The 143,714-nt window shown below is 46.0% G+C and overlaps 2 protein-coding genes and 1 pseudogene across 3 annotated transcripts; 2 read left to right on the top strand and 1 right to left on the bottom strand.

The window, feature by feature from the left end:
- Positions 1 to 39,094: 39,094 nt before the first annotated feature.
- NID2 (nidogen 2) lies at positions 39,095 to 115,567 on the top strand. The gene is made up of 21 exons (XM_061612543.1): positions 39,095 to 39,429; positions 44,353 to 44,658; positions 53,553 to 53,779; positions 65,027 to 65,751; positions 71,583 to 71,732; positions 74,345 to 74,590; positions 76,413 to 76,613; positions 81,086 to 81,316; positions 85,918 to 86,061; positions 88,324 to 88,452; positions 92,487 to 92,630; positions 94,183 to 94,302; positions 95,650 to 95,880; positions 98,906 to 99,127; positions 101,588 to 101,757; positions 107,864 to 107,993; positions 109,673 to 109,844; positions 111,088 to 111,245; positions 113,414 to 113,537; positions 113,951 to 114,063; positions 115,341 to 115,567. Exons 1-21 carry the CDS (start codon positions 39,238 to 39,240, stop codon positions 115,349 to 115,351), a joined length of 4,146 nt encoding a protein of 1,381 aa, XP_061468527.1. The 5' UTR covers positions 39,095 to 39,237; the 3' UTR covers positions 115,352 to 115,567.
- LOC133378512 (5S ribosomal RNA) lies at positions 105,033 to 105,151 on the top strand (annotated as a pseudogene).
- Positions 115,568 to 116,356: 789 nt separating the features above from the next.
- RTRAF (RNA transcription, translation and transport factor) lies at positions 116,357 to 138,560 on the bottom strand. 2 transcript variants are annotated; one of them, XM_061612545.1, is made up of 8 exons: positions 138,275 to 138,554; positions 136,338 to 136,465; positions 126,694 to 126,793; positions 124,329 to 124,415; positions 123,368 to 123,456; positions 121,344 to 121,412; positions 118,583 to 118,631; positions 116,357 to 116,691 (listed from the first exon to the last, which is right to left on the bottom strand). In XM_061612545.1, the coding sequence occupies exons 1-8, from the start codon at positions 138,333 to 138,335 to the stop codon at positions 116,537 to 116,539; spliced, it is 738 nt and encodes a 245-aa protein (XP_061468529.1). In that variant the 5' UTR covers positions 138,336 to 138,554; the 3' UTR covers positions 116,357 to 116,536. The 2 variants fall into 2 exon arrangements, with proteins under 2 accessions (XP_061468529.1, XP_061468530.1); XM_061612546.1 differs by lacking the exon at positions 121,344 to 121,412 and having other exon boundaries at positions 138,275 to 138,560.
- Between the last annotated feature and the right edge of the window lie 5,154 nt (positions 138,561 to 143,714).

The raw sequence follows: 143,714 nt of genomic DNA, 5'->3' as shown, positions 1-143,714 counted from the left end.
TGGCCAGATCTGGGAGCTGGCCTCATGTGCCTTCAGGCCATAGCCTGGGACCATATGTAGCCATGGAAATTTAAATAGCTGGAGACATCACTGGAAAGTGAATGGTAGCCAGAGCTTGGAAAAGTTACTTTTTTGAACTACAACTCCCATCAGCCCAATCCAGTGGCCATGCTGGCTGGGGCTGATGGGAGGTGTAGTTCAAAAAAAGTAACTTTTCCAAGCTCAGCACAGCAAAAGTGAGCATGTCTTCTTTCTTCCCTGGCTGGAGGTACTGTCACCCAGGTGTCTGTGTGTGAGATTGTCATGTTTGGAGTCACACAGAGGAAGGTGCATCACTGATTCAGACAGCAAGAGAGAGAGACTGAGTCACTGAAAGGCTGATTCTGGAAGTGAACAGCACTTGGGGGGCTGCCCCTGTCCCTTTAGAAATCTGATGGGGAAGTAGTGAACTTTGACACATCTGTGGGAGTTACTCTGCATCTCCACCTATGTTCAACCTGTATATATGTGTTGACACATCATATATCACAACTTGGAGATTGAGATGCCCATAACGTTGAATTCATGGAAGAATCTCCACCCTTGGTTTCTCCTTCCCCTGCCCCCATATTTCCTCTGCTCCCAGCTCTGCATTCCCACTGAATGAACGTCCTAAAAATGGTGTTTTACGAGGAACGCAACCGCAGAGAACAGATGTTCTAGGACAGATTCTCCGTTCCATCCCAAGCGCTGTGCATAGTACAGACTGAACGCTGCTTAATCACCTCTCTTAATCTCAGTGTATTCCAAGCCCTCAAATACTACAAACCATCAGAAAAAACAAAAACGGCATCGTATTGATTTAAGGTCACCGAAAGATTAAAGGCGGCCATAAAATGGATTGATTTCACGAGCTGTTGGGCTTGTTCCTGTTCCACACTAAATGTGCAGACAGTGTCTTTTAAAGCATCCGCTCATCAAGAAGCTCCAGGTTTTTAGACTTGTGCTGGTGACAGCTGAGCTCAGGGACTGCACATTCCCGAAGTGTAACGCAGCTGGATGTTGAACATGTGCGGGCACGGAAAAGCCTCCAAACATCACAATGCTAGGAGGCCAGATTAATTGTCCTCCCACTGGTAACCTGCCACTGCATTCTTCATGTGCACCCAGCAGGTTTGCCACAAAGCCAGCTTCAGTGAACAATCTAGTGCAGCCTTCGCCAACTTGGTGCCCTACAGATGTTTTGGACTGCAACTCCCATCAGCCCCAGCCAGCTGGCTGAGGCTGATGGGAGTTGCAGTCCAAAATATCTGGAGGGCACCAGGTTGGCAAAGGCTGCTCCCGGGTATGGGAGAGGAGGGGCCTGCCATAGGGGGAGGGGCCACAGCTCAGAGGTGAAGCCATGCGTTGCATGCAGAGGGCCCCAGGTTCAGCTGCTGACATCTCCAGCTTAAAGACTGTTCGGAAACTGCAGTTTGTGCAAAATGCAGCAGCCAGATTGGTAACAGGGACCAGACGGTTCGAACACATAAAACTGATTCTGGCCCGCTTGCATTGGCTGCCTGTATGTTTCCGAGCTCGATTCAAGGTGCTGGTTTTAACCTATAAAGCCTTACGCGGCTTAGGACGACAATACCTGATGGAATGCCTCTCCCGACACGAACCCACCCGTACACTACGCTCAACATCCAAGGCCCTCCTCTGGGTGCCTACTCCAAGGAAAGCTGGGAGTCTGGCAACAAGGCAGAGGGCCTTCTCAGTGGTGGCCCCCAAATTATGGAATGATCTCCATGACGAGGTGCGCCTGGCGCCAACACGGTTATCTTTTCGGCACCAGGTCAAGACTTTCCTCTTCTCCCAGGCATTTTAGCATGTATTTTTAAATGGCCTTTTTAAAATGTGTTTTTTTAAATTTGTATATTTGTTTTTAATGTTTTTAATGGTTGTAAACCGCCCAGAGAGCTTCGGCTATGGGACAGTATATAAATGCAATTAATAATAATAACAACAACAATAATAATAAAAGGATCTCAGGTACATCAGACTTGAGAAGGAAGTTCCCTGGTTCAATCCCCAACATGTCCAAGTACAGCTGGGAGAGATCACTGCCTGAAACTGGAGAGCTGCTGCCAGCCAGTGTTGACAATACTGAGCTAGATAGACCAATGGATCTGACTCAGTATAAGGCAGCTGCCAACGTTCCTATGTATTTTAGTTTGCACCAGGACCATTTATCAGACACATCTGGACTCAGATTGCAGGCTGGAGCCCTGGTCCTGCCAGGTGCAAGAAAGGCAAGGGAACAGACTGATTTTTCCCCTTCTTGGCAGCTTTGAAAATAATTTTAAAAGCTGTGTACGCTTTAGATCAGCCCTTCCCAGCCGTTTGGTGACCTCCAGATGTTTTGGACTCTATAGCAGCCCCAGCCAGCACAGCTATTAGAAGATGCAGTCCAAAACATCTGGGAGGCATCAGCTTTAAATGAGCAGACGGCTTTTGTATGGGCTCTACACCTGGATCCACTAAAAACCCTTGGGCGCTGTCCGAGGGCTCAACCCTAAGCTCCATCCTTTGAGCAGGAAGGTCCTGCTACAAGGGTAGCCACTTATTATTTTTATTATTTATTTATTTAATTATATTCCACCCTTCCTCCCAGTAGGAGCCCAGGGCGGCAAACAAAAACCACAAAAATCACTAAAACATCTTAAAAGCAGCCTTTAAAATACAGGTATATTAAAGCAAAACATCTTTTAAAACATATTTAAACAAAACATATTTTGTAAAAAGCTTTAAAAACATATTAAAAAGCAATTCCAGCACAAACACAGACTGGGATAAGGTCTCTACTTAAAAGACTTGTTGAAAGAGGAAAGTCTTCAGTAGGCGCCGAAAAGATAACAGAGATGACGCCTGCCTAATATTTAAGGGGACGGAATTCCACAGGGTAGGTGCCACCACACTAAAGGTCCATTTCCTATGTTGTGCAGAACGGACCTCCTGATAAGATGGTATCTGCAGGAGGTTCTCACCTGCAGAGCACAGTGATGGACTAGGTATATAAGGGGTAAAATGATCTTTCAGGTATCCTGGTCCCAAGCTGTATAGGGCTTTGTACATCAAAACCAGAACCTTGAACTTAGCCCAGTAGTTAATGGGCAGCCACTTATGCATCACCAAAAAGGAGGACACAGATTTGCAGGAAATGTACATATGCTCATCTATATGTACAGATTAGGGTTGTCAAACCTCCAGTTTTTGCCCAAAGATTCTAGTTTTTTTGGGGTCCTCTTTGGGTCTCTGGGTGAGTCACCTCAATCTCCATCAGTTAGCTTTCATTAAAAAAAAATTAAGTTTCTAGGTGGTTTGCTTCAAAAGTTATAAACCAAAATATCACCCGTCCCTCTTGCAACTTCTGTTAGTAACAGCTGCTTTAATTCCTGCCCTTTCAGGTTTTTAGTCAATAAGTGGAGTCAGGGTTGTGATTGACAATATTTATTGACCCCCAGGCAATAGCTAAACCCTGCTTCAAGTTCTGAGAAGAGTTTCCTTTTCCTGCTTGTCTCACATCAGAAATTCAGTAAATATATAGCTTTCAGCAACATAACCAGTACTTTCTCTGTACAGGAGTGAGACTTGCTTCTGAGTAAACATGCATAGGATTGCACTACAACAGAAGATCACAGCAGGATCTTGGTAGGCATAAAAGTATACATGCAGGGTTTTTTTAATTACTTGCAAAAATGGCATATTATACATTTTATCTTTCAAATCATTTTTAACAGAAGTTTTAAAAAGTGTACATGCTGCAGTGTTATACCTTTCTAATTAAGGAGTTAAACAAGTTTAAATTTTACTGAACTGTTGACAAGGGCAGTTTATTTGTCATATTCATAATCTGTTTTGAAAACCTTCCCAATATTAAACTTTTCTGGGAGTAAAGCTGCAATGCTAATTCCACATATCTGGCAGCTAACCCCATTGAATTCAGTAGGACTTACTTTTGAGTAGACATGGTTAGGATTGTGCTGAAAATCAACAGGACTTTTGAGTGACCATAGAAAAGGATTGTGTTGTAAATCTTTCTCTCTCCCTCCAATCCTTTTTTTAAAAGCAGTTAGGCAGGGCTTACTTAGGTGTCACTGCTTTTATTTGGCAGGAAACAAATATTTTTTTTAAAAAGTTCTGCAATGGCCAACTGGTTTTGACAACAAACTATTATATGGGATGTATGTATTTTTACATCTCCAGGTGTGTGTATATGGAATATTTCCAACAACCCTGTGAGGTAGGGTTGGAAACCAAGGCAGCTCACAACAAGAAATAAAACCCAATAACCAACAAGTATAAAAAGTGGCAAAACAGCTTAACATGGCATGATTCTGGACTGGGTGAGTGAAGTTCCTTATCACTGAATTGCAGTCCTGTGCATGCTTCCCTGTGTGAGTAAGCCCCATTGAATGCATTGGGACTTGCTTCTGAGTAAACATGCATAGTATTGCACTATAAATATCTTTATAGGTTGTGCAAACAATAAACATCTTTGACATTCATGCTTATATAAATATTTCTTCATACTACGTCTTGACATGTATCTGATTTCACACTATGGTTGTAAATTATTATTTGCAAATGATTGTTTCCTCTACATTTTAAGTGTGCCCTTCTTCCTTGAGGTGGTCATGGTCCCCCTCTGTTCTATTCACCCTGAGTGGGAGATTAAGCTGAGAGATGGTGCGTTGTCCACGGTCACCCAGTAAATTTTGCAGCTGATTTCCATATTAAAATTTAATATTATTTATATGCAGGCAAAGTTTACGAAGTAATGCAGATCCATATGATACATTTAATGCACACCAAACTTGCATTTAAAGTGCATGACATCCCCTAAAGAATCCTGGGATGTGTAGTTTCCCCCCTCACAGTTATAGTTCCCGCCACCCTTAACAAACTACTGTTGCCAGGATTTTGTGGTGGGATTCATGTGCTTCAAATGTATGTTGAATGTGCTTTAAATGAATGGTGTGGATCTGCCCTAGTATGCTGTGCATTCGTTAGTGAACTGAAAAGAACCACTTGTTAAAAAAATCTTTTTTAAACAGGCTGTAGCTCAGTGGTAGGACACATGCTTTGCATGCAAAGGTCCAAAATTCAATCTCTGGAAGAGACTATTGCCTGGAATCCTGGAGAGCCCATGCTAGTCCATGTCATCGGTACTGAGCTAGATGGTACCAAATGGCCTGACTTGGTATAAAAGATGAAAGAGCTCCAAGGGTCACAGTGACTCCAAAATTTATTTATGTATTTTATTTGCAACATTTATATACCACTTTATTGTTTAAAAAGTGCTTTATAGAAGGAATTAAAAATAAAATCATGGGCAAAACCCGTTAAAGACAGGTATTTAAAAACATTCAAAATAATAAAACCAACAATAAGTGAAAAACAGAAAAAACATAATACCTTCTACATGCCTGGATAGGCTTGCCTAAACAAAAATGATTTTAGCAAGTCCCAAATTAGTACAATGAACGCGCCTACCTAATGTAAATAGACAGGGAGTTCCAAAGTGTAGGTAACTGCCACACTAAAGGATCAATTTCTTAGAAGAGCAGAACAAGTACTATGCGGAACCTTTAACATGGACAGCACCCCTTGATCTTGGTCTGGTAGGAAATCAGCAACCAGTGCAGATTTCAGAGCACAGATATTATGTGCTGAAAGGGTCTCACTCATGTCAGTGCTCATGCCGCAGCATTCTGCACTAACTGCAGCCGCCAGGTCAGGTTGTGCTGAATGGCGATTTCTGTGACCTTGGCTGACTGGCTGCCAGGATTTTCTAAGTTTTAGTGAGGAACCCTGCCTGGTTATGGGATGCTGAGTTTTCTGTCTTACACGTAGGAATCTTGTTGTGATTGGTATGGTATTGGATTTAGGAAACCATCACTGCCTTTTCTTTTTCTATTTGCATTTCATTTACCTCTGTCCTTACTCCCTTACATCCATAGAAGCAACAACAGTGATTCCATGTGGTCAGCTCAACCCCATAAACCGACTGATGATGCCCCTTTTTATTTTCATCATGGTTTGTTTCTTGCCCAATAGTGGTAAAAGAGAATTTGCATACTGGGAAGTGTGGCTTCAGTTGCTGTTCCCAATCTACTGCCTGTGAAGGTAGACCAAACCAGGTGTGTTTTCTGTCAATTATTGCTCACTGGAATTGGATTTCCTATATAATTGCAGAAGATCCCTAGTCAAGCCTTACCAACAGCACAATACTAACCATATCTGCTCAAAACTTAGTCCTGTTGAGTTCTATGGGACATAGTCCCTTAGTACGTGTATTTAGAATTGCAGCCTTCGGGGGCATCCATCTTTATTCCTGAGTGCTCCCATCTAACATCTCCACAACACTAGGCTCCTTTCTTCCTACAATGGCCTTCTGGTGACTGGCCTGGTCTGAAGGCACTTAAACCCTTCTTGCCAGAAGCAAGTAGGGTAGATTAAATGTTCCCTACCCAAGCTCTCAAAGCAGGTGAGAAGGAATGATCCCATCACTTCAGCTGGACCTGGCAACACCCTCATTTAGCTAAGATTTCTATCTTAATTTCCAATCAGAGAAATTTTATTGTTTGAGTGGTATGCTCCAAGCAACTGTGGTTGATGCTTAATGTATAATGCTTAATGATATGACTAGGGCCCACTCCATATAACTTTACTAGGGCACACTCCCATGACATCACTAGGGCTTGCTCCTGAAATGCTTCTGACCTGGCAACTCTAGTACAGATGCAATTTACAAATAATTACTATATTTCCAAGAGAAACACAACATATCTCACCATAGTGGAGGATAAGACTGTGACCAGGTGACCTGTGTGTCTGCTCTCAGTTTGCTGTCTGGGTGCTGTTAACTGTTGATGGGCAACTTCAAGGGCCCCTTCAGGTCTCCCTTCTTAATGTTCTTTATCTTTAAACCGGACATGGACCAGACAGTCCTTCAATTAACAGAAAATGGAAATGGAATGCCTTCAAGTCGATCCCGACTTATGGCAACCCTATGAATAGGGATTTCATGGCAAGTGGTATTCAGAGGGGGTTTCCCATTGCCTCCCTCCGAGGCTAGTCCTCCCCAGCTGGCCAGGGCCTGCTCAGCTTGCCACAGCTGCACAAGCCAGCCCCTTCCTTGTCCGCAACTGCCAGCTGGGGGGCAACGGGGCTCCTTGGGACTATGCAGCTTGCCCACAGCTGCACAGGTGGCAGGGCATGTAACCCCTGAGCCATTCACTGTGGGGCAGCCTTTCCCAACCTTTGGGTCCCCAGATGTTATTGGACTACAATACCCACCATTCCTGACTATTGGCCATGCTGCCTGGGGCTGATGGGAGCTGTAGTCCAACATCATCTAAGCACGTAAGTGTTGACCATTGAACCACACTGTCACTGAGTGTTTTCCCATCAAGTCTGAAAGTGTGGAAATCTGTAGCTAAGAGAAGTTATGTCTTTGCCCAGTCTGGGAACGGATAGCCAAGGCCGTTGTCATGGCAGCATCAAGATAGACTGGGAGAGTTCTAGCAGTTATCTGTGTTGAGCTGTGTCTTCTGTGTAATGTCTTTGAACTGAGAACTTCTCTCCTAGAGGGGGGGATCTTAAAGCCTTAAGCCATAATGTCTTAATAAAGACTCTTAAAATGATCTAATGCTCTGAAGAAGTTTCTTGCTCAACTTAACTCCAACGTAATGTATGCTGTTTCACGCAACAACGCACACACATCAACAAGGGTTATGAGCCCAGATCCACAGCGCATTACACGGGAGTAAGTTGCTGGTCTGAACGGCAGACGGAGTTCCAGAGGGCAGCTTGATTGATTGTACCAGACAGAGGTGAGCAACATGGCTGTAAACCTGTCTGGGGGAGGCTTGCCAATGGAAAGATTGACAGAAAAGAATTATGGCAGCTGGAAGCCAAGGATGCGGGCTTTGCTGATAAAAGAGGATTTATGGGACATTATAGATGGACCCCCTCCGGCGGTACTGACCGCGGCCTGGACGCGTAGAGATCAGAAGGCGCAAGCTTTTATACTTCTGGCTCTATCAGATTCTCAACTTCTACACGTGAGAGATGTTACAAACGCCAAACAGATGTGGGACGTGTTGGAGGCCCTACATGTGCAACAGACTGCGGGATCTAGATTGTGTTTGGCACGGAAGCTTTACCAGATGCGCTTCACGGGTGAGTGCGAAATGAGTGAGCATCTCACGGAATTCAGACGTTTGTTTGCTGAGCTGACGGACCGAGGCGTCGAACACTCTGAACTTCAGAAGACCTATCTGATCCTGGCTTCACTCGATGGGACTTGGAATAATATGGTCATGGCTTTCGAAGCCATGCCTGACGGAGGTCTGAATGTTGCGTTTATCGAGGAAAAGCTGACCCAGGAATGGCAGCGGAGACAAGAGGCGAAAAGTGCTGAGGAAAAGCAAAGAGCCAAGCTGAAAGAAGAAAGCAGCAGCAGACAGGAAAACAAGCAAGAACAGCAATGGCTGAAGGCTTGTTATGCCTGTGGGGCTCGTGGGCATCTCCAGAAAGACTGTGCAGTCAAGCGAAACTCCAGGGACGGAGGCTTGAAGCAGGGAAATGTGAACTTTGTTTGTAAACAGAAGTCTCAAGATTTAGCACCTGTTAACTGGATTGTTGACAGCAGTGCAAGCCATATATTAATTAAAGACAGGAGTTTGTTTTACACGTCTACAAATGAGCAGGACTTTGTTTTACTTGCGGATGGATCGCAGAAGAGCGTGGAAGCCCGAGGACTGGTGAGATTTGATAAACTGGGAATACTTTCAGAATGTTTGTTTGTTCCAGAATTAGCTCATAACATTTTGTCAGTCAGAAAACTGGTGAGTTGTGATTTTTCTGTATTGTTCCACAAAGGCAAATGTTATGTAATGAGGGGAGATCAAGTGTGTTTGCAGGGAAGCCTTAATGATTCACAGTTTGTAATAAAGAGCAGTCAAGCAGGGTGTGCTGTGTTAAATGCTAAGGCACAGGTACATCAGGGCTGCGTCCATGAATGGCATCAAAGGCTGGGGCATGCAAACCTTGACACGATTAAGAAAACCCCAATGCATAGTGAAGACATGCGTTTAAGAGATTGTGGACAGTTAATGGATTGTGATTGTTGTCATAAAGCTAAAATGACTATTGCACCAATTAACCGGGAGGCTGAAAGAACCACAACAGCTCCCTACCAGCTAGTTCATGTTGATTTATCAGGGCCAATAAATGCTTCACATGGAGGTGCGAAATTCTTCATGGTACTGGTGGATGATTTTTCAAGATTTTGTCATGTTTTTCTGTTAAAGCATAAAAGTGAAGCTGAGCAAAAGCTGAAACTGTTCGTTAAGAGAATCGAAACTCAACATGGCACCACAGTGGGGGCTATACGCTCGGACCAGGGGGGGGGGAATTCACGAGTAAAGCATTGAGTGACTTCCTTGAGAGTAAGGGAATAAAACAGAATTTTACTGCTCCATACAGCCCGTTTTCCAATGGAACTGCAGAGAGAAAAAACAGGGTGCTGCAGGAAGCAATGAGAGCCATGTTAATGGATTGCAGTTAGGGAATTCTTTCTGGGCAGAGGCAATTCTTTATGCGAATTACATTCACAATAGGGTATTACACAGTGCTCTTGGAATGTCTCCTTATGAGAAAATCACTGGCAGAAAACCGAAAATACAACACATTCAAAAATTCGGGGCAAGATGCTGGATCCACATTCCACAGGGAAAAAGGAGGGGCAAGCTTGCACCGAGGGTGCAGCAAGGTTTTGTTTTGGGATTTCAGAATGCATATTACAGAGTTTGGTGTCCAGAAACACAGCAGTTAATTCTGAGCAGAAGCATTAAAGTCTCAGAAAAACCTTGGGATCAAAGGGAAACAGTCATTCTTACAGGGTCAGATGACACACAATCACAAACATTTAAGCCAAATCCAGACATAAAGGTGGAGGGCACACATATTCCTCTCAGAGATGCGTTAAATGAGCTCATTTGTGGGAAACGAAGATCAAAGAAACGTAAGGTTAAGGAAATGAAATCTCCTGCGCAGGCTGTGCCAAGCACAAGCACAGATGGGGGGCCTGAGAGAGCAGAAGCCCTAGTGCCATTAAGATGTTCTACAAGAGTAAACATAGGGAAACCGCCAGAAAGATATACTGTGGGGGTAATTACCAGTCCTGGAATGCATAAACTGGTGGACATGGATCCTGACACTTTGTATTTGACATGTGTACAGCCAAAGTTTGATTGAATAAAGTTTTAGCTAAATGTACAGAGATGTTCTGAACTGTACTGAAATGTAAGCTGTATTGCAAGATATATTGTAGAAATGTATTATTGTAATTGTTGTAATGAATTACAGACATGATGGGGAAAAGGGGAGATTGTTGACCATTGAACCACACTGTCACTGAGTGTTTTCCCATCAAGTCTGAAAGTGTGGAAATCTGTAGCTAAGAGAAGTTATGTCTTTGCCCAGTCTGGGAACGGATAGCCAAGGCCGTTGTCATGGCAGCATCAAGATAGACTGGGAGAGTTCTAGCAGTTATCTGTGTTGAGCTGTGTCTTCTGTGTAATGTCTTTGAACTGAGAACTTCTCTCCTAGAGGGGGGGATCTTAAAGCCTTAAGCCATAATGTCTTAATAAAGACTCTTAAAATGATCTAATGCTCTGAAGAAGTTTCTTGCTCAACTTAACTCCAACGTAATGTATGCTGTTTCACGCAACAACGCACACACATCAACAATAAGAACATAAGAAGAGCCTGCTGGATCAGGCCAGTGGCCCATCTAGTCCAGCATCCTGTTCTCACAGTGGCCAACCAGGAGCCTGGGGGAAGCCCGCAACCAGGACCCGAGTGCAAGAACACTCTCCCTTCCTGAGGCTTCCGGCAACTGGTTTTCAGAAGCATGCTGCCTCTGACTAGGGTGGCAGAGCACAGCCATCAGGGCTAGTAGCCATTAATAGCCCTATCCTCCATGAATTTGTCTAATCTTCTTTTAAAGCCATCCAAGCTGGTGGCCATTACTGCATCTTGTGGGAGCAAATTCCATAGTTTAACTATGCGCTGAGTAAAGAAGTACTTCCTTTTGTCTGTCCTGAATCTTCCAACATTCAGCTGCTTTGAATGTCCACGAGTTCTAGTATTATGAGAGAGGGAGAAGAACTTTTCTCTATCCACTTTCTCAATGCCATGCATAATTTTATACACTTCTATCATGTCTCCTCTGACTCGCCTTTTCTCTAAACTGAAAAGCCCCAAATGCTGCAACCTTTCCTCGTAAGGGAGTCGCTCCATCCCCTTGATCATTCTGGTTGCCCTCTTCTGAACCTTTTCCAACTCTATAATATCCTTTTTGAGATGAGGCGACCAGAACTGTACACAGTATTCCAAATGCGGCCGCACCATAGATTTATACAATGGCATTATGATATCGGCTGTTTTATTTTCAATGCCTTTCCTATTTATCCCTAGCATGGAATTTGCCTTTTTCACAGCTGCCGCACACTGGGTCGACATTTTCATTGTGCTGTCCACTACAACCCCGAGGTCTCTCTCCTGGTTGGTCACCACCAGTTCAGACCCCATGACCTTATATGTGAAATTCAGATTTTTTGCTCCAATATGCATAATTTTACACTTGTTTATATTGAATTGCATTTGCCATTTTTCCGCCCATTCACTCAGTTTGGAGAGGTCTTTTTGAAGCTCTTCGCAATCCCTTTTTGTTTTAACAACCCTGAACAATTTAGTGTCGTCAGCAAACTTGGCCACTTCACTGCTCACTCCTAATTCTAGGTCATTAATGAACAAGTTGAAAAGTACAGATCCAAATACCGAACCTTGAGGGACTCCACTTTCTACAGCCCTCCATTGGGAGAACTGTCCGTTTATTCCTACTCTCTGCTTTCTGCTTCTTAACCAATTCCTTATCCACAAGAGGACCTCTCCTCTTATTCCATGACTGCTAAGCTTCCTCAGAAGCCATTGGTGAGGTACCTTGTCAAACGCTTTTTGAAAGTCTAAGTACACTATGTCCACTGGATCACCTCTATCTATATGCTTGTTGACATTCTCAAAGAATTCTAATAGGTTACTGAGACAGGACTTTCCCTTGCAGAAGCCATGCTGGCTCTGCTTCAGCAAGGCTTGTTCTTCTATGTGCTTAGTTAATCAAGCTTTAATAATACTTTCTACCAGTTTTCCAGGGACAGAAGTTAAGCTAACTGGCCTGTAATTTCCGGGATCCCCTCTGGATCCCTTTTTGAAGATTGGCGTTACATTTGCCACTTTCCAGTCTTCAGGCACGGAGGAGGACCGGAGGGACAAGTTACGTATTTTAGTTAGCAGATCAGCATTTCACCTTTGAGTTCTTTGAGAACTCTCCGGTGGATGCCATCCGGGCCTGGTGATTTGTCAGTTTTTATATTGTCCATTAAGCCTAGAACTTCCTCTCTCGTTACCACTATTTGTCTCAGTTCCTCAGAATCCCTTCCTGCAAATGTTAGTTCAGGTTCAGGGATCTGCCCCATATCTTCCACTGTGAAGACAGATGCAAAGAATTCATTTAGCTTCTCTGCAATCTCCTTATCGTTCTTTAGTACACCTTTGACTCCCTTATCATCCAAGGGTCCAATCGCCTCCCTAGATGGTCTCCTGCTTTGAATGTATTGATAGAATTTTTTGTTGTTGGTTTTTATGTTCTTAGCAATGTGCTCCTCAAATTCTTTTTTAGCATCCCTTATTGTCTTCTTGCATTTCTTTTGCCAGAGTTTGTGTTCTTTTTTATTTTCTTCATTCGGACAAGACTTCCATTTTCTGAAGGAAGACTTTTTGCCTCTAAGAGCTTCCTTGACTTTGCTCGTTAACCATGCTGGCATCTTCTTGGCCCTGGCGGTACCTTTTCTGATCTGCGGTATGCACTCCAGTTGAGCTTCTAATATAGTGTTTTTAAACAACTTCCAAGCATTTTCGAGTGATGTGACCCTCTGGACTTTGGTTTTCAGCTTTCTTTTTACCAATCCCCTCATTTTTGTGAAGTTTCCTCTTTTGAAGTCAAATGTGACCGTGTTGGATTTTCTTGGCAATTGGCCAGTTACATGTATGTTTAATTTAATAGCACTATGGTCACTGCTCCCAATCGGTTCGACAACACTTACATCTCGCACCAGGTCCCGGTCCCCACTGAGGATTAAGTCCAGGGTTGCTGTCCCTCTGGTCGGTTCCACGACCAACTAGTCTAGGGAATACTCATTTAGAATATCTAGAAATTTTGCTTCTTTGTCATGACTGGAATTCATATGCAGCCAGTCTATGCCTGGGTAGTTGAAGTCACCCATTACTACCACATTTCCTAGTTTGGATGCTTCCTCAATTTCATATCTCATCTCAAGGTCTCCCTGAGCATTTTGATCAGGGGGACGATAGATCGTTCCCAGTATTAAGTCCCTCCTGGGGCATGGTATCACCACCCACAATGATTCTGTGGAGGAGTCTGCCTCTTTTGGGGTTTCCAGCTTGCTGGATTCAATGCCTTCTTTCACGTATAGAGCGACTCCGCCACCAATACGTCCTTCCCTGTCCTTCCGATACAGTTTATATCCAGGGATAACCATATCCCACTGGTTTCCTCCATTCCACCAGGTCTCCGTTATGCTCATTATATCAATGCTCTTCTCTAAGACCAAGCACTCCAGTTCTCCCATCTTGGTTCGCAGGCTCCTAGCATTAGCGTACAGGCACTTGTAAGCAGTGTCTCTCTTCAAGTGTCTTTGGCACTTGTGGTTAGGCCTGTGGTAATTTTGCTCTGGGGACCCAAAGGTTGGGACAGGCTGCTGTGGGGTGATCTTTAGCTGCCCTTGACACCCAGGAGACAGGAGCGGGGATTTGAACTCACAGACTCTGGACTCCTAGCCAGGCTCTCCTCCCCACTGTGCTATACTAGCTGTTCAACTAACAGAGGATACCTTGAAAAAGAGGACAGTCCTCTGCAAAGTAGGACACCTAGCCACCTTACCAGCTGCCAGCATTTTGAAGCCCTGCCTTGAGTTCAAGCAGCTTTAGTGGCTCTTTGATTTGCTGTGATTGACCATTGGCCTTCACAGTCCCTATATCAGCCTTTACCGATCTGGTGCCCTCCAGATGTTTCAAACTACAATTCCCATCAGCCCTATCTAGCAGGGCAGGCCATTCAAGGGAATTGTAAAGGGAAAGAACCAGAAGGCTCTTGAGGAGCTTTTCTGAGGGCATGCTGCCATCTACTGGGCAGTCATTAAGCAGCTAAATTTCTTGTGGCATCCTAGGCACAGACCTCAACACAATCTATTACAAAAACCAAGTTAGGGCTGATGGGAAACTTGCCTCCAACTCAAGTTCAGCTATCATATAAAAAAGGTGAAGGTGTCCCCGCACTTGTAGTGCGAGTCGTTTCCGACTCTTAGGGTGACGTCTTGCGACGTTTACTAGGCAGACCGTATATATGGGGTGGGATTGCCAGTTCCTTCCCCGGCCTTTCTTTACCCCCCAGCATATGCCGGGTACTCATTTTACCGACCACGGATGGATGGAAAGCTAAGTGGACCTCAACCCCTTTTACCAGAGATTCGACTTCCTCCTTCCGTTGGCATCGAACTCCGGCCGTGAGCAGAGCTTCGGCTGCGTTACCGCCGCTTACCGCTCTGCGCCACGGATGGTCTCCAGCTATCATATAGGGGCAGTTTATGTGTTATGAAAGGCACATAGCGTTTTCTTTATCATGAACTCTGTCCATAACAAATAAAACTACACAGAATCTTGTGCGATCTTAAGGGTTTTCCTGGACAACAATCCATTTCATCAGATGCATGAAATATTATCCTCAGTTAACAGGTCTATATACGCTTAGTTGTCCGCGGAGGATTGTAAACAATTAGGACAGAAGGAAATGAAAAGCAGAAAGTACAGAGAGTGACGATAACATGATTCACACACAAGAAGGGTGATGTTGATAACACAGGCATCCTGGCATCGGCAAGCCGATTTGCACATGCAGGGTGATGCAAAGCCATTGTCTCAATTCAGTCCACAAGTGATAGCCCTGAACCTCCTGACGAACAGTAATCCTGCAGTCTTCCTTTGCAGTTCCTGTGTTCCAGAAAGGCCGCTTACAGAGTGTCCCAGGGGTGCAGCACAGTATTCATTGCCATGTGATACACTCCCTAGATCAGACAACCAGGAAGTGATCCTTAAAGTTTAAGCAATGCAGTTTCACACAACTGCTCTTTCCACCACACTGCTGTTTAGGACAAATACCGGTACAACAATGCCTCAGGAAGCAATTCCAACACAGACACAGACTGGGGTAAGGTCTCTACTTAAAAGGCTTGTTGAAAGAGGGAGGTCTTCAGTAGGTGCCGAAAAGATTACAGAGACAGCGCCTGTCTAATATTTAAGGGGAGGGAATTCCAAAGGGTGCCACTACAGTAAAGGTCCTCTTCCCATGTTGTGTGGAATGGACCTCCTGATAAGATGGTATCTGCAGGAGGCCCTCACCTGCAGAGCGCAATGAACAACTGAGCATATCAGCTTGCTGCTTCATGTGATTTATTTGTTTATGGAATTTCTTTGTCTTCCTTCACCATTACTAAGGTCCCAGGGCAGGTATCAGGAATAGAATATACAATTGTAACAGCAACAACAACACATTGCAATTATAAAATGTTAAAAAAAAAAGAAGGAAATGGACTTCCTTCAAGTCAATCCCGACTTATGGCAACCCTACGAATAGGGATTTCATGGTAAGGGGTATTCAAAGGGGGTTTCCCATTGCCTCCCTCTGAGACTAGTCCTCCCCAGCTGGCGAGGCTTGCCACAGCTGCACAAGCCAGCCCCTTCCTTGTCCGCAACTGTCAGCTGGGGGGCAACTGGGCTCCTTGGGACAATGCCGCTTGCCCACGGCTGCACAGGTGGCAGGGCAGGTAACCCCTGAGCCACTCGCTGTGGGGTGAACTTTAGCTGGCCCTTGACACCCAGGACACACGAGCGGGGATTTGAACTCAGACTCTGGACTCCCAGCCAGGATCTCCTCTCCACTGTGCCACACCAGCTGTAAAACCATTCCAAATGCATCAGAATGACGCTGGACTCCAGCTCCTACCAGCTCCAGCAATGGCCTGGGATGGTGGGAATCCTAGTTCAACAACATCTGGAGGGCCAAAGGTTCTCCACTCTTGCCCTAGAGGGATCACATCATTGGGAACTAGGGTTGCCAGGTCCATTGCCTGAGACTGATCCTGTATCTTTAGGAGAAGAGAAGGTCAGCCAAGTGCAGGTGTTCTTGCAACCCTGAAATGGGAAAAACCACAAGGTGGATTTCTCTCTTCCCCCTGCACAACTTTTAAAGATACAGAAGACCTCTTGGAGGCTGGGCCTGGCAACCAAGAGGTCTTCTGTATTTTTAAAAGCTGGGGGGGGGGAGGGAGAATTCCACCGTGTGGTTTTTCCCATTACAGGGTTGCAAGAACACCTGCACTTGGCTGACTTTCTTTTCTCCTAAAGATACAGGATCAGTCTCAGGCCAAGAACCTGGCAACCCTATTGGGAACTGAGAGAGGGAGAGGGATGTGTTTTTACCTTCTTTCTACAGTAGGGGGTGCAATTGTCATTACAAACTATCAGTTGTATGGCATGCAGGAGAAAGGATACTACAAAATTCACTTTTAGGAGAGGGGGATTTTTCTGTAGTTATCGGAAAACATGGGGAAGACATTGGGCGCAAAGTAGAAATGAGAGGTAAGATGAGTCTTCAACAATCTTTCAGATATTATTATTGTTCTTCCAGAAATTATTTCTTAATGTCTGAAGATGCCCAAGGTTGTGTCTCACTTAGCATTTTATTTCTCATCATGGCCAAGCGGATGCCCAAACAGGAAGCCAGCAAGAAGGACCTGAGTGCAACAGCACCTCTCCTCACTTGCAATCCCTCCCGGCAACTGGCATTATTACTTTATCATACAATCATAGAATAGTAGAGTTGGAAGGGGCCTCTAAGATCATCAAGTCCAACCCCCTGCTCAGTGCTGGAATCCAAATCAAAGCATTCCCAACAGATGTCTGTCCAGCTGCCTCTTGAAGGCCTCCAGTGTGGGAGAGCCCACTACCTCTCTAAGTCATTGGTTCCATTGTCGTATGGCTCTAACAGTTAGGAAGTTTTTCCTGATGTCCAGTCGAAATCTGGCTTCCTGCAACTTGAGCCCATTACTCCGTGTACTGCACTCTGGGATGATTGAGAAGAGTTATTTCATTTATAAATCACTTCCCATGAAGCATCTCAAAGTGATTTCACAATGCAGTGAAAAACAGATAAAACATTTGCACCAAACAGTTGAAACAATTGCATATATGCAAATTTAAACAACGACACTATAAAAACAATGTCAAATCTAATATGGGTCCCAGTTGGGATGCAAATCCCCATTTAGAAGTTGAGCTGCTCACGTGCACCATTAAATAATATCTGCATAAAAATGCAAAGAATGGCCTGATTAATTCATGACTGGCCAAAAAGGGCCTGGTCAAATATGAGGCCACATGCAAAGGAGGCTTCCTCCTCCTCCTCTTTCCAAGCTGCTGGTTCTAGGAGGAGGATGAATTAGGGCCTGCATTAGAGGACGAGGATATACTTGCATGTGCCTCATATATATGAATACATTGTTTGAAACATGAGCCTTTCAACAACCATTTTGTGTGTGTGTGTGTGTGTGTGTTAATGATGGCAGATGGGAACAGATAAATCTTTCTTGTGAGGGACAACTTAAAAAGTTGATTTTTTTTAAAAAAGGCTTAATTAAAAAAAACACGGCATCTGTTGATAAGATGTTGTAGCAGAGGCAGATCCTGCCCATCCATAGAAAAGTAAATGTCTCGTGTGGAGAGAGACCCAGAAGAGGTGCACAGAGGTAGCTCCGCAGCTCTTTGGCTGGGTGATATTGCCTGCAACCCAGGAGACATTTTGGATCTCCATTAGCAGCCTAGACGCAAGACTCCTCCAGATTGGTGTTTTTTTTTGCAGGTGTATTCTAGAACACGTCATTGATTGTTGTTATATGCCTTCAAGTCAATTACGACTTATGTCGACCCTGTGAATCAGCGACCTCCAAAAGCATCTGTCATGAACCACCCTGTGCAGATCTTGTATGTTCAGGTCTGTGGCTTCCTTTATGGAATCAATCCATCTCTTGTTTGGCCTTCCTCTTTTTCTACTCCCTTCTGTTTTCCCCAGCTTTGTTGTCTTTTCTAGTGAATCATGTCTTCTCATGATGTGTCCAAAGTATGATAACCTCAGTTTCATCATTTTAGCTTCTAGTGACAGTTCTGGTTTAATTTGTTCTAACACCCAATTATTTGTCATTTTTGCGGCCCATGGTATCTGCAAAGCTCTCCTCCACCACCACATTTCAAATGAGTTGATTTTTCTCTTATCTGCTTTTTTCACTGTCCCAACTTTCACATCCATACATAGAGATCGGGAATACCATGGTCTGAATGATCCTGACTTTAGTGTTCAGTGATACATCTTTGCATTTGAGGACCTTTTCTAGTACTCTCATAGCTGCCCTCCCCAGTCCTAGCCTTTTTCTGATAACATCAATATCTAGTAGTGGCTGAAGAGAGTGTGGGGGTGTTCCTGCATTGTCCTTCTGTCTTCCCCTTTGAGTATCCGGCAGCTACTCACAGCATTGGGAGGACAGGAGAGCAACACAGCCCCCACCCCACTGGCTGCCAGAGCTTGGAAAAGTTACTTTTTTGAACTACAACTCCCTTCAGTCCCAGCCAGCATGGCCACTGGATTGGGCTGATGGGAGTTGTAGTTCAAAAAAGTAGCTTTTCCAAGCTCTGGCCCAGTCAATATCCATAATTGTGTGTTAGTGGTGGATTTATACTGGAATGTCCACACATCATTCTGCTTTATTAGTTGCTCTGCAATGCTTCCCCGTTGTTGTTGCATTATTGCCGTCTGAAGGGGCACTCTTCTGCTGTAGCACAACAAAAGCGGGACGCAAAAATAAAACCCGGAATATTCATAGCATTAGAAGTTACAGGATTTCAGGAGGAAGTTACGGGGCCTGCACTAATTGCAAGCGAAGCGGCATGCCTGCCCCACAACATGGGCAAGCACGAACAGCATTGACAATGGGCTCAATTAACCTCCCAATATCATTGTGAGGGGCCCATCCTTATAAAGGGGAGGAAAGAGAGAAGCAGAAGATATTTTAAAAAGAGACAATTATATTTAAAGTGCTATTCAGCGTAAGTTAGGGGTGTGTGTGTGTGTATGAGAGAGAGGTTGAGAGAGCAAGGGTGCCTCCAGACTGACACTATTTTGTAGAAGGAATTCAGGAGCATACTGGAAATTTGATGGATGATGGACTGCTTTCAAGTCGATCCCGACTTATGGCGACCCTATGAATAGGGTTTTCATGGTGAGCGGTATTCAGAGGGGGTTTACCATTGCCTTCCTCTGAGAGGCAATGACTGGCCCCAGGTCACCCAGTGAGCTTCATGGCTGTGTGGGGATTCGGACCCTGGTCTCCCAGGTCGTAGTCCAAGACCTTCACCACTACACCACACTTTAGGTTAACTTAATTAGAGTGGATTTGTTGGTGCAACAAAGCCAAAAGCAACAGACTTTTTGTGGTTAGGAAAGTGACAGGGCAACACACTGAAAAGTGCGAGGATAACAAAAAATTAACAAAGGAGGATGAATGCTCATTGTTGTATAACCTCCTTGCAAACAAATCAGAACAAAGACCAGACATTGTCTAACCCCCGTGGTCTTCACCTTTGGGTTGTTGGACTACAACTCCCATCATCCCTGACTGTGGAGGTGAATTCTAGCAACATGTTGGGACCCAGGGTTGAAAAACACCGGTCTAACCTCTGCACAAATTTGGTGCAAACAAATCAGGAAGAATGCTAAAAAAAACCTAGTCATCTGAAGATGTGAGAGATTTAATTCTCTTAGGGAGGCAAGACACTTTGGGTAAGCTATGAGAAGAGTTTGCAAAATCACAAGTGATCTCCGGAGACAATAGAAAGGGGATCAACCTCTCTCAAAAATACAAAGAATGTGACAAAATATGTGCCTGTCGGGCAAATGATGAAGGCAGGAGAAAGCTGAGCTCATGTCATTGCAGGCCTTTAAGAGGCAACTGGACAGCCGTCTGTCAAGAATGTTTTGATTTGGATTCCTGCATTGTGCAGGGGGTTGGACTTGATGGCCTTATAGGCCCCTTCCAACTCTACTATTCTATGATTCTATGTTTCACATGTTAAAACCCACTTTTTTCTTTAGTCTTCTTTAAATGTACTGTCTGCTTTCACCCTTGGAAAGAGAGCACTGCTGACCATATTGTGGTGCTTTGGAGGGGCTCACAGCACATTATGCACAAGCATGCACAAGATAATTTTTGGAGCCCCACAAGGGGAATGTGCAAACCTCAGGGAGGGAGGAGGAGCTGCTGGCAAGGGATTTGACAGATGGCATAAAAGGAGCTTTCAGACTGTCGATGTTTTCTGATATGGTTCAATCACATACTTACACATTCAGTTTCTGCAGTTAAAGCTCTTGTGCTTCAAACCTGCTTCCTCAAAATATCAGACTTTTTGCAATAAGTAAAGTAACAGGGAAATGCACTAGAAAGAGTAGGGGTCTCTTATACACACATTTGCACATAATGTGTAGTTAGCATCCTAGAAGAGCTATAGTCTGTACAGCCAGCAATATCTGTTTTGTATTTACATAGTTGTTTCCCCCCCCCTTTCCATTGTTTAGGAATACGTGTTATTCCCAGAGATAAGTCTTCATAGCATTGGATTCCATTGGACAACATCTTCCGCTGCCAAAACATGAAATGTCCCTACTTGACACAGGGAAATGAGACTCTTGCACAATGAAGTCACTGCGTTGCTGTTGTTGCTGAGAATTGTTTTCCTGGTGTGTTTGCCTTTGGAGCAATGCAGGGGGGCATTAGGGGTGGATGTGAGAACCCCAGGGGCGCATCAGCAGGAGACCATCAGCCACTCCCTGTTGGGAAGAAGAACTTCCCCAAATTCTAGTCGCTGAGCTAAACATTTTCTGAATGGGAGCACATTTCACTCGATTCCTGCATGGAATCACATTTCCCCCAAAAGTTTACTTTTAGACTAGGTAAGGACTCCTCCAATGTCCTTTTTACGGTGCATTCATGAGGATCTGTGCTCATGATGCTATTGGGGTCATCACACTCAATCCCACTTTCAAGACTGTTTGCACCTGCAGACTTTTTGGGTGGTCACACTGCATCTCTTCCAATCAGTGCATATCCTGTAACTTTCTGCTGAAACCCCAAAACTTTTTATGCCACAAATGTTCTGGTTTATTTTTTTACTTGTGTTTGTTGCGTTGTAGCTGTCCGGACAGCAATAGTGTGGTGGCATAGGGGAGGCCTCATAAACTAAAGCAGGATAAATCCACCACTAATGCACTATGGTTGTATCAAGAACATGTTGCAGAATACTCCTGGAGAGGCCCTAAGAATGACCTGGCATCAGAGGAGCCTACCTGTGGTGTCTCTGTGGGAATCACAGTCTCCTCTGAGGCAGGATCTAGGGCAGCCTTCCAGAATCTGGTGCTCTTCAGATGTTTTCCGTGACAACTCCCATCACCCCCAGGCAGCATGGCCATTGAAGAAGCATGCTCTAGGTCTATGACATAGGAAGGTGCCTTGTAGTAAGTCAGGCCATAGGCCCATTGAGCTCACTATGGGCAAGGCCTGTCCTAGAATCAAAGAATCATAGAATCGTAGAGTTGGAAGGGGTATGTGAGGCCATCAAGTCCAACCCCCTGCTCAGTGCAGGAATCCAAATTAAAGCATTCTCAACAGGTGGCTGTCCAGCTGCCTCTTGGATGCCTCCAGTGTTGGAGAGCCCACCACCTCCCTAGGACATTGGTTCCATAGTCATACCACTTCAACAGTTAGGAGGTTTTTCCTGAAGGTCAGTCAAAATCTGGCTTCCTGTAACTTGAGCCTATTATTCCATGTCCTGCACTCTGGGACGATCGAGAAGAGATCCTGGCCCTCCTCTGTATGGTCCAGGATATCGTCTGAAGGCACATGAGGCCAGGACCCTGCTGAAGTTAAGCAGGGTCAGGTCTGGTCAGTGCCTGGATGGGAGACTGCCTGGGAACCTTATGTAAACTGCCTTGGGTTTCTATCATGAAAAGAAAGGCGGGGTATAAATTAAAAATAAATAAAATAAAATAAATCTTCCAAGTACACATTTAAAGCACATCCCCAAAGAATCCTGGGAACTGCAGTTTATCCTTTACAGAACTACAATTCCCAGCGCTATTTACAAACTACAAAGTCCCCAGGATTCTTTTTTTGGGGGGGAGGAATGTGTTTTAAATGGGATATTTTGCTTCGGGTGTCATAAGAACATAAGAACATAAGAAGAGCCTGCTGGATCAGGCCAGTGGCCCATCTAGTCCAGCATCCTGTTCTCACAGTGGCCAACCAGGTGCCTGGGGGAAGCCCGCAAGCAGGACCCGAGTGCAAGAACACTCTCCCCTCCTGAGGCTTCCGGCAACTGGTTTTCAGAAGCATGCTGCCTCTGACTAGGGTGGCACAGCACAGCCATCATGGCTAGTAGCCATTGATAGCCCTGTCCTCCATGAATTTGTCTAATCTTCTTTTAAAGCCATCCAAGCTGGTGGCCATTACTGCATCTTGTGGGAGCAAATTCCATAGTTTAACTATGCGCTGAGTAAAGAAGTACTTCCTTTTGTCTGTCCTGAATCTTCCAACATTCAGCTTCTTTGAATGTCCACGAGTTCTAGTATTATGAGAGAGGGAGAAGAACTTTTCTCTATCCACTTTCTCAATGCCATGCATCATTTTATACACTTCTATCATGTCTCCTCTGACCCGCCTTTTCTCTAAACTAAAAAGCCCCAAATGCTGCAACCTTTCCTCGTAAGGGAGTCGCTCCATCCCCTTGATCATTCTGGTTGCCCTCTTCTGAACCTTTTCCTACGCTAGAATATCCTTTTTGAGATGAGGCGACCAGAACTGTACACAGTATTCCAAATGCGGCCGCACCATAGATTTATACAACGGCATTATGATATCGGCTGTTTTATTTTCAATACCTTTCCTAATTATTGCTAGCATGGAATTAGCCTTTTTCACAGCTGCCGCACACTGGGTCGACATTTTCATCGTGCTGTCCACTACAACCCCGAGGTCTCTCTCCTGGTCGGTCACCGCCAGTTCAGACCCCATGAGCGTATATGTGAAATTAAGATTGTTTGCTCCAATATGCATAATTTTACACTTGTTTATATTGAATTGCATTTGCCATTTTTCCGCCCATTCACTCAGTTTGGAGAGGTCTTTTTGGAGCTCTTCGCAATCCCTTTTTGTTTTAACAACCCTGAACAATTTAGTGTCGTCAGCAAACTTGGCCACTTCACTGCTCACTGCTAATTCTAGGTCATTAATGAACAAGTTGAAAAGTACAGGTCCCAATACCGATCCTTGAGGGACTCCACTTTCTACAGCCCTCCATTGGGAGAACTGTCCGTTGATTCCTACTCTCTGCTTTCTGCTTCTTAACCAATTCCTTATCCACAAGAGGACCTCTCCTCTTATTCCATGACTGCTAAGCTTCCTCAGAAGCCTTTGGTGAGGTACCTTGTCAAACGCTTTTTGAAAGTCTAAGTACACTATGTCCACTGGATCACCTCTATCTATATGCTTGTTGACACTCTCAAAGAATTCTAATAGGTTACTGAGACAGGACTTTCCCTTGCAGAAGCCATGCTGGCTCTGCTTCAGCAAGGCTTGTTCTTCTATGTGCTTAGTTAATCTAGCTTTAATCATACTTTCTACCAGTTTTCCAGGGACAGAAGTTAAGCTAACTGGCCTGTAATTTCCAGGATCCCCTCTGGATCCCTTTTTGAAGATTGGCGTTACATTTGCCACTTTCCAGTCCTCAGGCATGGAGGAGGACCCGAGGGACAAGTTACATATTTTAGTTAGCAGATCAGCAATTTCACCTTTGAGTTCTTTGAGAACTCTCCGGTGGATGCCATCCGGGCCCGGTGATTTGTCAGTTTTTATATTGTCCATTAAGCTTAGAACTTCCTCTCTCGTTACCACTATTTGTCTTAGTTCCTCAGAATCCCTTCCTGCAAATGTTAGTTCAGGTTCAGGGATCTGCCCTATATCTTCCACTGTGAAGACAGATGCAAAGAATTTATTTAGCTTCTCTGCAATCTCCTTATCGTTCTTTAGTACACCTTTGACTCCCTTATCATCCAAGGGTCCAATTGTCTCCCTAGATGGTCTCCTGCTTTGAATGTATTTATAGAATTTTTTGTTGTTGGTTTTTATGTTCTTAGCAATGTGCTCCTCAAATTCTTTTTTAGCATCCCTTATTGTCTTCTTGCATTTCTTTTGCCAGAGTTTATGTTCTTTTTTATTTTCTTCATTCGGACAAGACTTCCATTTTCTGAAGGAAGACTTTTTGCCTCTAAGAGCTTTCTTGACTTTGCTCGTTAACCATGCTGGCATCTTCTTGGCCCAGGCGGTACCTTTTCTGCTCTGCGGTATGCACTCCAGTTGAGCTTCTAATATAGTGTTTTTAAACAACTTCCAAGCATTTTTGAGTGATGTGACCCTCTGGACTTTGTTTTTCAGCTTTCTTTTTACCAATCCCCTCATTTTTGTGAAGTTTCCTCTTTTGAAGTCAAATGTGACCGTGTTGGATTTTCGTGGCAATTGGCCAGTTACATGTATGTTTAATTTAATAGCACTGTGGTCACTGCTCCCAATCGGTTCAACAACACTTACATCTCGCACCAGGTCCCGGTCCCCACTGAGGATTAAGTCCAGGGTTGCCGTCCCTCTGGTCGGTTCCATGACCAACTGGTCTAGGGAATAGTCATTTAGAATATCTAGAAACTTTGCTTCTTTGTCATGACTGGAACACATATGCAGCCAGTCTATGTCCGGGTAGTTGAAGTCACCCATTACTACCACATTTCCTAGTTTGGATGCTTCCTCAATTTCATATCTCATCTCAAGGTCTCCCTGAGCATTTTGATCAGGGGGATGATAGATCCCAGTATTAAGTCCCTCCTGGGGCACGGTATCACCACCCACAACGATTCTGTGGAGGAGTCTGCCTCTTTTGGGGTTTCGAGCTTGCTGGATTCAATGCCTTCTTTCACGTATAGAGCGACTCCGCCACCAATACATCCTTCCCTGTCCTTCCGATATAGTTTATATCCAGGGATAACCGTATCCCACTGGTTTTCTCCATTCCACCAGGTCTCCGTTATGCTCACTATATCAATGCTCTTCTCTAAGACCAAGCACTCCAGTTCTCCCATCTTGGTTCGGAGGCTCCTAGCATTAGCGTACAGGCACTTGTAAGCAGTGTCTCTCTTCAAGTGTCTTTGGCACTTGTGGTTAGGCCTGTGGTAATTTTGCTCTTCTGAATTTATATCCTGTGCCCCTGCTCTCACAATGCCTACTTCTAGGCCTACCCCTTTTACAATTTCATCATTTCTTTGGTTTTTATCCCAGGGGGGAGGTTTATTCCGAACCGGACCTTTTTCAGCTCCTGTCGGGTTTCCCCCCTCAGTCAGTTTAAAAGCTGCTCTGCCACCTTTTTAATTTTAAGTGCCAGCAGTCTGGTTCCATTCTGGTTCAAGTGGAGCCCGTCCCTTTTGTACAGGCCTGGCTTGTCCCAAAATGTTCCCCAGTGCCTAACAAATCCAAACCCTTCCACCCGACACCATCGTCTCATCCACGCATTGAGACTGCGAAGCTGGGCCTGTCTGGCTGGTCCTGCGCGTGGAACCGGTAGCATTTCAGAGAAAGCCAACTTGGAGGTCCTGGCTTTCAGCATCCTACCTAGCAACCTAAATTTTGCTTCCAGGACCTCACGGCTGCATTTCCCCATGTCGTTAGTGCCAACGTGCACCACGACCACTGACTCCTTCCCAGCACTGTCTACCAAACTATCTGAACGACGGGCGATATCCGCAACCTTCGCACCAGGCAGGCAAAACACCTTGCGGTCTACACGCCTATCACACACCCCACTGATAACTCGACTAGTCTTGGGTACTTACACAGCCACGAGATATATCTGTTGGCTATAGGTATGTTCTTAAACTGCAAGGGTTTTTTGCCTATTAGTGAATATGATTCTTGGCCAGTAGTGTGGTGGCAAATTCAGAAGTGCAGGGTCCCTTCATGATAGTCACAGCCACTCCCCACTCCGCCCTTTGCCCTGCTGGATTAAGGACGAGATCCTTGTTAATACCTTACAACAATGTAAGGAGCCAAAAAGCATGAAAGCGGAGTGTTAGCTACCGAGAGGAGTCTTCTCAGTTGCTGACTCACCTCAGTTCACTCTGACTAGCAGGAAAAGACAAGGAAGCATGTTTAGAAGACTCTTCTCAGTGGCTTGTAGGATGCTGGAGACAGGGACCCTACTGGGACTCTGCTCCCCCCAAAATAGGGGGTCTAACCCCCCCCCAAGACCCTGGACGAATACACCTCTGGTAATGCCTACGCCAGGCATTTTCATACCAAGGGCCACGTTCACTTTTAGGCAATATTCCGGGGGCCAGATACTAGTAGGAGGAGGGGCCAGTGTCACAAGCAAGAAATTCACATTTTACCACTGTACAGTGGGCTACTTTCTAGACACGCTGCTCTTCATGGAGGCAAGCGAAAGGCATCATGAGGGCGCCGGGACGCATCATTCCAGCAAGACAGGAGCCCTCAATGAGACTGTGATGCTGAGCCGGTGAGGGGGGTGGGCCTGGGGGGAGGGGGTGTGGTGTGCGGAGAGTCCCAAGGACCAGAGAGAGAAGCATGGAGGACTGCATTTAGCCCCCAGGCTTCAGGTCCGCCCCCCAGCCCTCCCTGCCCTGGCCTACATTGACTGGCCATAGTTCTCCAGAGTTTCAGAGATGCCGGATATTGAACCTGAGAACCTTTGCATGCAAAACATGCCCTCCCCAGTTCTCTGACACGTTAGGAGTGGCCGAACGAGCCAATCAGAATTAGCCGAGTCTCGTGAAGGCTGATGGAAGGGGCAGCCAGAACGTTGACTCGGACAGAGATAAGCAAAATGGCTCGAGGGGGCGTTCAGCTCTCAGTGCTGGAGCTCCGCTCAAGAACATTGGAGTCCCCTTTAAACTTTAAAAGATGTTGAGAGAGAGCTGATTGTGGATGTTGATCCTAAAATAGAAGGGGTAGAACTAACTGCTCCCCCTCCTTAAATGGCATCTCTGGGATTGTGAATTGGGCCCACGTTCACAACCAAAACAGGCGCTGGAGTTACATGTCGGGGCTTGCATTTCTTTCTTGATTATTTTTCTATTGTTTGATTTATATCCCACCCTTCCTCCGAGCAGGAGCCCAGGGCAGCAAACAAAAGCGCTAAAAACACTTTAAAACATCATAAAAACAGACTTTAAAATACATTTCAACAAAAATCTTTAAAAATATTTTTTAAAAGCTTTCGAGACATCTCTTTTTAAAAAAAGGCTAAAAACATAATAAAAACAATTCCAAAAAAGAAGCAGATAAGGTCTCAACTTGCATGGTGGTAATTCAAGAATTTGTCCCTACGTTCAAACTAATAACGGGGAAAATCTGCTTCTTCTTGTGTGATGCATTTTTTTTTCTTTTCCCACAGAAAGCCTGGCTCAGTTAATGAAAAGATGAGAACACCTAGCAACATTGTCAGCCTTTTTCTGATGGGGGCAGTTTGCTTTCTTTCGTTTTGGTGGACATGGGAACTGGTAAAGAGTTCCAGATCTTTCCTCCGAAAGGGGGGTGCTTTCTGGTTCCATTTGCTCAAGCCCTAGGGACAACAATGAAGAGAGCTTATTATGGGAGAAGCACAGATCCCACCCCTACCCCCCACCATTCTCAACACAGCTGCCACAAGGGCATGGAAAATGAGTGGGATGGAGAGGAATCCGTTCCCATCCGAAAGCCGGGAAAATTGGTGGTGGTTTGTGGCTCGATAATTGTTCTCTTTGACAGACGGTGGAGCAGTAGAACAGCCGCACGTGGTAGGGACGTTCTGCTAATCACAGTTATTTGCTGGAGCAGGAAAATTAGCTACCACGTTCTGAGAATTTCCAATTCTGTTGCTCATACACTTGTCTTTCTCCTTGCAATTCTTTGGGCATGCACAGCTGGCCCTTTATAATGTGAGCAGGGCAAACACATACACACACACACACACACACAGAGCAGCAGCAAAGTAACTTAGCTTCTGTACTGAGCAAATCCAGTTTCTGTGAGCTGGGTCCATTTTGCAAAGGAAGCAGATCTGCATAGGTCACACATGACTCTGCTAGTGAGAGAGCAGCGACTGATGCATCGCCCTGAAGCCCAGTGCCTGGGAACCCTGCTCAGCCTACCAGCTCTGAGCTTTTGCCAGGCATTACTTTCAATTTCACCCTTTGTGACAATAAGGACTAGAACCTTGCTCTTGACAAATAGAAAGAAAGGACTGAGATTCTCAGGATGCTGGATTCTCTGCCCAATAGTAAATGCCACGTTTGTGCAATAGCAAGTGGCACATTTACGTAATATTTATATTTTTATCTCTCCGATTCTGCATAAAATGCCCAGGGGCCCTGAGGCAAGATATGTATACTATCTGCTTGCAGATCAGGGATCCCCAGGTCACCGCTAAGGTGGCTAGTTATTGTGCAGCTGCTATTGCTTGCAGAAGGAAGTTAACATGAGTATTTTAAATGTTGTCCCATGATTTTAGCTCGATGTGTACTCAGTTTTAATGACGCAGTTTTAAATTTGGAGCTGTTTTTGTAATCACGTATATTATATTTCTGACACTATTTATTTTGTACTTGCTGGTCTATGACCGAAACAAATAAATTCATTCATTCATTTATGTAATATGAGCAAGGGATGCAAACTCAGCCCTGAAGGGGGCATTGCCCCTCCTATGAGAGTAGGGATGGAAAGATCGGTCCATTTCGGTTCTCTCATCTCTCACTTTTCTAACAGTTAAATTCAGTCCTCTTCATTTCTGCAACCATCTGCAATATTTTTTTTAAAAAAAATCCTCATGAAAATTCTCCACCATTTTAGTGTGAAAGTTTTGACAAAGGTACACATTTTTGCAAGCCATTTCTCATCATTTCATGCCTTTTTGCATATTATATTCACTCATATATTCATCTTCATGAACACTTTCCCCTAATATAGGCATTTTTGTAAATATTGTTTTGTTAGCGAACTGGATCCCAAAATTCTAAGAAATGTGAATTTCAAAAGATGGCTGTGTTTTGGTTTTCATATTGTTTTAGAAAGTGCAAATTTGATAAATTCTGCTTGAAATGCGAACTGAATTGAAATTCTCACCCATTCCTACATGAGGGTGAGTTTTTGAACAATTCCCCATAAAGGTATATACATTGGAATGCATGCCTTCTTGGATTAACCTGTGGGCTGTGCATAAAAACATAAGAGATCTGCCGAGTTGGACCAAGGTGGACCTATCTCTTCCAGCCCCGTTTCACAGAGTGGCCAGCAACAGGCTTTATTCATTTATTTTATTATTACATTTATTTCCCACCTTTCCTCCAAGGAGCACAAAGTGGCATACAGGGTTTCCCCCCTTCCCATTTTGTCCTCACATCAACCCTGTGAGGTAGGTTAAACCGAGAGAGACAGTGACTGGTCCAAGGGTCACCGAGTGAGTTTTGTGGCTGAGTGGAGATTTGAACCCTGGTCTACTAGGTGCCAGTCAAACACCCTAACCCACAAGACAAAGTAGTGCTTGCGTAAGATTGGGATGCAACTGACTGCCACCTCTGTTTTTTCTTCCGTCTGTTTTCTGGAGGAAGTGTGCTCCCCAGAACGGCAGGATGATGTTCTGGTACTTGAGAACCATCTGCTTCTGTCCAGAATGACCCACTATTTCTGCAAGGCCTGTTATCTCAATGGGCAGCTGGTTGGACTCAGGAACCTCTGTGAATCTCCAAAACCATCCCTCCAAACCTCAGGGATTTCCCCTCCTGTGCATCTCACTGTTCCCCTCACCACCATGTTTCATGCTGCCTGTAGTGGCTGCTATTACCCCAAGTCTCCGGGCTTCCTGTTGGGGCATCTGGTTGGCCACTGTGAGAACAGGATGCTGGACTAGATGGGCCACTGGCCTGATCCACCTTATGTGAACATCTGGCACTGTTCATTGCTTCATTGCCACCATTGTGCAAAGTGAGGAGATGACATTTTCCTCCAGGTTTTTTTTTTTTTTTTTGCTTTTTCAACCTCCAGATATTATTGGACAGCAACTCACATAAGCCCCATCCAGCATGGCCCATGTTGCAAGCCAAAACATTTGGACGGTGGGCGCTAGTTTTGGGAAGAAGGGTTTTGATGAATACCTAACCTTGTTTCTCTAATGGACATTGCTGGCTCAAACATGCTTGCTGAAAATGGACATTGATGGCTGGTGGCTACTAGCTGCTAAACACACCCTGTCTTGTTTGGGCGGACGCTGGAAAGATTTTGGCAGTCGGAATGGAGCCAGCACAGGAGGCAGAAGCCTGAACCTTGCACCAGGCTGGCCAGATGGAACTGGAGCAAGAGAGTGGTGACAAAGGGGGCACACAAGGACATCCTGTTTGCTTTCGGGCAAACTGAAGCGGCTTTAAAAAGTAGCCCTGCCTGCTGCAAAGTGCCACCCTGCTTGCCCACACCCAATTTATATAGATTTGTAAATAAACAGATATTGGAAGAAATTCAGTGTGGTCTCCTCTAGGCTGTCAGTATTTTGCAGGAGGGATTCAATTGCACACCAGAAATGTAGGCTTATGCAATTAAAGTGCTCTGGTGCAACAAATCCACTTAAAAAGAGATAGAGAGAGAACATTTTGTGGCTAGGAAAGCAATTTGGAAATGCACTACAAAGCGTGGGATAAATGGTTGATTAGTGGGAAGATGTATAACCACCACAGAAGCAATTCAGGATGGCTGCTGTTTGACATATAACCTCCAATAAAGCCCAGGCATCATCTAATCTCCATGTAAGCTCTGTGTGGGCAAATCCGGATGAATGCTCAATAAGCACAGTCTCTCTCCAGGACCCTCACCTTGAAATGTGGTGAAAGACTGCCCCCCCCAAAAAATATCCAAGCATTTGGGAGAATTCAGGTGGGGGAGCATGAAACAGAGTTTGCTCAACAAGAGCGGCTGAACAGCCTTTGCACACGCGTGAAGGATTCCGAGGACACCGGGAAGATAAACCGAAAAAGGTCTTTGGGGCTGGCAGAGGAACAAGCAGCTGGAAGGGCCTGACTTGAAAGCCAAGAGATTACTAAAGTGGAGAGGAGCACAGGAGAAAGAGGCTCCCCCAGCCTAACACATCTTCAGGGCTTTCTCTGCTCCTCCAGACTGCTCTCCTGCACTATCTCACACGTGGCTCTACTGTTCGCCTGCCTGAAACCCTTCGAAGACCCTTTGCCTCTGAAACCATCAAGATTTCTACCGCTTCCTCCTTCCCTTAATCCAGCAGTGCCTGGTCAAAAAGGTCTACAGCACGCCACTCTGGTAGCCTCAGCCGAATTGCCCTGTTACTCACTTCCATTCCTTTGCCTGCAGCCATTTCCCTCCCCTCCTCTGAGGCTGACATCACTGCAGATCAGGAACTGATAGGCCACATCTTGGGTATTGTTGAGTGGGCGAAATATTTCCAGGGTGAGTCGGACGGCTTGCTCCCTCTACCCTGTCACGACAGTGATAAGAACTGACTGCGGGAAAGAATATTGGTCCTCCTGTTTCCGGAGAGGACCTCATGTGAAAGTAACAGCATAAGCCAAACCACTCTGGCCATGGGCTGCGTACGCATCATACATTTAAAGTACAAGACTTCCCCCAAAAAACCCTGGGAACAGTAGTTTACACCTGACAGAGCTATAATTCCCAGCACCCTTAATCAACTATTGTTCCCAGGATTCTTTGGGGGATGTCATATGCTTTAAATGTATGGTATGCATTAGGGATAGGCCATCTTATAATTCCCGCAATGCCTGGCCACTTGGTGCAAGAGGCCCAGGGCAGCCTTCAGCACCAGTGGGCCCTCCCAGGCCCCAGACGCTGCCCAAAGGTGCTGGTACCAGGCTTGCCAGGACAGCCTTTCCTAGGGTCAGTTCCCTTGTGTAGCGATGATACTGGATGCGTATGGTATGCAACTTTTTGCGATAAAGAGATACAGGATGAGTGGATGGGAAGCAAGTACAAGCAGGCGGTTCCAAATCCAGCACTGTACCAACCTTATGAGCTGCTTCAAACAGCTAGGAATGTCTCTGTAAAATATTCCCAGCAAGCATCTTTCTCCTGTGCACGTTTTCAAACTGGAAAAACAGTGTCAGCCCCCCCACAGCCAAGCAGGCTATGACAAATTCCAGTGGTGTGGAGTGGCCACTGGTTTTCAGAGGTTGCTGATCAGAACTGATTACGTCAAGTTCTGGATGGCAGTAGTCTCTCGGTAAACGAGGATGCGGGAAAGAATCTGTTGCAGCTCCTATTAAGCCCCAACTGCCTCCTTTCATAGAATCATAGAGTTGGAAGGGGCCTATGAGGCCATCGAGTCCAACCCCCTGCTCAATGCAGGAATCCAACTTAAAGCATCCCCGACAGGTGGCTGTCCAGCTGCCCCTTGAAGGCCTCCAGTGTTTGAGAACCCACCACCTCCCTACCACCTCACCACACCGTTCATCTCCCAATATTTGACCATGTACCGTATGCCCTTTCTTGATAGAAAATGGGTACAAAGTGAAAAAGAACACCTCTGAGCATATGAAGAGTGCATTCCTGCTCCCTTGAGCAATGACAGCCTGTGCTTACAGAGGCCTCCATCCCAGTACTTCTCCCTCTCTCTCTTGTTAAGAACTTCAAGCACTGCCTTCACTGCTCATGAGAGTATTCTTGGGACACAATTCCAAAATTATTTTGAAACCTAATCACTTATTGCTGCACTTCCCTGTCACTACGTGCCCAGTACTCCAGTTCCTCTTTCAACAAGCCTTTTAGGTAGAGACCTTATCCCAGTCTGCGCCTGTGTCGGAATTGCTTTTCAAGATGTTTTAAATTTTGTTTTTTAAATATGTTTTGTTTTAATATATTTTAAAGTCTGTTTTTAAAGATGTTTTAGAGTGTTTTTGTTTGCAGCCCTGGGCTCCTACTGGGAAGAAGGGTGGTATATAAATTTATTATTGTTATTATTATTGTCATTATTGATGTTATTGTTGTTGTTTCCTGACTTGGGCTTTCTTTAAGTGGTATTCAATCACATGCCAGCAAATTCAGGTTGGGTAATTAAACAACATAAGGAGCTGCCTTCTACGGAGTCAGATCCTTGGTCCATCTAGCTCAGTATTGTCTACTCTGACTGGCAGCAGTTCGCCAGGGTTTTCAGGTGGGGCTCTTGACCCTGGGACTTTCTGAATGCAAGGCAGATGCACCGCCCCTGAGCTATGGCCTTTATAGTTTATTGGCAGGTCTTGCACAAACAAACCTGCTTCTCCAAAAGATCAGACTTTCTGCGATAAGGAAAGGGTCAGGGAAATGCACTGGAAACTGCTTTAATGCAACATCACCTAACCTCACCACAGACAAATGAGAAGGAATGCGCATTAAACAGCCGACCTTGTCTAATCTCCCTGGAAACAAATCAGGATGAATGCTCACAGGAAGTGCCCTGTGACACTGAAACCTTTCAGCCAGTGGTTCTACGCTAATTGTCAGTGGTAAGGGGAAAACACTCTGTATATGCGCAGAGTCACTTTTCTCTATTGTTTCATAGCAGTTTCTTTAAAGAAAGGGCATGGATGGGAGGCAAAATGGACTAAACGGACATGCCCAAAGGAAGAAGAGTGAGGCTAAAATACCATCAGGCCTTCCCTCCGCATATGAAATTCCACGATAAATTGCTTCTGACTATGGAGTCTCTGAGAGCCAGTGTGGTGTAGTGGTTAAGGTGTTGGATTATGACCTGGGAGACCAGAGTTCGAATCCCCACACAGCCATGAAGCTGACTGGGTGACCTTAGGCCAGTCACTGCCTCTCAGCCTCAGATGAAAACCCTATTCATAGGGTCGCCATAAGTCAAAATCGACTTGAAGGCAGTCCATTTCATTTTCATGGAGACTCCATTTAATTGTCATGGCTCACAGCCATGGCGGACAGAGAATTTATAGAATGAATGTACACTCCTCTCTTCATGCTGTCACCCCAGCAAATTAAGTTATGTCTGGGATAATACATATGGATCTATGCAATCTGCAGAGCTTATACTGAGTGCAAGATTGCAGCTTTCTTTGATACAGAATCCAGCTTTTTCTAATTTCTAAGTAAATGCAGGCCTGTCTCTGTCCATCTCCCCTCTGCCTGTGCCTCTGGCCTTTGCACCCTAAAAGAATTAATTAGACATTGCGCTAAAGTGAAGGAAGAGGAAATATTCCGTTTCTCCCTAGGGCATTTTAAATGGATGTCAAAAGAGTGAACAATGGCTCCTTTTTTTTTTTTTTGGTAATTATAAAAGGATGTTCTTTGTGTCACTGGGAAACAGCTGGGAATAGTCTGGGCTTCAGCTACAACTGGTTGCAAGAGCACGTCAAGGAACATGTTAAAAGTGACTGAAAAACACAGCGGCTTTCCAAAATTCAATGGAGGGATGGTGCAAAAGGTTGTTGAGCTAGCCTGGAACTGACTGATGCAGAGCAGGGCAAAAGCATGTTTCCCAGACGGACCCTTTTGAATTCTAGAAGAGAATTTAGGCTGTAGTTCTTCTTGTGAGTAAGCCAAACACAGTGGGGGTTGTTTTTCAGTAAACATGCAAAAGTCTGCCCTGATGTTCACGGAGCAGAGCATTTATTAAACTTACTGTTGCACTGATATCCCACCTTTCCTCCAAGGAGCTCATTTTATCTTCATAATATAGGAGGCTGGGCCCAATGTCCTGTAGGACCCTGCAGAGTTGCGTAGCGGAACGGAGAGTATTGAGCGAGCTTGTGTGTGTGTGTGTTTGAATCTTTGCTAAGATTCTACCTTCCCTGCAAATTAGTCAGACAGAGACTTTAACCTTTAAAATAAGAAATAACTACTTTATTCTGGAAGTACATGCTTGATAGGAAAGAGTCCTATATCTAGCTAACTAGCTATGTTGGAGAGCCAAACACTGCACCCAGTGCTAGCCCTCATGCTGGATGAGAGGGAGAGACAAAAGGAAAGATGTCTGCTCCCCCTCGAGAAAGAAGAAGACTGGGAAGGAGGGAAGGAACTGGGATCAACATCCTTTGCATATCAGTCTAGCAGGAAGGGAGAGACAGCAGGAGATCAAAGGACAGATATAGCCTAGCAACCAAGCGGTCTCCTCTCTAGCTACCCTTTTTAACCCCATGCAGCCTCAACCCACAAGTTGGAGTTGAACCTCATACATTCCAACACACAACAGCCCTGCAAGGTAGGTTAGGCTAAGAGACAGTGACTGGCTCAAGGTCACCCAGCCAGCTTCAATGGCTGAGTGAGGGATTTGATCCCTGGTTGCCCAAGTCCTAGTCCCAGCACTCTAAGCCAAGGGCGGGGAACCTGCGCCTCTCCACATGTTGTGGAACTCCCAACTCCTATCAGCCCCAGCCAGCATGGCCAGTGGTCAGGGATGATGGGAACTGTAGCCCAACAACCTCTGGTGAGCAACAGGGACTCCATCCCTGTTCTAACTACTAGGCCACACCACTTTTTTTGTATGAGAGAGAAATATAATGATTTCAGCATGGAGAAACTTCCACCAGCAGATCCAGTCTAAACCTGCTGTGACTAGCTTAGCAGCATAACACTCTGTCTCACACTCACACATCCACAGACATGAAAATAACAGCTCTCAAAAGCAAAAGTACATATTGTCCATTCTTACATCCTAATAGTGAATTCTTATTCCCTGAATGTGGATCCTTATGTAGTCAAAGCTGCACCTTTTACACATGAGAGAGAGAGAGAGAGAGAGAGAACTGCAAGGTCTGCAGAGATACAAAATGCTCATTAAACACATTCATGGAGTGTAAAGTGGTTAAGGTGTTGGACTACGACCTGGGAGACCATGGTTCGAATCCCCACATAGCCATGAAGCTCACTGGGTGACCTTGGGCCAGTCACTGCCTCTCAACCTCAGAGGGAGGCAATGGTAAACCCCCTCTGAATACTGCTTACCATGAAAACCATAGGGTCGCAATTAATGAACCAAAGTTAGTCATGTCTATTAACATCAATGTAGTGTAATGGTTAAGGTGCTGGACTGCGGCCTGGGAGACCAGGGTTCAAATCCCCACATAGCCATGAAGCTCACTGGGTGACCTTGGGCCAGTCACTGCCTCTCAACTTCATGAAAACCCTATTCATAGGGTCTCCATAAATTGGAATCGACTGGAAGGCAGTACATTTACATTTGAAAGCTATCAGTGGCTACTGGCCAGGATGGCTATGCTCTGCTTCCACTGTCAGAAGCAGCAGGCCTCTGACTTGCAGGTGGGGAGAGTGCTGCTGCCCACTGGCCTTGTGGATTTCCCGTAGGCATTTGGCTGGGCACTGTGAGAACAAATTCACGGAGTGTAAGGCTACCAGCGGCTACTAGCCACGACGACTGTGCTGTTCCTCCCAGGGTACAGGCAGCAAGCTTCTGGATTCCAGTTGCTCGAAACGGCAGGAGGGGAGAGTGCTCTTGCGCTCAGGTCTTGCTTGCATCAGGCTGCTGAGAGGCACCTGGTTGGCAACTGTGAGTCTGGATCCAGCATCCAGGCTCTTCTTACGTTCTTAACAAATGTAGGGGACAAATCCCAAACACAGCTCCGTAAAGGAGAATGGCAGAGCACCACTTGTTGCCATCTCCACCTAAAACTACTCCAGCAAGTTGGCAAGGTTCCGCATCTCCCATCCTGGCTCCCCTCTCACAAGCTGTGGGGGGCAGGCCAATCACTAGGACACAGGAAGGGGCCTTATACAGTATGGAGCCAGAGCATCCATGGTCCGCTGAATCACAATTCCTCAAGAAGTTCAACTCTACCCATGCGGGTTTGAATAGAAACAAGGGCTTCCTGTCCCACTAGAGATGTTAACTAACTCAGTGCTACCATGGATTGTTTCATTGCTTATCACTGCCTAATTCTGCACACATTCATTTTTTAAAAAATTCTTACTGTTTGTACTTTTTGCATTTTCTTTCCCTCTGACCGCAGTGTTTACCCACTCCAGGGGTGCCTGCAACTGAGGGTTGCACTTGGTGCATCTGTGGAAATGAACTCTGTACACATGCCAATGCCCTAATCAAAATGCTTAGTATTTCAGGAGCCACATATCTCTTTCGTTGCCTCTTCTCCATAAAGTTCTGTAATCCCCTAACTTGTCTTATCTAAGAGCACAGGAAGAGATTATTCTCTACAGAACAGCTCTCTGAGACTGACTGTGGCTGCTTCCAGACTGCCGCTATCTTCGGGCGGGATTCAGTCGCGTACTGACAAATTCAGGTTGTGCAATTATACTTCATTGGGAGCTCTGGTGCAACAAACCCATTTCTCCAAACAATCTGACTTTTTGTGATGAGGAAAGTGTGGGATAACCCTGGCTTTGAGGCACCCTCATCTAACCTCCCTGCAAACAAATCAGAAATAGTGCAGCTGAATAAACAATTCGTCTGGAAACACCTTCGGTCATCACTTCTGAATCTTTATGGAAAGTCTCTGTAACGGGGGGGGGGGGGTTGAGGGCAGGGCTACCAGATCAGAGAGCTGATGTTTTCTGACAAGCCTTTTCCCCCAGACTTGAGGCAGGGCAATGCATCAATGAAATCCGGCTGTTTATATGCCTGTGAGAAAAATGGACGTTATACACCAGAGGTTGTGACCTGAGGATGATGATGATGTACTGCCTTCAAGTCGATCCCGACTTATGGCAACCCTCTGAATAGGGTTTTCATGGTAAGCGGTATTCAGAGGCGGTTTATCATTGCCTTCCTCTGAGGCTGAGAGGCAGTGACTGGCCAAGGTCACCCAGTAAGCTTCATGGCTGTGTGGAGATTTGAACCCTGGTCTCCCAGGTCATAGTGCAACACCTTGACCACTACACCACACTGGTTGTGACCAACCTCGCTTTTAAGCATTTCCACCAGAGAAGGGGGCCCTCTGGACCTCCAGATGCCATTGGACTGCCATCAGCTCTCTGGCCAGCGTGCCCTATGGTCAGTGATCATGATGGGAGCCAGTGCGGTGTAGTAGTTAGTGCGTTGGACTAGGGCCTGGGAGATCTTGGTTTGCATCCCCTTCTCAGCCATGAAGTTCACTGGATGACCTGGGGCCAGTCACTGCTTCTCAGCCTAACCTACCTCACAGGGTTGTTGTGGGGATTAAAATGAGGAAGGGGACAACCATGAACGCCACCTGGAGCTCCCTGGAGAAAAGGTGGGATATAAATGCAAAAAATAAATAGATGTGATGGGAGTCCAGCAACATCTGGAAGACCATAGGGTCGCCTTCTCCGATTTATTTATTGTACTGATATACCGCCCAGCGCTCTGGGCAGTTTACAGTAACACGCACTCAGAAGAATCTGCCTTGGCCGTTTTGACACAGAAACGGTTTTAAAATAAATTAATTACTAGACCAAAAAAAATCCAGCTGTTCCAGGGGTGCGGGGCGCTCTTTGCTCGACGTGATTGCGCCGATCGGGGTCCAGCTGTTCCGAGGGAGGGGATCGTGCCAGCCCGCCTTCGAAGCGGCATCCCCGACGGGGCGGTCAGGGGCGGCGCTGGGCAGCTACGCCCGAGGAGCGGCGAATGCGATCCAGATGTTCCGGGGGGGGGAGGAGGAGGGCCTCGCTGAGCCGGCCCGGGGAGGGATTGGTCACTGGCCGGGCGGCGGGCAGCCAATGGCGGCGGGAGGAGGAGGGGGCCTTCGGCCCGCCCCGTCCCAGGGCCAGCGCTGGGACTTGCAGGGCTCGGACGTGGGCGCGGCTGACGGGGCTGGGATTCGTGGCTCCTGCTCCCGGCTCGGCCCAGGAGGTGGTGACCCCCGCCCCCTTCCTCCTCCTCCCCGGAGCAAGTCCACTGCGAGGGTCAAGCAGCATGCTTGGGGGAGCGCTCCTCGGTCTCCTCCTCCTGCTGGGCTGGGGGGCTTCCCTGCCCCGATCCCAGCTCTTCTCCTTTGGGGGGCCGCGGGGGGACCGGGAGCTGCCCGACGGGGACGACGAGACCTCGGCGCCGGTGCCCCTGCCCTCCCCGCTCCGCTTCTACGAGGCCCGCTTCAGCCAGCTCTACGTAAGTCCGGTGGCGTGTGCCTGGTGCGCTCCAGAGGTTCAGGGGGAGGTGGGCTGGGGCGAGAGGCATGGCAGTCGTCCAGGACAGCCTCTGCCAACTGGTGCCCTCCAGATGGTGTTGGACTCGACGTGATTGCACCAAGAGGAGCGGGGAACGCTCCTCTTGGTGCTGTCACGTCGAGTCCAACACCATCTGGAGGGCACCAGTTGGCAGAGGCTGATCTAGTACGTCGTGTTGGAGGCAGGCGCCAGCCAGTCAGGAAGAGAGAGAGGAGGAGCCCTGCATGGCACCACAGGGGTGAGGCAGCCCAACGGTTGTGCCCAGTGCCAAAGGCAGGGTCCTTGGACGGGCAGCTGTTTGCCCAAGACATTCCTGGGCACTTCATAAGAGCACTCTGTGTGCCCCTGTTTAATATCTCTTTCCAGTCGAACGCTCTGTGTCGTTGGCGCAGGCGATGTCGAATCGCTCGCCAAATTCGCTCTAGGTTAGCTGCAGCGCCTCTGTTTAACTTGGTGGTCTTCGATCTTTTCAATCCCAGGACCCATTTTAGTCTAATTGGAAGGGGGAACCACTTCTTTTTTTCTTTTAACCATGGGTCAGAACTAGTGTTCATTCACCCTTCTCAGAGTAGGCTCACTGAAACTGATGGACACAACTAACATAGGCACGTTAATTTCAGGGGGCCTGCTTTGAGTTGAACTAAGTTGGATGCACCCTCATATATTTGGTGGTTGTGTGTTGGTGGTGTCCCACCTTAGGTCAGGCTGTGTGGCCCACTAGGCAGTCCTGACCCACCAGCTAAAGACCAGTGGTCTAATTCTAGCTTGAGTTTCCTCTCTTTGCATAGGTTTATTTTAAAAACCTATTTTTATTTCAATTGCAAATGAAAAACAGCTGGATTTTAATAAGCAACCTCCCCTTAAATGATTTTCATTTGCAAATTTCTTTTCTTTAAAAAAAAAAAAACAATTTCCCAGCATTGGTTGTGAATTCTGGAAGGTGAGTTGCTGCCATTCCCATTTTATGGATGAGAAACTGAGGCTGAAAGGCAGCAATAAGCCCATTGTCTCCCTTGGCAGAAGTCAGCCCACAGCTTAGTTGTGAGTAAGGTTGTTATCGGAGAGCCTGGAAGTTCCCAGGCTCATATCTTACTACAGCTGTGACTCACTAGGTAGTCATAGTAGAATTGGAAGGGGTCTATAAGGACACTAAGCTCAATGCAGGAATCCAACTTAAAGCATACCTGATAGGTGGCTCTTCAGCTGACTCTTGGATGCCTCCAGTGTTGGAGAGCCCACCACCTCCCTAGGTCATTGGTTCCATTGTCGTATGGCTCTAACAGTTAGGACTTTTCTCCTGATCCTCAGCCGAAATCTGGCTTCCTGTAACTTGAGCCCATTATTCTGTGTCCTGAACTCTGGGACTGGCCCTCTTCTGTGTGGCAACCTTTCAAGTACTTGAAGAGTGCTATCATATCTCCCCTCAGTCTTCTCTTCTCCAGGCTAAACATGCCCAGTTCTTTCAATCTCTCCTCATAGGGCTTTGTTTCCAGTCCTCTGATCATCCTCATTGCCCTCCTCTGAACCAGTTTGTCTTCATCCTTCTTAAAGTGTAGTGTCCAGAACTGTATGCAGTACTCAAGATGAGACCTAACCAATGCCAAATAGAGGGGAACCAGTACTTCCCGCAATTTGGAAACTATACTTCTGTTAATGCAGCCTAAAACAGCATTTGCCTTTTTTGCAGCCACATCGCAATATTGGCTGATATTCAGTTTGTGATCAACTACAATCCAAATATCTTTCTCATATGTAGTATTGCTAAGCCAATTATCCCCCATCTTATAACTGCATTTGGTTTCTGTTTCTTGGTGCAGAACTTTGCACTTATCTCTGTTAAAGGTTTGCAGTTTGGGTGTGCTCCTGGAGTCAGCGTTAAATTTGGAGTCCCAGGTTTCTGAGGTGGCCAGGAGTGCTTTTGCACAATTAAGATTAGTGTGCCAACTGCGCCCGTTCCTTGAGCTGTCTGATCTGGCCACGGTGACACATGCCTTAGTTACATCCTGTTTAGATTACTGTAACGCGCTCTACGTGGGGCTGCCTCTGAAGACTGTTCGGAAACTTCAGTTGGTACAACGTGCTGCAGCCAGAATGTTAACTGGGGCTGGTTACAGGGACCATACGACTCCCCTGTTACAAAAGCTCCACTGGTTGCCACTCTGTTTCCGGACACAATTCAAAGTGCTGGTGTTGACCTATAAAGCCCTATACGGCTTAGGTCCAGGCTATTTATCAGACCGTATCTCCCTGTATGAGCCTGCCCGGGCCCTGAGATCCTCAGGAGAGGCCATTCTCTCAGTCCCAACACCTTTGCAAGCGCGATTGGTGGGGATGCGAGATAGGGCCTTCTTGGTGGCTGCCCCTAGGCTTTGGAATTCCCTTCCTAGGAAGGTAAGAATGACCCCCTCTTTGCAGTCCTTCCGCCGACAAGCAAAGACCTTCCTATTCCAACAAGCCTTTGGAATTGAAGGCTAAGGATAGGGCGTGAAGGTGCTGCATTGCTCATGTCTATTATATCATTTTTAAACTAGTTTGAACTTTTTTAGCTATATGTGTGTATGGTTTTAATATTGGAAATAGTTTAATCTTATTTTAATGTAGACTTTGTATGTTTTTAATTATATGTATTTTTTATCTGGAAGCCGCCATGAGTTCCAGTTTTGGAAAAATGGTGCGGTATAAATAAAGATTAATAATAATAATAATAAATAATAATAAATGTCATCCTGTTGTTTTCAGCCCAATGCTCCAGCCAATCAAGATCCCTTTGAATTTTGTTTCTGTCTTCCAAGGTATTAGCTATCCCTCCCAATTTTGTATCATCTGCAAATCTGATAAGCATTCCCTGCACCTCCTCAACCAAGTCATTAATAAAAATGTTGAAGAGTGCTGGGCCCTGTAGTACCCCACTGGTTAGCTCCCCTCACTTTGAGAAGGAACCATTGATAAGCAAGTCTTAGACAAGCTGTCACTTTCCCAGCATTAGCCCACCCTCCCAACTTAATATAGGAATCTATACATTGACCTACCTTGAAGAGCACTCTTGACCATTTGTATGTGCAGTACACATCTTAAGTTCTTAAGCACTATAAACACTTGTTGTTTTGTTTATTTGGGAGTCCAGGACGGTTTAGAATATAATTAAACTTCCATCGCAAAATATTTCACAAAATACTTTACAAAAATCTGAAAACATAACCTTTCATTAAAAAAAAAAAGCAGTCTATCATTTACAACTGTTGGGTTTCTAGGCCAGATGGCTGGGATGAATAAATAACTTTTTAACTGGCATCTGAAGGCCAGCAATGAGGAGGACAACACTGTTTCCCCAGGGAGAGAGTTTAGAATCTGGGAGCCACCACTGAAAAGTCTCTGTTGTTTGTAATTACACCACCAGCTGGTGCCAGTGGTGGCACCACAAGCAATGCCCCCCCCTGGCTGAACTCACCACACAGGTTGGTCATTAGTAGTTTCCCTGAATAAAAAAACCCTCTCTGGTATCTGGAACAAATTGACTATTTAACCACCCTGACAGTTTATTTTACCATATTCCTTGTTTCCTGTCCAGCTATGACTTACTCATTAAATGTTTGCGAGTGGCTTAAAACATTGATTTGTTTGTTTGATTCAGTTTATGAATGCTTCCCATAAAAAATCTTCCCATGAAACGTCAACAATAAAAACAACTGCATATGTAAAAAAACAATGATGTATCAAACATGTATCAAACAATTTCAAAAACATGTACAATATCAAACAATTTCTTATATGAAAATGAAATGGACTGCCTTCAAGTCGATTCTGACTTATGGGCAACCCTGTGAATAGGGTTTTCATGGTAAGTGGTATTCAGAGGGGGTTTACCATTGCCTTCCTCTGAGGCTGAGAGGCAGTGACTGGCCCAAGGTCACCCAGTGAGCTTCATGGCTGTGTGGGGATTCGAACCCTGGTCTCCCAGGTCGCAGTCCACTACACCACACTGGCTCTCTTTCTTATATGAAAGAAATTTCAAATCCAGTATCTAGAATAGGATGAAGATATTCACTAGAAAAACTTTGTTGAGCAAAGGATTGTTCAATAGGTGCCAAAAAAAGACAACAGAGATGGTGCATGTCTGGTGTCTAGAGGGAGGGAGTTCCAAAGGGTAGGTGCCACCACCCTAAAGGCCCAACACATTAGAATTTGAGGCCTGACTCATCAGAATTAGAGGGTAGCCTGTGAAATTAATCTGTGATAAGACTTAAAAGGAATCTCTTTCCCCTTCTTATTTATCACCTATGTGTCCCCTCCGCCCTCCAAAAGAGCTCAGGATGCTGAATGTGAGGATTATCCCATTTTGTCCTCACAACACCCATGTGAGATGAAAGATTAGCTAGGATGAAAGATTAGCCCTTGCCAGACATTCCTCGCATGCAGAGGGTAAACATGGTGAAAGGGGCTGTGAAGGCACATGCAGTCGCTCTCTTCTCCTGCTGCCAACTGCTGTTGCTGGGTCCTGCATATCTTCTGTACCAGGGAGACTTCCCTATGCGAGGAGGCTTCCTGCTGCAGTCATTGTGCCATACCCACTGAGCAAAAGGCTCTTCAGCCTTTAAACTAGCAGCCTTTCCCAACCATTGGGTCCCCAGATGTTGCTGGACTACAGTTCCCGTAATTCCTGACCATTAGCCATGCTGACTGGGGCTGATGGGAGTTGTAGTGCAACATTTGGGGACTCGAAGGCTGAGAAAGGCTGGCCTAAAGCTCTCGTAACAATCTTCTCTCCAAGTGGCAGTTCATCAAATTGTTAGTCTCTCTCCCCAGGTAGCTGTGTTTTGCCATTGGATCGCTCTACTGACTGTTCTTTGACCTGGCTCCCTGACAGGTTGGGACCAATGGGATCATTTCCACCCAGGACTTCCCCAGAGAGACCCAGTATGTGGATGATGATTTCCCCACGGACTTCCCTGCTGTTGCTCCCTTCCTATCGGACATCGACACCAGCGGCGGGAGGGGCAAAATCTATTACCGCCTGGACGATTCCAGAGAGGTGATGGAACGAACTGCCCAGCTAATCCAGGCTGGCTTTCCCAGTGCTGCCAGTTTTGCCCCACATCACACCTTCATCGCTACCTGGGAGAATGTGGGAGCCTATGAAGAGGTCGCCCAAAACTCAGAGCCCTCCAAGCAGGTGAGGTGATGGCTTGTGGCATTTGTGCTTATAGTGTTTTCTGCTCACCAGACGAGTAAGTGCCACTGCCCGGTATGTCATAACATAAGAACATAAGAAGAGCCTGCTGGATCAGGCCAGTGGCCCATCTAGTCCAGCATCCTGTTCTCACAGTGGCCAACCAGGTGCCTGGGGGAAGCCCGCAAGCAGAACCCGAGTGCAAGGACACTCTCCCCTCCTGAGGCTTCTGGCAACTGGTTTTCAGAAGCATGCTGCCTCTGACTAGGGTGGCACAGCACAGCCATCATGGCTAGTAGCCATTGATAGCCCTGTCCTCCATGAATTTGTTTAATCTTCTTTTAAAGCCATCCGAGCTGGTTGCCATTACTGCGTCTTGTGGGAGCAAATTCCATAGTTTAACTATGCGCTGAGTAAAGAAGTACTTCCTTTTGTCTGTCCTGAATCTTCCAACATTCAGCTTCTTTGAATGTCCACGAGTTCTAGTATTACGAGAGAGGGAGAAGAACTTTTCTCTATCCACTTTCTCAATTTCATGCATAATTTTATACACTTCTATCATGTCTCCTCTGACCCGCCTTTTCTCTAAACTAAAAAGCCCCAAATGCTGCAACCTTTCCTCGTAAGGGAGTCGCTCCATCCCCTTGATCATTCTGGTTGCCCTCTTCTGAACCTTTTCCAACGCTAGAATATCCTTTTTGAGATGAGGCGACCAGAACTGTACACAGTATTCCAAATGCGGCCGCACCATAGATTTATACAACGGCATTATGATATCGGCTGTTTTATTTTCAGTACCTTTCCTAATTATCCCTATGTCGCAGCCCTCGGGCAGACTGCTGGGATCTCGCAGCAATGGAGGGGGAAAAGCCAGTCGCAGAATGCTGAGAGCTACTGCTGTTTTTGGGATGGAAGTCAAAAGTTGATTAGCCTGAGAGAAAACCTTCGAACAGCAGCGCTTGTGCACTCGTAGGACAAGAGGAGCCAGATGAGGCAGGACCTCTGACTCCCCCCACTCTGATTGGAGGCGGGGGTCTGAGTGAGAGTTTGGAAGACAAAAAACGAACTTCAACTTAGGCTGTGTTTTTGCTTTCCATTGGTGCTGTTCGGATATGTCGGGCAGCAAAAGGAGGGGTGGCTTTGCATTTCAAAAAGCAGAAACAGTGTAGAGTAGAACCTCCAGCTGCTGTTACGTGCCTTCAAGTTGACTACGACTTATGGTGACCCTATGAATCAGCGACCTCCAAGAGCATCTGTCATGATCCACCCTGTTCAGGTCTTGTAAGTTCAGGTCTGTGGCTTCCTTGATGGAATCAATCCATCTCTTGTTTGGCCTTCCTCTTTTTCTACTCCCTTCTGTTTTTCCCAGCATTATTGTCATTTCTAGTGAATCATGTCTTCTCATGATGTGTCCAAAGTATGATAACCTCAGTTTCATCATTTTAGCTTCTAGTGATAGTTCTGGTTTAATTTGTTCTGTTGCTGTTACGTGCCTTCAAGTCGATTATGACTTATGGCGGCCCTATGAATCAGCGACCTCCAAGAGCATCTGTCATGAACCACCCTGTTCAGATCCCCTCCTTTTAAGCCATTCTTAAAGGCACAGGAGTCTGCACAAGTCCTGGGGCCAGTAATGCTCACCCTGGGAAGCTGCTACCAGTCGGTCTAGAAGTGCTGCTCTTCCACCTTGGGTCCCCTAATGTTGTTGGACTACAACTCCTATCAGCCCCAGCCAGCTTAGCCAATGGCCAAGGGTGATGGGAGTTGTAGTCCAGCAACGTCTGGGGACCCAAGGTAGAAGGACAGTGGTCTGGATCATACTGAGTTAGATGGACAAATGGTCTGGTAGTCTAAAGCAGCTTCCTGTGCTTCTATGGAAAGGCCAAGAGGATTTTCCATTTTTTGGAAAGTCTGACTATTTTGTTAACCGTTTTAACCTCAGCTTTATTTGGGTGGGTGGGTGGGTGGGTGTGATGCCTTCCCAACTGATTCATCGGCATGTCAGTTGGGAATGAGGGGCGTGTTTCAGATTTTCCACCATGTAAGGAAACGAAGGCACTAATTGCATTCCTGTAATGAGGTGGGTATGCATTTTTTAAAAAAACAATTGACTCACTCATATTAAAAACAACAATAATCATTCAGTGGAAAACTAAGGGATGGGCAGCATCCTCAGTGGTAGAGCATCCGCTTTTCTTGCTGAAAGTCCTGGGTTCAATCTCCAGTGGCATCTCCAAATATGGCTGGGAATGTCTCCTGCCTAAAACCCCAGAGTGCTGCTGCCAGTCAGTGCAGGCAACACTGAGATAGACAGACCAGCAACCTGACTCAGTAAAAGACAACCTCCTATGTAGCATAACCCTGGTGTGTGTGTGTGTTTTAAATGTGGGAACATATCATTCTTATAGTTATTTATTAATTGCATTCCACATATATGTCTTAACAAATGTATTATTATTATTATTATTAATAATAATAATAATAACCGATGATGATGATGATGATGATAATAATAATAATAATAATAATAATAATATTGCCAGCCCTTCACCCTAAGGTCTCAGGGTGGGTTAGTCAAAGGAACAGGGTGGGTCCTAAAAATATACCTTTCACTCTGCCCAATGGCAGGGCCGGCCCCTGAGTCACCTGGAGAGATTCTGAATCCCAGCATCAACCATAAACAGCCCAAGACTCCATGTTGCGTTTTGCTCCCAGCCGGCTTTTCCCTGGCTCTTTAAGGCTGGTGGCATTTGACCTTTGGCTCTCTCTTAACAAGTGTTGCACACTCAAGAGTCCATTGAGAATGGCTTAGGAACAAGCCCCCAGCTGACCTTTGCAGTTGCCCTTTGTTCCTTGACCCCGGGAGACTCATGCCTGTCAGTTTCCCCGGTTAAAAGGCTGTGCAAACCTGAGGCTTAATCGTGTGTGTGTGTGTGTGTGTGTGTCTGTGTCTGTGTTTAAACCTGCAGCTTGTTGCTTTACGTAAGGGCCATGATCTGCAGGGAAAGTTCTCCTACGCGAGCCCTGCTGAAAGGAATGTGGGAGCTGGAGGAAAGTGAGGCAGAGAGAGTGCTCTCACACAGCCCCCCTACGGTGCAAGAAGGATTATGCAGAACCACCTTCCCAGTGGAGCAGCACCTAAAATCTTTGTTGCCGGAAAGGCAACCCCCTGGACTTTAGTGATTGTGTGCCCAGTTTGCTACCTTCCCTCCCCCTCACCTTGTTTGCCCAGGTGACCTGACCAGATCCTCCCTCCTCAGCCCAAAAATCAGCTTTGTTGACACAGCTCAGCCGCTGTCCCTGGGGCTCAGTGCCTGGCATGTGTGTGTGTGTGCTTGACAACAAGCTGGCCTTTATATCTGGCAGGAATGTCAAGGGCCTGACGTCTGAAACTGGAACCCTTCCCAATCGCTGCGTCCCGCTGGGAGCCAGTGGTCGAGGCCTGTGGACATCTTTTCATGACTTTGTATGCCCTGTTTAGTTTGAAACAGGCATGAATGAAGGCAGAGCTTGGAAAAGTTACTTTTTTAAACTACAACTCCCATCAACCCCAGCCAGCGTGGCCACTGGATTGGGCTGATGGGAGTTGTAGTTCAAAAAAGTAACTTTTCCAAGCTCGGCGTTAAGCTCATCCTTTCTTAGGAGAAGACCAGCATTTCCAGATCCAGAATCTTGGCTAGCTGCGCTAAGGATGATTTCTGCCTTAGATGTTAAGAGTAGCTGCTGGTCAGAATGGCCAGTACTGAGCTAGCTGGACTCAGGAGTAGGTGTGAAAGGGGAGGAAAAGGTGCACAGAAGCATTTTGAGGTGGGTGGAGTGGAGGACCAGTTTGGCGTCTCTTGGAAATCAGAGTCTCCCCTGAGGAAGAATGATAAAACTGGAAATACGTCAAGGCAATGTAGACGTCTCCCGTGCACCTTTGAGGTCCTCTGCATTTCCTTGCGTTCCTGCACTTTGTGTCTTCCGTTCTTAACCTTGGTGTCATTCAGCTTCATTTGTTGTGGCTGATGCTCTTGATTCTCAGTAGTTTTCCATCTGAGGATTCGTGATATGATGCAGAGGTCTTCACGAAAACAAAACAAAAACAGCCTTAGCCAAAATGTGTGTCTGTGCTTCACATTTTGGAGTGTGTGTGTGTGTGATTTAAATGGCTGTAGAGAGTCAAGCTGTCCACTGTTGGAGGCAGTATGCTCTTGGATGCCAGTTGCTGGAAACTGCAGGAGCGGGAGAGTGCTGTTGCGTTCAGGTCCCACTTGCGGGTTTCCCTTTGGGCCACTGTGAGGACAGGACGTTGGACTAGAGGGGCCTCTGGCCTGATCCAGCAGGGCTCTTCTTAGGTTCAGTAGGAATGTGGTTGCTACAGATGTTGAGATTTTTGTTCCCTTTTCTCTTCTTCTCCATTAAAGCAAAGCCGAGGCTTATTCCGGGCTGTGTTTAGAGCCAGGGCTCAGCCCTCGGATATGTCAAGTGATATTATCAGTTTTATTTGTTTATTTAGCACTTACAAAAGCGGTGCTTTTCTTGTTACAAGAGAGGAAAAAATCCCATGGCTATTGCTGGAAGGCTTATCAGCTAAAGCAGAGATGTCCAACTTTTGCATTCTTGGGGGCCGTCCAGTTCTCCAGGCGCAGATTTGGACATGCAGCCTGACTGCCTGAGGCATTGTTTTCCGGCTCTGCAATAAAGTGGATGCTCTCTAGCGTTCAGGCCTTCACTAGTATGGCGCGTGAGTGCTCAGGAGGTGTGAGGTGATCGCTGGAGGAGGCACCATCCTTCTGAATGGATTCCTTCCAGGAGGCGGGTTGGCCACAATCCTTTCGCCTTTCCGGGGACATACCCCAAATAGTAACGCTATCCATTTTAGACTGTAAGCCCCTCAGGGCAGAGACTTGTCCTCTTGCGCTTTGTGCTGTGCCTTGAAGGTTGATGGCGCTGTATTGTAGAGGGGGGACTATTGCAGTGCAAGGACTGCAGTCCTACATGGGCAACCTTCTGGGGGCTGTGTACCAGTGGTGGGCGGGGCCAGAGTCATAAGTGGGTGGAGCAACAGATGTGGCTCTTACCTTGGTAGAGTAAGGCCCCCATCTGCGTTATATATTTAAAGCACTATCATGCCACTTTAATGGTCAGGGCTTCCCCCAAAGAATCCTGGGAACTGTAGTTTGTTAAGGGAGCGGAGAGTTTTTAGGAGACCCCTGTTGCCCTCAAGGAGCTCAGCTTCCAGAGTGCTTTAACAATCAGCCCCTCTTCCCAGGGAGGTTTGGACATTGGGAGGGGACCATAGGAACCTGCCTTGTACCCGTTCAGACCATCGGTCCATCTACCGCAGTGTTGTGTACACTGACTGGCAGCAGCTCTCAAGGCTTTCAGGCAGGGAGCTAAAAATGCCGGGGAGTGAACTTGGGACGCTCTGCCCACTGAGCTACGGGAAGTGGGGTCTCCTCACAATTCTCAGCACGCTTATCAAACTGCACTTCCCAGGATTATTTGGGGGAAGCCATGATGGTTAAAAGTATTCTTGTTATTATTTCTTAGATTTATATCCCGCCCTTTCTCCCAGTAGGAGCCCAGGGCAGCATAATACTTTCCTAAATGCACCCACCCACCTGTTTCCATCCTCCCTTCAGGCAAAGAAGAGGCATCATCAAAGGACATGGCCCGGCCAGGAGGGTGCGGAGCTGGGCCCATGAGGGGCGTGGCTCTGGGAGAGTTTGGAGAGCTGCTTAGGCCTGCAGGGCTCCATTCGGCCTCCAGGCTTGAGGTTCCCCACCCTTGCTGAGGGCGGTGGCCTGGGAAGAATGCCAAGGGCCAGAGAGAGAACCCTGAAGGGTCATGCTCAGCCTCCAGGTCTGAGGTTCCCATCCCTGCACGGCATCGTTGTTATGTGCCTTCAAGTCAGTTATGACTTATGGCAACCCTATGAATCAGTGACCTCCAAGAGCATCTGTCCTGATGAACCACCCTGTTCAGATCTTATAAGGTCAGGTCTGTGGCTTCCTTTATGGAATCAATGCATCTCTTGTTTGGCCTTCCTCTTTTTCTACTCCTTTCTGTTTTTCCCAGCATTATTGCCTTTTCTAGTGAATCATGTCTTCTCATTATGTGTCCAAAGTATGATAACCTCAGTTTCATCATTTTAGCTTCTACTGGCAGTTCTGGTTTAATTTGTTCTAACACCCAATTATTTGTCTTTTTCGCAGTCCATGGTATCCGCAAAGCCCTCCTCCAACACCACATTTCAAATGAGTTGATTTTTCTCTTATCCCCTTTTTTCACTGCCCAACTTTCACATCCATACATAGAGATCAGGAATACCATGGTCTGAATGATCCTGACTTTAGTGTTCAGTGATACATTTTTGCATTTGAGGACCTTTTCTAGTTCTCTCACAGCTGCCCTCCCCAGTCCTAGCCTTCTTCTGATTTCTTGACTATTGTCTCCATTTGGGTTAATGATTGTGCCAAGGTATTGATAATCCTTGACAAGTTCAATGTCCTCATTGTCAACTTTAAAGTTACGTAAATCTTCTGTTGTCATTACTTTAGCCTTTTTGACATTGAGCTGGCTTAACAACCAGCAGGCTTTGGAACAGCCTCCCTTCTAAGTCACAACTCACCACAACACTGGGGTCATTTCGTGGGCAGGTGAAGTTGCACTTCTTGGCCCAGAAGTTTATGGAGGGGGAAGATATTCTGGGCCTTTGAATTTCTGTTGCAGCTGGTGGTTTTGTGTGTAACCAATTTCTGCATTTTTTGGGGACACCATTTCAAGTGTTACTGGTTTTAATTTTTGTTTTGGATGATGTGTATTTCTGCCCTGGGACCTTTAGGTGAATGGCAGCTCATAAATACTTTAAGTAAACACTGTCTGAAACCCTGGACAGCCACTGCCAGTCCGTGTAGGTACCAATGGGTCAGTTGGACCTATGGCCTGACTGAGGATAAGGCAGCTTCCTGCACTCTTGCAACTAGATAAATAATCATATATAAAATACTGTGAGAGAGATGTGTTGCCTCACATTGGTAAAAATCTGGCAGAGCTATCGAGGATCTCATAAAGTAGTCTTGGAGGCCGATTCGACTGGCAGGTTTCACACCCGGGTCTCAAGGTGATGGTGCATAAAAGGCAAAGAGGACATGGAAAGGACAGAGTGTGAAGCGCAGAAGAGAATGGTGAGGTCAACAGGGAAAGGAAAGGAAATCCATCTTGGAAAATATGAGGAGAGGAGAAAAAAATAAGGATAAGGAATAATAAAGTAAGGTGCCTCTGAGCATGTGTGGAGTTCTGCATCCTCCTCATTGAGTTCCACAACCAGCCTCCGCCCAGGCATTAGGACTAAGTCCGAGGGATTGCTTCCAAGTAAGCTTGAATCCACAGCTTCTCCCTTTTTTGGGAATCAAACGTTGCATTTCTTGAGCCTCTTTTGGCTTTGACGGAGACTAGAATAAAAATTAACATCTCTGTTCCAGCCCCCAAGGGGGAAATAATTTTATTTATAAAAATTAACATCTCTGTTCCAGCCCCCAACGCCAAAACTTGTAGCTGGAGGAAGAAGGGTCAAGACTGAAAGGCAGGGAGATAATGCAGAAGGGAGAAAAGATAAATGATCCCAAGCAGGGGAGTTTTATAGGTTCTTGAGCAACAGGGCTCTGGGAAGGAGGAGAAGAGATGGAATTTGCCCACGCAGAGCTTGCTCCTTCACTGGAGTTATGCAGTAAAGGCCTTTGCATGTAGGGCCCGGCTCCCAGAGACACCAGGCAGCTGATTGGCACTGAGAGGGAGCCCCACTGGCGCTGGGAGCACCAGTTATAGGGAGCCCCTTTGCAATCCATTTGGAGGAAGCAGTTTGGATTCCAACCTTTTGGTGCTTTGTTTACCACTGGAAGTGTTTTTCATTTGCTTACTTTTAAAATGAAAGCTGAGTGGCTTAAGATGGTGCATTTAAAATAAATAAATTCTGTGCCAGATAACCCAGTGTGGCAGTTCTATGGCAATCCTGGGGTCACATGAACCACACGGCCCTAGATTATCATAGCACTGTGTGGCCTTTGCAGTGTTGGATTCCACCCTTAGCTTTTTAATTAATTATTTTTTGTATAGAGCAAGGATGACTAAACTGTGGCCCTCCAGGTGGTGCTGAACTCCAGCTCACAACAGCATTGAGCAGGGGGTTGGACTTGATGTCCTTATGGGTCCCTTCCAATTCTGCTATTCTATGATAACTCCCATCATCTCTGGTCACAGGCCATGCTGGCTGGGGCTGATGGGAACTGTAATTCAGCAATATCTGGAGGCCCGCAGGTTATCCATCCCTGGCGCAGAGTGTTCATTGGCCTTTACGCCCATTGTCTCAGTAGACCTTTAGAAAAAGCCCTGTAAGCAGTGGAAACTGGTGCCCTTTGGGACTAGTGGGGCGGAAGACAGGGAGCCCCACAGTAGGTGGAGCCAGAGCCAATGACAGGCGGAGCCAACTGATTCTAGTTCTGTCCCCATCCTCCTCCTGCCTGCCAGGTTCTGCAAAGACATCACTGAGGAGGAGGAAGCTGACAGCCTGGGCCATCTTTTGGACTGGATGGAAGTAAGAAGAGAGCCAGGTGGGGGATTTGTGCGGGGAGACGGCGAGCTTGTTGTGGGGCAGTGCTCTACTCGCCCTAATGTGCCAACATCCACTGTGTGTAAGGGAGGTCAGCAATGTTTTCCCCATATTGCAGACGAGGGGCTGAGGCTTATAGGGGGCATCCTGGTGAGAGGAGAGGTGAGACATAAATCTGGGACGTGCCCATAAGCTATTACACGATGCACGTTCTCTGCTTTGGTCTGGATTGGATGAATGTTGGCGTCTTTGTGGTTCTGCCTTAGAGACGCTGGAGTGTGATTCCCGCATTTCTCTACCGCAGCGTAACACCTTCCAGGCCGTCTTGGCCTACAGCCCTTCGGATGCCTACGTCCTCTTCCTTTACCCTGATGATGGGATCCAGTTCTTTGGAACGCGCCCGAAGGAATCGTACAATGTCCACTTGGAACTCCCGGCCCGCGTCGGCTTCAGCCGAGGGGACTATCAGCGGCAGGAAGGCCCATACCACAGTGTAACCAGCAGCGAGCAGTCCGTCAAAAACCTCTACCAGTAAGTTGTTGGTGTGCTGTCTGGGTCCCCGCCAAGGCACCAGTTCCAGTGTCTAATTTCTTTCTTTGTGGGTGTGTTCCAAATGTTGACATTGTTGACGATTTTGGCAGTGGAGTGCTGGGGAAGAGCCCGGCGTGAGGTCAGGTCTGCTCTGAAGAGTGGGAGGAATCCATCCCCTTCTGCCAAACGCTTTGGAGCAGGCTCTGGTATCTGAAAAGGCAAAGCTCCACCAGGGCCTCCGTTGCACCAGAGCGATTATATTGCTGCTTGCTCAGTGCGTCTGAGGCCTCAGAGCATGTCAGAGGAAGCTAGAACAGCCTGGGCAATATTAATATTTTAAAAATCTCTTAAGCGGTGTGACAATATATATAAAAAATCATTATCATTAACAAAAATAGAACGTAAACCAAAAAAACGGCAGCAGAAAAACATGTAAAAACAAAACAGAAATTCCGGGGATTCATACAGATAAGAACAGGGTCCAGTCTTGTGGATCAAGGAAAAATTGTGCAAAAAGATAAGTCTTTACCGGATGTCTGAAACGTCTGATGGTTCCTGCTTCGCATATCATAGAATTATAGAATAGCGGAGTTGGAAGGGGCCTATAAGGCCATCAAGTCCAACCCCCTGCTCAATGCAGGAATCCAAATCAAAGCATTCCTGACAGATGTCTGTCCAGCTGCCTTGTGAAGGCCTCCAGTGTCAGAGAGCCAACTACCTCTCTACTTAATTGGAAGAGAGAAGGGCATTCCACAGTACAGGGCAATGCCACTTTTGGGGCCCCACCCCGCGATGTTCTGTAAGTTGCGGGCCCACAAGTAGAATTTCCCTGGGTGATCTAAGTGATCTTATGGGGTCTGTACAGGGGCAGGTGGTCTTTCTGATAACCTGGTCCCAAGCTGTTTAGCTGTTAACACCAAGACCTTGAACATGGCCTGGTAGCTGATTGGCAGTCAGTGCGATTCCCTCGGCACAGATTCAATATGTGCATGTCCAGGCGCTCCACTCAGCTACCTGGCCGCAGCATTCTGTGCCAGCCGCAGCTTCTGGAACACATTACAGTCGTTCAGTCATGAAGTTACCGACGTATGAAGCACAGTGGCCATCAGGTCCCAGGGCAGGTTCCAACAGCATAAAAACCTGGTTGGCCACTGCAAGAACAGGATGCTGGACTAGAACGGCCATTGGCCTGACCTAGCAGGCTCTTCTTATGTCATTAAGACGGCATGCCCACCTGTACGGATCCTTCCCTCGCAATGTGCAGCCAGGAGAGCGTTGAGTGTTCTTGAAGGTGCGCTTTTGATTCAGAGAGAGTGAATGTATCAACAGTGTGCACTCCCTAGAACACTAGTATTTGGCTTGCATGCAGAGCACCCAAAGTTAAATCCCCGGCATTTCTGGGTAGGGCCAGAGATGGGAAAGCCCAAAAACAACAACAGTTTTTTTCCCGAGGCCTTCACATCTCTAGGTAGGACTGGGAATGTCCCTCGCTTAAAATCTTGGAGAGCTGCTGCCAGTCAGAGTAGGCAGTACTGAGCTAAATGGAACAATGGTCTGATTTGGTATAAGGTAGTTTGAGTCTAGAAACTCCTCTTTGACTTTAACAGGGGAGGAAAAAAGGGGAGGAAATCCCAAGAATCCTGTTTCGGTCACTATGTTGTCTGGCCTTCGTCAGGGGATGGACTGGTCGGTGATATTCTTTTCTAGCAAGGTTGCTTGAAATGATAGACAACCACTATCGTGGTCACAATATTGTGGCTGAAACACGTTGGTGTTTTTAAAAAATAAACATCACATTTTCCAGAATCTTGGGATTCCCCCCCCCTTTCATTTCTGGCTTTTGGGATGCTTGCCATTTTCTGCTTTTGGCTTAACAGGGGAGGGCCATAGTTCAGTGGAAGAGCACTTGTTTTGCATGCAGAGTCCTTGGCTTCTCCGCATAGGGCTGGTAGAGAGTCCTGCCTGAAACCCTGATGAGCCGCTGCCAGTCAGTGTAGCTAGGTGGACCTGTGGTCTGACTCAGGATAAGGCAGCTTGCTATGTTCCAGTTCTCTGGCTGATTGATTTAGTCAATTTTTATCCCGCCTCACAGTGGATAACAAGAAAATTCAAGAAAACCTTCAACACAATACAGAATATGCACACACGATAAAAACAGCACATTGTACAAGGTCAGATAAACTGCAGCCCAAAGGCCTGGATGAACAACCAGGTTTTAACCCAGCACATACATTTCAGCGCTGCAGGTGCTAACTGGAGTTCAGAGGGAAGGGTACTCCATAGCTGGGGTGTCGCAGTGGAAAAGGCTCCTTGCCAGAGAAGCTGATGTGGAAAGGACCCATAGCTTCGGCTATGGGGCGGTATACAAGTATAATAAAATAAATTAATTAAATAAATTGAAGCTAGAAGGAAATCTAGGAGCCCTGCTGGATAAGCCCAGAGGCCCATTTAGTTGAGCATCTTGTTCTGACAAGGGCTAGCCAGGTGCTCACTGGAAACCCACAAACAGGACATGAGCACAACGGCACTTTCCCCACTTGGAGTTCCCAGTAACTGATATTCATAGGCATGCTACCTCCGACAGTGGAGGCAGCACATGGCCATTGTGGCTAGTAGCCATAGGTACCCTAATCTTCCAAGCATTTGTGTAAACCCCTGTTAAAGTCATCCAGGTGGTTAGTGCTAGTGAATGAACCGCGCTGTTTGAAGAAATATCTCTTTTTTTGCTGTTTTTGTTTTTGAAAGATACTTTCGCAGTTTTTTTGCACTTGACTCTCCTGAGTAACTTGGTGTCATCACAGTCTGGAAACCACTGCAGTATGCAAACAAATGAATTGACACTGGGTGTGGAATCCAGCCTTCACAGAATCTCAGCTTTCATTGAACACATTTCCAGAGGGCAATATCTGAGTCCTCTCCATGCCTAACAGGAGCAAAATAAATGTTGAAAAAAAGAAACAAATTATGCATATTCGCCTAACTCATTACAAGGTGCAGAATCCACCTTTTCTGGATACAGAATTTGGCCTTGAATTCTGATTTTTTTAAAAATCAGAATTCAGCCCCAGTGACTGAATTTTGAACCTCTTGCGCTCTTTAACGTCAGGCATGCCTACCTCCTTTATCAGAAATTGGAGCCCAGCGTGGATGGGGAGTCAGATGTCAAATTGGATTTTGTTTGTATTAGGTGGCTGTTTCATTAAATAACATTGTGTATGCTGGGATATGTGTGCTGCCTTTCCCCCATTTAAAATTTGGGTTCAAAGAGAGGCCAGCACTGTGGGGAAAAATCCCTCACGTATGGCAGTGTTGTTGCAAACCGTTGCAAGAAAGTACCTGCTAAAGTCACTCTTTTGACTGACCATGTCCTGTACTTGACCTGGTTGTGTTATTGCAAAGTGATGCAAACTGTAACTCCGTTTGACACCTAGTTTGGTGGAGGCACCCTTAACAATGGGAAAAGATCAAAGCAACTAAGTCAGAGGGTCTCCTCTTTGGCATCCTGCTTCGACCGGTTTCCTCCTTGTCTGAGAGCGAATGTGCCAGGTTCCATAAAAAAGGGTATTGTTTCAGGGCAGTGGTGTTCAAAGTTCCTACCTCCAGAGACCATCTCCTATAATGAGTAATGTGCTCAGGAACCCAGATGAAAAAATGTAAGAGACCTGCAGCTGGATCGTGCCCAAGGGGGCCCATCTAGTCCAGCATCCTGTTCTCACAGTGGCCAACCAGATGTCCCAGAGGGGAGCCCACAAGCAAGCCCTGAGCACAACAGCAACTCTCCCCACTTGCAGTTCCTGGCAACTGGTATACCGGAGTGTATTGCCTCCAACAGTGGATGTACAACATAGCCATCATTTCCAGCCGTGATGCTTCGCAGCAGCCTAAGTTGGCACTAGCGGCAGTTCTGGGATTGGGAGGTGGTTGTTTGTTTGTTTTTTAATATAAATTTCCTTGAAACATGACCAACTTGAGGAGTTGGGCTTGTAAAACCACAGCTGCCGTATACATTTCCCACTGTTATCAGATGCCAGCTGTTCTCCGGCTTGGAGTTGGCTGACATGAGGGAAGGAGAGAGGAATGTGTGGAAATGCGTGACCTTGGAGGTGCACAAGGGGCTGCTGAGAGAGACCCTGTTTGTTTCAATATGCTCCGGGACCTGCAGCTGAATATTCCGCCAGCTATTTTTGTGACTTGGATTTTATGCAATGTCTTGTGCAACCATCACTGAAGAAGTCGCTATGGGTAATACACATGGACACTCCCCCGCCCTCTTCCTGTTCCCAGAATGGCATCTTATCTACTTATTCCACACCAGGAGAGGAAATTCTTCCGTTCTCAGTTCTTTTAAAGGCTGCCTTGTTCTTCCTGTCCCAGGGCATGTGTAAGAGGTTCCCTTGATTCTTTCCTGATGCTGTGATCTCCTGACTTCCTTGAGACTAATATATCTCACCCTGGACACCTCTGGAGCCCACAGCTGCTATTCTCCTTAGGGCAGAGGTCACCACTGTGGCGCCCTCCAGAAATTGTTGGCCTCCAACTCCCATCGCATCCCATGTGGATGTGGAGCACCCCCCACCCCTTTATCATAAGAATAACTCGGTGAGGTAGGCTAGGCTCACAGACAGTGACTGGCCCAAGGTGACCCAGCAAACGCCATGGCTTAGTTCAGCTGCAGAATTTGCTCCCACGAAGAGGCAGGGATGGCTGCCCACTTGGATGACAAAGAGGATTAGACAAATGCATGGAGGGTAAGGCTGTCAATGGCTACGAGCCACAATGCCTATGTTCTACTACCTCCACTGTCGGAGGCAGTATTTATTTATTTATTTATTATTTAATTTGAACATAAGAACATAAGAAGAGCCTGCTGGATCAAGCCAGTGGCCCATCTCGTCCAGCATCCTGTTCTCACAGGGGCCAACCAGGTGCCTGGGGGAAGCCCGCAAGCAGGACCCGAGTGCAAGGACACTCTCCCCTCCTGAGGCTTCCGGCAACTGGTTTTCAGAAGCATGCTGCCTCTGACTAGGGTGGCACAGCACAGCCATCACGGCTAGTAGCCATTGATAGCCCTGTCCTCCATGAATTTGTCTAATCTTCTTTTAAAGCCATCCAAGCTGGTGGCCATTACTGCATCTTGTGGGAGCAAATTCCATAGTTTAACTATGCGCTGAGTAAAGAAGTACTTCCTTTTGTCTGTCCTGAATCTTCCAACATTCAGCTTCTTTGAATGTCCACGAGTTCTAGTATTATGAGAGAGGGAGAAGAACTTTTCTCTATCTACTTTCTCAATGCCATGCATAATTTTATACACTTCTATCATGTCTCCTCTGACCCGCCTTTTCTCTAAACTAAAAAGCCCCAAATGCTGCAACCTTTCCTCGTAAGGGAGTCGCTCCATCCCCTTGATCATTCTGGTTGCCCTCTTCTGAACCTTTTCCAACTCTATAATATCCTTTTTGAGATGAGGCGACCAGAACTGTACACAGTATTCCAAATGCGGCCGCACCATAGATTTATACAACGGCATGATGATATCGGCTGTTTTATTTTCAATACCTTTCCTAATTATCGCTAGCATGGAATTTGCCTTTTTCACAGCTGCCGCACACCGGGTCGACATTTTAATCGTGCTGTCCACTACAACCCCGAGGTCTCTCTCCTGGTTGGTCACCGTCAGTTCAGACCCCATGAGCATATATGTGAAATTCAGATTTTTTGCTCCAATATGCATAATTTTACACTTGTTTATATTGAATTGCATTTGCTATTTTCCCGCCCATTCACTCAGTTTGGAGAGGTCTTTTTGGAGCTCTTCGCAATCCCTTTTTGTTTTAACAACCCTGAACAATTTAGTGTCGTCAGCAAACTTGGCCACTTCACTGCTCACTCCTAAATCTAGGTCATTAATGAACAAGTTGAAAAGTACAGGTCCCAATACCGATCCTTGAGGGACTCCACTTTCTACAGCCCTCCATTGGGAGAACTGTCTGTTTATTCCTACTCTCTGCTTTCTGCTTCTTAACCAATTCCTTATCCACAAGAGGACCTCTCTTTGTATTTGTACCCCGCCCTTCCTCCCAGCAGGAGCCCAGAGCGGCAAACAATGCGTTAAAAACACCTTAAAACATCATAAAAACAGATCTTAAAATACATTAAAACAAAACAGCGTTAAAAACATTTTAAAAAAACTTTAAAAAAGGGTTAAAAACATTATTAAAAACCATATTAAGCAATTCTAACAGAGACGCAGACTGGGATAGGTTTCAACCTAAAAGGCTTGTTGGAAGAGGAAAGTCTTCAAAAAGCACTGAAAAGATGGCAGAGATGGCGCCTGTCTAATATTTAAGGGGAGGGAATTCCACAGGGAAGGTGCTGCCACACTAAAGGTCGGCTTCCTATGTTGTGCAGAACGGACCTCCTGATAAGATGGTATCTGCAGGAGGCCCTCGCCTGCAGAGCGCAGTGATCGACTGGGTATATAAGGAGTAAGACGGTCTTTCAGGTATCCTGGTCCCCAGCTGTATAGGGCTTTGTACATCCAAAACTAGAACCTTGAACTTGGCCCAGTAGCACATGGGCAGCCAGTACATTTTTTTCAGCAGCAGGGTGACATGTTGGCGATACCCTGCCCCGGTGAGCAGTCTCGCCACCGCATTTTGCACCAGCTGCAGTATGTTCCTAAATGCCACTTGCTGGGAGTTGCAGGAGGTGTTGCGCTGCAGCTAACTCAGAAGGGACAGGAAGGGGGGAGGCATGAGTTTCAGGCACCTCTGCAGCCAGAAGAAGCAGAGTTGGGGATTGTTGTGTCTGAGCAGGATCGTGTGGGAGGGGGGCAGCCTGCTCTCCAGCCAGTTCCCACGAGTAACGCCCTTTCCGAGGAGCCGAGCGCACCGCCCCCAGTTGATGCAGAGGACTTGTGGGGGGAAGCTTCAGAGTCAGTGCCAGCTCCTCCTTTACCAAGCAGTTCCCAGGAGGATTCCAGTGTGGCACCGCCCCCTGACCTCGAGCCCGTTGCTCGGGAGCAGGTGTCTTCCGATGAGCTGTTGGATGCGTGTCCCCTGTCTCCTCGTTCCCGTTGCCGCGAGAAACGGACAGGGCAAAGACAGGAATTACGAAGGAGTCAGAGATTACGTTCGAAAACATTTCCTATATAAGCCTGCCGCTCCCAGTGGGGGGTCGTTGAGTCAACTTCCTTCACACACTGCAGAGCATGTCTAGAGTATAGTTAGGGACTCTAGTGAGTTAGAGCAGGGTTTCCTATGAAGCGCAATGCCTTTGATGTATCCATTACTCTAATAAAATGAGATTTACTTGCACACACACTCCAGCCTCATTCTTTCGGCTCTGGACGGGACATGAGGGGAGAGTCCTTTTTCGTTCAGATCCTGCTTGCGGGCTTCCCATGGGCATCTGGTTAGGCCACTGTGACGATGAAGTAACTTAGCCAGTGTCCTAACACCCAAGACAATTTGCTCAGACTGAAAAAGCAAGCTCTGAGGCCAGGACTTTATAGGGCCTGGTGGACAGGGATTGGCCCTTGGCAGTCAGCTGACAGAACAGCCAGACGGGGCGGCCCCTAGGCTGTGGAATTCTCTCCCTAGGGATATAAGAATGACCCTTTCGCTGCAGTCCTTCCGGCGTCAAGCAAAGACTTTCCTATTCCAACAAGCTTTTGGTACTGAGGGTTGCTAAAGTTGGGACTGCTGGGAACTGCACTACTAATGCTGAATTTTACTATTTTTAAATTGGTTTTGATTCCTTTTTATCTAGCAGTATGATTGGTTTTAATATTGGATGTAGTTTAATTTCATTTTAATGTAGATTCTGTATGTTTTAATTATATGTGCTTTTATCTGGAAGCCGCTGCGAGTTCCAGTATTGGAAGGATGGCGGGATATAAATAAAGAATAATTAACTAACACTAGATGTGCCCCTTTTGGCCTGATCCAACAGGCTCTGCTTATGTCCTTATGGCTGATCTGGAAAATGAACCCAAGCCTCTCTAACCAAATTCCAACGTGCTATTATTTATTCATTAAATTTTTGTCCCACCCTTCCTCCCAAAAGAGCCTAGTGCGGCAAAGTAGCAGAACAATATACATTTAAAACAACAAAATGATAACATAAAAACATTTCAAAATAAATCAGCACATCTGAAAATCTTTTAAAACAGTCAGATATCCTCACAGCTAATGATTTCAAGGTTGCTGGGGGCAGTATCTTTCAGCCGTCAAATTCCTGGGAGAACCGGAATATTTTAAAATTCCTCCTGTATGTTAATCGTGAAGGGGACAGACACATCTCATCGGGGAAGGCATTCTACAAATGGGAAACCGCCACCAAGAAGACCTTGTTGTGGCTCAGTGCCAGCCGGACACCGCTCACTGCACCATCGTTTGCAAGATGATTATTCTATGACTCTCAGTTGATGCTACTAAGTTGGGCATTGTGCTATGTGCGGCTGCTCTTTGGGAAGTGTATACATATGTGTGGGTGCTGCTTGGGGGCATGGCTATGGACTCTTCCCAGGGATACAGCTGTGGAACTGCACTTTCAAAATCTACCCCAGTTTTGGCCAGGCAGGCCAGATTTTTAGCAGCACCACCCCAGCGGGTGGCGGGTGGGGCCACTCACCTGTCAGCCATATGATGGCATTTTGATGCCAAGTGATTGACAGGTGGGTTGTCTGCCCACCTACCAAAGGTAGCCCTCGGGGGTCAGGGGAGGAATGGCCCAAGCAGGATTGAACTCCCAGCACATCAGCTGGGGCAAAGGAGTTCATTCCTACTTTCTGTAAAGTTCGGGCGTGCCAGCCAGTTTCCCCCAGGATATAGCTGCTTTGTCTGAACCAAGCAGATCGATGCATGGGGAATTCAATACTGCTTTCTGCGGCTTTGGGGAAATGGCTTTGCGGGCTCAATGGGGAGATGCCTGCTTGTCTGATCAAGCAGCACGTCCGGATCGCACAGTTGCTTCCCACGCCAGCGTTTCCTTTTCTGCAGGGCTGTTGCTGCTGTTTGCAATTAGTAACATGATCCAGGCGGGCCAGCGGATCTGGGTATCCAAGCTTTGCTGAAAACAACAGAATGAAATTCAACAGGGATAAATGCAAAGTTCTACGCTTAGGAAAAAGAAACCAAATGCACAGCTATAAGATGGGGGATACTTGGCTCAGCAATACGACATGTGAGAAGGATCTTGGAATTGTCGTTGATCACAAGCTGAATATGAGCCAACAGTGTGATGTGGCTGCAAAAAAGGCAAATGCTATATCAGGCTGCATTAACAGAAATATAGTTTCCAAATCACGTGAAGTATTAGTTCCCCTCTACTCAGCACTGGTTAGGCGTCATCTTGAATACTGTGTCCAGTTCTGGTCTCTGCACTTCAAGAAAGATGCAGACAAACTGCAACAGGTTCAGAGGAGGGCAACAAGGATGATCAGGGGACTGCAAACAAAGCCCTATGAGGAGAGACTGAAAGAACTGGGCATGTTTAGCCTGGAGAAGAGAAGACTGAGGGGAGATAGGATAGCACTCTTCAAGTACATGAAAAGTTGTCACATAGAGGAGGGCCAGGATCTCTTCTCGATCGTCCCAGAGTGCAGGACATGGAAAAATGGGCTCAAGTTGCAGGAAACCAGATTTCGACTGGACATCAGGAAAAACTTCCTAACTGTTAGAGCCATACGACAATAGAACCAATGACCTAGAGAGGTAGTGGGCTCTCTGACACTGGAGGCCTTCAAGAGGCAGCTGGACAGCCATCTGTCAGGAATGCTTTGATTTGGATTCCTGCACTAAGCAGGGGGTTGGACTTGATGGCCTTATAGGCCCCTTCCAACTCTACTATTCTATGATTCTATGCTGCAGAGCTGGCCCACAGGAGAGCGGTGTTGTTCTTTTCTCGTGGTGGTAGCGGTGTGCCTGCTAAGGGAGGCAGCCACTGAGATACCTCCGTCCCGAGCCACAACAGGAGTTATAGGTTGTCATAAAGTCCCTCTTTCCCCCCTAATCCCCTCTCCATCATGTATCATGCCTAATTAGACTAACCGTGTGGGGAAAGCTGCCTCTCCATTCTGTATGCTCTCTATTTAGGCACAGCATGGACAATGAACTAAACCCAAGTGAAAGGATTTGTGGCTCTGAATGCCAGGGGCAGGAGAGTGCCACTGTCGTCATGTCTGACTTATGGGGCCCTCAGAGGCATCAGCCTAACCTACCTCACAGGGTTGTTGTGAGGGTAAAATTGGGAGGGGGGAACCATGTTTATAGAGCTCCTTGGAAGGAAAGAGAGCTAGTGTGGTGTAGTGGTTAGAGTGTTGGACTACAACCTGGGAGACCAGGGTTCGAATCCCCACACAGCCATGAAGCTCACTGGGTGACCTTGGGCCAGTCACTGCCTCTGAGAGGAAGGCGATGGTAAACCCCCTCTGAATACTGCTTACCTTGAAAACCCTATTCAGAGGGTTGCCATAAGTTGGGATCAACTTGAAGGCAGCCCATTTCCATTTGGGCTGCTGTGGGAAACCGGATGCTGGACTAGACAGGCTTTTGGCCTCATCTAGCACTGCTGTTAGTGCATATGTTCTGTGTTTGCACCACCTCTTGCTAATTTTTTGCCTCTCCCTTTGTTGTCCTTTCCTGCTTTCAAAATTTAGATTATTGTGTACTCCTTGGGGCAGGGACGTTTTTTTTTAGGGGGGTGGGATTGCTTTGTAAAATCCCATATATATTCACTTTCTTTACTATGTGAAGTTTCATACGTATTCACAACACTCTCGTCTTTGTCACTAAAACTGATGGCCTTGTTGCAGGCATGAGCGCCCTGCGTATTGTAATTCAACAATCCCATAATCCCCCCCCCCCACAGACCACTTGAAAATTGCTGAGAGTTTTGGCAGGACCACTTAATGATTTTTCTCCCTGTGGTCGCGATTGCAATGCGCTGTGCTAGATACTGTGTGAGTTTTAGTGGCACCTCTGTTGCTTCTTTTCTTTCTGGTGTTGTATTTTGTCACTTTAACAATTTGCATCCCATAGAATATGAGAAATAAAAGAAGCAATAAAAATGCAACTAAAAAATCAATGTGAACATTTAATGCAGGCATACCGTAGACCACCTGAATGAAGCTTGTGGACCGTTGGTGGTCCGTGGACCGCAGTTTGAGACCCCTTTTTTTAAAAAAAAAAGGTGGTTGCCAATAATTAGCCTTTTGGCTTTAACCCTTCTTCTTTCTTAATGTAGGATGAGCAATATGGGGATCCCTGGCATGTGGGGCTTCCATATTGGCAGTGCCTCCCCAGTGGATAATGTGATCCCAGGCATGGTTGGAAGGATGCCTCCCGCTTCCCCAAGAACCCCGGAGAGCAGCTCTGTCGATCATCACATTCTGGAGGGCGAATACCCGGAGTCAAACCTTGATTATGCCGATTCCTTCTATGACGGGAATGAAGATGATTTTGAGTACTTGCCTGTTATGACCACTGAGCTGCCGTTCGACTTGGAAACGAGACCCAGCACGCCGTTAAACCCTGTCGGCCAGCTCGACTACAGCGAGCCAAGGCACTCTGGTGCTAGGGTGGATTCAGAACTGGAGTCTACGTTGCTCTACCCGGCATCTAGCCATCTCCCTCCTTACCCTGAACTGGATTCCATCCCTCTGCACCCAGTGGAGGAAGTTCTGGCCTCAGCACCTTCTGTATCAGAAGAAAATGCTAGAACCCCGTCCTTGCCGTTAGTTTACGAGAGTCCGATTGAAGCGGTCACTGCCATCCTGCTGAGGTGTCCTGGCAGCGAGGATGCCCTGTGCCCCCGGGAAGAAGATAGGGGTACTCCTTCAGAAACGGAAGTTTTTCCTGTCTTCCCAGAGGGTGAAGTTATCCTTGAAGGCTTCCTGGACAACACCCCTCCTTTCAGCCCTAGGAGACGGGTTGTAGGAGTCGACGAGGACATTAGTTTCAACCCAGACGGTAAGCTCCTAAAAACTTCCTCATGTGCTTGACCTCGTTCTCTGAACCTCTGATCTCTGAAACGTGGTCACTGGAAATTCTTAGGCAGCTAAATTAATTGCATGCATCCTGCCCCGTGGAATTCTGTGAATAAAACTTTTATTTATCATTTTATTTAATTATTTATTGTTTGATTTATATCCCGCCCTTCCTCCCAGCAGGAGCCCAGGGCGGCAAACAAAAGCACTAAAAACACTTTAAGACATCATAAAAACAGACTTTAAAATGCATTAAAACAAAACAACTTTAAAAACATTTTTTTTAAAGCGTTGAAGACATCTTTAAAAAAAAGGTTAAAAAACATAGTGATTAAAAAGAAGATTTAAAAACATATTAAAAAGCAATTCCAACACAGAAGCAGACTGGGACAAGGTCTCAACATAAAAGACTTGTTGAAAGAGGAAGGTCTTCAGTAGGCGCCAAAAAGATAGCAGAGATGGTGCCTGTCTAATATTTAAGGGGAGGGAATTACACAGGGTAGGTGCCGCCACACTAAAGGTCCATTTCCTATGTTGTGCAGGACGGACCTCCTGATAAGATGGTACCTGCAGGAGGCCCTCGCCTGCAGAGCGCAGTGATCGACTGGGTATATAAGGGGTAAGACGGTCTTTCAGGTATCCTGGTCCCAAGCTGTATAGGGCCTTGTGCACCAAAACTAGAACCTTGAACTTGGCCTGGTACCAAATGGGTTATTAGTGCATTCTTCCCCCACTTTTATGTAAAATGGAAGGTAAAGATCACGCTTGACACTCTAAAGTGGGTTACGTTTAGAGCAGGGATAGGAAATGTGTAGGCTTCCAGATGTTGCTGGACTGCAACTCCCATCATCCCTGACCATTGGCCATCCTACCTGGGGCTGCTGGGATTTGGAGTCCAAAACCATCTGGAGGGTTATGAAAGGTTCTCCCTCTCTGTTTTAGAGTGTGAAAGAGGTGCAGTGACCTGCAGGAATGTTCCTCCTGATTTAGGGACAAAGTCAGTGTGGTGACTCATGCAGAGATACGCTGGGCAGACTGATCCAAGGACAGGTAATTCCATTGTTTCTTTGCATCACAAGATATTTTGATTTGATCACACTAGACCTAGAAGTGTTGGAGAATTTCCTCTTTCCTACAGAGGCTGATTGGAAGGAGGCAGAGCTAGAGCAGTGAAACTTGTGCTGAGAAAAGTTTCTGCAAAAGATTAGGCAATGTCAGCAAATTTGCATGTCGTCTCATATTTAGCACAATTTATACTGCAAGTTTTACAATTTACGTGACTTATTCAGCTCCTGGTAGGTACAAAGATGATGCCACTGGTAAAATAATTGATCAATAACCTGTCAAAATATTGGACAGGCGCCGTCTCTGTTGTCTTTTCAAAGTCTACTGAAGACCTTCCTCTTCCAACAAGCCTTTTGAGTAGAGGCTTTTATCCCAGTCTCCAACTGTATTGGAATTGCTTTTAAGATGGTTTAATTGTTTAATTGTTTGGGCTCCTATGATAGGAAGGGTGGGATATACATTTAAACAATAACTATTATTATTTCTTTGGCTTCCGTAATTGTACCAAATGTCGCAGGGACACTCAAGCGTATATCTGCAACCATAAAGGCAGTGTGGTGTAGTGGTTAAAGTGCTGGACTAAGACCTTTGAGACCAGGGTTCGAATCCCGACACAGCCATGAAGCTCACTGGGGGACCTTGGGCCAGCCACTGCCTCTCAGCCTCAGAGGAAGGCAATGGTAAACCCCCTCTGAATACCCCTTACCGTGAAAACCCTATTCAGAGGGTCACCATTTTTTGATTATCTATTCAATTTTATGATTGGTTCCATAAAGGAAGCCACAGACCTGAACTTACAAGATCTGAACAGGGTGGTTCACGACAGATGCTCTTGGAGGTCGCTGATTCATAAGGTCGCCATAACTTGTGATCGACTTGAAGGCACATAACAACAACAGGGTTGGCATAAATTGGGATCGACTTCAAGGCAGTCGATTTCCATTTTCCAAAGACTTAATACTTTTTACAAAAATGAAAGTGGAGAGGTTCTTAGGAAGAGGAATTCTGAGGCTGCATTGCATTTGGCACCCTTCCTGCACTTCTACAGATTTCATGGTTCTTTGCTCCTGTACTTTAGCAAAGCCCAGCTTGGGGCGTTCCCAGAAGCGACTACCCTACCAGCTTTGGTAACAGAGTGTGGAGCTAGAGAGGGCTTCTGAGCATTCTGTTGATGATCAAGATCAGGGGCCCCTCTGCACTATACAGTTCAAGCTGTATCATACCACTTTAAACAGTCATGGAATCCTGTGGTCTGTTGAGGGTCCTGAGAGGAGACCCCTATTCGCCTCACAGAGCTACAATTTCTCAGACCTGGGAATTGTAGCTCTGTGAGGGGAACAGGAGCCTCCTAGTAATTTTCAACACCCTTAAACTATAGTTCCCAGGATTCTTTGGGGGAAGCCCTGGCTGCTTATAGCGGTATCATACCGCTTTAAATCCCAGGCTATGGTCTGAAGGCACATGAGGCCAGCTCCCTGCTGAAGCTAAGCAGGGTCAGGTCTGGTCAGCGCCTGGATGGGAGACCACCTGGGAACCAGATGGAAGCCGTTTCTATCATGGAAAGAAAGGCGGGGTATAAATAAAACAATAAATAAATGGACAGTGCAGATGTGGCTCAAGTGTAGAAAGCCAGACAGGAAGTTGGAGAGGAGAGGAAGTACAGGGGAAAAGGAGCAAAGGCACTCTGCACATGTTTAGAAGCGCTCTGTCCTTTTAGGGGAAAAAATAGCAAAATGTCCACACTGGTTCATTTCTGCAGAAATCCTTAAGGACAGCTTTCCCCACCCAGGTGCCCTCCAGACGTTGTGGACCACAGCTCTCATTTTCCCTAGCCAACACAGCCATGATGGGAGGCGTAGTTCAAAAATGCCTAGAGGAGGGCCCCAGGTTGGGGAAGAGTGTTTAAGGAAGTTGCCTGAGTGGAGGAAGTAGCTCCTCTACTCCTGAATCAAGGGAGGAGTTTGCAGAGGGAGGGGTGTTTATGAGTGTGTGTGTGTGTGTGTGTGTGTGTGTGTGTGTGTGTGTGAGAGAGAGAGAGAGAGAGAGAGAGAGAGAGAGAGAGAGAGAGAGAGTGCACCTACAAAAGACATCCATTGTGGTTATTAGGCACGGTCTGTGCTAGAGACAGCTCTGGGTCTACCCAACCTCTGGGAGGCCCCAACAGCTGGCCATGGCAGCAGCCCTTTGGGGATGTTTGCTGGAGCAACTTCTGGATGTTTGGAACGTTGACTGTCAAGAATTAACCGTGAGAAGGATTAAGAAGCCCTTACTGTGCAGAGGGGGAAGGGAAACAGGATATCCACCAGCTGGGGGAACGATCATAGATCATCGTGGCTTGCGTGCGAAAACGGCCGCTGGGAGGGAAATCTGGCGGGAGCTCATGGCGTGATTTGGGGGAAGGGATGTGAGGAAGTGGCTGGAAGGTCTCTGACAGGGATGGGGAACTGGTGCCCTCCAGATGGTGCTGGACTCCATCTCCCGTCAGCCCCGGCCAGCACTGCCAAATGGTCTCGGGGACGATGGGAATTGTAGTCCCGCAACATCTGGAGGTCGCAAGGTTCCCCTTGCCTGATCCACAGAGAGGAGCGTGGGAATCCAGCGGCTCACCAGAGGTTTGCAAAAGCCTCAGCCCTTTAAAAGTCTTGAGTTGCTTAAATGAAGTTGGATTTCAGTAGGGACGTCAGTGAATAATGGAGGCCACCCCTTCTCAAATGTTACCCCTGGTCAGAAAACCGGGACCAATCCTGCTGTCCTCAGGAGGTGGAACCTGGGACGCTGCCTTCTACTAAGTCAGACCACTGGTTCCTCTAGCTCAGTATTGTCTGCACTGATTGGCAGCAGCTGTTCAGGGTTTCAGACAGGAGGCATTCCCAGCCTCACCTAGAGATGCTGTTGGGGATTGAGCTTGTGACCTTCTGCGTGCAAGTCAGATGCCTTACCCCGAGCTATGGAGGCTGCTTCTCGATTCCTTTGTGACTTTTGATACCGTTGACCATGGTGTCTTCCTGGACTGGCTCCATGGAAGGGGAATTGGGGGCACTGTGTTACCATGGTTCTGGTCCTACCTACGGGACCGAATCCAGAGAGAAGTGTTGTGAGAGTGGTTTGCGCCCCCCTGGCAGGTACGCTGTGGGGTGCTGCAGGGCACTCTTTTGTCCCTGGTGCTATTTAACATCTATACAAAGCCACTGGGAGCGGTCATTAGGAATTTGGAGGCAAGGTGCCATCAGTGCACTGGTGACCCTCAGCTCTACTTCTCCATAACATCTGAATCAGGCCATGCAGTTCCTGGACTGGTGCCTGGATGCGGTGGTGGGATGGACGCGGGAAAATAGGTTGAGGCTGGATCATGGCAAGACTGAGGCACTGTGGCTCCCATATCTGTGTTCCATACCTGTGGAACTCCCTCCCCTTAAATATTAGACAGGTGCCATCTCTGTTATCTTTCCGCGCCTATTGAAGACCTTCCTCTTTCAACAAGCCTTTTGAGTAGAGACCTTATCCCAGTCTGCGTCTGTGTTGGAATTGCTTTTTAATGTGTTTTTAAACCATTTTTTAAAAACAATATGTTTTTAACCTGTTTTTTTAAGATGTCTTCAAAGCTTTAAAAAGCTTTATTATTTATTATTTCATTGATATCCCGCCCTTCCTCCTAGCAGGAGTTGTTTTGTTTTAATGTATTTTAAAGTGTGTTTTTCTGATGTTTTAAAGTGTTTTTAGTGCTTTTGTGTGCCACCCTGGGCTCCTGCTGGGAGGAAGGGTGGGATATAAATCAAATAACAACAACAACAACAATAATATCTGGAAAATTGGGACAGGGTGGCACTCTCTCCGAAGGAGCAGGTACACAGATTGGGGGTGCTTCTGGACCCAGCTTTGTCACTGGAGGTACACATAGCCTCAGTGGCTAACAGCACCTTTCACCAGCTGCACCTCGTACAATAGCAACAACTGTTCCCGGACCAGGACTGCTTGACCACAGTAGTTCAGGCATTATAACTGGGCCAAGTTCAGTGCATCATTATTGGTATATAAAACCCTTAACAGCTTGGCACCAGTTTACTTGAGGGATCGCCTTACCGCATATGTGTCCACTCGAGTGCTTCGATATGCGGAACTGGCCCTGTCGCATAATAAATGTTCTGTACTTGTAAGAAATCGTTCTTTTGCTGTGATAGTGCCTACTCCTTGGAACTCCCTGCCTGTTGACATCATCAAGCAAGTGCCTTTGCTGCATTCTTTTCAGTGCCTGCTCAAAACATTTCTATCTAAGCAAGGCTATCAGAACATGTACATGTTGATGTATTTTGATCTCTTTCCAGTTTACTGCTGTTTTAATTGTCTTTTACATTATTTTAATTATTTGTTTGTAACTGTTTTTATTGATAATGTTAATGTTTCCTGTAAGAGGTTTTCATGAAATCAAGCGGCGTATCAGTTTTGTTAAATGAATAATATGAAAAGTTGGCTGTCCTCCTTTCCAGCATGGTCATATATGATGTCAGGGGTATGGCAGGTGGGCGTGGCTTGGCCAAAATTGTCTTGTGGGCCATATAGGAAGGCCTGGCAGGGTCCCCCACTCATTGGCTACATGGACCAAATGTCCTATGAAAGCCAAGTGAGATTCTCGGCTCAAAGATTGCAGGGCAAGCTTTGAGCTTGGTGTCATAGGGCAAGGTGGTGCAGTTGAGGCAGCCCATGCATGCACACATGCGCACATTTATAAAACAATTTGCATTTTTCATGTAGTGTTCACGTACAGCACTTCCAATGTGGAAACCTGTGAGGATCACCACAGCCAGTGCTCCCTGCACGCCTTCTGCACGGATTACAGCACCGGGTTCTGCTGCCACTGCCAGTCCAAGTTCTACGGGAACGGCAGGCACTGCTTACCAGAAGGTACGTTGCAACGGCGACACTTACATTTCCAGACGTCACTCCGCAGAGCTGGTGTGGTCCACCTCGGGCCCTTCTGTGGGCGGGAGGTAGTGGTGGCGGTAACCCTGGTGGGAGTCATTATGTGGTGGTCCAACAGTACCACGTGGAAAGGTGGGTGCAAACATTTCCAGATCCTCACCACCACTTGGAGCCCAGACTTTGCAGAAGGAAGAAGAGACACGATAGAGGTGCATAAAATTCTGCAAGGCCTGGAGAAAGTGGATACAGATAAGCCTTTTTCCCCTCTCTCATAACGCTAGAACTTGTGAACGAAGCTGAATGTTGGAAGACTCGGGACAGACAAAATGAAGTACTTCTTCACACAGCATATGGTTAAACTTGGGGATGTAATTGTCAGGGGTCTCGGGGGTCTTAGACCCCTTACTTTTTGGGGGAGCAGAGTTCCAATAGGGTCCCTATATCTCTAGGATCCTAGGAACCAATCAACACAAAAGGGGAGTGTGTTAGCCACTGAGAAGACTCTTTTCAGTCGCTAACAGTCTTTCCTTTCGTGCCAATTGGCTCCTAGGGATGTCAGCAGCAAAAATAAAGGGGGTGTGTGTGACTGTGACTATCATGAAGGGACCCTTCACTTCTGAATTTGCCAGTACACTACTGGTTCATCTATGGAATTTACTCTCAGCAGATGTAGTGATGGCCACCAACGTGGATGGCTTTAAAAGTGGAGTACACAGATTCATGGAGGATAGGGCTACCAGTGGCTACTAGCCATGGATGTCTGTGCTTTGTCCTGATGGTCGGAGGCCGTGTACTTCTAAATACCAATTTCTGGAAAGTGCTTTTGTGCTCAGGTCTTGCTTGCAAATTTCCCACAGTCATTTGGTTGGCCACTGTGAGAACAGGATGCTTTGATTTGGATTCCTGCATTGAGCAGGGGGTTGGACTTGATGGCCTTATAGGCCCCTTCCAACTCTACTATTCTATGATTCTGTGATACTGGACTAGATCCAACAGCCAGGCTCTTCTTATATTTTTATGTTCTTAAGTCATTTTCACAGATGCTCTTGGAGGTCACTGATTCATAGGGTCGCCATAAGTCGTGATCGACTTGAAGGCACATAACAACAACAAAGTGATTTTCAGCAGTAGGCTATGAATTTAAGCAGCAGGGTGTTCCTCCCTGCATTCCTTTCCATTCCATATTCACCAGAAGCTTTTCAAGTTTAGATGTGCAGTGAAGACCTGCCTACTAGGTAGACTTTTAGCCATGTAAGGGATTTTAAGTAGTTTGGTATTTTTAATCATTATTACTGATGTTGGTCATCATTTTATTCTCAATTGAATTGTGTGCTGTTATAGAGTAGATCTCTGCTTTGGGAATTAGCAGAAATGGCAAAGCTTGTGTTAAATCCCTAACTATTTACGTATTTAAAGCATTTGCATTTCAATTGTACAAACTCTGGGTGGTAATGAAGGATTACATTCAATGATCTTAAAAAAAACCATTGAAAAAGACGTTATTTAGAGATTGTGCAAGATAAGGAGATGAAAGATAAAGATGAACTAACTAAATATTTGGATTTTAATATAGAGATGTTGTTTCAACTCCTTACATCAGTGGTAGTGCCCTGCTTTGAGAATCTGACTGTCTGATGCGTTGCTGTTTACAAAAGAAAAACAAACACTCCCTTGAAGAGCACATGTTTTGCATGCAGGAAGTCTAAGAGCCAGTCCCCGGAACTTACACTTTAAGCACGGGTGGAGAACCTGCATCCCTCCAGACATTATTGGGACTCCAACTCCCTTCAGCCCCAGCCAGCATGACCAATGATCAAGGATGATTAGCGTTAGAGTCCAGCAACATCTGGAGGGTCACATCTCTGGTGTCTGGTGTAAAGGGATCTTGGAAAGCAGGAGTCACTGCTTGGGAGGGTAGACTAGCTTTCACCAACCTCGGGCCTTCCAGATATTGCTGGACCATAGCTCCTATCATCCTTGACTGTTGGCCATTCTGACTGAGACTGATGGGAGTTGAGTCGAGCAACATCTGGAGGATGCCACGTTGGTGCAGTCCAGACTTCACCATCCTGATTCCCTCCATATAGTGTTGGACTACAACTCACATCATCCCGGACTATTGGCCATGTTGGTGGGGCTGATGGGAGCTGGGAATCCGACAGTGCTGCAGGACACCAGGTTGGCAAACGCTGGTGCAGATTATACCAGGCTGGATGGATCAACGGTCTGGTTCACGTGAAGGTGACATGATATGTTTCTGGGCTAGATGCAGCCCCCATTTGGGGAAGGGCTATAGCACAGGATTGATCTCATGCTTTGCACACACACAGAAAAATCCCAGGTTCAGCCCCTGGCAATCTCCTGTTAAATGGCTCTCATCTAGCAGAGCAAACAACACTGAACTTGGCTGGCTCAATACGAGGCAGGTTTACATGTAAAATTATATTTTTGAACCGAAGATAAATACAAATCCTAATCTTTGGGGGGAAAGTGCTGAATTCTCCGCAGGGTCCACCGTTTTGTGTAATATCAGATGGTGGGTGTCACTGGGGAGGTCCTGGCGCTTGACTAAACGACTCCTCTGCTGTTCTCAGGTGCTGCACATCGACTCAACGGCAAAGTGAGTGGGGATCTGCTGGTGGGGGCAACACCGTTGCACTTCAGCGAGGTCGACCTGCATGCTTACATTGTCGGCAATGACGGGCGGGCCTACACTGCCATCAGCGCCATACCTCAGCCGGCAGCCAGGGCGCTGATGCCGTTGGCTCCCATTGGGGGCCTCTTTGGCTGGCTTTTCGCCCTGGAGAAACCCGGCTACGAAAATGGCTTCAGTATCGTTGGTGAGTGGCACGCTGCCCTGGTGCATCGTCATGCAGAGCGTTGTTAGGCGGTGGAACTCGCTCCCACAAGAGGCAGCGATGGCCACCAACTTGGATGGCTTTAGGAAGAGGATTAGACAAACTCATGGAAGATAATTAGGGTTTCAGGGGCTACTAGCCATGAGTTTACAATCGTGGCTTGGAGGCAGCATGTTTCTGAACACCAGTTGCTGGAAACTGCAGGAGAGGGCTGTTGCGCTCAGGTCCTGCTTGCGGGCTTCCCTTCAGGGCACCTGGTTGGCCACTGTGAGAACAGGATGCTTGAATAGAAGGTCCACTGGCCTGATCCAGCAGGCTCTTCTTTTCTTACGTTCTTACATGCAAATAGACAAGGGTGTATGTCCAGGGTGCAGAACCTCAGGCCTGGGGGCCAAATATATTTCTGTGTCTGGCCCTTGGAACAGTCCCCCCCCATTGGCCCTCCTTTGCTTCTTGAGTGTTTTGGCCTGGCAAGGATGCATCCTTGAACTCTGACCATTCCTCTTGATTGTCTTGATTGAGGATAGAGAGGGGTGTGTGAGTATGTGTGTAGAAACTAGCCTATTGCACAAAGGTAACATTTGCATTCATTGCCCCACCCGCTTTTGCCTCTGGTCCCAGCCATCACTGGCATGCGGCCCTTGGAAAGTTGCTCAGAAGCAAATGTGGCTCTTGGACTGAAAAATGTTCTGGTGTGTGCATTCCAGTTTCTGCACTCATCACAGTTCTGTGTCTAAGAAAACCTGAATTCTACAACTTATCTAATTTAGGCAAATTAAGCAAATTAGATTTCCTTATTTATTTCACTTCCAAACAAGAGATGGATTGATTCCATAAAGGAAGCTACAGACCTGAACTTATGTGATCTGGTTTATAACAGATGTTATTGGAGGTCGCTGATTCATAGGGTTGCCATAAGTTGTAATCGACTTGAAGGCACATAATAACAACAAGAACAAATTTAAGTGGAACTATCACAAGAAGCTAAAATGATGAAACTGAGGTTATCATACTTTGGACACGTAATAAGAAGACACGATTCACTAGAAAAGACAATAATGCTGGGAAAAACAGAAGGGAGTAGGAAAAGAGGAAGGCCAAACAAGAGGTGGATTGATTCCATAAAGGAACCCACAGACCTGAACTTACAAGACCTGAACAGGGTGGTTCATGACAGATGCTTTTGGAGGTCGCTGATTCATAGCGTCGCCATAAGTCGTAATCAACCTGAAGGCACATAACAACAACAATAAAACATTATGGTAAAGGACAATGAGGGGTGCGAGGTTCTGAGGAAGCAGCTCTTGACCGCGGATAGTCCTATTGAGCTCTTTCCTTGCCAACCCTCTTAGGTGTTAAGGTCAACAAGGGCTCCCTCTTGGAAGTTCCGCCACCCTCAGCAGTTTGGGTGGTGGTAGCTCAGCAGAGTGCACTGTCTGTGGCAGCCCCCTAAATCAAGGAACTCCCCACAGAGGTGCATCGAACCTACTCCTTGTGGAGCTTTTGCTGTATGCTGAAGACGCACCTCTTTACTCTGGCCTTTGACAGTTAAGGTATTTTTTGTGTTTTGGTTAACCTATACTTTGCTGCTTTTGTTTGGAATTGTTTTTATAATTGTATAAACTGGTTTACTTGTTTTTAATTGTATAGTTATAGTGTTTTAACCCACCCTGGGACCTTATGACAAAGGGCAGGTAAGACACCTTATGAATGAATGAATGAATGAATAAAAGAAATGCATCAAATAATATATTCGGTGTTTTCTTTGTTTCTCTCTCTTTCTCCCCCCCGCCCAAAAAAACAGGTGCTAAATTCACTCACAGTTTTGAAGCCACTTTCTATCCAGGAGAGGAAAAGGTTTTTGTCAAGCAAACAGCTGATGGGCTGGATGCAGAAAATTACCTCAGCATTCGGACTGAAATTCAAGGGCGGGTGCCCTACATTCCTGAGAATTTTAGCGTCCACATTGCACCTTACAGGGAGATCTACCACTACTCGGATTCAGGTATGGTTGAGCATGTGCTAATTTGTGTATCAGAAGCTATGTTGTGTTTGCACTTTACAAATAATTTTTTCGCCATGAATAAAAACCTATACATTTCACATGCCAAATATTCCAAAATCTCTCATCAAAAAAAGCCACAGTTCACAACCAAAATATATTCTGTTAAGTAAGAGTCCCATAGCCAGCAAGCTGCTTAGTCACTTCAAATCAGTAGGTAAACTTCAGCACTTCTGAGTGGAGCAGTTGGAATGTTGGTGAGCATTCTATCACACCACAGCAAATCACCCTCTGGATTGCAAGCCAAAAGGAAGCAAACCATGATGATAGCCCTTTTCCTTAAGATGGGTGTCAATAGCACTATCTGAAACGATAAACCCAAAAATGGGATAAATGACAGTCCCAGGAGTGGGGCAAGAGGAATTCAGCATTAAATTGTTAGTTCTTTGGGAACAAAATGTATCATCAATGCTTGCCTTTTTTTTTGCTGCCAGACAAATTGCTGGGTGACTGCAGTAATTTAATTAATTTTAATTTAAAAAGTTTATATCCCGCTTCAGTTCCAAGGAATTCTAAGCGGCAAACAATAGCATAATAAAACAACATAGTATAGTATAACATACCAAACAAGTTATAAAACATTATAAGAAATATACAGTATATCACACATTACAATTCAAAAGCTAACCGAAATAAAAAGGTCTTAACTTGGCGACGGAAACTAAACAGAGAAGGGGAAGAACGAATTTCCTGGGGAAGAGCATTCCAAAGAGTTGGTGCCCCCACTGAGAACAGTTTATTCCTAATGCCCGTCTGGTGAATTTGGGAAAAGGAGGGAATATTAAGACCAGGGTCTAAAGAACATCTTAAAGGACGGGCCGGTTCATAAAATGACAAACGATTTGATAGATAACTAGGACCTGAGCCCGATAAAGCTTTAAACGTTAAAACCAGGATTTTAAACTGAACTCGATAGGAGATTGGAAGCCAGTGTAGTTGTTTTAAAAGCGGAGTAGTGTGAGCTCGGACGTCCGCCCCAGTTAGCATCCTAACAGCTGCTCTCTGAACCAATTTCAATTGGCAGAGTATTCTAAAGGGAAGACCTAAATAAAGTGAGTTACAATAATCTAGTTTAGACGTGACCAAGGCATGGGTAACCATGGTCAAGTCAGAAAGCTCCAAAAAAGGACGCAATTGGCGAACTAGCTTCAGGCGGGCGAAAGCGCTTCTAGAGATTGCAAGAACATGAGCCTCTAGAGTCAAGGCCGAGTCTAGGAGAACACCGAGACTACGGACTTGAGTCTTTAAAGGGAGTACAACTCCGTCTAATATGGGAACATTCCCTGTTTCCAACTTAGTTCGATGTCCAACCACCAGCACCTCTGTTTTATCTGGGTTTAGTTTAAGTTTATTCTGTGTCATCCAGGTCTTTACTGCTGTTAGACAATTGTTTAATGGGAGGATGGCATCTTTCGTATCTGGAGGAAAGGAAAAATAAAGCTGGGTATCATCAGCATATTGGTGAAATCGAATTCCAAACCTCCGGATGATCTCTCCTAGCGGTTTCATGTAAATGTTGAATAGCATCGGTGAAAGCACCGAGCCTTGTGGAACTCCACATGATAACGGCCAGGGATCAGAACTAAAATTCCCAAGCAATACTCTCTGTGATCTGCCCTCCAAGAACGAGCGGAGCCACTGAAAAACAGTGCCTCGCAAGCCCATCTCGAAGAGGCGGTCTAGGAGGATTTTATGGTCGATCGTGTCGAACGCTGCAGAAAGATCGAGGAGAACTAGTAAGGACACATTCCCCTTGTCTAACTCTCTCCGAAGATCGTCTACTAAGGCCACCAATACAGTCTCAGTTCCATGACCTGGCCTAAAACCAGATTGAGATGAGTCAAAGTAATCCGTCAGCTCCAGAAAACTCTGGAGTTGCGCGGCTACAACTCTCTCAATGATTTTACTTAAAAAAGGTAAGTTAGAAACAGGACAAAAACTGTCTAAACAGGAAGGGTTCAAGGAAGGCTTTTTTAATAATGGAATAACAATTGCTTCTTTTAAGCTTCCTGGAAGGTGACCTTGCTGGAGGGAGGCATTAATCAACTCACTGATCCAAATTGCGAGTCCCTTTCTGGACTGTTTTATAATCCAGGAAGGGCAAGGGTCAAGTAGACAAGTGGTAGGTCTCATCCCTTCCAAAAGGTTATTTATATCTGCTGGATGTACGATCTGAAAAGAGTCTAAGGTGGCAACGCAGACATGAGTGGCAGGGAGGGGGTTGGAAATTATAATATTCTTAGTGTCAAGGTCGAAACGGATCTGAGCAATTTTAGTACTAAAGTACGTGGCTAGTTCTTGGCAACGAGAAGCAGAATGATCAGGATTCGGCTTATGCTGGTCTTGGTTAAGTAAATTCTTAACCACCCGGAAGAGTTCTTTTGGTCGGCCATCAGCAGATGCAATGGTGGCCGAGAAAAAGGTTCTTTGAGCTGTAATTCTAGATGACATATAGTGTTTCAGAAAATTTTTGCCTGAAGATGGTCGCAGGGGCTCCGTGTCTTCAGCCAACGGCGTTCTAAGCCCCTATAGGTCCATTTCATATCAACCAACTCCTTAGAGAACCATGGGGCAACTTTAGATCGAGAGTGTGTGAGAGGGCGTAACGGAGCAATAATATCTATAGTTCTGGACATTGTATTATTCCAGAAATCTACTAGATCAACAATAGACTCATTAGGTCGAGGAACTAGGAGTTTTTCAGCAGTAGATAAAAAAGTTGTTGGATTTAATAATCTTTTTGGACGAATCATTTTAATGGGATTCTTTCCTGTAGAAAGGGTAAATAGTGGTGGAATTTTAAATTTAGTTAAATAATGATCCGTCCATGGTAATGGACGAATAGATAAGTCAGAGACTGCTAAGATCTCTTCATCTGATCCTGTGTAAAAAACAAGATCAAGAGTGTTTCCAGCTCTATGTGTAGGTTCCTTAATTAGTTGAAGAAGTCCTAAGGTCGACATAGTCGTCATAAACTCTCGAGCCGCACCATATAAAGAAGAATTAGCATGAATGTTGAAGTCACCCAATACTAACAGTTTGGGGGACATCAACATTAATTCCAGGATCGAATTCGATAGATCCTGCAATGTGGACGTGGGGCAGCATGGAGAACGGTAGGTCAATAAAATTACCAAATTATCCTGGTTGCCAGATTTTAGACTAAGGACTTCGAATCCAGGAGGAGATGAAAGGGGGATCCTAGTTAGGGAGATAGTCTCTCTATATACTATTGCCACCCCGCCTCCAGGATCGCCAAGTCTAGGTTGATGTATAACCATGAAGCCAGGCGGGCAAAGACTAGTCAAATTAACTCCGCCGGCTTCGTCTAACCAGGTTTCAGTAATACATAATACATCTACTTGTTCGTCCACAATGAGGTCTTGGATAATCACTGATTTCTTATTTACAGATCTTGCATTAAGGAGTGCGATTTGGGATCCGAAAAAGTTGTTTAAGGCAGGAGTCTGTCCCTCTTTTTGAGTTAATTGTACAGGGGCAAGTAGATGGCGATGTACTATGCCTTCTTTGGAACGAACATATGGTGTTAATTGGTTGTACTTCCTTCTACCTAATATCGTAGGAATAGGGTTGCTATCAAAGGCCTTCGATAGGTACCCGCCTCGATTCTTCAATATCAATTGCGATAGAATTCAAAGAGGTGGCAACATCAGATTCTAATGGGGGTCTGTATTTAGGGGAGTCTGTCTGAGATAGATTCCCAAAGGGGGCAGAGAGTGCTGAATCCGTCACAGCAGTTTGTTCTAAGAAACTGCAGGCAGTTTCAGCTGCTAAATGATGGTTAGAACTTTCCTTATTCTGTGGCAACCTATGATTCTGCAGCAGTCTAAGGAGACTATGTAGGTCATCAATGATATCTTGTTGGGCTATATCAGAGAAACTAGGAAATTTAATCATTAACTCTTCAACCTGGGGCTTTTGTAATATAAGAGGATGATCAACAGGCTCCATGCGATTAGAATTCTTAATAATAGGCAAGGATATATTAGCAGAAGGCGTCAATATCCTATGATCACAACAATTCATTAAGGAATCCCTAGGGTCATCTGGGCTAGATAATGCTAAAGGGACAGCATAGTCCTGACGTAATTCTCTTAGAGGTGGTTGTTGATCATAGGAACTTAGCGAAGTTCTTGGCCGTTTAATAATCAAAGGGGGAGGAGTCGCTAAATTTAAAAAGTATCTATGGACAGAGATGCCCCGCTCCCAAAGCCAGAATTTCTTAGCTAAAAATAAATTGACTAATTTAAAAGGAACAAACGAAAACAGTACTGTAAAATCAGAAGGAGTTTTGGACAGAACAGTAATTTTAGCAAAATCTTTTAGCAAAATCAGTAACTGATGCAATGATGTTCTAAGACAGGCCTGCACACTTTTTTCTCTGTCTCTCACAGTTGTGGCGTCCACTTCCTATAGGGAATATTCCCTTGCTTCTGGAAGCATCAACCAAGCCTTCTCCTATCAGCTGCGCCAGAATATAACCTATCAAGAGTGCCCGCATGCTCGCCACCGCAGGCTGTTTCCTGCCACTCAGCAGCTGACGGTGGACCGGATCTTTGCTTTGCATAACGAGGAGGAGAAGGTGCTTCGCTACGCCGTCACCAACCAGATTGGACCGCTAGGAGGTGAGTTGGCTTTTAAAGGAGTTTCGAGGCTAAGATTATCAGTGGCTAGTAGCCACGATGGCTACGTTCTACCTTCAGCCCTGGAGGCGGTATGCCTGTGTATACCAGGAGTCGCAAGTGGGGAGCGTGCCGCTGCACTCATGTTGGGGGCTTCCCATCAGCCTCTGGTTGGCTGCTGTGAGAACAGGATGCTGGACTAGATGGGGCCTCTGGTCTGATCCAAAAGCCAGGCTCTTCTAAGTTCTGAGCAAGGAGAGACCCCCTCGTCCCAATTCTCTTAGGATTGATGTCCTCACCTCATCCCTGTGTCTTTTGGTTCTCCCAGGTCTTATCGATATACATCCTGCCACTTTGCCACTATCTTGGGAAACGTAGCGTGCCAGATTCCAGGATGGAGAGAGGAGGTGCAGTAAAGTTGTCATACATGAACAGCCATATAATGGAATCTATTCAGGCTACATCTGTGCTATGCATTTAAAGCAGTATCCTGCCACTTTAAACAGTCGTGGCTTACCCCAGAGAATTCTGGGAACTGTAGTTTGTTAAAGGGTAATGAGAGGAGTTAGGAGATCCCAATTTCCCTACAGAGCTATAATTCCCAGCGTTCCATGGGGAGAAGAATTAATGGGTAAACCACTCTGGGAGTTGCAAAGGAGAGTATTGTCGATGCCTTCACCAACGTGGTACCCTCCAGATGTTTTTACTACAACTCTCATCAGCCCCGGCCAGCACATTTTAATGGTGAACCTACCAAATCCACACTTTCCGAAATGATATGCAGAGTGAAACACAGCCGTCTTTCAAAAGTCACCCTTCTCTGATTTTTGCAGTCCAGTTCTCCAACTGAGCAATGTTTACAAAAATGCATGTAAGAAAGTGTGTGTAACAATGCACGTTAGTGAAAATAGCATAACAAAATGCATTTTATTAGGGGAAATTGCATTGCAAAAATGTGTACATGAGGCAAAACTGCAGACAAAAATGTGTTTGTTAGGAGACATTCACACTAAAACAGTGAAGAATTTTCATGAGGATTACCAGAAATCTGCAGATTCCTGCAGAAATGTGGAGAACAGAATTTAAGATTGGGAAAATGAGGAACAGAATTGAAGATCCTTCCATCCCTAGCTTGAAAGGACCTCAAACGCCATCTAATCCAACCCCATGCCAAGGCAGGTAACGCCCTACGGCAGCATCCCTTCCATGCAGCATCTCCCCAAGTTCAGTCCCCACCATCTGTGGGGGGTGTGCGGCACGTTTTATTACGAATAGCCGCCGGCGGGATCACATCACCCCGGTACTTGAAGATCTACACTGGTTACCAGTTGTTTACCGAACCCAATTCAAGGTGTTGGTACTAACCTTTAAAGCCCTATACGGTTTCGGTCCAGTGTATCTAAAGGAGCGCCTCCAGCATCACCAAGGCTTCCCCCAGGCACCTGGTTGGCCACTGTGAGAACAGGATGCTGGACTAGATGGGCCACTGGCCTGATCCAGCAGGCTCTTCTTATGTTCTTATGTTCTTAAGTATGCCGCCTGACGAGATCAGCCTCCCAAGACCTTCTCTCGGTCCCACCAGTTAAAACAGCTAGACCGGTGCGGACCAGAGAGAGGGCATTCTCGGTTGTGGCCCCCACCCTCTGGAACTCTCTGCCATACGATCTACGCCATGTCCCTTCCTTGGTAGGTTTCCGTAAAGGACTAAAAACATGGCTATTTCAGCGGGCATATAGAACCCCTAGTTAATTTTAGTTTTATAGTGTACAGATGGGGGTAAACTGAATATGTTATAATTGTATTTATAATTGTATTTATATGTGTATTTTATCACTGTATTTTAAAATTAATTATGTACGCCGCCTAGAGTGGCTGTTCACTCAGCCAGATAGGCGGCCTAAAAATAGAATTTTATTATTATTATTATTATAAAAAGGTCTCAGGTAGCATCCCTAGGAAAGGCTGGGCTCCTTGGACCAAATTTCTGACCCTTGTATAAGGCAGCTTCATACATTTGTAAGTTCTTTGGGGCAGGGACCTGTCTTTTTGTTATGCTACGCTGTTAGCGCAGTGTCTATTTTCGGTACTGCAATAAAAAAATTGAAGACACGTAACACTGTTAATGTTATTGAGCTAGATGTTACTGCAGCGTTTCATTGAGTCTGGCACTTTTTGCCAGTTCCTGCAAAGGAATCTGGGCATTCTGCTTGCCAGAAACTTACCCTTTTCAAAATAAAAGGGAAGGAAACCTGAGATGGTTGAGATGCTGAACCGTACACATACACACGCACGTACCCCCCCCCTCTCTCACACACACACTCTCTTTCTATACAAGTTTCTGCACTTTTGTGTAATGCAGTTGAAAAAGCTTGTAGTGTAATTGGAAAAAAGAGACTTAGCTAGGCTAGACCCTTTCCCCCAGATGTGCTGCTTTTCCGTACCCAGAGAGCACTCAAATATGCAGGGAGCACTCAAATATGCAACCCTCTGCCTGTGTTGTGAAGTGGTACAATCACTCCAGGAAGGACTCTACCATGTAATTTTGCTTGGCACATAGCTGAGCAATGAAAGGAAGAACCGGGGAGTGAATGAGTCCTCTCTCTCACTTGGGAGGACTCAATTCCTGCATTTTAGCAACAGTGAAACAAAATGGGAACTATCAGTCAGTGTCCCGAGGAACAAGGAGCTTCTGAAGCCGGATTTTCCTTCTCGATAGTGTTGGTGTCCTTTCAGTTGTGCCGTGCCCCAAGCCTTGTTTTTGTTGGCAGTCGGTCACAGAAAACATTGTAGGAATGATTTTTGGATGGGTAAAAAGTTGATAAGCCTGGTGGTTTTGTGGACTGGCGTTTTCACCCTCTTTCTTCATCTCCTGGGTTTGCAAAACACAACCTGTGAAAATTGCTTTGTGGTGGAGCAATCAAGGAAGGTTAATGAGGCTCCGTCTTCCTCCGTGGCAGTGATAAAGTGGTTTTGACGTTTGTGGGGTGAGAGCTAAGGGAGCTCGCAGAGAGAGCCGGGGTGGTCTGTCGCTCGTGGCTTCTTCTCTGACAACAAAAGATACAATTTGTTGTTTTTCCTCCTCCCTAAGTGCGCAAATGAGTTCCAGATCTCGAGTTAGTAATCCAAGCAGTTTATAACCTGTTGTAAAAATACCCAAAGGAGGACAAATCTGTTTTTACAACTGCAGGACCTGGAGAGATTATTTGAAGGACAATCGGTCAACTTGGCCACAGAGAGGGGAACACGAGCAACTTGGAAAGTCTTCGGGAGAAGACGCAATAATCATTGACTGCTTTAATAACATTGGATGTGTACTTATTGTTGCACGCTGGCTGGAATCCTGCCTGCAAGGTTTTCCTAGAATCATAGAATAGTAGAGTTGGAAGGGGCCTATAAGGCCATCAAGTCCACCCCCCTGCTCAATGCAGGAATCCAAACCAAAGCATTCCCCACAGATGGCTGTCCAGCTGCCTCTTGAATGCCTCCAGTTTTAACAAGGCCTCCCTTCTCTCTTGGGAGTTAACACATTTGTGAACATTCTATAGCCACCCTTGGAATTCTGTGTACAGTTCTAGCCACGATTGAAAGGTGGAATTCAGAGTCTGAGAGAAAGCAGCAACAGGCAATCCAGTTCTCCATATCCCAGTTCAACACTCTGGCCTAGTTCTCCCTGAGATGGTAAACTGGTCTCTTCAGGGCTGCTCTAGTATCTGAGTTACTCCTCTGTACCAAAAAAGAAGCCCCGCCTCTAGAAACCTTGACATGCTAGATTTCTAGAGACAGGGATATATAATTTTTTTAAAAATGGAGGAGCAACCAATTAATGTAAGTATATATTTGCAGTCTGAAATGATGTATCTCAGACACAGGCTTACCATCTCAGTGAGAACCGGGCCTCTGTCTCCCAGGCTTCAGCTGTATCCGATGGCTGCTGGTGACCCTGTTTGGGTATTAGTCAATAGGGCCCTCCTGGTCTCTGCTGTTTAGGCTGGGAGGAGGGATGGTGGCAGCGTAGGAAGACAAAACAGCAGCAGCCAAATTGGAGAACTAAAGTAAAAATAGTAGGCTGGCTGCCAGACCGGGCCAAAAGGGGGACCATTCACTTCAGCATCCTGTTCTCACAGTGGCCAACTAGGTGCCCCCAACAGGAATCCTCCCCGAGCAAGACCTTAATGCAACTGCACTCTCCCCAACCGTGCTCCCCATCAACTGCTCTTCAGAGGCATACTGTAGCCAGCTGTGAACTGTAGTCACCATATGGATAGATAAATAATCATTTATCCTAGCCTACCTTCTGTTGTGAGGATAAAGTGAGCTAACCTCATGTCTGGAGCTCCTTGGAGGATGGAGTTGATATAAATGTGGTAAGGAAACCAGGCACTCATCCATCCTATCTCTCCCCACCACCACCATAAAAAATACAGAGGTTGGGAGACAATTTTATTTAATTTAGTTATTTAGAATATTTCTATCCCGCCCTTCTACCCTATAATAGGGCACTCAGGTCGGCTTATAAAAATAAAATCAAACATTTTATTCGACTAGACCCCAGGGCTTGCCTGCTTCTCCTGTTCTAAACCTTTCTGCTTTCCTTGCCTGCCCAGATGATTCCGGGGCAATCACAGTGAACCCCTGCTATGACAGCACCCACACGTGCGACACGACAGCACGATGCCAGCCGGGCTCTGGTCTGGATTACAGCTGCGAGTGCTCTGCCGGTTACCAGGGCGATGGCAAGGAATGCGTGGGTGAGTATTGTTGCGCGCCTCCCCCAATCTCCGAGCGGTGAGATTTCGGGGTCCCTGCGCTCATCCAGGGTTTGGTTTTCTTTGGGAAGAAGTTCAGCGGAGACTGCGGTGTTTTTATGAAATATGGTTTATTTATTTTCACACATTCCAACCTGAGCTCAAGAATGGAGGGGTTCAAGGCATCAGCAGTCTAATAACCAGCTTTTCCATCTGGGTTGCAGGAGGCACCCCAAAGGCCATAGTGCAGAGAGCCAGTCTCTCTCTCTGCCTGCCTTGCAGTTCCCAGCAATTCTCTAGCCACACTAAAAACACAAAACTCTCCTGGACTCCAGGAGGGGGGGGAAGGAGGCTCTCCTGAAGAGTTTCAATGACAAAAGGATCTCCCTGGCCCATTCACCGTTGCTAGGCAACTGACCGGCCCATTATCTTACCTGGCCAATCTATTTGGTTAACAAAAGGCTCATTTGACCAGCAGAGAGTTCCGCATTCCAAGGCACAGGATTCCAAATCAGAGGCTGGAAAGGGGACCCACAGGAATCATCCATCCCCACCCCCATGCCCATAACACTATTATTATTATTACCTTTATATCCCACTTTTTCCTCCAAGGAGCTCAAGGTGGTGTCTCTGGGCTCACCCTCTTCCCACTTTGTCTTCACAACAACCCTATGAGGTAGGTTAGGCTGTGAGACAGTGACTGGCCCAAGCTCACCTTGTGAGCTTCGTGGCTGAGTGGGGATTTGAACCCTGGACTCCCAGGCCCTATTCCAGTGCTCTAGTCTCCTTGCTACGCCATATTGCCACCCCCTTCCTGACTCATGTCAGAGTGTGAAAGTTTTGCCCCAATGTTCTTGCTCACATTAATACAAAAGTCATATTTCAGGCCCTGTTGGCTTCAATTGAAGTAGTACCATATCATAGGTGCAGGAAGGGTGGGGGGAGAACTCATAATCTGTGGTTTCTCCACTCTGGGGCAGCAGCAGGCAGCCATTTTTCTAACAGTGACCTCAGCCTAACCTTGTAAGGAGTCATTCACCTGGTCACCTGTGGTGAGCTAAGAATTGCTTCCAGGCGACCAGGAAAGAAAGGTTATGTACATTAGAACAGCACTTGTGTTTCTTTCAGGTAATCAGAGTGCCACAAGTGGCTAATGTGGGGCTGGTAAGAAATTATGTGGCCTAGTAATGCTCACAGAGGTTTGCAACGCAAGCTGCCTCAGTCCCATGGTGGGCCCAAGTGTGGTTTATGGCATTGCAGCTCTCTGTGTGGGGCTTCTGTGGATTCCAGCTTGACAGCCACATTCAAAGCATGTCTTCATATACAAAGTTGAAATCACTGTCAAGACTCGCTTGTGCCATTTTTCTTTGGAATTCTGATTCCTGTTTTTGCTAGGAGGCACATTTGTAATGCCAGTGAACATTTTGACCAATACAGGCATTACATTATTGTTAGAAACCAATTGAAGCAAGAATCCCCTTGAAGCCTCATGTGTGACAAACAACCCCAGGGTGCCCAGAAATATAAGCTTACTAGGCCAGTAGAATGCCCACCATTGTATGCCTAGGGGCACCCCACTACGCATGTGCACCCACATGGCTGCAGTGCACAGCCTTTCCAGTGACATCCTGTGCAAGAGACTTTTCCCTCAGTCAAACTGGCCCTTCTTTTCCCTCACGGGAGTTGCGCTGATTGCCAGCATTCTTAATTTTGTATGCACAGTCTGAGTTCTTCACCATCGCCCAATTAGAACATTTGTGAACATTCTGTGACATTGTCATGCCTCAGCCAGTGGTGAAGGAGAGCTTGCAAAAGGCACCCAGCTGCTTTGCCCGAGAGAGAGAGATCTCTGATGGGGGGTAGGCTGAATTTACCAGTGGAATGTTTGTGCCCAGAGCTGTGTTACTATACAGGGACAAGGGGCACAAGGATGGACATTTTTGCCCCTGCAGCTAGTGTTATTCAAAGCTGATCTGTGTGCTTTTAGCACATTTAAAAGGTTAAACCATGCAACTCTGTTCCCCCTTGAAAACATCTGGAACCATTTGGCTCTGGTTGTGTTTATGTAGCTGGAAGGGGCTTGAATGTCCTGGCCGGAACGAGCCATGGGGAGGTGTATGTGTGGGGGTTTGGGGAGTTGACAGCTCCGTAGCTGATAATGTCAAATGTGCCTGAACTCCCTGGAAATATTAATGCAAACAGTTTTCTCCTTCAAGCCTGTCACAAGCATTGATTTGCCCCGTTAATCTTGTTCCCCCTCCTTAGATGTCAACGAATGTGGCGAGGGCCTGAACAGATGCAGCCAGGAGTCAGTCTGCGTCAACACTCCAGGCAGCTACAGGTGCGAGTGTCCCAGCGGATACCAGCTGGCAGATGACCGGACCACTTGTGTAGGTAAGAGGCTAGCCCCTTTTGAGGAAGATGTGTTCTTGCCCAGGGAAACTCACCTTCAAAACTTGTGCAGAATTCGAGTAAGGACTAAGCTGTAGTGAGCACCTCAGGAGAGAAGAGCAGTAAGAAGTGAGGACTTCAGAAGAGTAGGCCAAAGGGAGCCCATCTAGTCCAGCATCCTATTCTCAGATTGGCCAACCAGATGCCCCTTTAGGAAGCCTGCAAGCAGGACCTGAGTGCAACAGCAACTCTCCCTTCCTGCAGTTTCCAGCAACTGGTATTTGGAAGTGTCCTGCCTCTGACAGAGGAAGTAGAACGCATCCATCAGGGTTAGTAGCCACTGATCGCCTTATTCTCCATGATTGGCCTTCTCAGTCAGCAGAGATCCTCCTTCAGAGGTGAAGGTTGCCGTGAAAGGTCAGTAGAGGGAGACCTAGAATGCTGCCTTATACCAGCTGAGACTGTTTGTCCATCTGATGCAGTATTGTCGACTCTGACTGGCAGCAGCTCTCTGGTGTCTCAAGCTGAGCAGGGTTTTCCCTCATCTCCTGCAATCTGGGACCTTCTGCATGCAGACCTTGCGCTCTACCACTGAGCTATGGGGAAATCATTTCGGTCAGGCTTGCGTGGGCAAACTTCCCGATGGATTCTGTCCCATGCAAATTATTTTTATTTATTAAGTTTCTACCCCAGCCTTGGTCCAAATGGAGCCCCGGGTTAGCAACATCAAAAAGATAAATACAAGGCGCTTTAAAATAAATGCATATTTACAGCATTTCAAAACAATTTAAAAGCCAACCGGAAACAGATCAAAACAACTTAAAAACCATCTAAAAACACTTCAAAACTTTTAGAACATCTAAAAAGCAGTTGAAAGCAATCATGTATATTTACAAGATTCACAAATTAGTGTGCAGGGGGCTGCCGTTTCAGATTTCCATCGCAGGTCCAGCCCAGCTGGAGTCCTCCTATGACCTCGGACTTAATGGCCACTCGCATGCAGGTCACTTGGCTTCTGTCTGCTGCGGTGCTGGTGGGCCTTGCTTAGGGAGTGCCACAGTGTATTTGTGCAATGTGCGTGTGCTTTGTTTTGTCTTGGAAATGAAATGCTCCTCTGCATTTCTCTTGTTACCTAGGTTTTCCCTCCCATTACTTTCATTTTTGGGATGGAATTTCCTCTGTTAGCCCGTTAGAGTGTACCTGCAAATGAAATGAAATAAAATTGCTACCCATCTCTGAAAGCACCCTCATGCTGCTTGTTCAGGGTGGCAGGGTGGACTGTGTTACTCCATCCCAGGGACAGCAGATGCTTTGAATTCCAGATGTTGCGGACTCCACCTGCCATCATCCCTAACCATTCGCCATGCTGGCTGGGGCAGATGGGAACTGGAGTCCAACAACACCTGGAAGGTACCATGTTGGCTAATCTTGCTCAAACGCCACTGGAAATAACAGGGCTGATTTATAGGTTCAACAACATCGCATGGTAGATTAAAAGGTTCCTGATATGCTATTTTTCTGCATGTAGGGAATGCTCAAAAGTGCCTTCTCCCCCCGCCCCCACCTGAAATGGTACAGGATATTGTGTGACATTTCTGTAAATGTCAGATTTTCTGCTCCAGTTACTTCTTCTGTTCACAAGAGAATCCCAGTGCTGGGTATATTCTGTATGAACATAAATAAATTTAAAAAATACTTCTGCATGGAGAAAAGCTGGATTCTGAAATCTGCATATATTATGCAGATTGAACAGGTTTGCATAGCTTATGTTTCAGTATTTTGCTCTTTTTATCTGTTTTGTAGTTTTGACTAGTGATGCGGAGGGGCAAATAGCTATTTGGGGCAATAAAGTTCTGCCGTGGACCACTGGAGAGCTTACTCAGCCTGCTCCCCCCACCCCAGTTTCTAAACTTCAACATTTATTTTTATTATTTATTTATTAGATGTATATCCCTCCCTTCCTCCCAACAGGAGCCTATGTCCTTTCAATGATATCATAAGGACTAGTGCCATACTCTTTTTTCCTAATGAGAGCTGAGGAGAGACTGAAAGAACTGGGCATGTTTAGCCTGGAGAATATTGAGGAGAGATATGATAGCACTCTTCAAGTACATGAAAGGTTGTCACACAGAGGAGGGCCAGGATCTCTTCTTGATCATCCCAGAGTGCAGGACACGGAATAATGGGCTCAAGTTAAAAGGAGCCAGATTTCAGCTGAACATCAGGAAAAACTTCCTAACTGTTAGAGCCATATGACAATGGAACCAGTTACCTAGAGAGGTAGTGGGCTCTCCGACATTGGAGGCCTTCAAGAGGCAGCTGGACAGCCATCTGTCGGGAATGCTTTGATTTGGATTCCAGCATTGAGCAGGGGGTTGGACTTGATGATCTTAGAAGCTCCTTCCAACTCTACTATTCTATGATTTTATGAGTTTTTCAAGAAGCTAAATTCTGCAGCTTTTGTGGAATTTCTGTGTTATTAATTGTGGTTCACACACAGGCCTCATCATTTCTAACTTGGTCTCCCTATTAAACTTTTTTAAAAAAAGAAAAAAAAACACAAAAAAGTCTTGGGAATCGCAGCCCCAGCATGCATAACACATACCACAATCTCTGAAACTTCTTTTTTCCCCCAGACTTGTGCTGATGTCAGTAGGAAATTTGGCCTTGGGGCTTTTCCGGCATGGTATTAATTAACGCTTCATTTGCAACTACATCTGGTTGCAGAGGAAAGTGTGTGAGACTGGAAAACAAGGTTTTAGTGGATATTACCCACACGCTTTTGTCCTTAAGGACTAGAAATGCAACTTTAAAAAAGCAAAATGGATGCCGAATTCAACGCACAGTGCCAGTTTTCTGTGTTTTGCGATGAGTACCCACATGTGACATCCTCAACTTAACTCCTGAGAAATTTTACAACAGCCTTCCCCAAACTAATGCCCTCCCCCCAGATATTTCAGACCAGAACTCCCATCAGCCCCAGCCAGCATGGCGGTTGTAGTCCAAAGAAGCTGGGGGGCACCAGGTTGGGGAAGGCTGTGTTAGAATGTTCTGCTGAATGTTCTTGTTTGGAACCCTTCTCTTCCTGTTGACCTTTAAAATCCTTCCTGTGGAAACAGTTCAGACGGGTGACCAGGAAGATTGAAATGTGCCTCCCACAATAGCCCCATTTCCAATGTACCTTTTTGCAAAAGCTTTACCCATGTGGAGCACAGTCCAGCCAAAGTTGGGTTTGGGTTTTTTTAACCAGCTCTGGTTGAGATTGATGGACTGTCAGCTTGTGGTCGCAGTGCCCTATCTCATTGCTGTCAATGGGTTAGGATGGATTTTAAAAAAAAGTAGAGGAAGCAACAGATTCCTCTTGGTGTGCAATTGGAGCCTAACTCTTGCTGAAGAGTGCCCATTTGTTGTTGTTATATGCCTTCAAGTCGATTACGACTTATGACGACCCTTTGAATCAGCGACCTTCAAGAGCATCTGTCATGGACCACCCTGTTCAGATCTTGTAAGTTCAGGTCTGTGGCTTCCTTTATGGAATCAATCCATCTCTTATTTGGTCTTCCTCTTTTTCTACTCCCTTCTGTTTTTCCAAGCATTATTGTCTTTTCTAGTGAATCATGTCTTCTCATTATGTGTCCAAAGTATGATAACCTCAGTTTCATCATTTTAGCTTCTAGTGATTGTTGTTATGTGGCTTCAAGTCGATTATGACTTTTGGCGACCCTATGAATCAGCGACCTCCAATAGCATCTGTTATCAGCCACCCTGTTCAGATATTGTAAGTTCAGGTCTGTGGCTTGCTTGATGGAATCAATCCATCTTGTTTGGCCTTCCTCTTTTTCTACTCCCTTCTGTTTTTCCCAGCATTATTGTCTTTTCTAGTGAATCAGGTCTACTCATTATGTGTCCAAATTATCTGTCCATTTAATGTCTGGTAACAGATTGAAGTACCTTCCTACTAGGCCTTCCACCCTCTTTCCTTGAGGGAGGTTGTGATGCAGCAATGGACACCATTTCTCTTTCTTGTCTATTTTCAGTCATTGCCATGCCATCGAACCCCTGTGCCGATGGGACTCACACCTGTGCTTCACCGGATCGGGCACAATGCGAGTACGACGGAGGCAGTTCGTTCAGCTGTGCGTGCCTCACTGGCTACGCAGGCAATGGGCACAACTGCACAGGTAAGTGGAAGAGGAGGTTGCCCTTGGCCCCTTGGCCTGGCATAGGGATGCTGAACCTCTCAGGCCAGCTTTGCAAATACTGTAGGGCCCACTGATACACCAGGTTACGTTCTGGACCCGCGCTGAAAAGCGAAAACTGCTGAAAAGTGGAACTCATTGAATAGAATGGCATGCGATGCCCGAAAACCACTGTAAAAGCGGAACAAGCTCTGTATGAGTGGGGCTTTAGTCGAATTGCGTCTAACTGAGACCGCCGCATTAGCAAAGTGCCGTAAAGCGAAGCGCAATCATCCTTGAAACATGAGCTTCTACCTCAAATTATTAGAAAATCAGAAAATTACTTGGAGGTGGTCAAAATGCCCTCCTTTTTCTAGAAATCTATTTTTAATTAATTGATTAATTAATTAGTTAGTTAGTTAATCAATTAATCAATTAATTATATATCCCACCCTTCCTCCTGGAAGGAATGCTTTCTGCTGATGCCTCATGCCTCTCTCTTCCACCCACAGTAACAACTGTAAAAGATTATCCTAAAGAGGGCTTCTCCTTTGCAAAGATGCACTTAGTAATCCGACTGATTAATCAGTTAAAAGCTCATCAGTTAACACAGTCTTTGCAGGATAGCCCATTATTGCTGTTTTCTTTCTGTTTGGAACGTTGAGCCAGTTCCCGAAGCACCTTTGGCCCACAAGAACATTTTGAGCAAGGGCCTGTGCATAGCAGAGCAGGGCTTAGGGTTTCCCTCAGTGCTGAAGGTTTGAGGGGCTTAAGATCTTTTCTTTTTCCTCTGCTTCTGATGTTAGATACCCTGGAGGGATGCATCTCCTGTTGCTTTCCTCAAACAAGCAATCTCATGCCATGTGTATTCAACTGGAGACTTCCTGATTTGAAACTCTGGCTTTTACCTAGGATAGTGAACTAACTCCCTCTTCGTTTATCTAGCATTGTTATAGGGCTGAACGGAAATGCTCCCCGTTTCACACACACACACCCTTCACAGGCTGAGAGATTTGAGGAGTTCATTTTGGCTATTTCTGGTGGCGGAGGAGAAGGGAGGTGAATTCAGTGGCAGTTATGAAGCCGGACACAAACTTAACACTGGTGTTGACAGCACTTCTCTGAAGTCTCGGCTGGCTGGCACCTTCCCCCCTCTTAGGGAAGGGTTTTTTTTTCTGATTGACTTCAGGCTGATACTACATCACGGAGCATTGTCCTGAAGCCATTTGGAGTGAGGACAATGTCTCCTACCCTCACTCTGGGAATCTGGATAGTGTTTATTCGTTGTTGACAACGGAAAGCAAAAAGTGTAAAGTGGGACAGAGTTCCGAGAGCCCCCAAATTTCCAGCTGGGAGTTCTTGCTTTTTTTGTCACCTTTCGATGCTGTGCCTTGGGGCCCAATATTATAATCAATAATCATAATTATCATAATAACATGTATATCTTGCCCTTCCTCCTGAAGGAGTCTAGGGTGTTAGGCCATCTCTTGTGTCCAAATTGGCAGATGCTCGACTGTTTCTTGTATGCTCTCAATGTTTCCTTACTCCTTCACAGACGTGGACGAATGCGCGGAAGGGAGGTGCCACCATGCCGCCGATTGCTATAATTCTCCTGGCTCCTTCTCTTGCCGGTGTCGGGCTGGCTACGAAGGGGACGGTTTCCAGTGCTCTCCAGGTACGGGCTCATGGACGCTGGATAATTCACTTGATTTGTCCATACCCTAAGTATGGCAGCAGCGACATTTCAGCCACCCACCCAGTCACCCCTCCAGTGGGAAGCTCAGCGGGCGTCCTGAGTTCTCAACAAGCAGATTTCCAAACTGAGAGCTACGGTTAACCTGATAAACTGGGAAGACAGGACGAACTTCTAGCCGAGTGGTTGATGACTTTGAAACCTGGTGGGCATATTAGGCTTCCCAGACCCTCCGCATTTGGCCTCCTAGGCCGTTTTGGCAAACCGTGCCCACCTGTCCATCATCAGACGTCCTATGATGGACAAGTAAAACCAGTGTGCCAAATTCAAGAGGAAGAACCAGGAACTCCTGATCCTTCCTTTCTAGCCGCTACTTGATTTTAACACTTTTTGAAATTGGTGCCTTTTTCCTTTGCCCTGCACGACGACAGAAAAAGGCACCAAATTGAAAAAGCTCTGAATTCATGCAGGATAGGTGGAATCTGGAGCACACTGCAAGTGCCCTTCTGGTATTTCTTTTGCAGCCACGGCTGCAAAGGAGGAATTTTTGCAGTTGCAACTTGAATTTCCTTTGAAGTGTGAATCACCTGATGTCATATGATGTCGGTTGGGCAGCCTATCTCAACCTGCTGCCCTCCAGACGACAGTAGCTGGGGCTGATGGGAGTTGTAGTCCAAAACACCTGCAGGGCACCAGGTGGGGGAAGCCTGGTTTAAAAGGATTGGAGGAGGCAGCACCACGTCTGGGAAAGGATTACTGCCAGTCAGAGTAAGGGCCTCCTACTCATGCCAGTCTCTGTGCAGGACAGCAAAACTCCAGTAATAGCTGAGCTGTGCGTGAATCCTGGTTTTGAAGGAGCACACTTTACCCTGGATGAAATCACATGGAGACTCTGGGTTTAGAAAACAAGAATGCTTGCATTTATTGTAGGAAATGCATACCAGATAGGAAAGCTCCTAGCTACCTAGAGCTGGAGATGCAAAGAGCCATTCTTGCTCTTTGTTCCCTGCAGGACAGAGAGACAAAGGAAAGATGTCTCCTCTCCCAAAGTGGGATGAAGAAAGAGGGAGGAGCAGGAAAATGAGGTCAGCAATCCCAAAGAGTATCAGTCTAACACCTGAAGGAAGGTCAGCACAGGTTAGGTTGGAAAGACCGTCTAGGAAGTTTGGAGGTTCCTTTCTTTGTCTGCTCTTTCCCCAGGCAAACCCGCCTTCCACCCCGAGTCAACTTTTAGATGGCCGTCCCTGACGTGTGACCCTCCGAAGTAGGTTTCTAACCTCCTGTCATGGGATCCTAAACCAAACAGCCTCTCTTTCTTCCACTTGGCAGGGAGCGTGCAGAGACTGACCCGCTGTGAACACGAACGGCTCTATGCCAGCCAGAGAGGCCCTTCCGTTCCCGGAGGCCCCCACATACCCGAGTGTGATGACCAAGGGAATTACAAACCACTGCAGTGCCACGGCAGCACCGGGGAGTGCTGGTGCGTTGATGGGGACGGCAAGGAGATTTCCAGCAGCCGGACGCTGCCAGGTGCTTCCTTGCCACGGTGCAGGGCTGCAGGTCAGTGGCCCCCATCCTTCTGTCCTTCGCAGTAGTTAGGGGGAAAAGCAGGGCTGGCATCATCCCCTTGAGGTCCAGAGTATGGTCTGAAGGCACATGAGGCCACCACCTTGCTGTAGCTAAGGAGGTCTGGGCCCGGTCAATGCTTTGGATGGGTGACCTCTTGGAAGCCAGATTTACGCCGCTTTGGGTTCCATGGTGGAAGAAAGGCGGGATGTAAATACAATAAATAACTTTTGACAGTTGCAGGAACTTAATATCTGTTATGTAAATTTGTATAAATGAGCAGAGATCGTCAACTGTCTGAGATGCGTGTGTGCATTTACCTAAGTGGCAGGCTTTTACCCTGCATTAGGATCACTGAGACTTAAGACTTAACAAAATAAGAAAAGCTACTTTTTGTATAGAAATATATAGTAGATAGGAAAGGCATTCCTAGTTCTAATTAACTAAGTTGGAGGCGCAATGCTCAGAAGTGGGTCTTGCCCTCGTGGCTCAGGAGAGAGGGCAAAGACAAAGATGTCTCTCTCAGACAGTCAAAGAAGGGAAGAAAGAAAGGGCGGAAGGAGGGGGGGCAGATAAGTTTCCCTAAAGACGTATAAGTCTAGAGACGGAAGGAAGTCAATCAGAGCTTCACAGGAAAGGTAGCCAAGCGTAGCCGTCTGGAGGACCCTCACTCTATCTCCCTTCTGGAACATAAACAAAAGAACACAACAGGAGTTGCTCTTGCCCCACTTCCAACAATATTGTTATAATAATTTTATTCTTATAGAATTTATATCCTGCCTTTCCTTCTGAAGGAGCCCAGAGTGGCAAACAAATCGACAGAACAGTTTAACAAGAAAAAGAAGATTGTTCTTAAAAAAAAGTTAAAAACTCTCCAAAAAACACAATTACAGTTAAACATTTTCCCATCCAGTAGTGGTTAAGGTGTCGGACTACAACCTGGGAGACCAGGGTTCGAATCTCCATACAGCCATGAAGCTCACTGGGTGACCTTAGGCCAGTCACTGCCTCTCAGCCTCAGAGGGAGGCCATGATCAACCCCCTCTGAATACCGCTTACCAAGAAAACCCTATTCATAGGGTTGATATAAGTTGGAATCGACTTGAAAGCAGTCCATACATACATAATCTCTGGGTTGCCCAGTACAGTCTCCTTCAGCCATCAAATCCTGGGTAAACAGGAATGTTTTCAAATTCCTCTTGAAAATCGATAGTAATGCAGACAGGCACACTTCACTGGAGAAGGCATTCCACAAATGGGGAGCCACCACTGGAAAGGCCCTGTCATGAGTCATCACCAGTTGGGAACTTCCTGGTGGTCACACCACCAGCAAGGCCTCGCCTGCCAATCGTAGGATGTGATTCATTGAAAGGAGGAGAGGAAAAGGGAATAGCTCCAGCTTGTTGAGTGTGAACAGAGTAAGATGCAGGTCAGATTTCTGCAGGAGCACAGAAAACCCTCACAGTGTTTTAATGGGTGCAAAACCCAGCTGCCCTGAGAATCTTGGTTTACTTTTTTATGTTTTAATGGATAGGTTTCTAGCCGCACAGTTTCCCTGAAGATCTCCCATGGCTTCTGTATCTTTAGTGGGGTTGCCAAACTTCATTGGTGGCTGCTGCTGCTTTGCCTGTAACAAATGGCTCATTGCGGGTGATGTTAGCAGGTGACCATGTTGGTTCCCATGCTCTACAGCCACATAGTATGGTTGTTGAAGACACAGAAGCAGGCATGGCTGGGGGTCTTCAGGTCAGCTGGCAAGCCTAACCTTTAAAGGGTGCAATGGAAAAAGAGGAAATTCATCAGATAAAATTGACACAGCAGTCCCCTAAATCTCCCTCACTTTTTTTGGAAGGCTCTTCTGTGCTTTTAAAAGCTGCCCAAAGAAATCTACTTTTTTCCCTCCCCCTTCCCCATATCTCTCACACTGTTTTTATTTACTTCCTGTGATTTCTCCTCAGTGTCTCCTTCCACACCTAACTTCTAGTATTTGGCCTACCTGAACTGTAAACTCTTTAAGGCTGAGGCCTGGTCTGTGAGAACATTGCCCAGCAACAGCAAGTGCCTATGCTTCCAGAGGCTAAGATTGGCCAAGAACCACTGCCTAGCAGCTGCAGAATAAGTAGATCCATGGACTGTCATTGTCCAGAAAAATGCCTTTTCAATAAGAAATTACAAAACACGTTACACAAATTGTGGATAAAAACACATACTAGATGTTTAGCTTAACGTTCAGACAAATTGGGAAAGGGCCGTAGCTCAGTGGTAGAGCAGCTATGCCCCAGGTACAATCCCTGGCATGTCCAGGTAGGCCTGGGAGTGACCCCTTTCTGAAATCCTGATGAGCTGCTGCCGGTCAGTGTAGGTACAGTAGGGCCCTGCTTCTCCCCCCCCCCCCCGGCTTTCCGGCTTTCCGCTAATATGGCGCCAGGGGGCAATCAGCTGGGAGGGGCTGGAGCTCCCCACACTCCAGCTGATCGCACTGGAGGAGGGTAAGATCAGCTATAGTACGCTACAGCTGATCTCCTCTTCTGGCATGATCAGGCTCCTGCACGAGCTGATTGCGCCCAAGGAGGGGAAGATCAGATCTTGTCCTCTGGTGTGATCAGCGGGTTAGGTTCCAGACCCCTGCGCTACAGCTGATCTGCTTTCCGGCGGTTTCCGCTTTTCGGCAGGGGTCTGGAACCTAACCTGCTGTATGAGTGGGGCCCTACTGTAATACGGAGCTAGGTAGACCAGTAGTCTGTCTCAGTAGAAGACAGCTTTCTGTGTTTCTATATTCCATTTTTACTGCTGTCTTAGGGACTCTTTTTCAAACTGTGTCAGTAACTGCTGGCGTTCCATAGGTTGACATCCACTGGATCTGAAGTTGAGACTTCTTGGGGATGGGGAAGCCGGGGTTTGGGGAAGGTCTGCAGTCTAGACCCTCTCTCTTTCTTTACAAGTTAAACACTGATGATGCAGACATCACTGTGGCTCGTGGGCTCGCGCTTTACACCCTCTAACTGTTTGTGTCGATCAGAGCCAACCCAGAGGCCGCAGACCATGTGCGAACGCTGGAGACAGAGCCTTCTGGAGCACTACGGTGGCAGTCCACGGGATGACCAGTATGTGCCCCAGTGTGACCCTCTGGGCAACTTTAACCCGCTCCAGTGCCACGGAAACAGCGGCTACTGCTGGTGCGTGGACGAACACGGCCGCGAGGTTCAAGGCACGAGATCGGAGCCCGGAACCCCCCCTGCATGTAAGAAGGTGGCAGTTCTCTCTGCAAAGCTTGCTGGGGGAGTGCGGGCTTAAGCGGAGGCACCTGGACAGGACAGAGTACGAAGGCCGTCCACGGACAGGAGGCCGCCAAGTGGCACAAGGCATGGAGACGGGGTGGGAGAGGCCAAGGGCGGAGCGGCAGCTGCTGTGGGACTGAGGAAGGAGATGCATGAGGGTCACAAGCCAGTGGTGGGTGGGGCCAGAGGCAAAAATGGGCAGAGCAACAAATGCAGATTTTACCTTTGTGCAGTAGGGTAGTTTCTACACCCACTCTGCGCCCCTTTCCATCCAGGCAAGAGTTGAAGGACACATTTCAGCCAGGCAGAAACACTCCAGGAGGATGCAGAGGAAGGCCAGTGAGGGGGGTGGCCTCTGGAGAGTTCTAAGAATCAGATAGAGCTGCTTTTGGCTCCCAGGTCCTGAAGTTCCCCACCCTTGCTGTAGGGGCTGCAGAGAGGTGGCAGCCCAGAGTTCATAGTAACTTCCTCCAGTTTGGTGCCGTCACATGGTTTGGACCACAGCGACCATCATCCCTGACCACTGGGCATGCTACCTCTGGCTGGTAGGGGTTGTAGTTCAAAACATCTGGAGGGCACCGGGTTGGGGAAGGCTGGTTTATAGTGATACTTCAAAAGTGTGAGACACCCCCGTTTTCCCCAAGACTCGATTCTCGTTCATGTTTTGAGAAATGCAGCCTTTGTTTGTTTGTTAATGAATGTTCTCTTTGCAGTCTTTCTCTGCAAGAGCGTTTTTGCAGTTGGGCTGGTTTAAGTGTAGGGACCCAGAGATTATATGAAAGTTCTCACGGCGAAGTGGCTAAGATCCTGGCTTGCCCTTGCGGGCACTGACTACTGAGGGTGCTGAAGGTTTACTTGGAGAGGAAGTTGGAAGGGGTTCGTAGATGGTGTCAGGCTGTTCCCAGTTGCTGGGAACCGCAGGGGGGGAGAGAGCTTGTTCCACTGATGTCGTGCTTGTGGGCTTCCCATCTGGTTGGCCACTGTGAGAACAGGCTGCTGGACTAGAATCACAATTGTAGAGTTGGAATGGGCCTCTAAGGCCATCTAGTTCAACCCCCTGCTCAGTGCAGGAATCCAAATCAAAGCATTCCCGATAGATGGCTGTCCAGCTTTCCTCTTGAAGGCCTCCAGTGTTGGAGAGCCCACCACCTCCCTAGGTCACTGGTTCCATTGTCGCATTGTTCTAACCGTTAGGAGGTTTTTCCTGACGTTCAGCTGAAATCTGGCTTCCTCCAACATGAGCCCATTATTCTCTGTCCTGAACTCTGGGATGATTGAGAAGAGATTCTTATCGAAGGGAAACTCAGCAGTCAAGGACTACCTAGCAAATTGAGTCTTTATTGGGATGATTTTTTAGTTTGCCCTCTTTTAAAAAAAAAAAAAAAAGATTGCTTGTATTTCTGCAAATCTCAGGGTTTCCCTGCCATGTTGTTACTGTCCTCTTATTTTTTATTTAATGCACTTTTCATAAGCATTCAGCGTGCTTTTGCTTACAGTTATCTCAGTAATCCCAACAACCACCCTATAAAGTAGGCCAGTATTATAATCCCCACATTGCAGATTGTAGGTATTTTTTGTGTGTGTGAATAGCGATTTACTGAAGACCACAACTTAAGTCATGAGATTTGAACGTGGGGCATTGAGGCTCCCAGGCCATCCTTTTAATTAATCGCACTACAGTAGATACATGCTGCTTGCTTGTTTTAGTCACAAGTCTATCCAATTTTCCCTGCCATGTTGTTACTGTCCTCTTATTTTTTATTTAATGCACTTTTCATAAGCATTCAGCGTGCTTTTGCTTACAGTTATCTCAGTAATCCCAACAACCACCCTATAAAGTAGGCCAGTATTATAATCCCCACATTGCAGATTGTAGGTATTTTTTGTGTGTGTGAATAGCGATTTACTGAAGACCACAACTTAAGTCATGAGATTTGAACGTGGGGCATTGAGGCTCCCAGGCCATCCTTTTAATTAATCGCACTACAGTAGATACACGCTGCTTGCTTGTTTTAGTCACAAGTCTATCCAATTCCAGAGGAACGCTCAGGGTGGCTTACAAAACTAAAATGGTAAAGAATATCTGAAACAACTTGTAATGAAAAGCAACTCAAGCAGCACAAAAGATGATCGAACAGAAAGAGCCCCCAAAACTCACAGGACTCTTGTGGATCAGATAAACCGAAAGCTCTGTTGAAGGGACACCACTGGTGAAGTGGTGTCTGAATGGATCCTCCAAGGCAGGGAGTTCCACATTCTGTGTGCTCAGTCAAAAAGGCCCTCGTGAGCGCCCTGTCAGCTGTACTTGAAAAAGAGGTGAGGGGCATGGAGGTAGCCCTTGTCGGATGATCTCAGTGGACAGGTGCATGCTGGGGAGGAGGGCTGAGCTGCATAACATTTCTGCCTCTCTCTTCCACCCGCAGGCCTGCCCAGCATCGCCCCTCCAACTGTCCGTCCCACCCCACGCCCCGACGTCAGTCCGCCCTCAGCCGGGACGTTCCTGCTCTACGCTCAGGGCCAGCAAATTGGCTACTTGCCTCTGAACGGCACAAGCCTGAAGAAGGAGGCAGCAAAGACCCTGCTCTCTCTGCATGTAAAGTCTATTCCTGCGCTGTGGGGAAATGTCTGGGGGGGCTGAGGGCAGGGGGAGCAAAATGGTAGTGGGGGAGGATGGGATTGTGGGCTGATAAGGCTTCACATGAGGGGGTGGGAGCGTGCAGGCTTAAGCCTATCTCTGTGCCTGCCAAAGCAGCACCCCCCCCTGCTGTCCATGTGTCCAAACATATGCATCATGTACAGCAGCCTTTCCCAACCTTTGGGTTCCCCAGATGTTGCCGGGCTACAATTCCCATCATTCCTGACCATTGGACATGCTGGCTGGAGCTGATGGGAGTTTATTTATTTGATTTATATCCCGCCCTTCCTCCCAGCAGCAGCCCAGGGTGGCAAACAAAAGCACTATAAAAACACTAAAAAAAGCGGACTTGAAAATATATGAAAACAAAACAAACATTAAAAGCATTTTTTTTAAAAAAAAAAGCTTTACAAACATCTTTAAAGTAAAAAAAAAGGTTTAAAAGCATATTAAAAAGCAATTCCAACGCAGACGCAGTTGTAGTCCAACCACATCTGGGCACCCAAAGGTTGGGAAGGGCGGATTGTAGAGGCTGTTCCAATGCCACAACCGCCGTCATGCATTCTTTGCACACGTTGGCCAGGCTCCATGTGGGGAGGGACTGTAGCTCAGCAATTGAACATCTACTCTGCATGCAAGCTAAGGCTGGGAATGTCCCCTGCTTGAAATCTTGCTGCCAGCCAGTGTAGACATTACTGAGCTAGATAGGCCAATGGCCTGACACGGCGGCTCCCTCTCTGCCTAAGTTCTTGGCTGTGGAACCACCATCTAAATGGGAGGGTTGTTGTGAAGTCTGTTATGAGGGAGCATTTGGTGTCCTCTGTTGAACTGGAGGCCTGTTGGACCTGAAATGGAATGACACATGGCTTTTGAAAGTCAAACACATTTACTCTCCCCCACCCCCCCAAAATACCATACTCTTAGCAGAAACCAGTAATGATTTGAAACGAATGCTGATGAAAGTTAAAGAGGAAAGCACAAAAGCAGGACTACAGCTGAACGTCAAAAAGACTAAAGTAATGACAACAGAAGATTTATGGAACTTCAAAGTTGACAATGAGGACACTGAACTTGTCAAGGATTATCAATACCTCGGCACAGTCATTAAGCAAAATGGAGATAAGAGTCGAGAAATCACAAGAAGGCTAGGACTGGGGAGGGCAGCTGTGAGAGAACTAGAAAAGGTCCTCAAATGCAAAGATGTATCGCTGAACACTAAAGTCAGGATCATTCAGACCATGGTATTCCCAATCTCTATGTATGGATGTGAAAGTTGGTCAGTGAAAAAAGCGGGTAAGAGAAAAACCAACTCATTTGAAATGTATTGGAGGAGAGCTTTGCGGATACCATGGACTGCAAAAAAGACAAATAAGTGGGTGTTAGAACAAATTAAACCGGAACTATCATTAGAAGCTAAAATGATGAAACTGAGGTTATCATACTTTGGACACATCATGAGAAGACATGATTCACTAGAAAAGATAATAATGCTGGGAAAAACAGAAGGGAATAGAAAAAGAGGAAGGCCAAACAAGAGATGGATTGATCCCATAAAGGAAGCCACAGACCTGAACTTACAAGATCTGAACAGGGTGCTCCATGACAGATGCTCTTGGAGGTCGCTGATTCATAGGGTCGCCATAAGTCGAAATCGACTTGAAGCCACATAACAACCACCACCCAAAAAAAGTTAGCCAAGTCTTGCTGATCACTTTTGAAGCACTACTTCATCACGTCCAGCACTTTTATCTCCTGATTTGGGTTGCTAAATGTTTCTATCATCCCATCCATCATCAGGAATGTATTTCTTCTCATTTCAAATTAGGAGAACACAAATTTAGAAGCCTATAAGCCAGCCCATGTATTGCCTAAGATAATGTAGGCTGCAATGCTGTGGATACTTAACGAGAAGTAAGCCTCCCTGTGCTCAGTGGGACTCACTTCTGAATAGGTATGTATGAGATTGTGGTGTTAGGCAGCAATCCTAAGCATACATTACCTAGGAGTAAGCCCTGTTGAACTCAGCCGGACATGCATCTAAACAGACAAGTGTAGAATTGTGCAGTTAGTGAACTTCATAGCTGACTGAGGGTGCATTCACACTCTATGTTTAAACAGTCATGGCTTCCCCCAAAGTATGCTGGGAACCTTATTTATTTATTTAATTATTGTATTAATTCAATTTATATACCGCCCCATAGCCGAAGCTCTCTGGGCGGTTCACAACAAGTAAAACATCTGATATACAATTAAAACCACATATCAGCAATTTAAACATACATTAGTTTGTGAAGGGTGCTGAGAGTTGTTAGGAGACCCCTATTTTCCTCACAGAGCTACAGTTCCCAGAGTTCCCTGTGAAGAGGGATTGTTAAACCACTCTGGGAACTGTAGTTCTCTGAGGAGAATAGGAGCCTGCAAACAACTCTCAGCACCTTTCACAAATTACATTTCCCAGGATTCTTTGGAAGAAGCCATGAGGGTTTAAAGTGGAATAAATGTATACTGTAGTGTGGAAGTGGCCTGTGTCTCCCTAGACATGGTCAAACGCACTACGCTACCCTGATGGGGCTTTCTCGTTGTGGAGACGTTGGACGTTCCGTTTCAACACTTAAAAGAGAAATGTTTATTTATTACATTTATATCCCACCTTCCGTCAAGGTGGCGCACACACTTCTGTTCTACCCTCAATTTATCCTTGCAACAAACCCTGTGAGGTAGACCGTTAGGCTGAGCGACAGTGATTGGCCCAAGGTCACCCAGTGAGCTTCATGGCCAAGTGGGGATTTGAAACCCGGTTCCCCAGGTCCTAGTCCGGCGCTTTAGCCACCACACCACTCTAGCCCTCAGTGTGTCAGAGAGAGGTGTTGCTCTGGGTCAGGGATGTGGAAACTCAGACCTTTCTGTCTGGCCTTTGGGACTTTCCCAGGCCACCCTCCCCTTCACCAGTCCTGTCCTGTGCCCTCCTTGAGTGCTTTGGCCAGAATGGAACGTGCTGTTGGACTGAGAGATCCTTTGCTTGCGTGGATCCTTTGGCTGTCCAGTAGGTACTGGACTTCAACTCCCATAAGCCCCAGCCAGCATGGCCAATGGCAAGGGATGATGGGAGTAAGAGTTCAGGAACAGGTTCTGCCCCCCCCCCCACGGCCTGGACATCTCATATATACTTTGCATTGGAAGTTAGAGTAGAACATTCTGTTGTTGTTTTATTAGAGTTTGTACCCACCCTGTTTGCCTACAGCCATACTACCATGAACACGCCCAATCTTGTCTGATCTCGGAAGCTAAGCAGGGTCAGGCCTGGTTAGTCCTTGGATGGGAGAGCGCCTGGGAATACCAGGTGCCGTAGGCTTACAGGAAGGCAGTGGTAAACCACCTCTGAATACCTCTTATCATGAAAACCCTATGAATGTATTGAAAAAAGATGCATAGGGTCGCCATAAGTCGTAATCAACTTGAAGGCATATAACAACAACGCACCCGTTACCGTAAAGTGTGAGGACTGATTACAGTGATGTAAGAATATGATATTAAAATTATTTAAAACAAAATAGCATCAAGAGAATAAGTAAGGATGGATCCTAACATATACACCGCTGGTATCAAAGGCCAGGGTGAAGAGGTGCATCTCCAGTGTTCGACGAAAGCTGTACAGTGAAGGAGCCAGGCACCTTCACTGGTAGGGAGGGAATTTCAAAGCTTAGGGGCTGCCACAGAGAAGGCCCTCTCCCGGCCACCCCTGAACTTCTGAAGGTGGTGGAACTACCATGAGGGGACCCATCTGCTGATCTTAACACCCGAGACGGTCTGTGAGGAAGGAGGCGGTTCTGCCTTACTTCCAAGGAGCTCAAGGGTGGTGTCCATGGTTCTTCCCCTCTCCATTTTATCCTCACAACAATCCTGTGAGGTAGGTTAGACTGAGAGAGTGTGACTGGCTCAAGGTCACCCAGTGAACTTTGTGACTGAGTAGGGTTTTGAACGCCAGTTTTCCAAGACGTCTGGAAATGCCAGTGTGGGCCTGCACCCCATTATTTCAGATATCTTGGTGAAAGCATGAACAGGAAGTGCAAAGCACTTATGCCTCCTCCTCCTCCAGTTCTGTCTTACAATCGAAACTACTCTTCATACATGCCTTTTGAAAGCTGTTAAAAACAAAAGGTCAAGTGAGACAGCTTTTAATATGAAAGATGTCTCACTGAAACCATCATAATGGCACGCAAAATGGGATTCTGGACCCACGATGGAGTCAGGTATGGGATTTCTTTCTCCTTCCCTCTGCAAATCACCTTTAAAATGTTTAAATGTTGTGCCTTTAAATGTTAAGAGGGGGCTCCTCCTCCCATCTTGAGTGGTTAATAATATATGCCCAGATTTTTGCGAGCTCCCAGCCAAGAAGTGTTTGCAAACAAAGCTTCTAAGGAACCCTGCGGGAGGTTTGTTTTCAGAAGAAGGCAGATGTCCTCCAGAACACATGGACAGATGTGTACTTAAGATACTTAAAATAAACCCCAGTGGGGAGTGAGTGAGTCCACACAAAATTAAAACATGCACAGAGCAGGACCTCCAAAGGTTCTGTGGGGAATAATATCACCAGTTGAGCAAAGAAATGTCCCAAGATGCAACTGTCTGGAGGTTGTGGCCTCACTTTCAGGTTTCTCTCGCTCTCAGTGAACAAAACAGAAAAGTTTCCAAGGAAACTCTGTGTGTGTGTGCGCCCACACGCACCACACAGAGACAGAGATGGAGAGAAGATAGCAGATAAGAACATAAGAAGAGCCCTGGTTGATTGGCCCAGTGGACCATCTAGTCCAGCATCCTGTTCTCACAGTGGCCAACCGGATGCCCCAATGGGAAGCCTCCAAGCAAGACTCGAGTAAAACAGCATCTGTTCCCCACTTGTGATTCCCAGCAACTGGTATTCGAGGACATACAGCCATTATCCTCCATGTAGAAGCCAGTGTGGTGTAGTGGTTAAGGTGCTGGACTACGACCTGGGAGATCAGGGTTCAAATCCCTGCACAGCTATGAAGCTCACTGGGTGATCTTGGGCGGGCCAGTCACTGCCTCTCAGCCTCAGAGGAAGGCAATGGTAAACCCCCTCTGAATACCGCTTACCATGAAAACCCTATTCATAGAGTCGCCATAAATCGGAATCGACTTGAAGGCAGTCCACTTCATTTTCAGAAGCCTTATCTGCTGTGGATTTGTCTAACTGTTTTGAAGCCATCCAGGTTCATGGCCATCATCGCTTATTGCAAAATAATAGATCGAAAACACGAAAGAGCCAGAATAATTAAAACGCCTTCCTTCTGGAGAGCCTTCAAAAGGTGGCAAAAATGAGGAGGAATCTTGCAAGGCCCGGAGTTCCACACTGTGGGGGCATCCACAGAATCCGTAGATCTCCTTCTAGAATCCAGAGTTTCCTGTTTTCTAGTTTTCTGTTTGTCTGATTCAGCAAGGCTCAGCAGATGACGATGATTTCAATTTGTGTGTCACTTTTCCCTATAAATGTGACCAAAGCAACTGACAAGTGGAAAAATACACATCAATACATCGTTGCCATTAACAATCTAATACCAAAAGATTTCAAAACATAGAAGTATATTTTCCAAATCATATGAAGTATTGGTTCCCTTCTATTCGGCACTTCTTGGCCTCATCTTGAGTACTGCGTCCTGTTCTGGACACTGCACTTTAGGAAGGATGCAGACAAACTGGAACAGGTTCAGAGGAGGGCAACAAGGATGATCAGGAGACTGCAAACGAAGCTCTATGAGGAGAGACTGAAAGAACTGGGCATGTTTAGCCTGGAGAAGACAGGGAAGATATGATAGCACTCTTTAAGTACATGAAAGGTTGTCACATAGAGGAGGGCCGGGATCTCTTCTCGATTGTCCCAGAGTGCAGGACAAGGAATAATGGGCTCAAGTTATATAAGTAGGAGACAGTTGCTCAGAAGTTCCAAAGGCAGGAAATGGTGATGTGATTTCTTAGAACCTAAGAAATGAGATTGTCTTAATGGCTAATGCTTATTTTGTATGTGTATGTGTGTACGTCCCTCTAGGGTTCCATTGTGGTGGGGATAGACTACGACTGCAGGGACAAAATGCTGTACTGGACGGATGTTGCAGGGAGGACCATCAGCCGGGCAAGTCTAGAGCAGGGGGCGGAGCCAGAGACAATTATCCACTCTGGTAGGTGACGGGCTTCCTCTGGATTACCAAACAATCAACATTTAGGGCTGTGGAAGAATGTTTTTCCCAATTCCTATTTGTGAAGACTAAGCAAGGGGAAATGTGAGAAATTTCTGCTGCCAGACTGCTTCAAGAGAATGTGATGGTGGTGGGGATTGCTCTTGAGAAGGCCTTGGCAGGCTGGATCCTGCATATTCAGGGCCTAGGGAAAGGTGCTGTAGCTCACAGAAAGAGAAAGCATGCTTTGTATCAGGGATGGAGAACGGTTTTCAGCCTGAGGGCCGCATTCCCTTCTGTACAACCCTCTGAGGGCCACATGCCCTTAGTGGACGGCGCCAGAGGCAAAAGTGAGTGGAGCAAATGATGCAGGTTTTACCTTTTCCACAGTAGGCTAGTTTCTACGCGCTCTCTGTCTTCCATCCAGACAAGCATAAGAGTTGCAAGGGCGTCTTCTAACCAGGCAAAAACATCTGGGGAGTGAAGCAGGGCCAGGGAGGGCTGTGGCCTGTGAAGGGGGCTGTGGCTGGGGAGAGCTGCAATTGCCAGATTGAAAGACCTGGAGGGTCACATGTGACCCCCGGGCAGGAAGTGCCTCACCCCTGCTTTATCTCTTTAGGCTTGTTCTATTTTTAGTACATCCAATGAAAAGGATCTTGGGTGGTCAAGCTAGGAAAAGCATCCAGGAGACACCAGCCCATCAGATTAGGACAGCCCTTCCCCATCCTGGAGCCTTCCAGTCGTTTTGGACTACAATTCCCATCAGCCTTCTCTCTCTCTCTCTCTCTCTCTCTCTCTCTCTCTCTTTATTACATTTATATACACCCCCCCCCCTAGCCAAAGCTCTCTGGGCGGTTTACAGCGATTAAAAACAGATATACAATTCCCACCAAGCACAGCACTGGCAACCTGGATACCATTTGGACAGAAGGTTGTGTTTTTTTTTAATCTCCAGCTGTTTTTTTTAGAAGGTTTTTATTTGCAACTGTTATTAGTATGTTTTTAAATTGCTTATAGAATTTTTTTGGTTATTATTATTTCATTGGCTCCTTTGGGAGGAAAAGCGGGATATAAATTGATTGAATAAATAAAGAAATAGGTTGGAGAAGGCTGGTTTAGAGAAGAACCAGCAGTCCAGGTATAACGCACCTTTTTATGTTCGTGGGTTCCTGCCTTAAGGTCTCTTCCCCCACCCCGCTCCATAGCATTTTCTGCTGTGCAAGTACTCTGGCATAGGAAGTTGCCTTATACAACGTCTGTTGTCCAGTTAATCAGAGTTTTTTTTAGCAGATGTAAGAAGTTTTACGTTTATTTTTATTGATAGATTAAATCTGATTTTTTTAAAAAAAACCCCATTTAATAAAACCTTTATTATCGATTAAAGGTTGTAGCCATGTTTATTTTTGTGAAGTATTTCACTATCTTTATTGTGAATGAGAGGCCAGGAAGAAAGGATATTCAAGACTGATCTGAACCAGTCACGCAAAAACTTGGCCAGGCTTTCCTGCTTCCAGGAAATCAGGACATGGCAGGCTAAACAGAACAAGGAAGACGCAGATTGCGCCACTTTTTGATATGGTTTTATGTGTCAGGTTGTTCAAAAGCCCTGTCCATCTAAACACACTCTGGCCAGTGAATCTTTGGGCCTCCGCCCAACATTATTCTGGACTTCTCCTCCCTAGGGCTGATCAGTCCAGAAGGCCTTGCGATTGACCACCTCCGAAGAACCATGTTTTGGACAGACAGTGGCTTGGACAGAATCGAGAGTGCACGGCTGGATGGCACAGAACGGCGAGTCCTCTTTGCCACTGACCTTGTCAACCCTCGTGCAATTGCGGTGGATCCCATTCATGGGTGAGTGGCTGGGTCTGTTCAGCCCCACATGTTCCGACCAGAGAAGCAGGAAAGAAATATCTAAAATAATTTTATTAAAATAACACAGTCTGAAAAGCGTTTCCCATGACTAGCAAAGCAATGCTTGTTAACCAAGGTACAGGTTTTAGGCTGCAGTCCTATACCCACTTGGCAGCAGCCTCACTGAACTCAACAGAACTTATTTCTGAGTAGACATCCACTGGGTTGTGCTGGTAATAATTTTAAAGCACTTCACGCCAATTATTTTGTTACCCTTACAACAATCCTGTGAGATGGATCGCTGTTGGAAGCGGTATGTGTTGGAATACCAGTTGCTGGGAATCACAAGTGGGAGAGAGTTACTGTTGCACCTAGTCCCTGCTTATGGGCTTCCCATTAGGGTATCTGGTGGGCCACTGTGAGAACAGGATGCTGGACTAGATGGGCTATTGGCCTGATCCAGCTTCAAAGCTCTTCTGGTATTCTTATTAACATTATGCCTGTAGTGCCAGAGTCAACGGGGGATTGAGGCTAATAGCAGAGGAGAGACTGGAACTCTGGACTTCCCAATTCGTTATTCAGTCTCTTAGCTACTACACTGTAGCAACTAACCAGTTTTACCCACCTTCTCAGGTGGTGGAAATAGCATAGTGGGAGGTCATTTTTCTTTTAAAGAAAAACACCTTGTTCTCTACATTGTCGTCCCAATTTGGATCTGTAGGAACTCACAAACAGCGACATAATTGCCAAAAAAAAAATGACCAAAATCTCATTATGGTTTGAAGATCCCGCTGCCCTTTCTAAGTGCATGGCTTATAACTGTCAGCTTCATTTAGACATTGTTTGGACTGCCTATATTAATGTATACATTTAAAACAGGATTGATATGAACATAGGAACCTGCCTTTTACCGAGTCAAACCATTGGTCCGCCTAGCTCAGCGTTTTCAACACTGGCTGGCAGCGGCTCTCAGGGTTTCAGGCAGGAGACTCTCTCACTCTACCTGGAGATGCCAGGGATTGAATTTGGCACCTTCCGGCTGTGGGCCTTCCCTTTTCGGGTGCCGCTCTCTCTTTAGCCAAAGTTGGCAGCCTGAGCCTGGCCTGCTGTATGGTCTCACAGCCTACGGAGAATCATATGGAGGCACGCTCTGTAGATGGCACACCACTCTCCATTTGCATCTTGTTTGCTAGACTGCTTTGCCACGCGGCCAAAAATATTTGTTCCTGGGTTTTTCCTGCAGGACTCTGTACTGGACGGACTGGAATCGTGAAGCTCCCAAAATTGAGACATCCACAGTGACTGGAGAGCACAGGCGGATTTTGGTCAACCAGGATATTGGGCTGCCAAATGGTTTAACGTTCGACCCCTTTTCCAAAGTGATCTGTTGGGCAGATGCAGGTGAGGTGGATTTTATGGAAAGAAATGAAGGGTCTCTCTGTGTTTGAGAGACAGAATATTTATTTCAGGGTTAAACTGCGATTGGCAAACGTAGGTCAGATTTTGAGTTGAGTGAGAGCCAAAAGGTCAAACAATATTGACTGTCTCTGTTGATGCTGTTCCCTTCTGCTCAGGCAAAGTGAGCTTTATTCCATCATATAAACAGCAACCGTCTGTCCACGTCATGCCCCTTGGTTCCTTTGCCTGCTTCTCCCAGTGGAGGACTGAAGATACTCAAGTCAGTGGCTGCTCCTCAGGGGAGGTGGGAGTTACAGAAGAGATCTTTGCCTTCTTGGTTTGCTTGGGAGAAAGCAGATGAAGTGCGTAATAACAGGAGGGCTTGGAATTTAAGCTGCCGGGTGGGTGGGGGGTTGTAGATGGTAATAACCTCCAAATCAGCTAGTAAAAAATTGCAAGTTACATAAGACTGTGGCTCATTCAAAGTTTACCCAAGATATCTAGGAATTGCTATAATGCCAGAGCTCAGTGTGTTTAGCTCTTAATACTGGTTAAGCATGGGATTTCTAAAAAATTGCAGCAGGACTGAAGGTCCTAAAAATCCAGTTTTTGTTTAAATCCAGTTTCTAGCCCTCACGGCTGTGGAGACACTGCAAATGGATGTGCATGGGAATGCAAGTCATGCCTGAACATAATGCCTGGTGCAATTGCTTAAGCCCAAGCCAGAGTAAGCGGCTAGGAGGCAAAGTGGCTGCAAACCTCCAAGTTCCTCCCAATTGACTAGCAGAAGTAGAATGTATTAGACAAATTAAGCTAATTACTCAAAGTTGCTGAATTTGCATGAGGTTGCAAGTGGCTTCTCTGGCTGCAAAAGCTGAGTGTTTTATTATTTATTTATTTATTAAATTTATTAGTTGCCCATCTGGCTGGCTGTCCAGCCACTCTGGGTGACGTACAAAATAAAAACATACAAATACATTAAAACATTAAAAATCTCAACAACAATAATAAAACCTAATCCACCCAAAAGCCTGCCTGAAGTGCCGGGTCTTCAAGGCCTGGTGGAAGCTCATCATATTAATGATCTGTTTACACAGCCTGGCCTAGCTACGACGTTTGCCTTCATCAGAAGTCACCATCAGGTTCCGAAGGGTCCACAGTCAAGATCAAACAGTCATAGTCAGGGCTGCATCTTGTGCTAAAAAATAAATTGTGGATTGCCTGGATGCAGAATCTTAATTTTTTCAAGACACCAAGCATGATAAACTTGAATATATACTTTGTGTGCTCCCTTAAAAAAACAGAAAGGGCCTGAATGTGCTGTATGAAATGAATGGATTGCCTTCAAGTCAATCCCTACTTATGGCTATCCTATGAATAGGGTTTTCATGGTAAGCGGTATTCAGAGGGGGTTGACCATTGCCTCCCTCTGAGGCTAGTCGTCCCCAGCTGGCCAGGGCCTGCTCAGCTTGCCATAGCTGCAGAAGCCAGCCTCTTCCTTGTCCGCAGCTGGGGGGCAACTGGGCTCCTTGGGACTCTGCAGCTTGCTCACGGCTGCACAGGTGGCAGGGCACGTAACCCCTGAGCCACTCCCTGTGGGGTGATCTTTAGCTGGCCCTTGACACCCAGGAGACACGAGCGGGGATTTGAACTCACAGACTCTGGACTCCCCGCTCTCCTCCCCACTGTGCTATACCAGCTGTATGAATGTGCTGTATATTTTGCCTTATTTCTATTTTTTTTTTCTTCCATTATGGAACCCAAGGCAAGCTTGCATGTGGCTTCCAGGCAGTCACCCATCCAAAGCATTGACCAGCCCCAGTTCTGCTTATCTTCAGCATAGTGGCCTCACCTGCCAGACCATTCCCTTAGGATATACACGAGACAATGTGTGGCGACTGACAAAATGGTTTTTCAGGAATACTGATCATCCGATGACATCCCCTCCACAAGCATCGTAGAGCGTCCAGCCTGCAGACCACTCTGTTAGCCAAACGCTCCACTCGCATCGTGCCTAACTAGACACAGCCTAAGAGGCCACCATCGTGTCACGTCCTCAGTGTCCAGTTCAACCCTCCCCATCTCAATTCCTTGCTAAGATTATCCAGTTCTACAACTTGAATTATATATATAACAATTCCTTCCCCTAATTTAACTCTGTCTTGAAAAAGGAACCAAGAACCTGGAGTGTGCGTTACCCAACGGAACGGGGAGGCGCGTCATTCAGAATAACCTCAATTATCCCTTCAGCATTGTGAGCTACGCCAATCACTTCTACCACACAGACTGGAGAAGGTAGGCCCCACACAATGACAGTCCAAAGGCCAGTCATGTGGGAGAAATCCTTGTTATGATCCACCTTAAGTGGCATATAAATTTTGGAAAAGTCACTGCTTGGAGGTTTCCCCCTTAAGGGTTGCATATGAAAATAGTCTTGAGAAAAATTGTAGAATCACGTCTCCAAAAGATTATCACCGTCTGGTCTTTTTGGAACTTTGCCAGTAGAGGGGACCAGCTTTAATCACTCTGGAACTCTACAGGGGACTTTAAAGGAGACTTCTGTTAGCTGTGGTCATGTTGCCTCTCTGTGCACCTTAATCTGAGTAGACACATTGACTAAACTTTTCTCCCTTGAGCATAGTAACTGCTCATAAAGGACCAATGTTGCATTAGGTGATGACTGTTCTTTGTCTGTGTTTTCTGTACAGGGATGGTGTTATAGCTGTGAACAAAGACAGCGGTGCTTTTACAGGTGAATATCTTCCAGAACAGCGGACACATCTCTACGGAATAACAGCAGTTCACCCGTACTGCCCAGGAGGTAAGATCTAGGGCTTTGCTGAAATTGTGGGACTGTTACCAGACATTTTTATTCTCTGCAAAAAGTGCCCTTCAGTTTTTAGCGATTCTTCTGAAGGCTGCTGCAGAGCTCCCAAATCACAGTGCAGAAGAACAGGAAAGGAAGCAGCAGCCTGATTACCTTGGCAATAGATATATGCCAGTAAAATCCCCCCTCTCTGCCCATCAAGACTTGAGGGCAATCTGATTTGCCTCTGCATCTGATTGACTACATGGTGCTGTGATGTCATCACACTCACAGGATTCCCAATTCGGCAGGATGACGGAGTGAAAAATAGAGGCTTGGAATGGGTTCCAAAAACTCTGCAAATGTTCTTAAAGGGCAGTGTGTTTTTTTCTATAAAACATTTCAACCTCCTTAAACCTGCATCTCTTACTCTGAAAAGGTTTGGGGGCACACATTTAGCACAACCTTTGTAAAAAGCATGGTGTTTGCTAGCTCTATGCTGCTCAGGCTCATCAAAAGGCTATCTTCAGAGCTTCAAAGTTTGAGGCTCTCAAACTGTTCATTAAGTCAAGAATTATTCTGGGCCTCCCAGGAGTCTGCACCTGCCCCCCCAGGCTTTTGAGGGGCTGCCTCCTCAGTCACAGCCATGCCTCCCCTCCAAATTGCTGCTCCCTCTTACAGGTGATTTGGCTATGCATGCTCCAGCTTATCTTGCCTCTGGTGGCCTGGTTTTGCCACCCTACAGCCTTGATGCCATTCGGCTTGCGGTGAATGTCAGCTGCCAGCCCTTTTGAGCATGCAGCCCCCTGCCCCCGTGGGACTTTGTAATTAGCTGCACACGAAGAAGGGGTAGGGAATATCCATCCTTGGTCATCAGAGGCACAATGCCTATGAACTCAGTACAGTAGGGCCCCACTGATACGGCAGGTTCTGTTCCAGGCCCCCGCAGAAAAGTGAGAACTGCCAGAAAGTGGGGCCCTACTCAGCTGCAGTGCGGGAGCTCCCCGCGCTCCAGCTGACAGGATCAACTGGAGCCCACGAGTTCCCCGCGCTCCAGCTGATTGCGTGCTCCAGCTGATCCCTGTCAGCTGTAGCGCAGTGGATGGAGCTCCCCGTGCTACAGCTGATCGCCCCATTGGTGCCACCGTATTAGCGGAACGCCGACAAGCAAGGCCCCACTGTACACACAAAGCAGGGAGGGCAGGAAAGTGCTGGCATCTTCTCTACCTAAAATGTGTTGCACGTTAAGAATCATGTTCTTCAAGATAATACTTGCTTCTCTTTTTTTACAGGAAGAAAATAAGCAGGGGGGGGGATTCTGCTGTCACAGCCGGAAAGCGACTGCTGCCCACTGAAAAATATTACTGTACATTGTGCAAAAGACCCCTCCAGCTACATGAGGATAACCAGCTATATGTACTGAAGGGAATTAAGTGGTTTAACTTACAGCAAAATTATCCAGTATTTTTAAGTTATACCTCAAATCTTTTACTACTGTATTCCCCCCCCTTTTTTTTTTTACAAAATGAAAACATTTTATGTATTGCCAAGAAGAAATGGTGCTATGAATGAAGGGGCTAATGATACTCTTTTGCTGATGGGAGCAATTTTGTAAAAAAAAAAAAAAAAAAGATTATGAACATATAAACTTTTCCTTACTCCATTGTTATTTTATTGACAAACATGAGAGACTCCACATTTTTAAACTGGTGGGGGAGGGAATCCTAGCCCTCAGTAGTACCTTAAAACATCCATGTTAGGAAAAACTCTGGCCGTATGAGAGAGGTGGAAAACAGTATACCTTGTTTGTATTTAGGAGCCATGCAAAGCTGTTGAAGGGTATTCTGGGAAACTCAGTGCAATGCCCACCTCCTGTCACTTCTGATTCAGAACACGTCTTTAGTATTTATATGGACTGGTTCACACATATCCACCTGCCAGCATTCTGGGACTGTGCAAGTGTGTGCGTACCATCACCCAAATGAAGCGACTCATGTTTTCTAGGCTACTTCATGAATGAATTAAAACAATTTTTTTTAAAAAAATTGTGAAGCAATTTTAGCCTCGTCTCTTTGAAAAACCATCAGGACGATTTCTGTTCACAGGACCATGAAATTGGCAAGATGCAGGTAAATGGGGAAAAAATGCTTGAGGTAGGGGGCCTAAAGTTTCCACATCTTGGTTAATTAAGACAGGATGACGACTACACAAGACCGCAATATGCTCTTTGAACAAACTCACTCAAAAATGGGAACGGAGCCTTGACTGTTGTCCTTGGCAACCGGACACTGAAGGATAACAGTTTGGATCTGCTTAATCCAAGCTTTATTCATGTAAAGAAAAACGATATTTCATGGCTGTGCTGGCAAGCTGCCCTCGTTCTCTTTCCAAACACTGGAGCCAGATCCTTTCTGAATCGCATGCTAGGTTGGGAGACATCCCTGAACAGCGAGGCCAGCAACAGGAGAGCCAGCAACGTGTTCATCGCTCATCTCCCAACCTTGCCCAGTCTGTGATCAGTTTTTGGATCAGCAATAATTGCCTGAACCGCTACAATGGCTTCGTTGATCTTTGTCTGCAGCTCACGGAGCTCTTCTATATGTAGCAGTCGGAGGATCTGAGCAGCTTCGTTGAGAACAGCGTCTGGGAAGGATTGCAAGAAGGAAAGGAATAGGTCAAGTTTTAGTTTGCTGTTCCCTTTGAGCTCACAGGCCACGGCCTAATCCTAAGCCACTTTCCTCCAAATACTAAGCTCAGTCAGTTGCCGTGAAACCTTTTACACAACAAGAGGATTTGACAATACTTTGGACTGAACAAAGGGCAGCTGAAATAGCCCTGAAGCCAGCCAGCACCAAGTGCAAATGGGAACATCAGAAGAGGCTGGCTGCTGGATCAGGCCAAAGGGCCCATCTCGTCCAGCATCCTTTTGTCACAGCGGCCAGCCAGATGCCTCAATGGGAAGACCACGTGCAGGATCTGAGCGCAACAGCCCTCTTCCCACCTGCGGTTTCTAGCAACTACCAATGAGAGGCAGAACATAGCCTTATGGATTTGTCTAATCTTCTTAAAGCCCTCCAAGCTGGTGGCCATCACTGCCTCACGTGGGACCGAATTCCAGAGTTGGACGACATGCTGTGTGAAGAAGCACTTTCTTTTTGCCTGCCCTGAATCTCCCAAAATGCAGCTCCACTGGAAGTCCCTGAGTTCTGCTATGAGAGCACCACAGTGAATTAAGGTTCGAGGCTGGGCAATAATGGAAGGAAACGCCAGCATGGCCTACAAGTCTTCCTCTGGAAGCAGAAAGGCAGCTTCAGGCCCGGCATCTTCTCGTGCCCAGCTAAGAAAAGAGCGAGTGCAGAGGTCTCGTTACGAGAAAGTGAGCAAAATTACAGGGACAGAACTCCAGCTTGTGAACACCAGCTGTTTCTGCAACAACCTTTTCTGAACATGCTGGGATTCTCTTACACAGTTCCCATGCATTTGAGGAGAGTCCTTATCCAACACTGGCTTCAAAAGAGGAACAGAGCAGGAGATCAGGCTCCTGCCTAAAACCACATACAAAAAAGACTGGAATTAGCTCTCTTTGGGCTCCCTTCTTCCTAAAGCAGGGTGAGAAGAGGCCATCACAAATCCAATGGGGGCTAGTGAGGTCTTCAACTTGCCCTGGTCTAGCAGAGGGGAGAGAGAAAGAGGGCAAATTCTCCAGCTACCTCAGGTTCCTATTGTTCCCGTGAACTATCCTTCCCCTGGTGTCCTGTGCCCACAGAGGGGGCCCTGCCAACAGTATCACTGATGATGATTAAATTTATATCCTACCCTTCCTCCCACAGGAGCCCAGGGCGGCAAACACACAAATGATAAAGCAATTAACATCTAAAAACAATTCCAGCACAGACTCAGACTGAGATAAGGTCCCTACTTAAAAGGTGTCTGAAAGAGGAAGGTTTTCAGTAGGCACCAAACAGGTAACAGATGGTGCCTGTCTAATATTTGAGGGAATTCCAAAGGGTTGGTGCCATTACACTAAAGGCCCTCTGCCTATGTTGCGCGGAAAGGACCTTCTGATAAGATGGTATCTGCAGAAGGCCCTCACTTGCAGCGTTCACTCATTTAATTAAAATTGTTTGAGTAAGTTACTCTCATGGAGGCAGTACTTTATCTCTAGAGTATGTAATTTTTTGGGGGGGGAGGAGAGACATTCAATGACCCCTAAAGGATCAGATTACAGAAGAACACAGATTAACACACAAATTCTGTTCCATAAAAGGGCAAGGGGAAAGTGGGGCCTGGTTTTTGATGAGCCCCATGATAATGCTCATGCACCCACAACTGCCACAAATGCACTGTCTAAGGGAAATGCTGGATTCCTCACCACGCAAACACAGAATGGTGCATTTCCCCATTACACGAACCACAATCTCTCTACAACAGAAGAACTACCCTGAAGAAAGGATGTAGGCACTCTGCAGAAAAGAAACTCAAATGCATTTACTGCGCAATAAAGGAGCCGTGCTGCAGAGGAGCACTCTCTTACCTCCTGTGTCAAAGCCAAGGATGTGCTTGTCTAAGGTGACAGGCAAGCCCTTAAAGAGAAAAGGGAGAAAGGCAGAATATCATTGTAAACAAAATGTTATGTATTCGGTTCAATAAATGTGCAGAGCTGTCAATAAATTCGTCCGAATTTGTCACTGATTCCTGCAAATTCGGTGACCTCCGCCTAAAGGATAGGAGGATGTCGCTTCCACTCACTCTGCTTAAATCCTGCAAATCCTACAAGAGGAAGCTCCAATCGCTAACTGCCTTGACGACCAGAATTTCCCCACTGCTGCTTCCAATGATTTCTGCTGAAAAATTCCACCACATGTGGTGTGCAGGATTGTGGCCGCAGACGTTTAAAGCCCTTGGAAAGGAAGATGCTTAAAAGTTAAAATTTATTCCACAATAGGGCTGTCTGATTATTACAGATCTTATGGTTTCAAAGAGCCTGGCTGGTGGACAAGGCCAAAGGCCCACCAGGTCCAGCATTCGGTTTTCACGCTAACCAACCAGATGCTTCTGGGAAGCCCTTAAGCTGCACCAGAGTGCAACAGCACTCTCTCCAGTTGTGATTCCTCCTAGGAAATGCTACTCAGAGTCACACTGCCTCCAATCCCACAGGTGGTACACAGCCATCATGACTGGTAGCCACCGACAGCCTTATCTTCCTTGAATTTGACTCAGCCCCCTGAAAGCCATCCAAGTTGGTGGCCATCATTATACTACGTGGTAGCGAATTCCAGAATGTAACTCTGCGCTGTGCGAAGACGTACTTCCTTTTTCTCCCTCTCAGTACTAGAACCCATGCAATGAAGCTTATCGTGGGGAGATTCAGAACAGCAAGAACTTCTCCCTAGCCACTTTCTATATACCGTGCATAATTTTATACACCTCTGTCATGGACTCTCGCCTTTCCCCCCCTAAACTAAAAAGCCCCAGCAACCTTCTTTTGTAGGGAGTTGTTCTAGCCCTATAGTTGCTGCGTCATCTGCCTCAAAACCCATTCGATTTAAAGGAGCAGAAACATAAATGTGGAGTTTGACTGTCGGTCCATCTAACCCACGGCCATCCTGGGCTTCTCAATTGCATTCCAGGATGTCAGACACAGCCTGACTTGGGACCCCTTTCAAGCTATTATATTTTTTTAAGTGTATCCTGCCGTTTGTTTGGACATAAACTCAAAGTACCTACAAATAAAGCTTGAACAACGCAAATACAGCATCATATCACAAAATAAGTCTATATAAGGCCAAAAAATATACCAACAAAAAAGTAACAATGATCAGCCCTGCAGTAATCAAAATAACCTAAAGGAAACAGCCTCATTCAGTACCACAAACTTGCAGAAAAACTAGGTTTTCACCTGTTGCCTGAAACTATAGAGAGTTGGACCTAGGCAAGCCTTCTGGGGAAGACATGCAACAGCATTGGTACCACCACCAAGGCGGCCCTGCTCTTTACAGACTCCCATCAAACTTTGCTCAGCGAGGGCATCCAAGCAAAATCTTGGATTTTGAATAGATGCATAAGGGAGTACATATATTGTTTTAATTTATTTCACAAAATGTATATATCGCTTGAATGTAAAGACCTCTTACGTGGTTTACAAAATATACAGGCAAAGGCAGTAACCAGGTCCCAGGCTGGTTACACGTAACTAGAGATGCTGGTGATTGAACCTGGGAATTTAGGCATGCGAATGATGCACTACACCATTCAGTTATAGCTCTCCCTCCTTATAAACTTGCATATTATCAAAATCTGACTGTAGGTGGCTTTTAAAATACTGAAGTGAGAGAAGACTTGCACGTGAAAAAACAAACACAAGTATATGAATTGTTAGGAGGTTCATCTGTAATTTCACAGCAAAAAAAAAAAAAGCCTTTAATTCACATCGTCCTCAATTTAAACCAGACCCCATGTATTCATCAGCTAAAACTTTTGCCGCGCAATCTACCACATTAAGCTCGCAGCCCTAATGGTTACCACCCAAGGATCATCTGTCTAGTGGCCTCAAGCAGCTGGCAAGAGAAGCGCTCTGGAGTTATTGCACAGGGCAAGTTGCCACGAGGGAACCTGTCAAAAGAGATTAATGGGCAATGTGGTCTCCTAGCACAGCTGGCTACTGTGCAGGCCCAGCTCTGGCCACTGCAATGCCTAAAAGGGGTGAAGATAATTTTATCAGCTGACCTCCCTCTACGGTGCCTGTTCTCAGCACGAGCTGTTAAAGAAACAGAACACAACACGACTCTTCCCTCTGAATGTGCACTGCTTTGGGCTACCTGCTGCTTGTCCTGATCTTACTAATTTAATGGATCAATTAATTCTAGCAACCCTTGTGCTCAATTAGCTAGACAGCTTTGGAGAGGGTCTGTCCCTTGCCACTCCTAAGCGAATCTGTGAACAGCTAAAAGCAGGTTCCGCCACAGAAGCTTTCGGGTGTTTGGCTAGTTAACATCACACCATGGGTGTAGTCGACACACGTTTATTAGGGTTAGGTTCTCTCTAGAAAATGAGCTTTTTATTTAAAGTAACTGTCTGGTGTTGTGGCTACTTCTGAACTGTGACCACCCCTTGGCATCCTTTCTATGCATGGCTGCCTAGATTGTTGCTGGTTTCAAACTTTGCCAAAGCTGTTCATGCGGCAGGATTTCAAACTGCAAACAAAGCCATGGAAAGAGGCCATAATTCAGGTGAATTATTCACAGGAGAGAGAGAGAGAAAGGGAGAGAGACACAGAGAGAGGGAGAGAGATGTACCTCTTTGGACTGATTTGCCTTTGCGACGGCCTCCTGACTTAAGCGCTCTTGAACCAAGATGCGAATTGCCTGGGAAGAGGGGGAAAAAAGAAGGCAGCACAGATAAGAGCTGGTGAATCCCTCTGGCCCAGAGCAATCTAGGAGAGCCTAGAAAAGCCAGCATGACGCATGGTGGCAAAGTATACAGCGCCATCTATAGGGGTGCAGAAAGGGGTGGGGGTAATAAGTCAGCTCCTTGAGGAGCCTACATGGTAGAATTTGGCAGGGGGGGCAGAGGGAGGGAAGAGGAGAAAGGCAAAGGAAACAAGCAGCAAATATGAGCAGCCAAAAGCAGGTGCCCTTGAGCTCCTTTCAGCTGAATCTTCCAAGGCTTTCTAAGTGGTAGGCAAGTGACCCACTGTTTGAATACACTCACTTTCTTCCTATGAAATCAATTTCACCGGCCAGCCCCTTGAGGGATTGGTTGTGTCTGATTCTGCCGTAGCTTCTAAGCATTCAGGTGGGAATGAGGGATTAAGCAGTGAATGTTTGCAAGCACCCAACACCTTGCCCTTAAGCTGCTGCCTCTCGAGGCCACAAAAAGATGTCACAAGCAACAAATGTGTGTTGTGATATCCCAGTGACAGGCTTTGTTCATGGTAGGGGTGATTTAAGTGGTAGTGGGCATTTAACCTTTCCATGGGTACCCAGAACAACCCATGGAGGGAAAGCCAGAGCGTGGAGGAATGATTTGGGGTGGGGGGAAAAGGCAGGTAGGCCACAGATTTACACCCCGCTATCTGGCCTCTTCTCTGCTCTGAACTACAGTCTCCCAGAGCTGCTTTTCCTTAAACAAAGCAGCCACTGGGATTTAAACGCACATTGTTTGCATGTTTAGCTTGCCATACAGGGATTTCCACACAGTGTGAATGGATAACAGACCAAATGACTGCAGGGATAATCGCAAGGTGGCTGAGCACGTCACCCATGCATGTACCAGAGGCTTAAATCACAACTGCCACATGGCTAAGGACGGCCTTTGAATTCTGACAAGCTTCTCTATTGCATTTTGCTTGCTCAAACACCCTGCGCAAACCTCATGACCGCTGCCACGTTTCAAAGTCCACCACTGCAACAAAAGTGGATTTTAAAGACCTGGTGCCGGAAACGAGAACTTTGGGTCATCTATTATTTCTGTTTGTGCCCAGTCAGAGATTGTTAGCTACACCATGGGGAAAAGGCAGAACCAAGCATCGACAGAGGAGCTGCAACTGTAGCACAAACTGCCATGCTTGTTGTGTCCAGGATCCTCCAGGGCCTCTCTAATGGCAGAGATGGCAGGAGCCCTGACGCAAGGTCCCTTCATCTCCACTTGGCCAAGCAAAGTGGAATGAAAGAAAGTGAAAACCTGTAGCAAACCTACATTTACTTGAAGCAGGAACTGGGGATTCACATGACCATAACGCACTGACTCCCAAGTAAGTGCCACTGGCCTAAGCCAGCAGGGCTTACTCATGAGTAAACACACTTTGGATTGAGCTGCAAAACTCCTCCTTTCCTTCTGAGTCACAGTTTCAATAACACTTCTGACGCTTCGCCTTGGCTGAGCTGCTCTTGCGGCTGGAAGATTTTGCATATGTTTTAACCTAAGTGCACATTTGAAGGACAGGATGGTAGGCTACAGATGGACATTAGGAATGCCTTCTGAGTTTTAAATGCTGCTTATAGGTGGAATAAGTGATCGTCCTGCCACCGAAAGGTGTGCTTAGGGAAAATCTCCCAACTAAGAAGAGCAAGAGTTAGAAAAGGGAGGAGTTTCCAGAGATAGGCAAGCGTCAGTAAGACACTGGTAAGGAAGAGGACATGCTGTCTCAAGGCAGAAACTTGGACAACGTGATGTACAAGTCCCTTTCCCATTCAACATTCCTCCCCCACTCAATTCTTAAGTAAAATACAAAAAGTCGTTAACATGTTAAGTAACTTTTGGGGATCAGCATGGTTATACAAACCATCTTCCTAAAGGAATAGGTCATGAGTAAACTAACCTTCAGCATCACCAAGTAGTCATCATGACGCTGGATCTGAAGGAGGTTTGCCAAACCCATCACACCAGCCTTAAAGTCAGGATTGTTTACTGTGAAAAAAGCACAAGCACACACATACAAATTAAAAAAAGTAACATCAGCAGCTTGAAATTCTCTTCATAATTGCTTGATTTAAGTGCTACTGGGGGCTGCCTGGTTGGTGCTGACCCAGGACAGGGCCTGCTCAGAGGCGGATCCCTATTTGTGGAATGGGTCTGAAAGATCCGCGCTGGCTGCCAGTGAGATACCAAACCCAACTCAAGGTGGTAGTACTAGCATACAAAGCCCTAAACGGCTTGGGACCAAAGAACCTAAAAGGAATGACCCGCCCATTAGCAACCATGTTGGGCCCTCCCTGGTGATGTGCATCTGTCTCCCTCATTATTGACTTTCAGGAGGAAGACATTCCTGTTTACCCAGGCATCTGATGGCTGAAAGACCCTGGCAACCCTAAAATCACTGGTTGAGAGAATGTTTCCAACTGTTTTTAGAATTATTTTTAAATTGCTGCAATAATAATTGCACTGCCTTGAGCTCCTTTGGGAGGAAGGGCAGGATATAAAGAGGATAAACAAATTAAAGAAAAATAAATAAATATTTTCCAGCAAGAATGGGGTACTGGCTGCCCTTGGCCTGATTTCATGCAGTAGCTGGCCTGGTAAAAAGCTGCAACAGATGGAAGCAGGAGGAGGAAAAAGTCCTCTGGAGTTCAGACCTTTTTGTCAGAGCGATCTGCCCCCTTCCTGGCAGCCCACTGTGTGGAGACGGTCCCACCCACTTTTAGCTCTGGCCCCTCCCATCACTGGCTTCAGCCCCACCCACCACCACATAGCCCCTAACAGACTACCCCTCGGGGAACGTGGCCCTTGACGGTGTTCTGCTCCAGTTTTACAGCATGAAATAAAGGGGCACCCTCACTCACCATCCAGGTTTATCAGAGGTTCTGCATTTTTGGAAGCATTGTCTGCATTTTTAGCCCCTTCAGGCGTGGAGTCCTTATACTTGTCAGCTGTTGAAACAAAAGCCGTTTTGATCCGTGAGCGGCAATGGGTTTTACAGAATAAGCTAAAAACAAAAGGAAGCCCCAGGCCAACAAAGGAAGCAAGCATTACACTATTATTCTCCTCTGTGAGAACAGACTGTGCACAGAATGGCAGCAGCTGCCGAAGCTGTCCGCAGCCTTCATTTTGCAGCTTTCGCTTCGGAAGCTTGTCAATTACTAATACAAATAATGACGCTTAAGTAGCAGTGAACGCTGTTGTTCAGAGAAAGAAAACAACAGATTTCCTCAGAAGTGCAGGAAACAAAGAAGTGCTGCCCAAACAGCAAATATCTGGTTGCAGCTATCAACAGAGCAGGCGCAAAATGGCAAGGAGAAGCAGCGATCTGAAGCGGAGAAGGGATGGGCAGAGCAGGGCTGGGTGCATGTTTAATCATTCCCCCACCCTTGCTTTTACCTTGGACTACAGTGGTTGGCACAGAAGGGAGCAGAAAAAGAGGAAGGCCAAACAAGAGATGGATTGATCCCATAAAGGAAGCCACAGACCTGAACTCACAAGATCTGAACAGGGTGGTTCACGACAGATGTTCTTGGAGGTTGCTGATTCACAGGGTCGACATAAGTCGTGATAGACTTGAAGGTACATAACGAAAACAACAACAGTAGTTGGCCAAGTTTGTTGTTGTTATGTGCCTTCTAGTCGATCACGACTTATGGCGACCCTATGAATCAGTGACCTTCAACAGCATCTGTCGTGAACCACCCTGCTCAGATACTGTAAGTTCAGGTCTGCGGCTTCCTTTGTGGAATCAATCCATCTCTTGTGTGGCCTTCCTCTTTTTCTACTCCCTTCTGTTTTTCCCAGAATTATTGTCTTTTCTAGTGAATCCTGTCTCCTCATGATGTCTCCAGAGTATGATAATCTCAGTTTCATCATTTTAGCTTCTAGTGATAGTTCTGGTTTAATTTGTTCTAACTCCCAATTATTTGTCTTTTTTGCGGTCCATGCTATGCACAAAGCTCTCCTCCAACACCACATTTCAAATGAGTTGATTTTTCTCTTATCCGCCTTTTTCACTGTCCAACTTTCACATCCATGCATAGAGATCGGGAATACCATGGTCTGAATGATCCTGACTTTAGTGTTCAGTGATACATCTTTGCATTTGAGGACCTTTTCTAGTTCTCTCACAGCTGCCAACCCAGTCCTAGACTTCTTCTGATTTAATAGTAATTAAAAAACCTGAGGGGGGAAGGGAGGTGGTTGCAGAGAAAAAGCAACGTGGGGGTGGGTGGAGAAGGAATTAGTGACGTTTCCCCCTTTGCAGCTGTTTGACAGAGAGCCAGGTTCCCAATCCTGTTTGTCAAATGAGTTGTTCCGCCCTAAGTAGTAATTGTATGCTAGACAGCGTAACGCTACCTTGCAGCTACTCAAGGGGAAACCCTCAAGATAAAAACCCCTGGCCTCTCAAACACACTCCCTTCAAAGCTAGCCCCACTATTAGGCCAGAACTCAAGTGGCTTCCAAGGATCACAGCCTTAAAGCAAACTGACTGGAAAGCATGTTATTACAGTGCTTTCATTTTTAAAGAACTGGTTGTACATGCTACGTTAGGGCTGGAGATATTGTGAAACGTTTAGACTGCAAATCTAGAACAAAAGGATCCTCCAAGGATTACCGCCTCCATTCCAGAAGGGCAGCCATGTTAGTCCATTTGCAGTGAAAAGGAAGAGTGAACGGCTAACAAGACTTATTGTGACCTGTGTGCTTCAGCCTACCCTTGGGCTCGCTGATGCCTAGCAACTGAATCTTGCCAATGTCAAGTGCGGAAGTACCTCTGCTTGCAGGAAAGGGTCCATTATCTCTCAATGTCACTTTGCGTACGCCCCCTCACCCTATCCTCCTTTGCAGCCATGGATGACCCCAACATTGGACACCTTTACTATTCATGCAACTGACAGAGGAGGAAACAAAGCTTAAGCCATAACAAATGCATTGCAGCCCAATCCGAGGCATGCTTTCCTCAAAGTATGTCCTATTGAGCTCAATAAAAGTCACCCTGAGGTAAGCTGTTGCCTTTTTAAAGACACTAGCCCAGGACTGAAATAAAGGAGTATTCTTTGACAAACTAAACCCACAAATTAACAGTAAATTGCAATCTTAATTAATGCATACTTCCTGGCTTCTCTCTGGCTCAGGCTGAAAAACAGAGCCGCCATCTGAAATTAAAAGGAAAATGATCTATACTTCCTTTTAAGACAAGGGAGGCTGAAAACCCAAACATACCATTGTCCCCATACTCAAGCCTAACTGCCAATCCCAGAAGCCAGTCAATGGTTTCCTGTCGTTCTTCGATGGTGAAGGGACAATTTACATCTTTAAGGTACTGTAAAAGAGAAAGGAAGATTGAAATGACAACTCTGAATGATTCATAAGCATAATTACTACTACTACATTTTTATCCCACCTTTCCTCCAAGGAGCTCAAAGTAGTGCACACAGTTCTCCTGCTCCAAACCTTCTCCTCACAACTACCCTGTGAGGTAGGTCAGGCTCAGAGACAGCAACTGGTCCACAGTCACCCAGTGAGCTTCACGTCCAAATCGGGATGGTCTCCCGGGTCCTAGTCCAACACTCTAACTGCTACACCACACTGGCTAACAATAATGATTCATAAGGAATTAAGAAAGGCTGCAGGTTATGTCTGGGAAAGCAGTTTTCCAGGCAACTGGTTTCTTGACTTGGAGGGCAGCACTAAGGAATGCAGGTGGGGTAAGAAAGAGAAATAAATCTTGTTGCTGGTCTGGTGCACTTGAACACCTTTCCTGTCAGTATGCTCAATATTTATCATTTTGTAAGGCTTCCATACACACAGAAGCGACACCCTGGCCTTGGGTATGGCCTGTAGGCACGGGATGCAACAACTTGGCTGCAGCTAAGCAGGCCTGGGTCTGTCCAGAGCCTGGATGGGAGATCGCTTGGGGACTTCACGTATGCCACCTTGAATTCCATCATGGAAGATGTAAACCTAACACAAAGAAACGATAAGGCTATCCATGGCTACGAGCCACAATGGTTATGTTCTACCTCCACTGTCAGAGATAGTATCCTTCTGAATATTAGTTGATGGGATTCGCAGGTAGGGAAAGTGCTGCTGCGCTCAGGTCCTGCTTGTGGGTTTCCCAGCGTTATCTGGTTAGCCACTGTGAGAACAGGATGCTGGGCTAGCTAGGCCCTTGGTCTGAGCCAGCTACAAGGTTCTACTTATGTTCTTAAAACAAATGATGCGCTGGGAATTTTGCCTCTGCAGGAAAGGTACTAGAATGCAGAAGCATAATCATGACCTTGCGACCGTCCTGGTTGTCACAAAGGACCTTGGGACAGGAGCAGTCAGTGATGGGTCACGCTCTGAGGCGTTTCCAGTTCTTAAAAAGGACCAAACATGGATGAGGTTCAAGACAAGCCCCCACTGTTGACACTCGCATGCATGTGCCACAGCCTTCTGAAGCAAGGCTGGGGGCAACGTGCCAGGGGACTTTTTCCTTGGTATGCCTTGTAAGCAGGGCTGTGGGGTCGGAGTTGTCGAGTCGGAAGCAATTTTGGGTGGAGTCGGTAGAAATGTACCAACTCCGACTTCAAAATAAAAACTTATAATATTATAACAAGAAATGGCCTGCAAACTTGGTGTTTCTCTGGAAAGAGATAGTATTAGAAAAATAGTGATTGAAGAAGCCCTTAACCAAAAGGAAGAACTTAAAAAAATTCTCAAGGGACGCTTTGTATTTCTTAAAATGGATGCCTACACATGCCACAGAGTGAACTATTTTGCCATCAATGTCCGATTTGTTTGTGACAAGAATGAAATAGTTACCAAGACACTGGCAGTAAAAGACACAGAAGCTCATCACACCAGCGAGTTTCTCCAGGTCTTAGTGGAAAATGTTCTGCAAGATTATGAACTTAAAAAAGAACAAGTTCTTTGTATTGTAACTGACAATGCTTCAAACATGCTAAGTACAATTAAACTAATGAATGCAGATAATGAAGGTGACCAACAGCTAGAAGAACACTTCAGAGATATAGGGATGTTTGAAATTGAAGAGCATGCTCCTGCAACTGAGGAAGAAACTGAAGTTGCTACAGAACAACAACAAAATTTGTTATTACTAGTTAATATACATTTGCAATTTATGAAGGAGTCGGACAGTAGAAAAATAGAGGGAGTCGAAGGTGTGGTGTACCGACTCCATAGCCCTGCTTGTCAGTGGGTCTCTCTGCCCCAAGAGCTTTGGTTCTCTACCTCCTTCAGTTCAGTCTGCAATTGAAAATGTTTGCTTTTTCCCCCTTCTTACCCTCACATTCCATTCTTACAGATTTTTATGTAGCCGAATACAAACGAAAGTAAAGCACAACAGTACCAAATAACCAAGCATTTCAGGCATTTCACTGGGACTGCTTATCAAAAGAGTGCATCAAGCCTAGAGATGTGAAAGCCTAGAAAAAACCCGGAATTTTTTTTGAAAAACACACACACCATTTTCCCCATTTTTTCTGAAGCCTTTTTTGTTTTTTTCCTGAAAAATTGGAAAAATTGAAAAAAAATGAAGTCAAAATGGATTATGGAATGTTTTATTTTAGCATGATGAATAAAATGTTTCATTGAATCTTGGTCCCCCCTTTTTCTCAGTTCTTTTTATGAGAATGGATGCTTTATGTCTGCTTGACACTGTGGAGGACTAGCGGAGGCATAAATAATTTTCTTTGTTATTCCTGTTGATGGTTTGTTCTCTTTTTTGCTTTTTGCCTGCTCCTCATAAACTGGAAATACAAAAGAGGTTCCTTACAGTTCAGGATCTTTTAGATGCATTTGTTACCAAAAAAAAGTAAAAATTTAAAAAAGTAAATTCAATTTGTAATAATTGTTTGAAAATGTACTTTTAATATACCAAATGTGATAATTTTATGCCAAACCAACTTGTACATATTTACATTTGATGTTCCTGAAGTAACATAGTGACTTTCAATCTGTAAAAAGTGCTAATATTGCATTTTTTCAATTTTTCCAAAAAAATCCATTTTTTTCTGGAAACCCCCCCGGAAAAAACTGTTTTTTTCCATGGCTTCAAAATTTCTGGAAATTTTACATCTCTAATCAAGCCTAAGAGCACTGAATCACCATTTTCCCAAGGATAGCAAAGAAAAAGGATTAACATGCCTCGCAGGTAAAAACAAGCAAGGAAAAGAGGGTGGACAAGGAGTATTTTACACAGTTAAAAGAGTTGCAAATTCTCAAGCCTTATATGCGGGCGCCTGCCAGGGTCATTTTTTCATTTATGAGCTGCTTTGAGCGACTCCTTTGTGGAGAGGAATAGGAGGGGATCAAGTCTTTTAAATGCATAATGCAAAGAACATCACTGGTGTTCATCATCCAGCAGGCCTGCTTAAGTTCAAGAGAACCCTCACCTGCAGGAATGGTTTGGTGCCTTTGGGGAAATGCCTCAAAAATCCACCCCAATTAAGGGCAGGAGCCAACAGAGAAGGAGTAGGAGTTGCCATGAAGGACCAATGCACTGAGAGAGCAGCACTGACTGGGGCACAGAGCCTAGATTCATATGCAGAGAACTGAATGGGAGAGCTCTGGTTAATCTGTTTTTACCTGAAACCGGTGAGGAAGGCAAGCAAGCAGTCATAAATACCATTCAGGGCCAGATTATCTTTTTTTGCATACACTTTGATTCTGGTGCAAGAGCCTTCACACAGCACTGCAAGTGCATGGAAAATGCTCTTCTGTAGATTATTTATTTATATTTATTATTTAATTTGTATCCCGCCCTTCCTCCCAGCAGGAGCCCAGGGCGCCAAACAAAGCACTAAAAACACTTTACATCATCATAGAAACAGACCTTAAAATACAGTAAAACAAAACAGCGTTAAAAACATTTAAAATAAAAACAACAACTTTAAAAAAGGGTTAAAAACATTATTAAAAAACATATTAAGCAATTCTAACACAGACGCAGACTGGGATAGGTTTCAACCTAAAAGGCTTGTTGGAAGAGGAAAGTCTTCAAAAAGCACTGAAAAGATAGCAGAGATGGCGCCTGTCTAATATTTAAGGGGAGGGAATTCCACAGGGAAGGTGCTGCCACACTAAAGGTCCGCTTCCTATGTTGGGCAGAACGGACCTCCTGATAAGATGGTATCTGCAGGAGGCCCTCGCCTGCAGAGCGCAGTGATGGACTGGGTATATAAGGGATAAGACGTTCTTTCAGGTATCCTGGTCCCGAGCTGTGTAGTACTTTGTATATAAAAACTAGAACCTTGAACTTGGCCCGGTAGCAAATGGGCAGCCAGTTTCATTCAGAGTGGGAGCAACCATGTCAAAAGGCCTGAGCCACGCGAGTAGACCCAATCCTGCGGGCTCTTCCCACCGGATGCTCACCTGGTTCGAAGGAAGGGCCACAACCTGGTAACAACATCCCGTAAAACTGGCCCCAGTGTTCACACGGGTTCCATCTTTTCAAATGTTACATCATTTGGCACAGGCTGAAGCCACAGCAAAGGGCTGCCTGCATTGCTTGCTACAGCATCTGCAAGGGCTCTCGGTATCCAATAATCCACTGACGCTATTCAGCGAACATAACATAAACATAAACTTGCTGGATTAGACCAAGAGTGCATTTACCCCAGCCAGCCCTCCCCAACCTGGTGCCCTGCCACTGTCTGGGGCTGCAGCTCTCATGCTGGTGTGGGCTGATGGGAGTTGTGGCCCCAAACATCGGGAGGGCACCAGGTTGTGGTAGGCTGGGCTAGTCCAGCACTCTTGCCCCTACGAGTGGCCAGCCAGATCTTTCTTGGACGCTCAGAAGCAGGGCCAGAGGCAGGGGTCAAGCATCCTGCATTTGCACCCAGCTTCTGGTAATCAGAGGAAAGGGCTCACTAACGCTGCTGCCACAGTGACCAAGAATTTACTTCTGGAGACAAGGACCAGGGAGATGTTTGAGGCAGGAAAAGCTGCAGTACGGCTTTTTTTAAAGGGGGGCATAGAACACTGCCAGCATTTGTCCTATTAACACCTAAATTAAATAACTAACTAACTAAATAAATTAACAACTAACTAATAATAATAATAATGCTAATAATAAACCAGGTTGCCAGAACGAGTCTCCGCTGCTGCGTCACTCATTCTCCCACACCTTACACCCTCCTGTCTTTACTACCTTCAGTCTGCTTGGAGTTCCCACTGCTGTTGCGCCTCCTCAGCAAAGCCCCCCTCCAGGCCCTGCTCTTCCCCCCAACAAGCAGCCCCTCTCCCACGCCCACTTCCCCACCTCAGAAAGGGGGGAAAGGCACCTCCTTGGGGCCCCTTGTGTGTAAATGCAATAAACAATTTTTTAAAAAAACTGCATCACGTTTCTCGGTGTTGTCCTCCCAAGACTAACTGAAGAAGAGGACCATAGACAGGGTGGCTACAAAGCAAGGGGCTGGAAGAAAAATGTGAAACAGGTGAACGTTGCCTTCACTGAACCCTTTTTAGCCCTTTGTTTCTGCTGGGCTGGGGTAGGTGCACAGAACAAAGAACATGCCTATGGCAAGAAGCTGTGTGTGCGAGAACAAGTAGTTTATTTACTTAAAGTGATTTCTAAACTTCTTAGTGCTTAAAAATCTCTGAGTGGTATACAAAAATAAAAACACAACAGGAAAAGGGAAAAGCAGGAACTCAGGATCCAATCTTACAGGGCAGAGAAAGCCTCAGCAAAAAGGTACGTCTTGTAAAGAGATCTGAAGCACGTCACAGTGCAAGGCACTGGCGGAAAATGCGAATTCGGAGTCACCGCCCAGTGATATTCTGTAGGGCACGGTGGCAAAATTTCCCCAGGTGATCTAAGTGATCTTAAAGTTCTATATACAGGGACAGGCAGTCTTTCAGGTAATCTGGCCTCAAGTTGCATGAAGACCTGATGGATGAGATCTGGGGAAAAACAGGACATGATTTCTGGGAGGTGAAGTCTGTATTCCCTAGCTACGCATAGCATCCTTGCTAGGAAGATGGGAACAATGTTTAATTTCTAGAAACGGATGTGGCGGAACTCAGACTTGCGGGTGAACAGGACCATCTGTCTTAATAAGTCCTTTTCTTTAATTTTTGTAGGGGAAAGGCACTCTGCACATGCTCACAATTCCTATATTCCTGCTACCTAGGAGAAATAACTTTGGCTACTAAGTCCAGCACAATTTGTGGATTTCAGATCAGAGAAATAGTGTTCCTGAATTTGGAAGTTCTATTCTCAGCCATCACATCAAATAGAAACATCAACTGACTATTCACTTTGGCAGTGATTTCTAAGGCTGGTGCCAAAGGGCGGTCAGGTCAGGCCCTGGCCAAGGGCCCCTGTGGTCCCTCCTTAGGGTAAGGGAGTAGCGCTCCCCTTCTGCAATCCTCAGCAAGGTCAACTCTTGACCCTGCTGCAGATCGCACATGGAGCTCCCAGCCCCCCACTACAGATTGTGCAGGCCTGTGGTGCCCACCCGCTCCACCTACCTCTCCTCCCTTTCTGTGAATGCCCTGCGTGCAGCTGACATCAACCAAGATGGCAGCAGAGGCTTCTCTAAGGGGTTGCTGTCCTTACCGCCATCTTGATAGATGGTAGGCATGTGCGCGCACAAAGATGGTGGCGGGGTTATCAGCCCCTTAGAGAAGCCTCCACCACCATCTTGGTTGATGGCAGGCACAAGGCATTCACAGAAAGAGAGAACATAAGAACATAAGAAGAGCCTGCTGGATCAGGCCAGTGGCCCATCTAGTCCAGCATCCTGTTCTCACAGTGGCCAACCAGGTGCCTGGGGGAAGCCCGCAAGCAGGACCCGAGTGCAAGAACACTCTCCCCTCCTGAGGCTTCCGGCAACTGGTTTTCAGAAGCATGCTGCCTCTGACTAGGGTGGCACAGCACAGCCATCACGGCTAGTAGCCATTGATAGCCCTGTCCTCCATGAATTTGTCTAATCTTCTTTTAAAGCCATCCAAGCTGGTGGCCATTATTGCATCTTGTGGGAGCAAATTCCATAGTTTAGCTACGCGCTGAGTAAAGAAGTACTTCCTTTTGTCTGTCCTGAATCTTCCAAAATTCAGCTTCTTTGAATGTCCACGAGTTCTAGTATTATGAGAGAGGGAGAAGAACTTTTCTCTATCCACTTTCTCAATGCCATGCATAATTTTATACACTTCTATCATGTCTCCTCTGACCCGCCTTTTCTCTAAACTAAAAAGCCCCAAATGCTGCAACCTTTCCTCGTAAGGGAGTCGCTCCATCCCCTTGATCATTCTGGTTGCCCTCCTCTGAACCTTTTCCAACTCTATAATATCCATTTTGAGATGAGGCGACCACAACTGTACACAGTATTCCAAATGCGGCCGCACCACAGATTCATACAATGGCATTATGATATCGGCTGTTTTATTTTCAATACCTTTCCTAATTATCACTAGCATGGAATTTGCCTTTTTCACAGCTGCTGCACACCGGGTCGACATTTTCATCGTGCTGTCCACTACAACCCCGAGGTCTCTCTCCTGGTCGGTCACCGCCAGTTCAGACCCCATGAGCGCATATGTGAAATTAAGATTTTTTGCTCCAATATGCATAATTTTACACTTGTTTATAATGGCATTTGCCATTTTTCCGCCCATTCACTCAGTTTGGAGAGGTCTTTTTGAAGCTCTTTGCAATCCCTTTTTGTTTTAACAACCCTGAACAATTTAGTGTCGTCAGCAAACTTGGCCACTTCACTGCTCACTCCTAATTCTAGGTCATTAATGAACAAGTTGAAAAGTACAGGTCCCAATACCGATCCTTGAGGGACTCCACTTTCTACAGCCCTCCATTGGGAGAACTGTCTGTTGATTCCTACTCTCTGCTTTCTGCTTCTTAACCAATTCCTTATCCACAAGAGGACCTCTCCTCTTATTCCATGACTGCTAAGCTTCCTCAGAAGTCTTTGGTGAGGTACCTTGTCAAACGCTTTTTGAAAGTCTAAGTACACTATGTCCACTGGATCACCTCTATTTATATGCTTGTTGACACTCTCAAAGAATTCTAGTAGGTTACTGAGACAGGACTTTCCCTTGCAGAAGCCATGCTGGCTCTGCTTCAGCAAGGCTTGTTCTTCTATGTGCTTAGTTAATCTAGCTTTAATAATACTTTCTACCAGTTTTCCAGGAACGGAGGTTAAGCTAACTGGCCTGTAATTTCCGGGATCCCCTCTGGATCCCTTTTTGAAGATTGGCGTTACATTTGCCACTTTCCAGTCCTCAGGCACGGAGGAGGACCCGAGGGACAAGTTACATATTTTAGTTAGCAGATCAGCAATTTCACATTTGAGTTCTTTGAGAACTCTCGGGTGGATGCCATCCGGATCCGGTGATTTGCCAGTTTTTATATTGTCCATTAAGCCTAGAACTTCCTCTCTCGTTACCACTATTTGTCTCAGTTCCTCAGAATCCCTTCCTGCAAATGTTAGTTCAGGGATCTGCCCTATATCTTCCACTGTGAAGACAGATCCAAAGAATTCATTTAGCTTCTCTGCAATCTCCTTATCGTTCTTTAGTACGCCTTTGACTCCCTTATCATCCAAGGGTCCAATCGCCTCCCTAGATGGTCTCCTGCTTTGAAGGTATTTATAGAATTTTTTGTTGTTGGTTTTTATGTTCTTAGCAATGTGCTCCTCAAATTCTTTTTTAGCATCCCTAATTGTCTTCTTGCATTTCTTTTGCCAGAGTTTGTGTTCTTTTTTATTTTCTTCATTCGGACAAGACTTCCATTTTTTGAAGGAAGACTTTTTGCCTCTAAGAGCTTCCTTGACTTTGCTCGTTAACCATGCTGGCATCTTCTTAGCCGTGGCGGTACCTTTTCTGATCTGCGGTATGCACTCCAGTTGAGCTTCTAATATAGTGTTTTTAAACAACTTCCAAGCATTTTCGAGTGATGTGACCCTCTGGACTTTGTTTTTCAGCTTTCTTTTTACCAATCCCCTCATTTTTGTGAAGTTTCCTCTCTTGAAGTCAAAAGTGACTGTGTTGGATTTTCTTGGCAATTGGAGCGGTCCCGCATGGTCTTTGGGGGGGGGGGAGGCTGGGAGCAGAGTGCCCAAGGCAGGCTGGCGCCCAAGGGTCCAGTCACACCTGGCGCCGGCCCTAGTGCTTTCTACACATTTTGACCACACACCACTTTAAAACTGCCAAGGATCTTGGCGGACCATTTTCTGCCTGTTGTAGAAATTGTAAGGCACTGTGCTAGAAACTGTATGATTTTTAATTGTACTTTTATTGCTGCTTTTATTTCTTACATTGCACTTTATTGTTGCTACAATTTGAATTCTACAGAATTCGACAGAATTCAGATTGTAAATGTTTTTCACAGAATGCTCTGAGCCATCTGAATGAAGCTTGTGGACCACTGGTGGTCCACAGACCACAGTTTGGGAACCCCTGCGCTATGAACAGTCCAATATGAAGCTGTGCAAGTTAGTGGTAATCATCGAATCTTGTAGTAACAAATGCTGTTATACATTGGGTGTGTTACTTGGTGTCATCTGTCCGAGTATTCTGGGCAAGATTAAGCTCTCTCTAGTCACTATGTCTTGTATACCATTCATTCAATTTTATAAACTTTTATTATGGTCTCCCCACTCTGCAGCTCACTTTTTCCAAATTAATATCCTCAAATCTCTTTAGCCTTCTATTATACTAACAAGTTTAGAGGCTGGAAAAGTTCCTGAAAGCTTACAAGGAAGATAACTCTAGCCACTGAACTTTTTAGTTGCCTTCTTCTCTACCTTCACTAACTCTGTCTGAGATTATGGTGCTTAATATACATGAGCTGCAAAACAGAAATCATATCTGGTAGCAGCAAGCAAGGTATCAAGCAGTACTACCTTTTCAAAGGACTTTGTCCATTCAGTGGCACTGTGGATATTTCTCAAATTCCCTCTGTCTTCAATTTTGTAGTGTCGGATTTTCTGGTCTTCAAGCCAAACAATAAAGTTTCGAAATTCAGTTTCATCTGTGATGACAGAAAAATAAAGTTACACCAAGGAAATCAAAAGTCTGTCCCAACCCACAGGAGATTATGTGGTTAAGGGGCAACTGCATATGGAAAACCAAGCAGACTAATGAATGATGTACCAAAGACATTAAAAGAAAATTTATCGCAACAGTTGCATTACTGTGTTTTTCATAGAATTTCAAAAATATACAGAACATAAACCACATCCAAAAATACAGAGAAAATAGGATATAAAAATGCTCCTATATATATATATATATACAGAAATTTAGATTAATAAATGAAAAGAGCTCCCTCCCCTCTTTCACAACCTAAAAAACAGGTGGAGCACATAGATCAGAATAAAAAGCTACACCTGGAAAATAAAGTTAAACTAAAATCTCTGACAGAGCTCTCACTTCCTGTACAGATAAGGTAATCAGAGTTCCGGGACTACCAGCAGCACCGCTATGACTCCAGCATATAGAGAGAATTGCAATGCTCAGGCAGCTGTTGCTGGTGGAGAGCAGTCATACACTTATATTCTGGTTTCATATACAGCATGTGGAACTCCAAGCGGCACGATAGTGGAAACAGTTTGGCTGGATTGTTTGATTTTTAAAAATGAGGCAATTACTTTTGCACCTTTTTACTTAGAAGAGGGCATACTAGCCACAAAAGTAATTGCTGACCTGTTCAAAGATGGTGCCCTATCCTGGTCTGAACCATCCTACTCTTCTGATTGTAAATTGTTTTATTTATTTGTTTGTTTATTAAATAAAGTTATAGCCCACCCTTCCTCCCTGCTGGTTGCAGTATTTTGTGTTTTATATTGCTGTACCCACTTTGGGACCTTCTACTCAGGGTCCCCTCCCCCCACTTCACATATATTTTGGAACACAGGAAGCTGCCTTATACAGAGTCAGATCATGCTTTAAAAGCTTTTTAAAGTAATGTTTCTGAAGATGTTTTGTTTTAATGTGTTTTAAACTTTATTTTTATGATGTTTTAATGTTTTTAGTGTTTTTGTTTGCCGCCCTGGGCTCCTGCTGGGAGAAAGGGCAAGATATAAATCAAATAATAATAATAATAATAATAATAATAATAATAAGTCCATGTAGCTATTTTTTTTATTGATTAAATTTATATCCTGCCCTTCCTCCTACATTAACTGCCTGGTAGAGGCTCCCTTCCCCCCAGCCCCACCTGGAGATGATAGGGATTGAACCTGGAACCTTTTGCATGCAAAGCAGATGCTCTACCCACTGAGGATGTACCTTTTTTTAAGCACAGGTGTTACCTGCAGTCAGTTTTGGGCTTTTCCATGCAAGTCTATATACCACGGGCTGGATACCTGCTTTTTAAATCTTCGATGGCCAATTCGCATGGGCTGGTCCTGAAGGGATGCCCATCAGGTGAACAACACAGCTCTGTATGGATACGAATTCCCAAACTCATCGTATTCAAATGTTAATTTAAGATTTATTATTAATTATTCCTTAGAATTATTCGTTGCTTGATACCCAAAGGTCCCCAAGCGACTTACACAACGTTAAAACAAAAAAAAACTCTATAAAAACATAGTAAGCAACAACAAAAATCTGAGCAAAGCAAACACGAGACAAAGTAACGTGTGAACTCCCCGAGTTGGAGGGAGAGGGATGAGCCAGGAGGCCAAAGGCAGCCAAGGGGCGTGGCCAATACTACTCTGGGGCGGAGCCAAGGGGAACGCGCGCATGCGCGCTACAAAGCCAGTAGCAGCAGCCGGCGGCCACGACTGAGGAAAGGAGGCGACGAGGGGTTCAGGCCGCGGCCTACTCGGCTCACCTCGGCAGTTGAACCCGGCCGGGTTGTGGTAGTCGAGCGCCGACAGCTTCCGCCGGAACATAGCGCCGCGCCTAGAGCAAGAATCCGCTGGCCTCTGTCGCCGCCGCACCGAGAAGCGCCTCCGTCGCCAACGGGGCCAACGCAGACGGCGAGAGACAGAGCGCGCCTGCGCACCAGGGGCTGGGCGGAGAATCAGTCGCGGCAGCCAATTAGCCAATTGGCTCTCGCGCCGAGCGGGGTGCGTTGCGGTAGAATGGGCGGGACTTACAGAGAACAGGGAGGCAGAAGCATCCGGCGGGGCGGGGCCGAAGTTATTGACTGGCAGTCGCAGGGAGGTGGAGCTTCGGGAGGAAGGGAAGAAAAGCTGTGGGAGAGCGTGCACCATAAACTTGTAAGAGATGGACTGAGAAGGAGGCCTGGCTTCCGGTGGGAAAATCTTGCCTTTGCGGCTACTGCGATTGGATGCCAGAATATGTCCCCACCCCCCACTCTCCGAAACAAAAAGTGGTAGCAGCAAAGACAGACGGGAATTAAAAAAAAAGGTTTTAGCCATTTAAAAAATCATTGTGGTTTTCCAACTGGGCTCCTACTGGCAGGAAGGGCGGGATATAAATCTAATATATAATAAATAAATGGCTTCCTGCGTGGCAAGGGAATGCTTGATTGGAGTTGGGAAGGGAATTTAAGGAGGGCAGCCTTTGCTGCAACGTTTTGTATGGGGGATTTTGGAAAAACTTTTTTTTAAATAATACTTTTTTATTTAAAAAAAGTCATGCTGTTATTATTGATAAATTTATGTGAGGGATTTTGGGCTGGAAATCCAAACCAGCCTCTTCCCCTCACCTGCGACATCCACACCGTTCATTCATGTTTAAAGCACGTGGCTTCCTCCAAAGAATTCTGGGAATTGTAGCTTGTTAAAGGTGCTGGGGATTGTGGCTGTGTGCCGGGTAAACTGCAGTTCCCAGGATTCATGGTGGAGGAGCCATGTGATTTAAATATATGGCATGGAAGATTGCTAGCCATATTTTCAGGCAGACACACATGCCCAAACCTGCATGTGGAACAGATGGATGCAGCAGCCAGATTACTGGCTGAGGTTCCCTTTAGATCTTATTTAATCCCTGTTTTAAAACAGCTGCATTGGTTGCCAGCTCATTTCCAGGCCCAGTTCAAGGTGCTCATGTTAGTGCTTAAAGCCCTAAACAACTTAGATCACCTTCTTCTCTACTGACCCTCTCGGGTGTTGAGATCAGCAGAGGGGGCCCTTTTGGTCATTCCACCACCCTCAGAATCTCAGGGTGGGGTGGCCCAGGAGATGGCCTTCTCTGTGGCAGCCCCTAAACTGTGGAACTCCCCACCGAGTCTGGCAACTTCATTGTACAATTTTCAGCAAATGCTGAAGACCTGCCTCTTTACTCTGGCCTTCGACACCTGAGATGTATATTTTTAACACCCACCCTATTTTCTGTGATGTTGTTTAGGTGTTTTAACTGTTTTTAACTATGTGTTTGGAATTGTTGTAACCTGCCCTGGGACCTTTGGTGAAGGGTGGGTAATAAATTCTAAAAATAGTAATCATAATAATACTGGCATTGCAATGCTTTAAAACTCAAGACAAAGTGGATTCCTTCACACGAAATAGGTTGCCAGTTAGAAAGATCATGAACTGATACCTCAGGGAAGGGCAGTAGCTCAGTGGCAGAGAATCTGCTTCATGTGAAGAAGGTCCCAGGTTCAATCCCAGCAGTGGTGGCTGATGGCTTCATGTCAGTGGGACAGTGGAATCAACTCCAGGTTTTAGTCTGAACTTCCAAGGAGCTTGAAGCACCATGGCCAGCTCCTTGGAATTTCAGACTAAAACCTGGAGCGGATTCCACTGACTTGGAGCCACCAGCTGCCATTGATCCCTGGCTGGGAATGTCCGCTGTCCGTAACCCTGGAGAGCTGGTATGAGTCAGCGCAGACAGCACTGAGCGAGATGGACCAATGGTCTTGCTCAGTATAAGGCTGCTTCCTGTATTCCTTGTATGCTTCTGAGTGGACATGCTGCTCTTCAGTCTTTAAAAAATAATATTTTGGGGGGGGGTTATTTGTTTAAAATTGGCTTTTATACAAAGCCTATCTGGAGGATTGTTGTTATGTGCCTTCAAGTCGACTACAACTTATGGTGACCCTATGAATATGCGACCTCCAAGAGCATCTGTTGTGAACCACCCTGTTCAGACCTTGAAAGTTCAGGTCTGTGGCTTCCTGTATGGAATCAATCCATCTCTTATTTGGCCTTCCTCTTTTTCTACTCCCTTCTGTTTTTCCCAGCATTATTGTCTTTTCTAGTGAATCAGGTCTTCTCATTATGTGTCCAAAGTATGATAACCTCAGTTTCATCATTCTAGCTTCTAGTGACAGTTCTGGTTTAATTTGTTCTGACACCCAATCATTTGTCTTTTTCACAGTCTGTGGTATGTGCAAAGCTCTCCTCCAACACATTTCAAATGAGTTGATTTTTCTCTTATCCGCTTTTTTCATTGTCCAACTTTCACATCTATACATAGAGATCGGGAATGCCATGGTCTGAATGATCCTGACTTTAGTGTTCAGTGATACATCTTTGCATTTGAGGACCTTTTCTAGTTCTCTCATAGCTGCCCTCCCCAGTCCTAGCCTTAACCTCATCATTTAGAAACCAAAGATATTTTAGACTATACCTACTAACAGAATTTCTGCATCACTGAACTCAGTGGGACTTCTTAGTAGTTGTTGTTGTTGTGTGCCTCCAAGTCAACTACAACTTATGGCAATCGTATGAATCAGCAACCTCCAAGAGCATCTGTCATGAACCACCCTGTTCAGATGAGTAGACATGTGTACATTTGCACTGTTAATCAGTTTATGAATTATACCTCAGCCAAGATTGGCTTCCAAAGCTGATGGGAGTTGTAGTCGAAAACATCTGGAGGACATCAGGTTGGTGAAGGCTGCTCTAGCAACTGGCATTCAGTGGGATTGTTTTTGCACTTGGAGTTTCCTGCTCTGTGAATTTGGCTCCCTCCAAGGATCCTGGGACCTATCAATTCGGGAAAATGCTAATTATTAGAAATCTGTCTCCTCCTCCCCTTCCTCAGAGAGCTGCAATTCCCAGGGACCTCTAGAAAGAGTAAATGACTATTAAACTAGTTTAGGGCTGTAGTGTTGCTAAGCCACAACTTTTCCCAGTGGGATATTACTGAGGCACCGATCCGCATCACCCAATACTCAGGCAGATTGTACGATTGGGCTATTGGGATATGGAGAAAATCAAACTTGTTATCTTGGCGTGGGTGTGTGTGAGATCTGGGTTGATAAACATCAAGCAGCGTTTTTTGTTTTGCATGTATCCATAGGATATCACAGATCTAACAACTGAGGCAGAACTTTCACGTTGCCCCAATACAGTGCAATCAATTGTCAGAATCATCTCCTGCATAAGGAAGGAGCACATGACTTCTCGAACAGTGTAGCTGAGAAACCAGCAACATTTTGCTCCTCTTGTCCTTCAAATCTTTCCATTCCAGTTTTGGAAAGTTACAAGAACTCTGCAGATCTAATGCCTAAGTTGCATTTTCCCCCTCCTCCCGCCTGATCTCTTTTCCTTTTATGCCATGTCGTTTATATTGCCTGCGGGAATTGTTACTGATGACTAATATTTGTAAGCCTCTCTCCGAGTCTTTGTTGGCTGAAAGAGTGGGATCAAATAGTTTACATAAATAATCAGCCCCTACTGTGTCTGAGGCTCCTAGAACAGACTGGTACACCTAGCAAAGGTGAAATGCTCCAGAACCCATTTTATTTTCACAACAGCCCTGCACAGGTAGCTAACGTGATCCCCTCCAGATGTTGTTGGAGCCTAACTACCATCATTCCTGATCACTGGCCCTGTTATCTGGGGCTGTGGAAGTTGGAGTCCACCATCTGGAGGGCACCATGTTGGCTATCCCTATGCATGAAGATAGATGTATTTTATTTATTTATTAAAAGTACATCCCACCCTTCCTCCCAGAAGGAGCCCAGGGCCGCGAGAATGTAACGTTCTAAGCTTTGCAATCTGAACATCCGTTTCTTGCTCATAAATGTGTTTTCAGCTCAGAGAATGTTCACTGCCTTTTTTGAAAGTTGCGTCCCTTTTCACACTGAGAGCGAGTGGCTGACCCCAAAGGTTCAAGTCTGGGCTTCCATAGCCCAAGTCTTACAGTCACAGCAGCGCGGCACCTATCCTGTTGTTACTGTGAGCTCTCAGTCAGTGGGCGTTTGCCCAAACTGTCCAGCAGGGGGCTTCTGGGGAAGGAATCAATTTGCAATTCTGTCGGGTGAACCCGTCACGCCGAGATGAAGGTTCCACAAATTATTATAACAGATGCATAATAATAATGTCACGGCAAGGTGTTAATTTAGATATGAAGCACACAGCAGCCATCTTTCTTGGAGGCCTTACTTTGAAATAATAACTGAGCGTAGGTGGCTAACATGCATTTCGGCGGCTCTTTGCCAATCTGGCACCCTCCAGATGTTGTGCACCACAACTCCCATCAGCCCAGGATAATGAAGGCTGCCCACCACCTGTCACTCATCTGGGGCTCTCTCCCCCACCCGTTCCCAAGAAGGGAGATAAAAAAGGAGAGGGTTGAACCGGCACTTCCCAGCCCCACCAAGCTGCAGAAAGGAGACCGTCACATTTCTACAAAGAGCTGACTATTCATACAAGCACCTGTAATAGGCAGTGAGGCTCTGAACACCAGGATGAAGGGCAGCCTGATGGGGTGCGACAAGGTGCCTGGAACAGACCAAGCAAAGGCTGCCTTGTGAAGGCATCTTCCCCCAGTCAGATTTATATTTGACCATCATATGGGCTGTTTTCAAGATGCTCTTTCAAAAATGTCAGGCACAAAGCAGGCTATGTTGGGAGTGGAGCCGGCAGGCATGGCCCTGTTGTTCCACCTTCCACTTCTTGGATGTATGCATGTTTGAACATCCCTAGTGACTTGAAGGAAAGCCAGTGTGGCATAGTGGTTAGAGTGCTAGACTACAACCTGGGAGACCAGGGTTGGAATCCCCACACAGCCATGAAGCTCACTGGGTGACCTTGGGCCAGTCACTGCCTCTCAGCCTCAGAGGAAGGCAATGATTAACCCCCTCTGAATGCCACTTACCATGAAAACTCTATTCATAGGGTTGCCATAAGTCAGGATCGACTTGAAGGCAGCCCATTTCCATTTTCAATGACTTCAAGACGACCCATAAGAGGCCTGTAACTGGATCAGGCCAAAGGGGGCCCTTCTAGTCCAGCATCCTGTTCTCACAGTACCCACCCAAAGGCCCAATGGGAAGCCCGCAAGCAGGATCTGCTTGCAACATTCTCCCCATTTGTGATTCCTCACAGCAACAAGCATTCAGAGTCATATTG

The sequence above is a fragment of the Rhineura floridana genome, chromosome 2 (assembly GCF_030035675.1).
Source record: "Rhineura floridana isolate rRhiFlo1 chromosome 2, rRhiFlo1.hap2, whole genome shotgun sequence".
NCBI lineage: Eukaryota > Metazoa > Chordata > Lepidosauria > Squamata > Rhineuridae > Rhineura > Rhineura floridana.
The sequence above is the reverse complement of the archived record's forward strand: the minus strand, read 5'-3'. Positions and strand labels throughout refer to the sequence as shown.

Coding starts and splice junctions, on each gene's coding strand:
- NID2 (XM_061612543.1), top strand. CDS start 39,238: ATGCTTGGGGGAGCGCTCCTCGGTCTCCTCCTCCTGCTGGGCTGGGGG. Junction 74,591..76,412: donor AAATGGCTTCAGTATCGTTG/GTGAGTGGCACG, acceptor CCAAAAAAACAG/GTGCTAAATTCACTCACAGT. Junction 101,758..107,863: donor AGACCCTGCTCTCTCTGCAT/GTAAAGTCTATT, acceptor ACGTCCCTCTAG/GGTTCCATTGTGGTGGGGAT.
- RTRAF (XM_061612545.1), bottom strand. CDS start 138,335: ATGTTCCGGCGGAAGCTGTCGGCGCTCGACTACCACAACCCGGCCGGG. Junction 136,466..138,274: donor GGCCGGGTTCAACTGCCGAG/GTGAGCCGAGTA, acceptor CTGTCATCACAG/ATGAAACTGAATTTCGAAAC. Junction 124,416..126,693: donor GCTTGAGTATGGGGACAATG/GTATGTTTGGGT, acceptor TTGTTTCAACAG/CTGACAAGTATAAGGACTCC.